Below are 143,428 nucleotides of genomic sequence, written 5' to 3' on the forward strand. Positions count from 1 at the left end.
TTTGCAATTTTTTTTTATTTTAAAAGTCCACATTTTAAAAATGGTATGAATTTGTATGCATGTTTCTCCTAATATATGCATTTTTTGTACGCAATTTGGCCTAGTGTGCACATTTTTGCAAGCATGTTTCCCTAATACAAATACAGTTTTATAGTTACTTTCACTAATGTATGACCTTTTATGTGGACTTCAATGGTAGGAAAACTGCATCATAAAAAAATTCAGATGTGCAGATTGTGAAGGGTAACTGTGTTCAGGTTCACTTATTGCTTCAGGAAGTTAGAAACGGGAAGGTTTATCATTTTAGTGAACCAAATGAATTTCTCCTCCTTTCCTTCCAGCTATTGATATTCATTCTGTTCCCCCAGTGGCCTGAACTACAGAGAGAGGGAGGGAAGCACAATAATATATGAGCAGTGAAAAGTCCCTCTTTCACTGTGCTGTAAGTACTTTTAAAATAAAATAAAAGGGCATTATTTATATTTTGCTGGAGTGAGCGGAGTTATGTGGCAAAGGCGAGGAAACCAGAAGTGGGTTTGTTGCAGAGGCACTTGACAGTGGGCCCACACTCAAATTTTTCCTGAATGAGGGGTGTGAGAGAAAGAGATTGCAGTTACTCAGTAGTGGCAGAAAGGCACTTGGCACATGCTGGGATGTACTTTTCTTCCCATGCTCCAGGACTCAGCGCTAGTGCTCAAGACAAGGTGCATGGGCTGAGGCCTGGTAAGTCTTGGTGCAAATCGGGTCGATTGCAGAGTGCTTGTTCAGAGAGGGGAGAGTCATGAGAAAAAGAAGCTGCTTTGTTTTGAAGAGTTGCTGCAAGGGGGGGGGGGCTAGGAATCAGCTGGTATGTGGAATAAAACAAAATGTCTGTGTTCTGTGGCTGAGTTTCCTGGCAACAGAAGGGGGAATCAGTGCTTAATTTCTAGAAAATTCCTTCGGCTTTCACATAAGATCTGCTTCTGGGAAGGAGAAAGGCTGCAGTTGAAGGAGAAGCACTCTGCATATGGCAAAAGGTACTTGTATCATTAAAATACAACTGTTATTTCTGCTTAAGAATTCTCAGCTATGAAGTCAAGATCAGTCACTGAATCATTGGGCAGAATTCTTAAAGGGAAATATACCGTGCTCTTGCAGTGCCTTGGTTTTCCTCAGTTCAAATATGGGGCTAGTATATATTAAACAGTATAAATGCATAATTCATTGTTCCAGCACATACTGTACATGTATCTGAAGAATTGTAGTCTGGGAGTTGCCTCACTGCTTTTGCCTTCTGTCTTCATGGACTTAATCTATTGCAGTGGTAGGCTGAAGGTAGACTGGGATCTAGATTGGTTGGTCTGGGGCTGATTTGCTGGAAATCATCTGAGTTTACAATTAGCAGCAACAAAAATGCTTCCCTCCTTCCTTAAATTAAGCTGCTGGGATGTGCTTTTGAACTGCTAGGTTGGCAGGAGCAGGAACTGAGCAACGGGAGCTCACCCCGTCGCAGGGATTCGAACTGCTGACCTTCTGATCGGCAAGCTCTAGGCTCTGTGGTTTAGATCACAGCGCCACCCGCATCCCGTGAATTAAACACTTACTGAACCTTTATTTCCCCCCCAAAGCATATTGAATTGTTGTTGATCTATTTTAGTCTGTACTGTATTTAGTTGATATTCCTCAATTGCTAACTTATTGTAGTTGATTCTTCTTTTAAGACAATACATTTCTTTCAACAAAAAAGAAATTGTGTAGCTAATAGCTGGAAATGCTGTCAAGGCAATAGAGGATTGTCCGCTCCAGTTCACGTTGGTTTTGTGTTCATTTAAAATAAAACTGATGCATGCCTTAGTGGTGAAGACTCTTAAAAGAAATGATGATTCATATGAAGAAGCCCGTTTCATGCTATTGAAGTCTCTAGAGAAACAAATACGAAAACCTTCAAATTGTGAATACACCTTATGAGTTCAGGAAAGCCAGTTCGTGTTTTATTTGCACAGCAGAGTGCAATGGAGACAGAAATCTAAACATGCCTATATTTAGTGTGCCTTCTGCTAGTTACTGCCTCAGGCAAATGTTTAACCTATATTTGAAAAAACGACCCCGTGACTGCCAGTGAAGCAGGGAATCTACTGCTCCAAATCCAAACACAGTAACACAGAAAGCTTCTCTGTTGAACAGACCCATTACAGTACTACTAGAAAGAGGTGGAGGGGAAGTCTGGCCAGTACAGTATCAGTCCATCTAAGCCATCTCAACATGCTACTCTACTGCCCTTCTCAGGTAATCAGGTTTCAGTGCAGTGGTGATCCTCATTTGTCACTGTTAATTGCAAAGCCAGTAGTGAGGGAGTGTATCAGGCATCCATAATCCTACCCAGAATTAAGCTGCTGCCCTTGTTTTTAGACTCTGCTAGATGAAATGCATGTGTTGATTCAAATATATCCATCTGAGTGCAACCTTCGCCAACCCGGTGCCCTCCATTTAGGACTACTGTATAACTTTTATCAGTCCCAGCCAGCTGGGTTGTGAAGACTACAGTAAGAACTCAAACTTGACTTGACATTCTGGAGCCAATCTAAGTCCCACCTGTTTACGAGGGCTCTTATGAGTAGCTCGGTGCCTATACAACTATAATGTGGTTATAATGTACTGCTGATTATCTGTTACAACCGATTGTTTCATTGGGTTTGTTAGATGTTTCTTTCTTTTATTTTTTATCACTGTTGGGTTTTTTAACAGCCGTACCTTGGTTTTCAAACAGAATGCATTCTGGAAGTCTGTTCGTCTTCTGAAATGTTCAGAAACCAAGGCACGGCTTCCGATTGGCTGCAGGAGAGTCCTGCAGCCAATCGGAAGCCGTGGAAGTCATGCTGGATGTTCGGCTTCCGAGGCAAAGTTCATAAACCAGAATACCTACTTCCAGGTTTGCAATGTTTGAGTTCCAAGTTGTTCGTGAACTAAGCTGTTCAAAAACCAAGGTACGGCTATATTGTTATTACCAACTCTGGGATTCACACGAAAGGCAGGATATTATTAACTCAATACATGCATGTTAGGGTTATAGTCTATTTCATAACACACTTGGTTCTAAAAACAGGCAGGGAGGGGACAGGTTAGAGCAGAAGTTTTGCTCTGGCTTCAGATCAGGTGAGCTAATGATAAGGGAGGTTGTGTGCTCACACTGTTTGCCAAGGTCTAGCTCTTAACTTTCTGAAGGTGTACCTAACCTTCAAGAAAACCATTCTCCTAGGGGAGGGAGACTACAGCTTTTTGTACTGTGATAACTTGGCGTGCTCTGGTCCATGGGGTCACGAAGAGGCAGACACGACTAAACAACTAAACAAACAAATTTGGCCACAGTAGTTTACAGACCCTCCATGTGCCCCTATTTTCCATGGATGTTTCTGATTTAGATAAACCATCCCAGTTTCTGATTTCATCCTGGAATGTCCCACTTTTCTTAGGATGTCCCTATTTTCATTGGAGAAATGTTGGAGGGTATGGAGTTATCCAACCTCTGAGCCGTCTGAAGGAAATCTTGTACAGTATAGGGAAGGGTTTTTTTTGTTTTTTTAAATGATTAAAGTTTTATTATGTTTTTATATATGTTGAAAGCTGCTGAGTGGCTGGGGCAACCCAGTAAGATGTATAGTGTATAAATAGTAAAATGATCATTATGGAATGAGACATTCCTATTTTAATTGAAGAAATATTGGAGGGTATGAGTTTATGCTGTGATAAAAAACTGCCTGGATTACTGCCATGTGCTCTACATTGGACTTCCCCAGAAAACACTTCAGAAGTTGCAACTAGTGCAGAATAATGGGATCATGTTACAGTCAAACCTTGGCTCCTGAACACCTTCGTTACTGTACGTTTTGGCTCCTGAACGTCAAAAACCCAGAAGTGTTCCTGTTTTTGAACATTTTTTGGAAGCCGAATGGGCTTCCGGAACGGATTAAGTTCAACAACCGAAGTTTGACTGTATAATAATCCCGAAAGCATTGCTCTGGCTGCTAGTGACTGGTGGTGCCAGTAAAGGTAAAGGTAAAGGTACCCCTGACCATTAGGTCCAGTTGTGACCGACTCTGGGGTTGCGCGCTCATCTCGCGTTATTGGCTGAGGGAGCCGGCGTACAGTTTCCAGGTCATGTGGCCAGCATGACAAAGCTGCTTCTGGCGAACCAGAGCAGCACACGGAAACACTGTTTACCTTCCCACTTGGACGAGGCCTTCTTACTGGTAGCACCCTGGATCTACTTTTGTTTTTAATGCTGTGTTGTTGCCAGCTGCCCTACCGGTAGGCTCTCAGGAGGAGGGAGTGCTTAAGAAATAAAATAATGGTGGTGGTGATGATATAGCTTTGAATGAGACAGCAGTTTTAAACTGATAATTTTACTGCTTTATTCTTTTTGCAAATCCTTTTGGGTATTTTGCTTTGCATTTTTACAATTAACATTTTTATGAAACGAACAAAATCATACAATAAACATGCCTGTCCGAACATTCCACCACACTCCCAAGGTGGCCAATAGAGGCCAGGATTTGCCCAGGAAAGTAAAAGCACCGCTGCTGGAGTGGGGGAAAGAACAGCGGGAGCTTCTCACTCCCACTGAGGCAAATGAATGCCGTTATTTACTGGTGGCGCGGGGGAAACCAAAGTACCCTTGCCTTGGCTGGCTTTCGCCGCGCCCAGCCCACTTGCAGGGGAAAATTGCAGGTTTCTTTTCCAAAAAAAGCCCCACCCCACGCCCGTGTGCTCGTCCCCGGCGCTTCCTCAAGAAGGCCGGAGCAGGCGGGGTTGCCATGGCAACGAGCGGCAAGTAGGCGCTCGTTCCTTGCAAAGCGGGCGGCGGAGGCTCTGCCACTGCCGGGAGCGCGCGTGCGCGCGGCAGCATGGGCTGCCTAGACAGCAATGCTCTGCCATCAGACTCTCTCCCTGAGGCGCCTGTCCCGGGCCGGGCCTTTTTCTCCTCCTTTTTCTAAGAGATAAGGGGAAGGCGGGCCTAGGAGGGAGGTCGCTCGGGGACGCTGTTTTTCGGCTGGCCGACAAGCCAACGACTACAACGTCTTCTGAGGGGGTGGGAGGGGCGGCCACGTGCGCGCGAAGGATCCTGACGAGACGCGAGTCAGCCCCGGCCACGCCTGCCTCGGAGCTCCGAGCGAGGCGGACGGCGGCTCAAGAGAGCGTTAGCTTTGTCCTTAGCTAGGGCGAACCTCCTGACTCGCCAGCGGCCGGACGCAACGCCAGGGACTAGCGCCGTGGCCAGTTTGAAGCGGCTCGCCGAGGAGTTTCCGCGCGCATTCGCCGCCGCCGCAGCGACAACGAAGGAATTGAGGAGGTGCTTCTCGCCGGGCCCCTGGGCGCCGCCCGCCGCCCGCGTTCGGAACGTGCTGCCTCTCCTCCGGCGTTGGTCGGTCGGTCAGGCTTCTTGGCACGTCTGAACCGGGCACCTCCCGATTAGCTTGTCTTTCCCTCCGTTAGCCTTTGACTGCAAACCTTTATAGGCTGCACCCTTGTTGCTAATTTCGGGGCGCGGCTTGCTGTTGGAATGTGAGAGGGAGGGCGGCGGGGGAGCTTGACCCGAAACCCAGGAGGGGTTCAGCTGTCTCGGAGTCGAAGCAGGCGCCTGTTTTCGGAAGTCTCCGTCGAACCTCTCCTGTCTCGGTAAATGTCAGGCTGGGAGGCTGGCAGGACAGCCCTTTCCCTCCTTTAGTCAAACTCCCAGGAGCCGGCCCGAAAATTGCCCAGCTTAAGGAGACAGAGGACTGCCTGTGCCTTCTGGTAGGAGCTGATCCTCCTCTTGGGCTTGTCACGGGGAATCGGCACATCTAGAGCCCAGGTTTGCGTTTCTGATCCCGAATGTGCCAGTCAATGGGGTAATGCTGCTGAGGAGAGAATCAGCAATCCTAGGGCCACCAATGAATTGCAAATGGAAAAGAATGTCAGGGAAGCCTCTGCACGATTGGTATTCTAAATTGAACTTGTTATGGTGCCCTTTCTGATTACTACCAGTCCCGGTAGGTGGGCAGAAAGGGCACAGAGGGCAGCGAGCTACGTTCCGATGAGTGTTTTTTAAGCCTCTTGTTCAACCACTGACTGGAGTGACATCTCGAAGCACCTTTGTGGTCAGACACCGCAGAGTGAACAAAGGCTGCAACCAGCATCCCGCCCTGAAACGTAGGTTGCTAGCTACATTTTTCAGGTGGGGAAACAGCCTTACTGATTTGCAAGTACAAAAGTGTCCAGTGGCAGGCATTGAATGCTAAAAATGCATCTTTTTGTTATATACAAAAAAAGTAGCACTTAATTCGGGGGCAACCAAGACATCTGTGCATCTTGTCTTTGTTTACTAACTTCTGGGATTTTGGAACTGTGCCTCCTGTTGAAATACCTGTTCTGTTTTCTTGCAGATGCCTGCCTGCCTTAGAATCCCACGTCATGACCTGGGACCTGTCTGAGTGAGAAACTTGTGGGGGAAGGCACCTCCTACCAAACACAGAGTGTGTGTTGCCTTTTGGATCATCCTTCATGCCTCCTCCACCCTTTTTCTCACTGCTGCTGCTGCTGCCAGGAGCGACTCAGTAACCAGCACTGCTGCATTCCTGGCATTCCATTCTAGATGCCACAGATGAGTGGAGGGTTTCGGAGGAAGAAAGACTAAAACAGACACCAACAATTAGGCAACTCCAGGGCTTGGCAGACAAAGGTGCTACTGCCAGGCTGGAGGACGAAGACTTTTGTCCCTACTCTTTCCTCCAGAGAAAAGTTACATTTTAACAGCATTGGAAAGACAAATCATTGGCTTACATTGGAGAAAAGCACGTGGCCTCACTTTGTCCTTGTGGTTTTGTTATCTTTGACTGCAGATAAAGCTGGGTAAGTGCATTTGATTTGACACATTTTTAAAGGGACTTATGCCTATTGAACTGATGGTGGCTGTTTAGCTTGCTGTCTACATGTTGAGTCAGAACAGCATCCTTTTTCTGGTTCCTCTCTACCGTTGGCATTACTCTAGGGCAGACTTCTGTAACCTGGTGTGCTCCAGAGGTTTTGGACTTACTTGCATCTGCCTCACCTATATTGTCTACTCCAGCAGAGCTGGTGCTGTGAGAGTTGTGACCCAAAATATCTGGCGTGTATCAGGGTTTGGGAAGCCTGCTCTAGGGCTAGATGCTGAAGCTCAGTTGAGAGAGAAATAAACAAATAGGGTGTGTAGAATTTTCACATGTATATTTGAACCTCTAACTCTTATGTTCCATATTCTCTCCTGTTTCCTCTCTTAAGTATTAAAAGCGTATCATATACAGCAAGGATGACAATCCGCTAATGTCACAATATGTCTGAAATTCTGGGAAAGAGGAATGTACAATTGGACCAGAAGAAAATATAGGACTACCCTTGAGCTGTGCAGTTAGCTATATGTATCTTTTTCCATCCTAGTTCTGTGCAGGGCTTAAGCTAGAGTTCACCAGAGCTTAGCACCAAAATCAAGTTTCAATGCCAGAACTCAGTCCTGAAACATGTGAAGCTGTAAAGGTTATAATGCCTCTGAGCATAGACAAAGGGCCTTTGGTCACTAATGAGTAAACACAATTGGACATTTGGGATTGGGGCAAAAGGCTTCTAGGTCAGAGACTGTACCTTTCAGGCAAGTTTAGGGATGATGTGCTATGGTTGTTGTGCATTTCTTCACTGCCCCATTACGGACTCAGGAGAGATCTGTGGGATCACTTATTTGTCTTTCATGGAGAAGCAGGGAGGAACAGAAGGCTCTGCAAGTGTGTTCACTTTTTCTTAACTAGTCACTCCTTGAGGAAACTGAGTCAGATGCATAGGACCAACATGTGTCTGACTGGTATGTGTGGAAATAGTTGAGTGATCTGACATTGGGTTGGCTGTGTTTTCCTAATAGAAAGGTCGAAGATTGTATGTGCCTTTATGGCATGCATATATGTAGGGGGGAATCTTACTTTTTTACAATTAAAGCATGCTTCAAGCAACTAAACTAAACTAAAATAATACATAGCAAAGCATTAATTCCATTCATACTGGCATTGGAAACAAGAATTTTTGGTCATACACCTTTATAGTAATGCTATCTGTTTTTATCTGTATTACTTTATAGTAATGCTATTGTTTTTATCTGTATTTCTAGCTTGCATCACAAACTGTTTTTCATCCTCACAACAGCACTGGGAAAGGGAATTGTTTAATAGGTAGAGAGTGTCTGTCCCCTTGTTATGTCCCTACATGGCATGTTAGATGCCACCGTGTAATAGGATTGCCTACTTGAATTGATTTAATCAGTACAATTAATTGACTAAACTTTAACTGCAGATTGAAAATTGAGTTCCTGTTAATCACTGGGAATAACAATGAGCAAATATTACTGAATTCAAAGCAGTGAAAAGCCATTCAGCCATGGATGCCCCACAAGCTTGTTCCCGGATCCCACCCTTTGTAATCTAATGGATTTTCCTTCCAGTTTGTATCCAAAGCTAGCAAAGAGGGACACTTTTAGAGTGGCATCACAAAGGTTCTTAGTAGCATTGAAGGCAACTGAAGATTGCAGTCAATGTCAAGGTGTCTTTTAAACCTGAATATTTCATACTGCTGATAGTTCTTGACCTCGTTTAGTTCTCAAAACCATTGTGATTCTGGTATGCAACTGTTGTGGGGAGTATCCCATTTCCCTCAGAGTTTGGTGGAAATAAATAGTTTGCTTCTGTCAAGATCCCTCAAAGGCAATTACATTGAGGTTTTATTAATATAGATATACTTTCAATCAGTTAAATGACCAGGTGATTAACAATGCTAATAAGTTAGCAGTTCTACCTAATAACATGGAGCATTGATGGTAGTCACTGACGTTTGCACTAGTTTGCTCCAGCCTCCTATCCCAGTACCTTTCCGGGTTCCTTGAGAGATGCAGATTGGTTTGTGATTGTGATTCTTGGCCTCTGCACTAATTTAATTGATTAATGCTGGCATCTCTGCTGATATATGGTTGTAAAAAGCTGTGATGATTGTTTGGCGGGATGGCCTTTCTTCCATATTCATGTGCTTCAATAAATAGTTTGTCAGGGTGTTTCTCTTCCAGCTTCCATTGGCACATGCACATATTGTCCATTGTAAAAGTAGTAATTTGATTTCCAGTTTGACTTCCTACCTGTCCCATATAAGTCATCTTATTTTACTTGTTATTTTTGTATTATATTTACTGTTTTTAATTAGGTTTTGTAATTTTGGATTATGCGGAATGCTTTATCTGAGTGGATGTAGCAACCGAGTAATTTCGTTGTTCCCGCAAGGGGGACAATGACAATAAAGATACCTTATCTTATCATACAAGGGGAATCTTACTGGGCAGGGTCACTAATTCCTGGATTTCTCTGTGGGAAAATGCAGAATATCAGCCCTTCATAATACAGTGGTACCTCTACTTACGAATAATTCTACTTACGAATGTTTCTACTTACGAATGGAGCTCCGTCCGCCATCTTGGATGCGGTTTAGATAGGATTTTTTCTTCTTACGAATTTTTAGATAGGGTTGCTTCTACTTACAATTTTTTTCTCCCAATGCATTCCTATGGGATTCGACTTACAATTTTTTTTGACTTACGCATGTGTGTTCGGAACGCATTAAATTCGTAAGTAGAGGTACCACTGTACAGAATAGCAGGCCATTTATTTCAATTGCTTTTCCCTTTTAAGTTTGCCCTACAGATCTAGTAGTGTCCATTGTGTATAATATATCACTCTTCCCAGGAGCAAGGAGGAATTATATCTGAGACTGATGTGCCTCTGTCTCCTCTCACAAGAACATAAAGAGCAACTAAGTTTGTCATTGTTATGAGCTTTTGTGTGCATGCACACTTCTTCAGAGTTGGTCTCTAAGGTGCAACTGGAAGGAATTTTTAAATTTTGTTTCGACTACGGCAGACCAACATGGCTACCTACCTGTAACAAGAACATAAAGAGGAGCACAGTTGAATCAAGTCCAAACATTATTTACTCCAGCACCTCATTTTCCATTGTGGCCAACCAGAACTCTAAGAGAAGCCAAGCAGGAGATGAGCATGATAGCCCTCTCCTATTGTTGTTCCTTAAAGACTGATATACGGAGGCCCTTCCTTCACTTTCCACGCCCCACCCAAACAGCCATATCAATGTGTGTGTGTGTGTGTGTGTGTGTGTGTGTGTGTGTGTTTGCACATGCACACTGGGTGCCTAACACAGAGACATTTTGTAAAAGTTCTGTGTTCCCCCAGAAATTCTCTGTCTCTCTCTGCTCCCAAGATGGATAGAAGTAATATTCGAGTCCTATCAATTCTGCAAACATGTATTTATTTTATACAATTATAGCTTCAATTACTTCTCTAAAGCAATATCATTTGGAAAAAACACTGATAATTACCTATTAGCTGCATTCCCTTGCATGAGTCTTAAACCAATGTAGGTTTGTTGTGCCTCAGAAGCATGAGCAGGTTTTTCCTCTCAACAATGGAAAAGGTAGCTATAGATACCTTTAAAACCTTTGATAATATAGAAAATAGGTTTCTCCTGTATCTAGCACCACAACTAACTAATACCATTAAACCCACTTACCAACCCTCTACAGCTAAGGTTAGAATAAATGGCTATGAATCCAAATTCATTTAAAAAATCTAGAGGTACTAAGAAGGCATGCCCCACTGCCCTATTATTATTTGTCCTCACTATGCGACCTTTGGCAGCAGTGATAATAGTTAATGTAATGCCATTATTAAAGGTCTTAAAATAAAGGGGAAAGAACACCTAATTAATTTATGGTTATGGAAATTATGGTTATTATGCTGTTTGACCCATTAGCTGCAGCTCCCCACTTAAAACAACTATTTGGAAACTATCAAAAAGTGGCAGGTTTGCAAATTATAATAAAACTGCATTTTATAGCATTCCTCCACTTAAAATACACAATATAATAAAACGGGGATTAAAAGTTCAAATTCGCTTGAAATGCCTTTGATTTTAGAGCTCAATATACACTTAGTATACAACCCTTATAATGAAAATAAGGGTAGGGGGAGGTATGATATGGGAAGTGGGGCAGGACAGGTAAAGGGCACACTGCACAGGCAGTGACTGTAAGAAAACTAAAATATTTTTAAAAGTAGCAAAATTTCAGCTTATCAGTTTTAGGGAAAACCCTGACTGCGAAAATCTCCCCCCCCTCCCCTTGGCCCAACTGATTTGCTAATCAGGCTTGTTCTGGATGTAGTGGAGTCTACTCAGACTGCTTGTCTATGGTCAGTGGTAGTTCTCATCCTGAGGCTAGGGGAATTAGTGCAAACACACAGTCCCTTGTCTTGTCTTGGGCCCTGGTACTGCTGGGATTAAGAATACGCTGTACGTCGGTGAAAATGGACACGGCTGCCAAGATGAGCAAGCACTGGAAGTGAGGAGGCTGGTGTGAGGCATTTCCATTTCTGCTGTCTCTGGGTGCCTGCCAGCCAGCCAGAGTCTTATGAGCCTTCCAAATGATAGCTTCCTTCCTCTCAAGTGTTGGGACCATCCCATTCTCCTGCCTGCTGTGCTTTCTTTGGGGATCTGGCACAGGTGCCTGTCTTACACAATCCTTGACTGGTTGGGTTTCTTTCCTTGCCAGTATTTTCTTCTGACTCTCCGGTCTGCTGTTGGATGACTCCTGATTGCAGCAACCTGTCTTGTCAGCATTATTGAGATCAGACACTAAAAAAAATAAAGTTCTTCAAAGAGATTTTCTTTTCTGTATCTACTTTCGCATCTGATTTGCTGCAGCCTTTTGCTTTATTTATTCAGAACCCTGTAAACTTGTTTTGCTTCTAATAAAAATGCATCCTGATGCACATAAAATGTTTCCTGTAAATTAATGCTGAAATTCTTCAGTCATCCCCAGGTGGTTGATGCAGCATATAGAGTGATCACTTCATTTGCTGCTATTTTGGGCTGTGCCTTCAGTGAGCCTCATAGAAGCAGCTACTCTCACAGCCTTAGTAGTTGAGATAGATAGGTGGAGCCATGGAGTCAGGACAGCTGTTGAAGCTTGGGTGGGTGTGGCAAACCAGGTGCTGAATTAAGCAGAGGATCAGGAGAGACAGAGACACAGGCTGGTTCTGTGTATAGTTTATGGTCATAGCTCTCTCCACTGTCATGCATACCTCTGACCTCCAGATTAGATTTTTGTGGTGCATTTGCTGTGCGACTGCGTTGCAGATAGCATATAAACTTTGGTCTGCAGTGTACTTTCCTGTTTATTAGCTGGTGTTAGGTGATCCAAATGCAAACTACAGAAGCCTATGCTCTGGTTTACAAGCCCCAAGCCTAGTGTTAGTAAAGCTCCTTTCTGCAGGTATCTGCTGGGCGATTGAGTTCCTCATTGGAAACTAGGTTGCATAGCCAATCCAGCAGGCTTAATATTCAGTCCTGCTTTTTGCAAGGATTAGCTGCATGATCCAAGTTTCTCACAGGTTGTGCAGCCAATCCAGTAGACTTGAACTCACCACCTATCAGCTTATAGGTTGTGATTTCAACCCTTCTTTTTGTAGGGATTACCTGCACGATCAGGTTCCCCATGCAGTCAATCCAGCTGCATTTCTATGGTAGTCCCTTTGATTCTTGCAGCTATTAAGTTAATTAAATTATCTTCTATTACAGTGCATCATATTACAATGACACCAGTTGAGATGATAAATGAGAATGAATGCCTTGGAATTTGTTCTTCCGCCTGGTAAAATATTGTAAAATACTCTCATCTTAAAACATTTCATCTGTGAACTGCCATTCATGATACAATAAATAAATAAATAAACAAACCAAACAAACAAAAAGAATACTCAGAGGAGTCCAATTGAAATTGACATAAGAATGCTATTCTTGCTTTCCATGACATTTAAATATTATTTCATATTTTATTATGAAATATATTCTTTCATATTTTATTACTCGGTAGAACGCCCTCCCACCAGATCTCAAAGAGAAAAACAACTACCAGACTTTTAGAAGACATCTGAAGGCAGCCCTGTTTAGGGAAGCTTTTTAATGTTTAATAGATTATTGTATTTTCATATTCTGTTGAAAGCCGCCCAGAGTGGCTGGGGAAACCCAGCCAGCTGGGCGGGGTATAAACAATAAATTATTATTATTATTACTATTACTATTATTAGCTTCTATTTTTTATTCACAAGTAAGTACTTTCACTTGTATAAATCTCCCAGTTTTTTCACTAGATATTTATTTTCTTTTTTCTATGGTGCTTGTATCATGTCTGACATTATGTTGCACATTTGACTCCTAATATTATTCCCCAGAATACAGTATTTCTTTTCTTTCAGCTTATAACCAGGGCATTTTTCATAACATTTAATTTTCTGTAAACTTGAGCCTTGCAGCTGAATTCATGCGCATGTGGTATCACCCACATATATTGTGAATTTACAGTATTGTGAAATATTGTGACAGGGCCTTCTCAGTGGTGGTTTCCCATTCGTGGAATGCTCTCCCTGGTGAGGTGTGTTACTGACTTTTAGGAAGAAGTTAAAAGCAATCTTGTTTCCCCATGCAACCCTGAAATTACTGGTAAAACTGTGTTTTCTAAATGTTCCTAGAAAAACATGTTTAACTCTTTTTAGAATGCTTTTATACTACTCCAGGCTTCCTCAAACTTGGCCCTCCAGATGTTTTTGGCCTACAACTCCCATGATCCCTAGCTAGCAGGACCAGTGGTCAGGGATGATGGGAATTGTAGTCTCAAAACATCTGGAAGGCCAAGTTTGACGAAGCCTATACTATTCTATTTTGTTCTTAGGTTTGCTGCCTGGGGCTTCTCGAGGAGAAAGAGCAAGATATAAATAATAGAAAGGATACGTGTGAACTTTAGAATGGTTTCTGAAATTTTGCAACACACTTTTTTTCCTGTGACAGAAATTTGTATTGTGCTTCTCCATGCATTTTTCATGCACCCTCTTGTGTCTTGAAATCCGAGAACTTATTCCATGGAGTTTCCTAAAGTTAGTGCCTGCAGTTGAAACTGGGCCTGGTGTGTCCTTGCTGGGTCAGTAGAGAGACAAAAGACTTGTTGAATCTCTTCTTCTCTTCAGCTCATGAGAGATGCCTGAGTCTTGGGTTTCAATGGGAAACTTGCCATTCTTCCACTGACCTGGACTATTTTGAGCTGCAGGATTTGCAAACTTCAGAGAAATGTTGGCAGATCGCCAGAAAGAGGAGGGGCTTGCATGCCAGCTTCAGATACTGTGCTAGAAAACATGGAAGGAGGTAGCTTTTTGACACTAACTATACTGTCTTCGGTGAGATTTAGTCAGATGTGCCTCTGAGATATATATTATTTTTAAAAATCTAGTGTGAAAGAACAGGCAGGATTTGCTGTCTTCTGAGGCTGTTATTCTGCTACTGTATGCCCATTTTCTGTGTGTGGAGCAGGTAGATTTGGAAACCGGACCATGCAGGTGAGGATGACCTTGAAGGATTTCAAAGTCAGAGATGAAAGAACAAGACTACCTTGTCTTAAACAGGTAGCAGGGTATTGTTTTTCCTTTTTGTGATCGCACACCAGCTCTTGATGGAGCTTCCAGCAAGCATATACTTTACATTATTGTTTAAGAGGAAGTCTAGCCAAAGCGTTCTCCCAAAGAGTCAGTGGAAACATTGCTTGTAATTTTTTCTGTGCCATTCTGAGTGAAGCACTGTCCATTCAGGAAAGGAACTATAAAACACATGGGAAAAATCTGTACACCCACACTCACACACCATCAATCATTGGTAGATTTGGAATGTAATAAGTGATATAAGTGGATTCTTGAACTGGTTTTTTTATTGTAGTGTAGTAGCCTGTAGATAGCAGTGAGAGAGGAATTGCACTGCCACAGTAGCTGAAGGAACTTGAGTGCTCTTCACTTCTGACAGGAGCAACATCCTGGAACAGATGTCAGTGAGAGTGAACAGACAGCAGTGAACACAATGGCTGAAGTCATACTTCTCTTCATGTGGTGAAGGAATTTTCTCCTCATGGTCAATGCCATAATCATTCTACTTCAAAAAAAGACAGGTGAAATGGCACAATCTGGTATCGGTGTGCAGCTGCCCACTTCATTGGCATGGGGGCTGGCAGGCAAGGGAATGTGCTTGTGAAGAGAAACAACATTTTGGGTAACTGGGCCTGTGTCTCTAGATTGCTGCATGCAGTTTGGCCCTTTGTTTATGGGAAGAGGTTGCAAGAAGCCGGAGTTGCACTAGAAAAAGTGCAGGGGGAGGGGGAATAAAAAGAAGAATGTAGAAGCTGAGGTTGGGCATGTTTCTTGCAACCTTGGGTGTTAAGCTGATTTTCCATCCATCCATCCAATTATTCTAACACAGTGCATAGAAAATTATCCTGTACACCCACTTCACTGGGCTATGGTAGCAAAAGGAGTGATAGGACCAACACATCTGGATTCCCCGTAATCCAATGGATAGTGGTGGTGGTTTTTAAAAGTGGTGAGAAGTTCAATATGACTTTATCAAAGTGAGTTTTTCATCTTTATAGTGTTCAGCAACTGATCTGCTTGTTTGATGGGTTTCCAGATTGTAGAGGGCAAAGTAAAAGACAATTGGCCCTGGCAGTGCTTTCCTCAGTGCCCATCATGTGCTTTTGCCCAGCATCAGCGGCTGCTTCTGTCAACCAAGACAGCCAGTCTCAAAGTGCGATGCTGCCCATGTGTCTCCTTGGCACAAAAAACCTTGCAGAGGAAGTTGTAGCTATGCAGATAAATGCGGGTTGCTCTTGTTAATAAGCAGGCACCTCCCTGGACAGCTTTAGACTTCAAGGGGATGGGAGTGCATTTCAACAATGTGCATGTGGCAGAATTGGATGTGCCAAAGTGTTTCTTTTGGTGCTGACAAATGGCAAGTTGAGACAATAGTTCACGCCTTTCGATGTTGTAGCTGGTGTTGTACTCTGAGTAGACCCTTTAAAAACAATTGATAACCAACATGGATTTCCATTAATTTCTATAGAAATAATTTAGCTTGGGGCAAGCCTTAATTCCCCGCTTTAAACAAATAACACTCCGGACCTAAGCAAGGGCTGTCAACTATAGTGGCATAATAACTATGCTAACATAGTATTCTTTTTTCCTGTGGATCTAATATAGAAAAAACCCAGCAACCATTATCATATTTGTCAGGCAGATAAGATGTAAGATATCATCAACAACTTTAATTGATGACAGGCACTTGAATCATGAATTATTTGCAAATAGTTCCGTATTGGGTTGGGAGTGTCTTAGTGCTTTCGGTATTATTAGCATGCCTCCCATACAAGGGTTTCTATCTTCCCAGCAGGCTCTACAAGTCAAGGTGTGAGAGGCTAGTTGCCAGGTGAAGACTGAGGGAAGCGTTGGCTCCATCACCAAGCTGGGCACACGACAGAGGCTGGCAGCTGTTGACAGCTGCTGCGACATCCTGGAGCAGGAAGCTGACGTCAGCATGGATAACTCAGGTATAGCAGATGCACAAAACCTGCACCCGTCTTGGTTATCTGGGAAATACAGTCCGGGAGCCGATGAGGCATAGTGACTGGCGTTTTGGATTTGGACTGGGGAGGCCTGGTGGCAGATCTGTTTGGCCAGGAAGCATACTTGGAACCTTGGGGCAAGTCAGGAATTTTCTGTCTAAGCTCCCTGGCAGAATAAAACAGGATTGCTGCCATGTGTGCTACCCTAAACCCCAAAGAGGGAGACAGATTGGAACCCAATGTGTTAGTTAAATAGGTATTTAAAATGTAAATGTATTTGATTTGTAATCACTTTTTGATTGGAGTCCCCAAAGCAACATTAATAAAATATGACTTTTTAAAAAAGAGGAAAAAATGGATCCATATGGATATTGGAAACAAATACTGTACAGTAATTAATTTAAAGAGGAAGCAAAACACAGAAACCAAGAGAAGCAAACACACCTTCCACATGTGGAGACTGGAGACTGTTTAGTTCCTTGGAACATGGGTGGGGAGGACAAAAAGTGGGTGGAGTTTTGAGCGGGGCCAGAACCCGGAGCAGATCTGTGATAGTGTCTGTCTGTCTGCCGCCTCCTCCTCCTGGTGTTCTCTTGTAAGGCTTGCTATGTGCTTGCTATGGGGTTTGTTTGGAGGCAGGGGTCTGTATGGAAGGGGACAGTTCAGCTGAAGTAGGATTAGTTGTACAGTATAGCAATGTCTTTGTCTGCTTGCCTCTCTCTGATCATTAACATACACATCCCTGTTGATAGGATAAAAGCAGGGGTGTCTTCATGTAGATATTAATGCTGAGCCAGTGACTTATTGCAGGATTTGTCATAATAAGGGTTTAGTGTTGAGTTGGCAAAATCTATTCATCCTTTTGCTGTGAATCCTCACATAGGGTGTGGTGATCATCCCCCTCCCTCCCTGTCTCCTTAGCTTTTGGTTTTATGTTCATTGTCCCTTGATGGTGTATGTTGATTAGGAGGCAAGTGAGAAATGAGAGTGCTGAGAGGCTGTTTAGTTCTGACACTCTTTTGCAGGAACTATGTGTTTGGTCCTAAGATTGTTACAATCCAGATGAAAACAGTAGGAATGGTAAAACCCCTAATGTTGCTGTCTTTGAATTCTGGAAGTATTTCGCAGTAGTGTAACTGGCCATAATATCATTTCAAGATACTACTTTAAAAAGTACACTGTTTATCATATGAAAGAGAGAGAGACTATTTGAATGAGAGTTGATGTTGTTGGTTTAAAAAAATTTTTTTAACAACCCGAAACTTCCACAATTCACAATTTCCACAGTATTATTTTTTTGGGGGGGGGTGTCAACAGATCAACTGGCTTTCTCTTCCCATGCCTTCTCATCTGAAAGGAAGGCCATCATTGCCCTATGAATTCTGTTGAAAGTTTCATGCTGTGCACTTGATATGCAGCTGCTTATTATTCGGAAAAGCCCATGTGCAAAAGGCAAAGGACATTCCATGTGAAGTTCGCAGTGGAAACTTGAACTCCAAACTATGTCAGCAGTGCACTACCAAAAACTAGTCTGAAACTGTGTCCCTTTGCTGGAGGGATTCAAGATGCTGTATGTGTGCAGACTTTGAGTCCCTTCTTTCAGGTTGAGCCATAGACCTTGTTCACACACCATGTAAAGCCATAAGCCATGGTTTGCTGTGCATAAGCAAATCACTCCTTCTCTCAGCATACTACACTGAGAGGAAACAAACCATGATCACTGGCTTAACTATGGGATACTGTGATGTGTGGGCTTCTTCCACCTATTTCACTCCCATTTTTGCTCCTCTGTTTTCTTTCAATGCTGAACTTGTGGTTTACTGGCCAAGGACTTTTTTTTAAAGTAGATCTTCCAGCTGCACAAATTCCTTGTCAGACATGCCACAGCATAGAAGAAAAGCCAAATGAACACAAAGCATTCTTTTCTCCTATGTGCTGTGTTAGTGGTGGTTTCTCCACAGGAGTAAGTATTGATTATTTATTTATGAATTTGCCTTAGTGTAGTAAGTAACAGATGCAAAACCAGGAGTACTTGTTTACCCAAAGATGAAGGTGAAGAAGAATAAGAGGTTCTGGCCAAAAAGAAGGCATTTTAATATAGCTTGGCTAGTTTTGTTTTAAGTATGGAAACGGAGTGCATTCCATCCTTATATAATTTGTATACATGCTGCTCCTGACATTACCTATCATGTTGCGTCTTACTGCACCCTAAATACCCCTTGTTATTGAGCTTGCTCCAAAAGGAATAAATGATGCCAGGAGAGAGTTACAGTTCAGCTCTTCTGGCTTCCCTTTCTCTGGTCTTCTGAGCCTTAATTGCCTGAGCTTGCCCAGACATATCAGAGTGAGGAGGTGCTCCCTGTTTTGTGCTGATTTGGAAGTTGTAGCGAGTTCCATTTCTCCCCTTTGTGAGGCCTCACAACAAAGTGCTTCAGTGAAGGAGTGTGAGGAGAGCGTGTGCAGGGAAGAGAGCATTAAAGCAAGATGGCAACACGGCTATGACTAGGAGAGGAGGAGAGGACTGCAGGCAGAAAAGAGTGAGTGAGGGGCACGGGGTGGAGGGGGAAAGAATAAGTACCGGTAAGCAGAAAATGAGCTCCGCACAGAAGCTTATAAAGTGGAACTGGGTGGCATCTTCAGAAGATCCTTTGACTGAGACCAGATTGGTGAGGGCTGCTTGTCTGTTTCCTTATCAGACAGGATAGTAGTTAGAATGCCAGATGCGGATGTGGGAAGCCTCCATTCAAGTCTCCACCTATTATGCAAGCAGTTTTCTTCTTGACTTTTGGCTAGCCACTTTCTCTCTTACTGTAGCCTGTAGAGTGGTTGACGGGAAAGGCAGAGTAGAAATAAAAAGGTAGAATAAATGGCGTATGAGCATCAGAAAGAGTGTTGGATGAGCAGCTGGACATATTGAAATAGTTTATGCTTCTGCAGACATTGGCCTAAAAGTATTGGGGGGGGGATGTTTTAACAAGCCAGCTACACCTGCTGCTTGATGTTTGTAGTGGGACTCATCCTTTTCCTTTTAATAGAACCACACAAGTGTAACATTTGCAAGGAGTTATTACTGTAATTATATTGGGTGCAGGACATACAATTAGGTGATGTGGAATGATGACTATGAGATGACCCCTCTAAAAAAGGCTGGCATACCAGTTGACAGCTCTGAATTTTGGCCTTGTTAGAGCCATTTCATTTTTATCCTTGAGGTCTGAAATGGACTTTAGATCCAGGTCAGGGTTGGTAAGACATGCATCAGTTTCCTCCCAGGTATTAGTTCCCAGGTTTTTCTCAGGTTCTCTTCTAGGCTCAGCACAGGCTATGGGAAATCATGAAATGATGGGTGGGTATGTCACCTGCTTAAGACATGTGCAGGGAAAGCAGCACAGGCTAATCCGCTGTTGCTATTTTGACTGGTTTTTAATTGGTGTGATTTTATCTTGATATTATTTGACTACCTGTCAGAAATTGAAGTGTTGTTACCTTTCACATCTCTCAGGATGATATATAATCTTACAATATACTGAATCAGACCCATGGATCCACCTGACTCCATACTGTCTGCACTGACTGGTAGTCATGCTCCATGATTTCACACAGGGGTATTCCTTGGTTTTTTGAGACTGGATGTGATGGCTGTTAATGAAGGCAGAGGTGAAGGTCTTGCCCTTGATTATCTATTTTCTGTATGCAAAAATTTATCTGTACTGACAGAAGGCACACACTAAATGCCTTATTGATTAATATTCAAGCCATGATCCTGTGATTACCTTAAATCAGTCAAAAAATAATTAAAATTTTGTAATTCCAGTCCTCAATAACAGTTCAATATTGATTCACCTGAATGTTTTACTTCTGTTTCTTTTACCAAACAACAACATGATCACTTTCAGGATGTTTTTACATATACTATGTGTATATGTAACTACCTAGACTATATTTTATATAGAAAGTCAGGGCAGAATGTCGGAAATAAATACAAGTATGAGCTCTACCAAAATGTTGCAGTGTACCCTTAGTGCTTGTTTGGTGTACAGTGCAACGTTCCTCTTCCAGGCATTAAGTTTTGTTGCTCTATTATTTTTTTCCTTGTCTTTATGCCTTCAGTATTCTGAAGCTCCCAGGGTTGATTGTTGTTATTTAAAGTCTTTTTAAGTTGCATGCTTGCATACTTTTTTTATTTTCTGGTGGCCCAGTTTTACCTATAAAGCAATTGGCACTTGACCATCCAAGTTTGTTCTTTGAGAGTATGATGTGCATTGAATGACATTTTGGTTGGCTGTATTGAGAGAAATGTTAAATTAACAAAAATATTAAATTAAATTAACAGATGCAACTTTCCCTAGCATATAAAGATTCAGAAGTGTAAAAAACTTCATCTATGTCTATCTGCATACAGCTGTTAACAGCTCAGGAGCTCTCCTTGGAAGCAAAGGAATGACCCTGCCTATAATGCACATTCACACCCACACCCCAGTTTAGAAGAGGGCATTAAGATGAATCCCTCCTCTGAAAGAGTACTATGTGTGCCTCATTTCAAACAGTCAAGGGCAGATTTGATGCTTTTCTCTTTTGGCCATTGCCTCCATTGTTAGGAGGCTGACCCAGATCTTTTGTCTCCAAACTTGAGTGTGCTATGGCTGCAGAAGTAATGGAGGAAGTTATGTAAGCTAATACATAATACAGTGGTACCTCGGTTTAAGTACACAATTGGTTCCGGAAGTCTGTACTTAACCTGAAGCGTACTTAACCTGGAGCGACTTTCCCATTGAAAGTAATGGGAAGTGGATTAATCCGTTCGAGACGGGTCCGTGGAGTACTCAACCTGAAGCGTACTTAACCCAAAGTATGAGTGTAATTGTTTCTGGAAGTCCGTACTTAACCTGAAGCGTACTTAACCTGAAGCGAACTTTCCCATTGAAAGTAATGGAAAGTGGATTAATCCATTCCAGATGGGTCCGCGGAGTACTTAAACTGAAAGTACTCAAACCGAAGCGTATTTAAACCAAGGTATGACTGTACATAATGCAAGACAAGGCCAGCTGCCCAGCATTGCTGCTTTTTGCCCTCTGACACCTCTTGGAGCTGCTGAACCTCTGGAGCAGCCTGGCTATCTGGCAGTGGGATTTGGGAGCTCTTTCCAGAGCTATGTGCCTGGTCCAAACACAAGTAGTACCTAGCATTAGCAGCAGAGACTTTAAGGGAACCCTGCAATGCCAACTTATTTTGAACAGCTGGTGCCAATAATATGCGGTGTAGCGGTGCTATCCTAAAGTTGTTGATCATATAACTATTTCTTAGATAGATATTTCTTAATCTGTCATTACATTAGCTGTTTATTTCTCATATGTAGTTGACCCCTTTTTGCTCTCCATTCTCTGCTCCTTTCACAAACCAACCAGCTGTTGGGTGGAGGGAGGGAGGGAGATAATATTTATTTTTAGTTGCCCACAGAACAACTTGGGTATTTTTCACTTTGCAGAATCATAGGTTCTGTCTTCTGTGTGTTCTTCTTTCTTCTTGCTTATGGTGACAGGAATTCAGACTGCTGTGAGTGAAGAGCTCCTCCACCTGGGGCACAGAGGCAGTGTGGTATTTATCTCTTCTCCATGCTTGTGTGGTCATTGTGTGCATCCCACTTGCCAAACTTCTTCAGGGAGTTTTGGGCAGCAAGAAGTGGTGATGTGGCATTTCTGTCTTCTCTGTCTTACTATGCCATCTCCCCAAGATGCGTACTTACGTCGCTGTGCTTGGAAAGCTGTTTCTCTGTGCTTTTCTGTAAGATCGGAGGCCATTATTTCCATGTGCGAATGAATAATGCTTTCTTAAAATATGAAACAACCCAGGCTTCACTCAGACATACTCATTTTTGTTAGGTAAAGATGGGAAGGTACAGTAGCTGTGCTTGTCCATTAAAATAATTCCAAAATCAAAACATTAGGATAACAATTTTTATTATGTCCCAACTAAAAAGTCACAAAGCGGTAATCATATTTTTACATTCTGCAGAGCTAGATATTTAGTAAAAGGAAAAAAGCTATTTGGGGGAGGGCGGGGAGAGAGAAAAACATTATGTCCTAGGGCATGTGGAAAAAGTTGTGAAGCCTGAATTTTGTAACAGTTCATTTGAAGTACAGTCTTACCTTGGATCCCAAACGCCCTGGACGTTTTGGCTCTCAAACGCCGCAAACCTGGAAGTGCTTGTTCCAGTTTGCGAACGTTCTTTTGCAACCCAAATGTCTGATGGGGCTTCTGTGGCTTCTGATTGGCTGCAGGAGCTTCCTGTAGCCAATCAGAAGCTGCGATTTGGTTTTCGAAAGTTTTGGAAGTCAAACGGACTTCCGGAATGGATTCTGTTTGACTTCCAAGTACGACCATACATGAATGGCTATGCAGACTTTGACTACCGGTACAGTCCTAACTAACTGCTTATCTGGGAGTAATCTCTATTGTACTTAGTAGGGCTTACTTTTGAGTAGACACGCATAGGGTTGCACAACATTAGGTGACTACTAGGGGCAAAGCAGATTTCAAATTTCCCCGCGGGCTGTAAGGACAAAGAGAGGACAATTCTCCATTTGAGAATATAAATTTGGACCCACCTTTTGGCAACTGCTGAGGGTAAATATCTAACATGCAAGGTAATTTTTCTTTGACTTCAGCAGCATCACAGCATTCTTTTCTTTGAGCAACATGCTAATGTTGGGCTTTGTTGGCTGTTGGCTCTGCCCAGAGTTTTGGTGGGAGAAATATCTCGTGGCCTGCGCACACCCACCAACAATCCTTCCTGCAATAGTGCTTGACGGGTGCATTTCATCTTGCATCAGAAGATCTTGCTTTGCAGTTTGTACTGTTCACGGCCCTTCATGGTGTAGCACTCCGCTTCATCACATGCTAATCTTCCCCTCATCTCATCCCTGCTGGCACCTGCTCTGCTTGATAATAATTTCCTGCTTTGTGGCAGAGGGAAGATTCTTCAGTGGGAAACGGCCCAGCTTGCCGGGGGCACGTCAGCTTCCCATGGTACAGAAGTTGGTGGACTCTTTGGCCCAGCTACAAGAGGAAAAGTTGCAGCTGCAGCAAGAGTTGTTGTTGCTGCAGGAAAAGCTTTCTGCGCAAGAGAGCAGCCAACTCAGTCAGACTGTACATCTGCAGAACCAGGTAAGTTGTCATTCAGGCTCCTTGTAGCAGGACAACATGCATCTCTGCTAGCTATTTTTCTGGGAGCAGCTTGTGGAATCCTTGCTTCATCCTGGATGGCATTCTAGATTAGTCGTCCCATCCCAGGATTTGTCTCAGGAAAGTAATTGTGTCATTATAGGACCTGCCCCCCCCCCAAAATAATACTTGGAGAGACCATGCTGTTTGCTTGTGATACTTTTTTCTGCAAAAGCATTACTGGTGTGTAGTACTTATTTGAATTCCCTAGTAAGAAACTTTAGAATTGACCTTTAAGAGCACTTCACAATCTGCTCAGTATTTTGTTGTTGTTTAGTCGTTTAGTCGTGTCCGACTCTTCGTGACCCCATGGACCATAGCACGCCAGGCACTCCTGTCTTGCACTGCCTCCTGCAGTTTGGTCAAACTCATGTTCGTAGCTTCGAGAACACTGTCCAACCATCTTGTCCTCTGTCGTCCCCTTCTCCTAGTGCCCTCAATCTTTCCCAACATCAGGGTCTTTTCCAAGGATTCTTCTCTTCTCATGAGGTGGCCAAAGTATTGGAGCCTCAGCTTCACGATCTGTCCTTCCAGGGAGCACTCAGGGCTGATTTCCTTAAGAATGGATAGGTTTGATCTTCTAGCAGTCCATGGGCTCAGTATTTTACCATCCTGTATAAGTTCATGCCATCCACAAATTTGGATACTTGCAGTTTTAGAACAAGAATAAGAAGGATTAATCTTACCCTACCCCACTAAAAAGTAAACACCAAAACAGGCCAGAATCTTTCCACATCACAATTAAATTAAGATCCTTAAACAGTGACAAGTAATGTTTCCGCCCAGTGAGCTGACGGTGTTGGCTACAGGAGAGTTTTTCTGGGGAAAGCATTCCACAATTGGGGAGTCACCACTGAAAATGCCTTTTGAACTTGTTTTTTCAAAAAAAGACCCTTAGCACCCACTTTTTCAGTGTGGTTTTAAATAACCCTTTCTCTTTCCCTCACTCTCTCTTTTGGTGTGGTTTAAAGCTAACCTGCAAACTGTTTTGTACTGTTTCTGCTATGGAAAAATATTGGATTTATTCTTAATTATTCTATTATTTTAAATAAGCCACCTGTATAATTTTATTGATGGTTAGTCTTATAAATTTAAGAAACTTAATTGTCTAGTACATCTCTGTTTTCCTTCCAACGTGGAAGTGATGTGTATTTAAAGCTACCTTTCTGTGTTGGTAGACAGAAAGTCTGAAGGACCAACTCCTGGAGCAAGCACAGGAAATGAACAGGCTCCATTCCGTGTTGGTGAGCTACATAAGCTTCTTTGCACTGCTAACATCTCTGAAAAACTTTCTTCCATAATACATGTCTCATGAAAACATTTACATGTAGGCTAAACTATAAACAGAGGAAGTAACTGCTGTAGAACTCCTTTCTGAGTAGGAATGCATGTTAGGGCAACAATACGTATGTGTGTGTGTGTGTGTGTGTGTGTGTGTGTGTGTGTGTATACAGCAGGGGTCCCCAAACTACGGCCCCCGGGCCGGATGCGGCCCAATCGGCCTTCCAATCCGGCCCGCGACGACCCCCGCCGCCCGCTGCCGCCGCCCGCTCTCACGGCGCGCGGCGCAGCGACGATCTAAAAAATCGGCAAAAAATCGCCGAAAATCCTTTGTGCGCATGCGTATGGGCCTCTCCTGACCCGGAAGAGGTCATTTCTGGTGCACTTCCGGGTCAGGGGAGGCCCATACGCATGCGCACAAGCAATTTTCGGCGATTTTTTTTCCGCCCGTGTGCGTGTGCGCATGCGCACGGGCGCGCACTCCCCCGCCCTCCGGCCCGCTGCGCGCGCACTCCCCTGCCCTCCGGCCCACCGCGCGGGCGGCGCGGCGGGCACCGGCCCGCCGCACGGTAAGTCTGGGGACCCCTGGTATACAGCTTTGGATTTCTTTACTCCAATGAGGGCATGGTGCTCATGTATGTGACTAAAATTGTTCTGAATGAGGAACCAGGCTTTTGCAGTTACCGGTATATGTGAAGCAAAAGCCTGAAGGTGGCATAGCACAGGGTTACAAGTTTTGCAGGTTAAATGTGGTGAATTTGACCCACATTGACCTCCATTTTTCCTGAGGTCTCCCCAAAAAAGCATTGCAAGCAGCCTGTTTGCTGGTGGTTGTGGAAATTCAACATGCTCCTGTAAACAGCTGAGTTCATCACACTTTGCTTGTTGATTTGGCTTAGGCAGGAACTACTGTAGATTCTTCCACTCTTGAGTTACTTTGCTGAAATCCCCCTCCTTCCCATTGGAAAGGTTAATCCTGTTATCATGCAGATTTTCCCTTAGTGTTTATAATCCTCGCATTTTTTTTGTTTGTTGTTGTTGTTGTTGTTGTTGAACAAACCCTTCCCTTAACCTCGCTGAGGACTTAGCTGTAAATTGGTCCATCTCACCCGAGGAGATGACACCTATTCCCAGTAGTGATATGCTCCCCATCATAAAGATAGGACTTGTTTCTGTGCAAATTCAGTTATTTCTTCCTGATAAGTATTTCTTCTTGATGCTGGGCGTGGGGGTGGGGGAAGCGCAGGGTCACTCCATTTGGAAACACCTGTGGGAGAAGTGTAAGCTTAGAGACCCTGCCTGGTATCTCCTTTTCTGAAGGAAAAAAAGAGCTGAAGAGTTGCCCATAAACAGCAGGAACCTAAATGCACCCAGCATTGAAAAACACATGCAGGATGTTTACAAGAGACCCATGTTATTAGGACTCATAGAAAAATCTTACAAAACAAGTTATTGGGCCAGGAATTTATATCAGCTGATAAAGTTAAGAAAAGAGGGGTAGTCATCTATGTAAAGGAAAAATATAATCCTAAATTGCTGTTTAAAGATGAAATAGGGAGATATATCGCAGTGGAAATATCTTTGCAAGGCGAAAAATGTTTGATACTTGGAATTTACGCACCAAATGAAGCTAAATCAGATTTTTTTAAGAATATACATACTGCGTTGTTGGAGTATTTGGATTATAAGATTATAATGATGGGAGATTTTAATGGGGCTGTATCAACTATGATGGATAGAACTCAAAGACAAAAAATATCTAATGACGGTAAGCTTCCAAAAACATTTTTCGATCTGGTGGAGAGTTTGGACTTAGTAGATGTTTGGAGGCTAAGAAATCCATTGGAAAAAGAGTTCACCTTTTTCTCGGACTCGCAAAAGTCAGGAAGTAGATTGGATTACATTTGGATTACCAAGGACTTATGTCCAAAAGTGACAAAAAGCGAGATATGCCCCAGAACCTACTCAGACCACAACGCAGTTTTGATGGAGCTGAAACAGTATCTGCAGGGCTCTTTTAGATGGAGAATGAATGACTCTTTATTGAGAAATGAACAGATAATTAATAAGGCCCAGAAGATGTTGAAAGATTATTTCGAATTAAATTTGAATAAAGGGCAGAATATTACAGTGGTGTGGGACGCCAGCAAAGCAGTAATGAGAGGATTTTTGATCCAACAGAATACAATTTGGAAGAAGAAGAGAAATGAAAAGAAGGAAAACATTTTGGATAAATTGAAAGAAAAAGAAAAAAAATTGAGAGATAATCCGAAAAGTCAGGAAGTCCAAAAAGAAATAAAAGCTTTGCAGGTGCAGTATTCCCAAATAATAAACGAGGAAATAGAATGGAAAATTAGAAGAATGAAGCAAAGATCCTTCGAATCGGCTAATAAATGTGGGAAATTGTTGGCCTGGCAGTTGAAAAGAAGACAAAAAGAGAATACAGTTATTATGATTATGGATGAAGGAAAATCTATTGAGAACCCTGCAGAGATAAGGAAATGTTTTACAAAATATTACAAACAGCTATATAAAAGGGAAAAAGAAGATTTAGATGGGATAGAGAAATTTATAAAAGAATATGGACTGCAGAAAATTCCAGTACAACAAAAGAACCTACTGAATGGACTGATTACAAGACAAGAGATTGAAATGGCAATTCAGGAATTGAAAAGCGACAAAGCCCCAGGACCGGACGGACTTACCTCCAAATATTACAAAACATTAAAAAACTGGTTGATACAACCATTAATGGAGGTAGCAAATGAGATTTTAGGGGGGGGGCAGGGCACCAGAGACTTGGAAAGAAGCCTTTGTCTCTCTGATACCAAAACCGGATGTGGATAAGACTCAGGTTAAGAATTATAGACCAATCTCCTTATTAAAAAATGGAGGTTGGCAAAAATTTTGTTAATGGGCTTAATGGTATTTATTCTGAGCAAAGAGCGAAGATTATTGTAAATAATGTGGTATCAGAAGAGATAAGAATTGAGAAAGGAACAAGACAAGGGTGCCCACTCTCCCCCCTGTTATTTATTTCTGTCCTAGAGGTTTTGCTGAATATGATAAGGAGCGATGAAGGTGTCAAAGGGATTACAGTGGGTTCGAAACAATATAAGTTAAAGGCCTTTGCAGATGATTTAGTATTGACTTTGCAGAATCCCGAACAGAGTGCAGTGAGAGCACAGCAGATAATTCAAGAATTTGGCAGTGTGGAGGGTTTTAAGCTGAATAAAGGGAAAACTAAAGTATTGGATAAAAATTTGACACTACAAGAGAGACAGAATATAGAGGAATGCACAGGATTGAAGTGTGTAAAAAAGGTGAAATATCTAGGAGTTAATATGACGTCAAAAAATTTGAACTTGTATAAAGATGAGATATAAGGATTTGCTGGAAAGGAAAACTCCTAGGTGGATTTCACCACTTGAGGCAAAGAAACCTAAAAGGACAAATATGGATGAGAATCGGTTAAAATACAAAGACATTTTGATGGAAGTGGGAAACCACTTTAAGATAAGACCATATGAACAATTGAAAGATAGGTTGAGCGACTGGTTTCAGTATATGCAGATAAATGAAGTATTCAAGCTAGATAAAAAATTAGGATTCCAATCAGAAAAATCGAAATTAGAGACGGAGTTATTAGAGACAGACCACAAGAATTTGTCCAGAATGTATAATTTGTTGCTAGAATGGCATTTGAAAGACGAGCAAACAAAATCAGTTATGATTGAATGGGCCAAGGATCTGGGTCATAATGTGATGATGTCGGAGTGGGAAAAACTGTGGAAGAAGGGTATGAAATTTACGGCTTGTACGGTGTTAAAGGAAAATTTGATGAAAATGATGTATAGATGGTATCTGACGCCGGTCAAGTTAGCTAAAATGTACCACAAAAGCGACAATAAATGTTGGAAATGCAAGCAGGATGTTGGCTCATTCTACCATATGTGGTGGACATGCCCTAAGATAAAAGGCTTCTGGGAAATGATTTATAATGAATTGAAAAAGATGTTTAAAAACACATTTTTGAAAAAACCGGAAGCCTTTTTGCTTGGAATAATTGGGGAAGAAATTCCCAAGGACGATGTTAATCTGTTCATGTATGCCACCACAGCTGCTAGGATTTTAATAGCAAAATATTGGAAAAAAGAGGAATTGCCTTCGAAGCAGGAATGGCAAATGAAAATGATGGACTACATGGAATTGGCAGAATTGACAGGAAGACTCCGGGACCAGACAAATGACAAAGTTTTTAAAGACTGGAAGAAATTTAAAATGTATATAGGGAATGTATTTGATAACTAGAGTTGGAATATCCAGGAAAATAAAGAGGTTAAGGCATTAGGGAAATAATAGAAGATTAAAAGTTTGAAATTAGGGTAGATGATATGAAGATGAATTACTTTTGAAGTTTCTAAAGGGATTACATGATGGGTAAGAAAGATGATTTAGAAACTGCTATAGAAGTTTATAAAAATGAAAATCAGATAGTAGGGAATTGGGGAAGCCGGAAGACAATGTTTATTAAAATGGATGAGAAATGATATATTTTTCTGTTATATGTTGTTTGATTTTTGTATTTTTGTATTTTGTATTTTGATGTTTTTTGTATTTTGTATGTTTTGTTGATAAAAGATTAATAAAAAATATATTAAAAAAAAAAGAGTAAGCAACTAAGCGAAATAAAGCCATGGAACGCTTAAAAAAGAAAAAAGAAAAACACATGCAGGAAATAATATGTAATAAGTACACTACAGATACTGTATGTTAATAATTGTATAACAAAAGCAACAGTCCACACAGTGCAAAATGCCAAGTGCACAAATTATAAGGGTGTTACCAGCACTGGTGGGTGTGAAGGAAAATGGCAATTAACTCACCTACAGACAGTACTGCTAGATCAATTCAGCTAAATTTATTGAGAGTTTGCAAACAAAGTGTAGCCGGTGAGTCATTTTTCTGGGAACATAGGGAGATGCCTTATGCCACAACAGCCCGTTGGTTTATCTAGCTCAGTGTTTCTCAACCTTTTTTGGGCCACGGCACACTTGTTCCGTGAAAAAAATCACGAGGCACACCACCATTTAAAAAGTTAAAAAAATTAACTCTGTGCCGCCCTATATTATAATTATGACTGTAAGAAACACTTGCCAAATATTGCTTTCCGTCGGGTTAGTGTTGTGTATTGGCGGCCGCCAGGCTCGTTTGCACTGAGCTTTGGGAAAGAGGAGGAGAAATATTGCTTTCCGGCGGGTCAGTGCTGTTTATTGGCGGCCGCCAGGCACGTGACAATGCAAATCGCCCTTCTCGTCACCGCACGTCACGGCACACCAGCCAGCGTCTCGCGGCACACTAGTGTGCCGCGGAACAGCGGTTGAGAAACGCTGATCTAGCTCAGTGCTGTCCCCACAGACTGGCCATGGCTTTCTGCAAGAAAAGCATGTGCTTTGTCTCTGAGCCATATTCCTTCCTCTGACTGGGACCCTCTAGAAGTCTCCTGGTGTCTTCAAAAGATAGTGTTCCTGCATCTAATAGTCTAGATCAGGCATGTCAAACCTGCGGCCCTCCAGATGTTTTGGACTACAATTCCCATCTTCCCCAACCACTGGTCCTGCTAGCTAGGGATCATGGGAGTTGTAGGCCAAAACATCTGGAGGGCCGCAGGTTTGACATGCCTGGTCTAGATACTTACTAATTTGACTGCACCCAAGCAGAAAAAAGAGGCAACAAAAATATAATTAAACCAATTAGATCTAAGAGTGAATGTGGGGTGTTATCTGCACATCCAATCAGATCTCATAGTAAGCATTCCTTCTCTCACTTTATCAATGAAAATGTTTTTTTGAATTTATTTATACAGTCATACCAATTAAGTACGCTTCGGTTTGAGTACTTTCAGTTTAAGTACTCCGTAGACCCGTCTGGAACGGATTAATCAACTTTCCATTACTTTCAATGGGAAAGTTCGCTTCAGGTTAAGTACGCTTCAGGTTAATTATACTCATACTTCGGGTTAAGTACGCTTCAGGTTGAGTACTCCGTGGACCCGTCTGGAACGGATTAATCCACTTTCCATTATTTCAATGGGAAAGTTTGCTTCAGGTTAAGTACATACTTTCGGAACCAATTATGTACTTAAACCGAGGTACCACTGTACAGGTGACAGTGCTTCTGTAGCTGGTAAATTATTAGAGGGGGAATGATCCACTCATATATATATCGCCTGTTTGTTCTGCTCAAACAAACGGCATGTTTTTGAACATAAGATACCTTTGGGAGTTGGTGGGGGTGGAAACATTTTTTAAAATAAATAAATAAATTCCACTGTTAATTTTTTCAATGGAAAACTTTCAAGCTTTTCTTGTGATTTCCCTCAGGTTCAGTAGGTGACTTGGTAGGTAAAGTAGTAAGTGCATAGGTTCCTCTAACACCTTGCCTGCATAGGTTCTTCTAACACCTTGCCTGCCTCCTATGTCCTTTTTAGGGTGGCACAGATCTGGAGAAGCACCGGGACCTTTTGGTTGCAGAAAATGTGCGTCTGAAACAAGAGATGAAGATGTGTGAGGCACAACTGCAGGAGCTCAAGAAGAAGCATCCTGTGAAATGCGTGAACTGCGAGCACAGCCAGGTAAAAAGAGTTGCTTCTTTCTGCTGGGGTGGGGCTGCAGGCTGCTCAGCTCAGCTGCAGTCATGTTCATTATATGGCATATTCATTCCTCCCTGTTTACTACTCAGGAGAATGTGAAGTTGCAGGAAAAGCTGGCCCAACTAAAGCAAGAAGCAGAAGAGGTGAAAGGGCGCCTGTCAGAGCTGGACCTAGAAGTGGAGCAGAAAACCAATCGCCTGGCTGAGGTGGAGCTCCGGCTGAAAGACTCCCTAGCAGAGAAGGCAGAGGAGGAGGAACGGCTCAGCCGCAGACTGAGGGATAGCCAGGAAACAATAGCCAGCCTCAAAGCCCAGCCTCAGCAGATTAAGGTGAGGCAGAATAGCTTGCTGTGAAGGCTTTAGTCCAGGGGTCCCCAAACTTACCCGGCTTCGGGCCGGTTCCTCCGGCGCCGATCGTGTGGTGGGCCGGGGGAACACGTTCCCATACGCGCACACACTCGCTTTTTCTGGTGTGGCGCGGCACCGGAAATGGCTTCTGCGCAGGCACAGACATCATTTCCGGTGCACTTCTGGGTCAGCGCGGCACCAGAAATAGCTTGTGTGCATGCGTATGGGAGCGCGTCCCCCCGCCCTACGGCCCGCGCGTGCACACAAGCTATTTCTTTCACCGCGCCGACCCGGAGATGGGCAACTGCACCGCGGTGTGCCAGTAAGAGCGGGCGGTGGGGGTTGTCGGGGGCCGCACAATTGGCTCGCGTGGGCCACATCCGGCCCTGGGCCGTAGTTTGGGAACCCCTGCTTTAGTCCATGAGTTTCCTCAAAGTGAAACTGCTTGAAGATTTCATCATTCCCCAGAAGAGCTTCAGTCAGAGATCCAGAGTATCTCTTATTTTCATACGGAGTTGTAGAGTTGGAAAAGACCCTAAAGTTCATCTATAATTAACGGTATCCGTGTCTCACTTCTGTAGCTGTGTTTCTTGCTTTTCCTCCCCCAGTATGTAATCAAGACCGTGGAAGTCGAGTCCTCAAAGACCAAGCAGGCCCTCTGTGAAGCCCAGTCCCGGAACCAGTACTTGCAAGACCAAGTTGGGATGCAGAGACAGGTGCTGAAAGAGATGGAACAGCAGCTGCAGAGCTCTCAGAAGGCAGCAGTGCAGCTCAAAGCTCAGGTGAGCACTTTCTGAGTGTGGAAAAAGAGAAACAGAGCTCAGGCAACTTGTTCAAAATGATGCAGGTGGAAAGAACAGGAAGTGCTAAGGATGCTTCTTCATTTGTTGGTGTTTTCTTCTCTGCTTTTGGTCCCTTGCAAGAGACTTATGCATTCTTTAGCTTCTAGGTCCCCCTCTTGCTGTACTTCTGCAGCAGTATCCTCTTCCTCCTCTCTAGGCTCTCTACCTGCTGCTCCAGGGCCCTATTTCCAGTTCTCTCTCTCAAGCTTCACTGGTGTGCCCAGGGAGGATCGTTTGCAACCTGTCCCTGGGTCTTAATGCCTTCCTGTCGGCAGCAGAAGGGACTTTTTTGATGGATGTTAGAGGAGGGATGGGGGAGAAATTCCATTAAGTTTCCATTTAAAGGCAAACCTACCACATGCATGCTTTCTGAAACCATACTTGAACTGAAACAGCTGTCCTTTGAAATTCACAATTCTCAGATTTTAGTACGGTTCTCTAGCCAAATAATGTGTTCAAAAATTCATATACCGTACTAGGATAATGTTTGCACACAAATGCATATAACTGTGAAAATAACATACAAATATAATTTTATTAGGGGAAATTGCACACAAAAATGTGTGTCATAAGAAGAAATTCAGGTTAAGATGCTGTTCATAAGATTTTTTTATTTTTTTAAACTGCAAACCCATGTAGAAATGTGGGTAACTGAACATAAGATTGGAAAAATGAGAAACAGAGAGGAAGTGATTGGAGAGATTTGCCTGCTCTAGAGGAGAGGGAAAGTGGTATCCTGGCCTATTCACCCTGACAGGTTCCTTTGCTGTGTTTCCTAGGTTACGTTGTATGAGTCTGAGTTGGAGCGGGCCCACGAGGAGATGCTGGAGGAGATGCAGAATATGGAGGAGGACAAGAATCGAGCCATTGAAGAAGCATTTGCTCGAGCCCAGGTAGAAATGAAAGCTGTCCACGAGAACCTGGCAGGTGAGTATCTTCAAGCTGGCCAAACATTTCTCTCAAGGGCTTGGTTTGGCTTTTGAAGAAGCAGCTGCCTTTCAGTTCAAAGATCATTTGAGCCAGCGTCTGCCTTATGGTGGTTTTGTTTAAGGAGGAGAAATGGTTTTTGCAAATGAAAATGGGAAAATGTATGAGTCTGTAGCGTTGCCTAAATGAACATTTATTCATCTCCGTAGGAGTGAGGACAAATCTCCTGACTCTCCAGCCAGCTCTTCGAACCCTTACAAATGATTACAATAGCCTGAAGCGACAGGTCAGAGAATTTCCTGTTCTCCTCCAAGAAGCCCTACAGAGTGCCAAGGCTGAGGTCAGTCCGGCAGCAAGATTGTCCCACTTCCAAATCTCAGGGCTGATTCCCACCCTCTAAATGGTGTGGTGCTGCACCTTCCCTGTTGTTTGTAAAGTTCCTTTTTAATTATGAGTGGCTCAGTTGAGATGAGGAGATCTGGATGAGATGAGGAGTAAGATTCTCCACCTCGCAGTGTGACATATTCCCCCTAATTCTTTTGTCCTCTCTTGAAAGATTGGCCAAGCCATTGAAGAGGTGAACAGTACAAATCAGGAGCTCCTGAGGAAATACCGCAGAGAACTGCAGCTCCGGAAGAAATGTCACAATGAACTTGTGCGGTTGAAAGGTTTGTGGGTCCCTATGTATGGGTTCCTTGAGGCATGGCATAGATGCCACTTGACGGCTGAGGCTATCTGATAGGAAGCTGAGGTGGTGTTCCCAGCTTGAGAGTTGGGGGAGCCTTTGCAGTGGAAATATCTTCCTATCTCTTATGCAAGGGATGTTCATTGTGGCTCAGGTGGTTTTGCTGATGGCTGTCTGGTAGACAGTGTGGATTTGCACACATTCTGCTTCACCAAAAACAATGTTCTGAACCTTGGCCTGCCCCTAAATGCCATTTGGAAAGATGGTTCTTTTGGAATATAGCTTAGTGGTTGAGATAACCATCAGCCACTGTGATTCTCTGTGGGGTGGCCTAGGAGCCTAGAAGCCAGCTGTTCTCAGATTTATAAAGCTATAATTTCCCTTTAAGGCAATATCCGTGTGTTTGGCCGTGTTCGGCCAGTATGTAAAGAGGATGGCGATGGGCCAGAAGCTGCCAGTGCGGTGACATTTGACCCTGATGATGATGCCATCTTGCATCTGATGCACAGAGGGAAGCTGGTATCATTTGAACTTGACAAGGTTTTCCCTCCTGAAGCAACACAGGAAGATGTAAGTATAGTCACAGTGTCCTCCTATTAAGTTAGCAAGAATGTCTGTTGGGTGAGAGAAGCAGGAACGTAGCTTGAAGGGAAACGTCTCATTTGTTGAGTTACTTAACTAGGTAGGAATGTGTTTACCAGCAGGCAAATTAGACATGTTGCTGTTGCTGTAGTATCTCATCTTCCTCCTTTATATGTAAAGAGGTTGTGATTCATTTAGTTTGGATTTAGTAGTTTCATGGATATGTATGAGCCTGATGGCAGCAGAGTAAAGTACTCTGCCAATGCCTTACGCAAACTTTGTTTTAAAGGTCTTCCGGGAAGTTCAAGCCCTGATCACATCCTGCATTGATGGTTACAATGTTTGCATTTTCGCCTATGGCCAGACAGGTGCTGGCAAGACATACACAATGGAGGTGAGCTGCTTTTCAGTTGCTTTTTAAATGATTTGCTGATTCTGCAGTTTCCATAGCCCTGTTGTGGGGTTGTTCAGCTAGTGCTAAATGCCTGTTTGGAGGGGGGGACTGAATACAAAGCCCATATTTACATGTCTATGAATGTGTTTCCAAGTTCAGTTCAGGATGGTGGTTCTGACCTTTTAAAGGCATCCTAGGCATCCTTGGACCCACATAACTTGGGAAGCACCTTCTCCCTTATGAACGTCCCCAGTTATTCACACCACCCTAGGAGGTCTTACCCCATAGGATATTCATTTGGCTAGTCCCTAAAATGTGGCCCTGCAGCTGCTCAATGCTCTTCCAGAGGTTTTCAGGCTGCATCGTTGTGCAATTTTAGGTTACAAAAGAAAATACTCCTTCCTGCTCTTACTCGTTACAGGGGTGGAGTATACAGGAAAGGGTTACCTCTTCTTTTGGAAGGCTGTGTCAAAACTAGGAGTAAATAAATCTGGTTACCTGTGGTTAACTGGAAAAGGAGGGAACCTTCTCACAAGTCTTGATTCCTCCTTCACTGGAAGAGCAGGGTTAATCCTTTGCTCTCACCTGCTGTGCCTCAAGGGGTAGGAGTGGTCCAATTTCCTTTCGTTCTTTTGAAAATATCAGTTGCTATTTAGGCTTTCTGGCTGCTGTTTGGGACAGACTGTGTTGTGTAGTGTTTCCATGTTTGCTGAGGGGGGGTTGTGGTATTCAAAATACTACCTTTTAGCCTTTATAAGGTTTTATTATTTTTGCATTTTTACAGAAAAACTGTGTGTCCCCCACTACTGGGGATGGCAGGGAGATGGATAGAGGGAAGGGAAATTGATGACTGTACTGCAGAGTGAGTCAGTGATGGTGTGCTGGATTGCCTGACATTAGCGTGTGTGTGTGTGTTCACACGCGTGCGCACACACACACTTTCTGGTGTTCCTTTCTTCTTAAGTAATGTTAAGGAACATGATGTCCTCCCTTCCATTTTCCTCACCAGGGAACTCCCGAAAACCCAGGAATCAACCAGCGGGCACTGCAGCTTCTCTTCTCAGAAGTGCAGGCAAAAGCTTCCGACTGGAACTACCAGATCACTGTCAGTGTGGCTGAGATCTACAACGAAGCCCTCAGGTAACCGCAGGATGCCAAAGACCTCTAGTCTCTAGATTCAAAACCCTAGGGTTTGGAATGTCCCAGAAAACAATTTCAGTGGCAGAACAGCTTGTGCTTTCTGCAGGAGAAGCGGCCCCACCCCATATAACAAGGGAATGCTTCATGAAAGTCCAACCTTCTGGCTCCAGTGGTGTTGATGGATGTGCCGATAGGCAGCTTTAATATGCCTATTCAGATGCTCTGGAAACTAGCTCTGGTGTTGAAGCAAGTTTCAGAACTGAACCCTGAGACAGAATTAGCTCTTGCAGTGGCAACTCTGCAAGCTCTGAAAACCCTGTTTTCAGAATTTAGTTCCTCTTGGGTAGCTGCGCTCTTGGCCAAGGCAGTTCATTGTGACTTGTTAGAATTTGTTCAGCTAAAATTTTTTCTTTGGCTGAGGAATACTTGTTCCATGGTTCTTCCCTCTATTAGCTGTTCTCTGCCTCTGTTCAAAGCACTTAGAATGGTGTTGGTATTGGACACTCAGGTTGAAGAACACTGTCCTCCTGCAATTTGTAACTTGGGGAGGATGAAACCGCTCTTTGGGCAAGGGACCTGATCCTGCTGCAAGAAAACCAATGTGGGGGTTTTCTTTTAGCAATCAAATATTAGGTGTCTATTTATTACTGTTTCTTCGGCAACCGTCTCCCACCTACTGCATCCCTAACCCATCTTTCTGTGCTGAAAAAGTGTCCTTTTGGAGCACATAGCCTTACAAAGATCTTGCTTGCCTCTCTCAGAGACCTGCTTGGAAAGGAGCCCCAGGAGAAGTTGGATATCAAACTGTGCCCGGATGGTAGTGGACAGCTCTATGTGCCAGGCCTGACAGAGTTCCCTGTGCACTGTGTAGAAGACATCAACCAGGTTAGAAAACGGGCAAGGAAGCTTCACTTTGAATAGCAAGTCAACCACCCCCCAGTCTAGGTCCAGGCAAGGGAAGTTCAGAAAGGCTCACTTCTGTAAATGAGATTTACAGGAAGAATAAATGAAGAATTTTAATGAGTATTTTATGACACAAGTACTAGAAATTGCTTTGATTTATATGATTATATAAAAATGTGATATGGGCAGTATTGTGCATGTTGCACTGTGCTGAGTTTACTGTGCAGCCTGCATCTTTTTTCCTGTTTCTTGGGCTTTGAGTTTTCAGCTGTTTTCATGTGTAGCAAATCTTAAGGACTTCCACTGACCATGTGGTGCCAGGGAATTTCTGCAAAGGCACTCTGCTGCTCAGGCAACCTGCTGCCCTCTGAATGGGTGCCAAGTGCCTGGGATGATGGTCAGAGAGGGAGGCCTATGTGAGAACTGGCTGCTGAAGGCAGGTGTGGCTTGACAGTCTCTCTCTCTCTGTGCACTTATTCTAGGTCTTTGAATTTGGTCATATCAACCGAGTGACTGAAAGCACCTACTTGAACGAGCACAGCTCCCGATCTCATGCCCTCCTGATTATCACAGTGAGGGGAATTGATTACAGTACAGGGATACGAACCACAGGTTGGTAGGAATTTCCTCCTAATTGTTGTCAACCATGAAGGAAACATGGTCTCCTAACCTGGGTCATAAGTGAATCATGTAGGAAACAGATCACTGAGGAATGTCAATGAGTTTTGTAGATGATAATGACAATGTAGCTCAGGCCAGTTGATACTTGAGACAAAATCCAGGAGAGGTCCATGCAGTAAGCCACCAGGTTTAATTGAGCAGAATAAATTGTAAGAAACATTATTGAGCATCACTTTGCCTGGTAGCCAGGGGTTGTTCCTTTGCATTGTGTTTGCCACCATTGTGGACGAACCAGTAGCTGAACCCTTGGGTTCTCGATCACCAGTTTCTACATACAGCCAAGCTCTTTGGTTTCTTGGTGAACTTAGAAGGGTGCTTGATCATCAGTGGCTCTGGCTATTGTTTGCTGAGACCCAAAGTCTTGTTGAATACTAATAGCTCAGTCCTAAACATATTTATTAGCAAGTATGTATGCTTATGCTCAGGATTGCAGTTCAAGTGTGCCTGACTTCTTTCCTCCTAGGGAAGCTGAATTTGGTCGATCTGGCAGGATCTGAGCGTGTGGGGAGGTCTGGTGCAGAGGGGAGCAGGCTGCGTGAGGCCCAGTACATCAACAAATCGCTCTCAGCTTTAGGAGATGTGATCTATGCCCTGCGTTCCCGCCAGGGCCATGTGCCATTCCGCAACTCCAAGCTGACCTACCTGCTTCAAGACTCTCTCAGTGGTGACAGCAAGACCCTCATGATGGTCCAGGTGGGTGCTTCCATAAGAGCTATAATGGGGGGGGAGGCTTTCAAGTGACACATAATTGCATATTCAGTGTATTTGGTGCAGTGTGATGTGCCTATTTTCCTTGAGAACTTTGCCATTCCTGGGTGTTTTCTTTTGCTATATTTTTATTTTCAATAATATCTAGATACAGAATAATAAAAACATACTCAGCAGTCCATATGCTTGTTATTTCAAAGTCAGTAACGGTTATTGCAAAAGATTGACAAATGCAATACATCAAGTAACAATAGAACAAATAACTATTTCCAGCCCCCACCCCAAATAAAATTCTTTCTTGTTAGCAATCTACACAGAGTGTATTATCCAGAATAACACTTTAGCAAAAAGGCCATTCCTGTTTTGACTGCCATGTGCAGTTGTGCTTGTAACAACTGGTGTAAGTCCCCTGCCTGCACTGTTTGGATATTTTAAAAAAAGTTTTTTATGTGCTTGGCTGTGTAATCCCAGCTCTGGAGCATCCCCCACCCCCACCCTTATTTAAGCAAGAAAGAAAAACCCAGCATAGCCCAAAATTGCAAAGGGCAGCAAGACTCCCTCTGTTTCTCTCCCTGCTTTCCATCTCATGCACCTTTGGGGAAAGGGGACAAACAGCAGATATATAAGTGGGAGGCATCAGCAGGAGCTTAACACTTCCCCCTCAGTTCTTTCAGCTTCAGATGCGGATAATCATGAATGCTACCTTTTCCCTCCCTGGTCAGGTCTCTCCTGTGGAGAAGAATACAAGTGAGACACTCTGTTCCCTCAAGTTTGCTGAGAGGGTTCGCTCTGTTGAACTGGGCTGTGGCTCTCGGAGGACAGAATTGGGCTCCTGGACAAGTCAGGAGCACTTAGAGGTAACTAGCCCTCATTGGTTTCATCCTGCTTTCTTATGCAGGAGTGCATCTTTGGGCTTATTCTTGCTTCATACTTTGCCCACATGGAAGTGCTTTTGGTATAATTTGGACACCAGACAGGTGGTGGTTGGGTGATCTAGTATAAAGACTAACCCACAAGGCCTTTTCCACTTCAGATTTCTGATTTCTTAGGTAAACAAGAAATAGATCTGAGGGGAAATCAGCCAAAACCACAGATCCTAGCTAGGGCTTGCTAATCAGAAGGTTGGCGGTTCAAATCCCTGTGACGGGGTGAGCTCCTGTTGCTCGGTCCCAGCTCCTGCCAACCTAGCAGTTCGAAAGCACATCAAAGTGCAAGTAGATAAATAGGTACCACTACAGTGGGAAGGTAAACGGTGTTTCCATGTGCTGCTCTGCTTCGCCAGAAGCGGCTTTGTCATGCTGGCCACATGACCTGGAAGCTGTACGCCGGCTCCCTCGGCCAATAATGCGAGATGAGCGCCGCAACCCCAGAGTCGGTCACGACTGGACCTAATGGTCAGGGGTCCCTTTACCTTTACTTTTAGTTTGGTAAGTTTGTTGTATTCTCTTACGACTTTTTATGTTATATTGAGGGCTGGCCCACCCATGAGGCAAGGTGAAGTAACCGCATCAGGCAGTAGGATCCACAGGGGCAAATCCCAGTGATCTTCCTTACCCCCTTGTTCCTGACGTAGATCTTCCCTTGCCCCTTCTTCCCTGGTGCCATTTGGGGTCTACCTCAGGTGCCAAAATGTATTGGGTGGGCCCTGGTTATATTGGCTTAACATCAAATTCAGTTATTGTGTATGTTACTACTATGGAAATTCCAATTTCGGTGTTTTACAACTTCTATTTTGGAAGTTTGATGTTTGCTGTACATAGTGCTAAAATCACACACCCACACACCACAAACCTCCACAAAGTTAACATAAAATGTTGCAAACTCCTGTGGCTCTTCTTCTTCTAGGCAGACTCATCATCAGTCACAGCACAGCCCTGCATCCGAAGTCAGTCTTCTCCTCGGACTCGGCGAGCGAGTTCACTCCGGGCAAGACTCCAGACGTCAGGTAAGACTTGCATAGAAGCTGGCTCTTCCTTTTGCACCTCAGGGCACTCTGGCTCTCCCAGAGATTCTGAGACACAGTGATGCTCTCTGGGTTTTCATGTAGAGTTGAGCCGAATTCCACAACTGGGGCCTCTGGTCACTCAGAGTGTCTCTGCGTGTGCATTTGCCTAACTATTTCAAAACTATTTTGAAGATGAGGCCTGCAGCAGAGCAAGCCCTCTCCTCACTGCTGCTGTGTAATCATCCAAGGGTAGGAGGAAGGAAGGAGAAGCATGATAGAGGTATCAGGAAGGGTGCAGTAGACAGGAGGCTGACGTCTCATCTACCATATGATGTCAGACACACAAATAGGCATTGAGACGTCCCTCAAGGAAGCAGATCAGACAACCTTCCTGGTCCAGCCACCCCTCCATTCGGTATATACTGTAGGTAGGGGTGGCAGTAGAGAGTGGGATTGATTTGGCCAGGATGGATGCCGGGTGCTTAGAAAATCTTCTGGCTGCTCATGTTCATGAGTAGTGGCTTTCTGCTCTTCCCAGTGCAAATCAGGTCACAATGGGAGGGGAGGGATGGGTGCATAGAACGTCGTGTATTCCAGAAGAAACACAGTGTAGGGAGCCCTCTAGACAACATTCATCTCCATGCACCTTTGCTTTGAGATCAGCTATCCTCATTTACAATTAGAACAGAGATAGTACTTTTGCCTCCAACCTCAAATCCATCATTTGTCAGGCACACTCCATGTTCACAAACTTTTCTAGAAAGTTCAAGGATTAGAATTGCTCTTGTTGGATCAAATCAAAGGTTCCAGCAGCCATGGTGGACAGCCAGATGCTGTGAGTAAACTCATCAAGACATGATGGTGTCACCCAGCACCAAGAAGCTAATTGTTCATTAATGCAGTACACACCCGGCTGCTTTTCTCTTAATTTATAAGTGTGGGGATGCAAAACAAACCTGTTGTCCCATTTGATTTCAGCCTGGAATTAAGAGAAGCTCTGTCTGCCTCCAGGTGAGTGTGGACAGGTGCTGGGTGCTGGAGATTAAGCTGCTTAGCAAGGTGAAGGGCTCTGCTTTGGCCAGGGAGGCAGGGAATGGGCACAACATCTCCTGTTTTCTTGGGGTCAGGGCTTGTAGTTAATGGCATTTTCACATCTGCAGAATCTGGAAAGTGGCGCTGAACCTTGAGAACTTAAGTTTCCATCTTTTACTTCTTAAAGCATGGTTTGATTGCTTGTAACCATGGAGGTGCATTCAAGGGATGGAGCCTGTGGGCATTGTATGATAACTCTTCTTTGATCTAATCGTATACTGTACTTAAAGTGCCTGCATAACTGCCTGCTCCTTCATAGATTCCTTTTCTGCTTCACATCTCAAATCAGATCTCCAAATCTGTCAACAGAGATGGCTTTCTGCCCTACCCCTGACCAGCTTCTCCTTTCTGTTGCTTTAAGAAAGTGCTCCATATTCTGAAACTTTTCCTGTGCAAGAATCACCAATGCAGTAACCATAACTTGAAGGATCATTTGCCATTAGATTATAGAACACAATTTGTAAATTCTTTTAGTTTTGGATTTTTTAATGTATAGATTTTCAAACAGCATTATATTAGTTTAAACTTAATTAGCATGACATTATGCACAGAGGTTTTGGCTGGAGCTTGGCCAGCTGCCACTCATGGGTGACCTGTTATGCATGTAGCAGAGAGATGTTGGCACTCACTGTGGATGCAGGAATAGAAAGCAAAGTGCCCTAATCTTTTCCCTTGTGGTGTTTGTTTTTTAGGGAAACTGAGGCCAATCCCTGTGTGATGCAGCTGATTTGAGGAACATGCTTTTTTAAAAGGAGTTTCAGAAACCATGAATACTTTTTAAAGAGACTACTCATTTCCTGCCCACCTCAGAGGCTAATGGACACTGATTTAGGAGACACAAAGAAAGAGAAGCCACAGCAAAAAGGGTGGTGCCATCTGCCAGCCCTTGAATTGCGAAGGGTCTCTCCATCAGACACACTGCCATCCTGAGAGAAGGTGACATGCCAGCCCCCTGTTGTACCTCATCCGTTGCTGGCAATGGATGGACTTGGGCTTGGATGCAACTGGACTTCAGGAGACAATTCATCTGCCTATTTGACATGAGGTGAATTTTACTATGTTTTTAAAGGGAGAATGGAGGTCCTAGACCCATTCCCATCCTTTTGGCCCTCTGCATTGATTTTTTAATTTAATAAACTCTTTGCACCAAGATGTGGCTTCCAAGCACCATGTGTTTCTACTTTTTATAAAACAAACAACTCAGCAGTCTTCCTTGTAACAGGAAAGCAATAGTGGAAGCAAAATTCAGCTGGACTAGGGCAGAGCTTAACCTGCAACACTAGTACTCACTTCACACATTGAGTAGTTGGCTAGGCCAGAGCAGCTATGAGAAAGCCATGTATTGACAGGGACTAAAGGCATTTCCTCTGAATTTCATCTTTCCTCCCCCATACTCCAGGTGATTAGAAATCCTCTAATGAACTCTGCAGAAGGGATCATTGTCCCTGTAACATACAGAATTACTTATTTGCTCCTATTTGTTTTTATTATTGTATTTAAGGATATATCTGTTTATTTTAAGTCCTCATCACTTTTGCCTGTGTTCCTTCTGTTTTCTCTCATTGTGTTTTGTTTTGTTTTTTGAAGTCCAAAGTATGCATTTCTCTGCAAATTTAAGTGTTATGAGGTGATCTATGGTCTGCCTTTCTTAAAAAAGGGGGGGGGAACACCTTGGACCTCCATGGATTCCACCCATGATGTGTACTAGGTGAATTCACTCTGGAATATATACATCAGAATCCTTGAGTATCCCTAGTTTTCTCACTTTCAAATAATAAACTTTCTTCAAACGTAAGCTCACAGCACTCAACAATTCAATACAGTGCTAGTGCCAAGCACTTTATAAAATTAAATGAAATGCAGTCATGCCATCAGGCGTATAAAATTAAAAAGACGAAACACACAAATGAAGTAGCGTTCAAGGAGATCAGACTAAAATGGCAAATTGTAAACTGGCATTTACTAAGGGTGTTCATGAGCCAAAAGATTCAATTTGGATATGTATCTGTTGCTTTGCTCATCAGCCCAATCTGTTCTGAGTCAATCTGCTGCAACTTAATTCAGATTCAGATCATTTTTAACAAAGCTGTTTCCTCCCATTTGCTATCATAAACAGCTATAACATTTTCCTTTTGACACAAGTGCCTGAAATTTCCCTCTGGGGTGGATTTAGTTTACAAATTGGAGTTAACTTGGTCATTAGCGGACATCCAACACCAGAGGGCATTCACCCCCACTGTACTTGGCTCCACAAACCAGGAGAAAAACCTCTGGGTATGTCTGTGGGCTGCTGGGGTGAACAGAGCTGGAGCTACCCCCCTTCCTCTCTGCTTTTTCCTAGGTTACTTTAGGGGCCAAAGGTCACTTTCATTTTAAAGAACAAAAGGGCATAATATATAAAGTAAAGCATTTTAAGACTTTCATTTTGTGGGAGTTAGAATATGAATCTGTAACCTTAACAAAATTATGAGCCATGGAAGGGGAAAGACACAAAACTACCGTTTTTCAAAATAAAGTTACAAACGTTTTAATGAAATTAATCATAACTTATCAGTTTATGAATAGCAGACTGCAGCGTATTAACAAGAGATGAAGGGGAAAGAGCAGGCCATTCCTCAGTATCGAGCCTTTCCGCCATGGAACAAAACAAGAGGGGGCAGCAGTGGGGGGGCTCAACTCTCCAGCCCAAGAGACTAAGTTGCACACGCAAGTGGTCCAGCCCCACCCACTCCTGCCTCAAGCCCCACCACAGTGAGACTGGAAAGTTGGTCCCAAACACTGCTGGTTGCCAGGGTCTAGAGATGCGGTCCATGGTTGGATTCTAACACAGCATTCCCATTTGCTGCCCCCCGCCCCTGCCCAAGGCAGCTATGTACACAGAAAGGCGGGGGGCTGTGCCACAGCAGGACAGTCTGGTTTGCAATGTAGCCTGTAAGGCACTGAACATGGAGCACCCAACCCATCAGCCCCCCTCCCTTACCTCCTGGAGGACTGTGGAGAGATGGACACCAAACAAAACTACCCAACGTGGCTGGAGTGAGAGGCCATGGAGGGAAGACGAGCCTCGGGCGGTATGTGTGGATGGATGAAGGGCACCACTGCATCACTCAAGGACAGCCATCAGGAGGTGCAGCTCACGGAAGGCACTGCCGTGGCGGCCACTGAGTCCAGATTTGTTCTTGATGATGTTGCTGATGTTTTTCAGCTGCTTGTAGCACAGGCGGCATTTGTGAAGCCTGTCAATGGAAGAGGGAGGGAGGGGATACCATGACTGAACAACATCCATCAGTATTTTATTAATATTATTTAGATGCCCTGCTCTTCTGCATTTCACAACAAGAAAAATACTGAACTGTTAAATTCTGAACATGCCCTTGAAGCAGCAGCAGCAGCTAAACAAAAGTAAAGAGTATGGTAGATAAACAAACAAAAAGATTCTTGGAAAACAGAGAAGGCACGAGCAGTCTGAACAGTGGCGTCACACCATCACAACTAGGAGAGTTTTTACAGCCCTTTACTTAATCTTTTCTAAACGCAATGATATTCATTAGTTGAATTGTCCCATAGGCTAGCTAACCTTTAGTTTAAACAACTATAGTCTTACCTTGGGGAAGTTTATCCCTGACTGCTATGTAATTTTCAATTCTTTTCAGAGCTTACAGCTCCTGTTTAGTTTTGATTATAAGGAAACCTCAGCCCCTTAACATTTTCCTTCTGAGGAAACAGATAGAGATTTTTCAGTGAAACGAGTCACTTGGCCAGCACCTCATCAAGGTTTACTTTATTTAGAGGTTACTTTGAGATATTCATGTCTTTTCTATATCCTAGTTTCTTTTGGGAAATTTAATCCTATTATGTTTCTTTGAGTAATAATTAGTTGAGTTTTAGTATTATTCACCTTATCAATATCTCGTTTCAGGGATTTATCACGGCATAGTTTTGTTTTTGTGCTAATTATACATTTCCGTGATTGTCTTTTTTGCCATTTGGGATCACACAGCAGCAACGCATACAGGCTTTACTGGCAGAAGCCAAATGAGATTTTTCCCTTCTGCCCCCACCCAGTAGATAGAGGCAGTTGTGTGGGAGGGAGCCCAGATATTTCTAGCCTAAAAGCAACAGACTGGAACTGTTCAAGATTTTGTGGGGCAAGTTTGGTTGAGCTAGCTGTGGGATTCAGGTGTGCAAGGAGGCTAAATTGGTACGGGGGAAGGTTCTGATAGGATTTGCAACATAGAAATGGAAGCAACAGTGATGCCACCCTACCTCTCTTCTCTGCTGATGTCCACCCCCACGGATGGCGGTGCAGCAAGGATGTCTGTGATCAGGGGCAGAAACCTCTGCAGGATCAACTTCAGAGAAGTGCAGCCTGTCTGGACGTAACTGACAAGAGAACAAGGAGAATCAGAATAGGACAAACGTTTTCACAACTAAACCTAAAATGCAAGAGGAGAAGCAGGTGAGGGAGGAAGGGCAGAGGCCACAGCAAAATCAACTGTCCTTCCAGTTTCTTTTGTTGTAAATATGGATGCAGGAAGGCTTTTCTGCTGGGCACCCTGCATCTGCCCAGCAGGCTGCTGTTAAAAGCGATTGATAATCACATGAACTGCTCCTCACCCAGTTCCTTCTTCAAAATGCAGCCACACTGCTGCAGGGATTTCTGAAGCACTTTTAAAAAAAACAGGGCAGAATTTATGTGTTTACATGCACTCCTGGAGGGGGTGACATAATTGTATATAAGCGTCAACACAAAGTGTACACATAGATGCTGCAACTACTCAGGTTTTGAAGTGGTTTTAATATTGGGGCAGAGGAATCACTCCCTGAAAACCACAGCTTGGTGGTTAGTAAAGCAAAGGAGGAAAAAACTCAACATTCTTAGGAAACTCCTGCTTGAACTGCAAACTTCTCTTGTTGGATGGTGGGGCAGCCTGCTTTGGGATGGGCCCTTCTCAGTGCTTATTTCTGCTGATGACATTCCCTCATGATTTAATGCTTCAAACATAACACCAAAATTGGGCAGAGGGGGAACCCTGCCCAATATAGAAGTGCACTGGGACCATGGCAACAGCAAAGTGGGCAATGGTCCCCTTCTGTTCAGCACCTGCAAAGTGAAGTTGTGATAAGCCCAAAGCTGGCTGGCCTCCTTCCCTGCTGGCCCACCTCCAGGCCTGCTCTCTGCTTGGGCAAGTCACAACCCCACTCCCTCCGAGAATAAGAAAAATGCACAAGACATTAACACACACAGGTGTGCAGCAGCTACTGCCACTTCATCAGGACCATCATCAAATGCAGGTTGACAAAACTCTCAAAAGCTGCTGGCTACAGCTAGCCAATAAAGCACTTGACTGATCAGGCACTCTTCTTACTCAAGGACGTACATTTGTCAGAAGACTCACCTTTCATATTTGCTTTGCAGAAGTTTCTCTATCTGAGGCAAGATGACTGTGCACAGATCCAGCTTCCAAAGAGACCTGGAAAGAGAATGCAGGCTCCAGAGAGATACTCCAACCCCTGCCCTGCAACAGCAAACCCCTCTGACCTGCAGAACACTCCAGAGACCTTAGCCATAGAGCAGCTGCTGGTCTTGGGCTAAATGGACCTCATTCAGGACCAAGAAGCTTCATTTGCTCACCCCAAGGCAGAAAGGAGCCAAAGGATGAGACAGTGGGTGACTCTCGGCCCAGGGAGTCCTCATGAGGGATCTGAGTCATGCCATGGCTCCAAGCTCAGCACAGGGCTAGCAGGTGCTGTGTCTGTGTGTAAGCATCAGATGGCACCACCAAGTCCCACACAAGTTTTCATGGGGCAGGACATTGGGGTTTTAAGAAATAAGGCCTGGGATCCTGTGGGTAACTGTTGGCCACAACCTCCACTCCAAGAGGTGAAGAGGCACTTGTAAGTTACCCAAGAAGGGAAGAGGATCCTGACCCACATGGCGGAAAGCATTCCCTTGAGGCAGGAAAGCAAACTGGAACTCACGCCTTCTGGTTGACGATGTTCAGAAGGTCCACCATAACGGAGAGGTCGTTGATGGCCACTGCAGAGTCCACAGATGTCTGAGAAAAGGCAAGAGAGGTGAATCAGGATCAGGGCGAGTCTCCTAGAGATAGACATCATGAAGGCAAGCCAAGTGGCGGTAAAGCAGAACGTCTTCCAAGGCTTTCAGCTACATCTATACACAGCCTTTGCCAGAGGGGATCAGCCATGCAGGTTTCAGCCCTTCCAACAGGGGAAAAGTCTCTTTATACACAGCAGGCTATAATTTGTCAAGCAAATAGGAACCGGGTCACCTGCCATGATGATGCTCTCTTAGGAAGAATTCAACCCAGGGAAGATCCTGCCTCAGAAGCTGTAAGAGCTATTTCCCACCCCGAAGCTCATCTCCAGACTAAGACGAGCACTGGCTGAGAAGTTGCCAGAACATACCAAGGCGCCCCAGGGGGCAGCCAGCAGACCTCTTGAGATGGAGCATCCCCTAAAGGTCCACCAAAAATTAGCACAATTCTTTATGTTACTTCAAGGCTCATGCAAGTGACAGGGATAATGTGACCATGGAAATGCTCCTTCTGAGTGGAAAGTAAGCAGGTAGCCTCCTCTAGTAGGAATGGCATCAAGAGAGAACGTGAATGCCTATTCTGAGTCTGTGTCACATCTTGAGTTACGGGATCTCCTTGCAGGTCATAGTCCTGCCACCCACCCCACTGCTTAAAATGGTTCTGGGCTACCTCCTTGTCAGGTAGAACAAGACTGTGTGGAGGCTCTCTCCTTCCAGCATGGGAAGGTGAGGTGCTGCTGATTACACCATAATAACCAACTTGTGGAATGTATTCCTACTGCAGATTCCCCACCCCCACTCTGAATTTCAAATATTTTGGCCAGAAGAAAGGGATGTGTTGGCTGCCCAAGGTCAGCAAGAAGAACAGGAGCCTCTTAAAAGGCACAGGGCCTGCTCCCAAAGCAGCCCCTCTCCCCAGCTGGAGCAAAAAATGCTCATTCATCATCTGCATCTCTCTTGGTCAACTGATAACAACGAAACTTCAAGCTTTTTGTATCCAAGCTGACAGTGGTTTGAGATCTGGACCTGCTAAGCCCAAAGCCCCTGGCCCAGTCCCTGGTGCTGTGCTGCTTAACAAAGGCAACAAAAAGGCCACTTGCCTTGATGTCTCCAGTGCTCCACACGGCCCTCACGGTGTCCAGGTTCTTGTGGCGGCTGGTAAGCACCACGCACATGGTCTCATGTCCCTTCCGGATTTGGGACATGGCCTCTTCATCCACAATCTCCGTCAGGTTTTGGTTGTTCACAGCCTGCAAGGACAGAAATGAAAGGGAACTGGGCACTGGTGTCTAATTTGTAATGTATTACACATTACAAATTACAAATAAACAAATTACAACAGTACAAACTTTACTTAACAGTACCTTTTTGTATAGTTTATTACAGTTTTACTTAACACAACTAGAGGCAGAAACATTACTGTTAAAAGAATGGAACATACTAGGTCTATCACTACAATTGGAAAGATGGGGGTGCTGGGCTGTGAATCCTTTTCTACTGTCTCCTTGACAATATTGCCTTTGATTTGCCTTTGATTTGCCCAGAATGGCTGGCTGGTATTTAGCATCAAATGCTTGCTGCTCTGCTTTTTGTCTTGATTCAGTCATACTATTTATTACTCAACCAAATCACTAGCCATACAATTAAATTATTTTTACCCTAGCTGAGAAATATCTAAAGTGTCTAGCCAGGGAGGGGATCTGCACCATCCATGCTCTTGCTAAAGGCAAGTTTCTTATGTCCTTTCATCTACACATTATCCCTTCTTTTGTGGACCAGTTTACCTGCGGGATTGCCTTACCCCATCTATGACCTTTTGAACACTTTGATCTGTGGAACTGGCACTGTTACAGGGGCCACAATACAAAATTGCTACTTTAGTGCAGCAGCACCCACACTTTGGAACTCCCTGCCTATTGACATAAAGCAGGCACCTTCACTGTCCCCTTTTTGACACCTGCTAAAAACATTTTTGCTTAGATAAGCCTTTCCAAGCAGGTAGAAGCTATCATGTGTTTTAATCTGGTTTTATCTTGTTGATTTTAATTTTTGAATATTTTAAATACCTGATTTAATTGGGTTTTTAAATGGCAATCTGATTGTTTTATTATTTTTGTAAACCACTTTGAGATTTTATTACAATCAAGCAGTATATAAATGATGTGAAATAAATTAAAAACAAGGCAGCAAATCATTTTCATGTTTGGGGGCATCTGGATTATGAAAACAGGTTGCTTCCTCAACTGCATACTGGTGGAGCGCATTTCAGATTCTCACAGCAAGCAAGACTTGACATTTTCCCTGAGGGCCTTTATGACTGCAGCACTTTACAACACAAAGTGCCAATTTCTCCCCCTTCCCAGCTCAAATTATTGTGGCAGACGACCCTTGTGATTCTCTGATCCCAGGTACTACTCTCCAAGAGAATGCAACCTGCTTAGCTTGGCATGACAAAGCTAGGAGGACTAAATTTCTTTTTCCTGAAGCTATTCAACGGATTCAAAAGTCTGCCTCTGCAAAGGTCACAAAGAAACACTGGACCTGTGTGTCATGTATTCTTTACACAAATCACTGCTCTGTGGAGCTTGTCCAGAAGTATCCTGACAGTGTCTCTTTCCTCTCCTTTGCAGAGCCCTCCAATTTCCACCATTCTTGCATCTCCCTAAGACTAGGGACTCAGCTATATTCATAAAGATAAAGCGCTTTATATGCATTATAATACTGTAACACCAGATGGCACTGTGGAGTCCCGTCTTTCACCAATGAGATTTCCTTGTACTGTATGAAGTTTACAACGCGTTTAACTGAATCGCTCCTTTGATGTGCCTAGATCTAGCCTAGGTCTTTCTTCAGTAATGTACAGCTTCCTTCAGAGACTGTGAGGCTTGTTGTTTCTTTTAAAAGCCAAAAATACACACTATTTCTGAAGCAGCCAAAGAGCAGGGTGAGCAGGACAGGCAAATCACTAGACTTTCCTCCCTGCCCAGGTGACAGCCACTTGTCGTTCCCAATCCCTCTTCTACAGAAGAAACTTACTGGCAAAAAGTCAGAGGCCTTCAGCCCGATAGGCTCATTCCTGGCTGCAGGGATCACAGATGGCTCAACCTTGGTCTTGGGGGTCGAGGATGCTATTGGCGACCTCTGAATTGGGTCAGGCTGCTGTGGGAAGTGGAGATGGAGTCAGGGCAGACACACCTGGGCTGTAAGCTTCGATACCATATTTGCAACCACCTGGCTATACTGAGCACCACGTACTGAGCACCACCACTGATCCTCTATGGCATGTTAACAAAGGACTTGATGCATTCTTCCTTCGTTTTCTAAGCAGAGCCACTAGAGCAGGCATCCCCAAACTCGGCCCTCCAGATGTTTTGGGACTACAATTCCCATCATCCCTGACCACTGGTCCTGTTAGCTAGGGATGATGGGAGTTTTAGTCCCAAAACATCTGGAGGGCCGGGTTTGGGGATGCCTGCACTAGAGGCTATTGGCAACTTCTGAGTGGCCAGCTCCAAGGCACCTGGAGCACTTCAAATGAAGTTAAGGATCAGGGGCAAGATAAGGATCTGCTCAGGGAATCCCTGGGTCTCATCTTGCCCCCCCTCCACATTTGGCTGTAAGAAAGAAGCTTGCAGGGAATTCCAACCACCAGAACAAAGATCTGCAGGGGAAAGCCTTTCAAAACCACTTAGAGGTTTGGGCAATTGAGTGGTTTGTAATATTTTTATATAAAACAAATGAGAATAATAATAAAAAATCCCCCACTGAGCCCAGCCTTTCCCAATCTGGAGCCCTCCAGATGTGTTGGACTACAACTGCTTTACAAATAATGGGAGTAGTAGTCCAATGCACCTGGAGGTTGGCAATGGCTGGTCTGGACTGCCTTGCTTAGAACACAGAGTGACAGGCCACTGCCTCTTTTTCATGCTTCTAGAACAGGGTTTCCCAAACGTGGGCTTCCAGCTGTTTTTGGACTACATTTTTCATCATCCCTGACCATTGGTCCTGCAGGCTAGGGACAATGGGAGTTGTAATCCCAAAACAGCTGGAGACCCAAGTTTGGGAAATCCTGGGATAGAGGCACCATCATTACTGGAGCCAGGGTGGAGGGAGGCAGGAAGAGGAGAGGGTGCACCAATGGATGCAAGGCACTTACATTCTCTTGGCTTGGCAACGGAGTCGGAATATCTGCCACTTGACTGAGCCTTGAGGCTTCTTTGGCAACCATGGGCTCTAGAGGGAAGAAAAACTATGTTTTCTTACTATAAAGACTGCATAAATAGTGGCAGCAGGCGAGAGCTCTGCCCTGCAAGACCCTGGGCTCTATGGCCCTGGGCTCAAAGGCTCCTGCCACTCCCACCCAAGACAGTCCATGGCTGTTTTGCACCAAGGGCCGACACACTGCCCTTTGGAGGCAAACCTGAAGAATCCAAACTTGAGAAAAATATAACTCATAACTACCCCCAGCAATGTAGACATTGTAAATGTCCATGTGAAGCCAGCAATAAATACAGTAGATGTACAGTGGTACCTCAGTTTAAGTACATAATTGGTTGCGGGGAGCGCCTCTTCTGCGCGTGTGCGACGCGCCGATACATCGCTTCTGCGCATGTGCGTGCTGCATAGATCACGTCTGCGCACCCACGCGCCGCGGAACCCAGAGGTAAACACTTCCGGGTCCGCGGAGTACTCAAACCAAGAGTACTCAAACCACAGTGGACTTAAACCGAAGTATGATTGTATGGAGATCTTCTCTGGTTCTTTCTCAATACAGTGGTACCTCAGGTTACAGGCGCTTCAGGTTACAGACTCCACTAACCCAAAAATAGTACCACAGGTTAAGAACTTTGCTTCAGGTTAAGAACAGAAATCGTGCGGCGGCGGCACAGCGGCAGGCCCCATTAGCTAAAGTGGTACCTCAGGATAAGAACAGTTTTGGGTTAATAACGGACCTCCAGAACGAATTAAGTTCTTAACCCAAGGTACCATTGTACATGAAAAATAAATTCCAGCTCACCATCCTCTGGAGGTGCAGGAAAAGGTTCGCTCTTGTTGGGTGGAGTTCGAGCTGAAAATAAATAAATAAATAAATAAATAAATAAATAAAGGGCCCAATCTTGCACTCCATTTAAGTTACATAAGAAATTAGAGGATCCTGTGGTGTCACCTTCATGAGTCTACAGCTTGTTTCCACTATGGCACTAACACTTCTGCGTTACAGGTAAAGGGATTAATAAATATTTATCCGTCTGAGGAAGAAGTGGGTGCAGTTATGCCTCTTCACTCCTTCCCACATTTCTTTTCAAGAGACAGGAACAACCATTCCATGTGCTAAAGATGCATCCTGGGAATATTGGGTGGGATTCAGACCAAGCTAGTTGAATTTAGGTTCCACTGAAATCAATGGGGCAAGTTAATAATGACTTCAATGTGACTTATGTTCAGCTAGTTAAGCCTGGCTCCAAGTCACAGTGTTTTAGTGTGGGCTTTATTGGCTGGTGGGGGGAGGGGCAGTGTGAGTTATATATTCAGATGTAAATTTTCACTGTGGACTGCCTTCAGATGTATTTGTACAAAGGATGGCGTGCAAATATTTTAACAAACACATGTTGCAAACTTAGATGCTAGTACTCTACTTCTAAATGACTGACCATGTCAGCACACAATACGGTATTCAGTAGCATGTTGTGAAGCTAAGATGGCCTCTTGAAAGTCTTTGGAGGCAACAGTAAATTAAAAGAACTGTGGGAGACTCACATGCTTGTTAACAACTGCCACACAAAGATCTAATATTACAAAATGGGGAAAACAGCACAAGACACCTTGGTTTGCTTTGTGGCATCACACAAATCACGTCAGCAGCACTCACTTATGGGATTCTTTGGCTGGAAGATCTCATTGTAGTCTTCTGGGTTCTGGATCTCCGCTGTGGATTCCTTATCTTCCCTGTCGTCCTCACTGCTTGGACTGCGCCTCTCGCTCTCTGAGTTGTGTTTCATTCTGTCATTAAACCAGAGAAATAAGAATACCAGAAAAGCCCTGAAGCCAATGGGAGCTAATAAATAAAATAATAATAATAATAATAATAATAATAATAATAATAATAATAATACCCCACCCATCTGGCTGGGTTTCCCCAGCCACTCTAGGAGGCTTCCACTACATACAAAAATGTCAAACATTAAAAACTAGCCAATACAAATCTGCTTTCATTCAGGTGTCTTCTAAAAGTTGTGTAGTTCTTTATCTCCTTGACATCTGATGGGAGGGCATTCCACACAGTGGGTGCCACTACCGAGAAGGCCCTCTGCCTGGTGAGGGAACTGCCAGAAGACCCTTGGAGGAGGACCTCAGTGTCCAGGCTGAACGATGGAGGTGGAGATGCTCCTTCAGCTATATCTGAAGCCCAGCATCCTAATTCCCCCTGAATGGCCAACTGGACCCGGCCAACAAGCAGGACCCGAGAGCAAGAGCAGCCCTCTCCCCTCTTAGGATTCCCAGCAACAGGTATTCAGAGGCATTCTGCCGCCAACAACATTGCCACTGTGGCTAGTAGCCATTGATGGCTTTATCTTCCATGAATTTGGCTAATCCTCTTCTAAAGCCATGCACACAAAAAATAGGCAAACAAGTTTTTCTCAGAAAAATCCCCCAGAACCTATGGAGGGGACCACACAGAAACCATTAAGAACATCCCTTTGCTTTCAGTTTCCATCTCTAAATCCTTTGGCATACAGGGGCTGCCACCTCATGCCCTCTAAGAGAAGTCTTCCTTCCTTGCCTTTGGGGTTTGCTGCATGTTGTCGTTGGCCTGTCATAGATGCGTCGAAGGGAAGAGCCCGCAGGCAAGGGCTGAGTGAGAGGCTTGTCATCCCGAATCAGTCCACGGGTGCCAGGCCCACATTTTGTGACTCGGCTGAGGTCCACCACAAAGGAAGAGACTGTGCTTTGTGTGAAAGAAACACCAATCTGTGAAGAACAGAAAAGAAGTCATGTTCTGTGCAAGTCAACTTTACATCACGTTTTCAGCCAAAGTGCTCTGGGAAGTCAACAAGAACCCACCTTGGCAACCATGTGAGGGGAACGGGAAGTAAACTCAAAATGAAAACTACCAGAAGAGAGGAAGAGGAGGAGGAGACTCGGGGGTCCATTTGCAAGAGTCAGGGGCCAAGTGTGCACTAGGAATGGCCCTGCCATGCTACTGCTAGTGTCAGAAGCACAACTTGTGGCATGTCCACTTGTTGCACCCATTAGCAGAGCAGGAAACACAAGTCCCTTCCTGCCCCTTCAGTCACTCACCAGTTGATTGTTACAGATAGACAAATCAGCCACCTTGCCCCAATTCACCAAGACCACATCAAAACAGCGCTCAGGCTCCCAGCCATACACTCTCAGGGTATCGTGGCAGCCAGCATACAAGCAGCAGCCATCAGGGTTAAACATCACACACCTGAAGGGGAGAGGGGGAAAGTGAATGTGCAGGTCATCCAGACACTGGTGCAAAACAAGGTGTGTCATTGATATTCTAAGTCAGTAGATGGTCGCAATCTCTGCTAGCCTTTAACTGCATGCATTCCTTGCTTCAGCCGCTTGGCCAAACCAGAGCTTGGAACTGCAAGAGCATTAAGAGTCTGGGATCCCCATAGCAAAGTCACACAAAGCAAGAACATGCCCTCATGCCTCTTGACACAAACCACTGCCCAAGTCCCAGGTACCTGACAGGAGTGGCCTCCTCTTCAATGCAGCTCACCACCTGGAACTTCTCCAAGTCCCAGAACCTGACTGTTCTGCAAGACAGGGGGTGAAAAAACACCTATGTGATCGAGAGCATCTGCAGCCACTCTCCTAGGCCAAAGCAAGCAATAAAAATAAGGATGGAGCACAAGAAACAAACAGGTGCAGGTCGGTGTCTGGGATTCCAGGCAACAAACAGAGCACTCAGTTACTCTCCTCTGTGCCCAGCAGAGAAACCAAGTGGGCTGCCAGAGGAGGGAAGCCCCCATGTCTGTAGCTTGGGGGAAGAGGACAGAACTCTCTGTTCCTCTTTTGACAGCCCCCAGCATGCTAGGAAAAATTTGCTGGCTAGTAGCTTTAACTGGGCTAACACACAAGGTTGCTCTAGCCACAACCAGCCAATAGATCTGTGATAATGATGGCAACCTCATCAGAAACTTCTCAGATGTTCTTAAAATCACATGGCAGGACCTAAGAGCAAAGGTGTCCAGAGGCTAGGGCACTTTGGGATTTAAAAGGAAAACACAGCACTCTGAAGTGCCCAGAAACCAACTGGTAACCAGGGCAGCTCTGTAACAACCACTCTCTAAGGTCACTCCCAGCTGCTGTGTTCTAAACCAAATAGTTTCTGAGCTATGTAAAACACTTTCCTGTGATGATAGAGACCAATTTTTTTATCTTACGCAAGATGGTGCAGCAAATATATCTGGTGCAGCTGGGAAAAGGCACAGCTGCGGCAGTAGTGTTGGGTCAAATATCACCCCTGAGCAGCAAACCTGTTCCTTCAGAAGGGGCAGCAAGGCCATTCAGACAGATTTTACATCTACTCTCAACTCAACAGGCCCACTGTTCATCTACACCTCCATCTGAACCTGCTTCAGTTCATCCAGCCCATTTATCCAGCATCATTTCAGAGACTCTATAGCAGGCATCCCCAAACTGGGGCCCTCCAGATGTTTTGGCCTACAACTCCCATGATCCCTAGCTAACAGGACTAGTGGCTGGGGAAGATGGGGATTGTAGTCCAAAACATCTGGAGGACTGAAGTTTGGGGATGCCTGCTCTTTAGTCTCACCAAGGTTCAAGGAAGAAGAGAAAGAAGATTCAGAGCCATCAGCATATACCAAACACCAAAATCTAGCATGATGACATCTACCAAAAGATTCAGGTAGGTAGCTGTGTTGGTCTGACGCAGTGTGTATGTGTATGTATGTGCGTATATATATAGAAGTGTGCAGTCACACGAAAGATCAGACCAAGAACCAACTTAGCTGGTCTCTAAGGTGCTACTGGACAATATTTTTTATTTCTTTTATATTTATCTACCAAAAACTTTGTCATAATTCAAACAACATGAAAGACTGAATTTTGGGCAAAGCATGGGCAATCTTATGATCTTGTTCTAGGTTCCAGAAGAGGATAATGAAGAGGCCAGAAGGGCCTCCCTAGACAAGAAATTCCAAAGGTAAGCTGTTTCAATCATCACCAACAACTATTCCAATACCACAAATGAAAATATAAGTATCTGCAGCAAACAATTGCAAGTTGCAGATGAGCCACATCACATGCTATTGTCCCCCGCTTATTTCCCAGTAAGGTTTTACCTGTCAGAGCTACCAGAGGCCAACAGGTATTCATTGGGATGGAATTCTACAACGTTGACAGGCCCTGTGTGTCCTGTGAACTCGAACATGATCTTCCCAGCAGCCAGGTCCCACAACTAGATAGAGAAAGAACCTTAAAGCCTTGATGTTGCCCAACCCCATTCCTGATTGTTTGGCACAAAAGAGCACCTCTTGGTGTGGCAAGCAGTCAAAACTGCCACAAGAAGGAAGGTGAATGCCAAAGGGGTCTGGCAAAATCAGGCCAGTACCTTCACTGTGTGATCATCTGCAGACGACGCCAGCCATTTGCCATCAGGGCTGAATCGGAGACAGCGGACTGCTTGAGTATGGCCCTGTAAAGGCAAAACAGACCCAGTTCATTCCTAGCAGAGCTTGGCACTCCCAGGTTAAAATAATGGGTCACACACAGGAAACATGAAGGCTGAGCATGTCTCACAACAGCTGTCATGTTATGAAATTATTATATAGCAAGAGAGAAAATACAATCCCTTTGACTGCCTTTGCCAACCTGGTGCCCTCCAGATGTGTTGGACTGCAACTCCCATCAGCCCCAGCCAGCATGCAAAACATCTGAAGGGCACCAGGTTGGTGAAAGCTACATTTAGGCATAGCCACTTTGCCCAAGATACAGCTTCAAACACTGTAAATATCACTTTCTAGTAAGGAAGGAAAATGAGATTGGATAGGGAAGAGCTTAATGAGTTCCCAAGTACTTGGGCTCCTTTAGGAGGGAGGAGAGCCTTTCTCAATTGCTGTGAGGGGCAGCTGGCATGTCAGAGACCAGCTGAGGGCTCCATCAACAGTGAAAGGAAATCATGAACTTCGGAGGATAGGAGTTGAGCACAGAAAAGGGGTTTCCCTGGAAACGAGTCAGAGGGAGCTAGAAAGACAGAAGGAGGAGAGGTTGTACTTTGGGAAGAGGTGCAGGGGGTGCTATAGTTCAGTGAGCGAGTGCATGCTTTCTAAATGGAGCACCCTATTTTAAAAATAATGCAAGGTGGATGTGAAGGTCAGTACCAAAGTACAAAAGAGATGAGAATGTATTAACTTGCAAGATTAATGGCATCAAGACACTCTGGACACCTTCAAGAAGCAGTACCCAATGGACCCCTCTCCCCACTGGCCCTTCCTTTGGCTGGGTGGGGCCTGAGGGCTGGCAGGCAAAGTAACTGGATTATCCAGCGAAAAAATGTAGACCCTGTTTATGTAATAGATGCTGGGAATTTTGTAAACTGCCCAGAACCTGTGGATGGGATTGCCTCAATGAGCTCTCCAAACTGAAACACTGTAGCAACTGGACATGGAAGAACTGCTAAAAGCAGAAGGAGATTTGAGGGGTGTCCTGCGGACAACATAATATGCTTTCCTTCTTACCTTGTACCTGAAGACGCAGCCCTTTCTTCTCACGTCCCAAAGCTGCATGAAGGAAATGGACAAAAGCTTTACAATGGCAACTTGGAAGTGTCTTGAAGATCGTCCAAAGCACCGGTCTCCAATTAAAAAAGTCCTGGGGTTGAGGGACATGTTCTAAAAGTATGCAACTATTTGAATTTCAAAAACAGGATGTCAGCTGAAGTGCAGAATAAACACAAATGAGGCCTTGGGTGCACTATCAGTTCTTAGTTAAAGGGCTGGGAAGAGCTCTGCCTACACCACTGGAAAACGGCTTCTGGTCCATGAGAATATTGCTGGGCTGCATGAACAGCTACTCTGACTAAATACAAAACACCTCCTTACATCCACTGATATCCAGTCCTTTGGGGATCCTGCTGTTCTGAAATACACATGCAGGGAGTGAGGGAGACTCAAAAGTCTTACCTTAATGTTGGTGTCCATGGATCCTGAAGCTACAAAGCCTCCAAAAGGATGGAAGTCTAGGCTGCAGATATTTGCTTTGTGGCCCATTAATGTACGGAGAACTGGATGGGAAAGGGAGGGAGGGGAATTGAGATGCAAGCATGATCTAAGAAGATGCCGGATTGATACAGTTTTTCAGTTCAAATCAGACTTGCTATTTCAACGGTTCAGTAAAATTCTTTTTTTAAAAAAAATAATCTGGTTTAGAATGAAATCAGAATTTCATACAAGTGTTTTAACGTTTCCCTGTACAGTCTCTTAAAATAGAAATCACAAGCATCTACCAAACACATCAAATTAAACCTGCTTTTCTATTAAAGTAATGGAGGAAAGATTGTTGACTGCTGAGGTTAAGCACCGTAAACATAACACAAATGGATAAATATTATTGGGGGAAATTATAAAGATCTGAGCGCCAACAAATCAGCTCTTCTTATTCATGGGACTGGCACCTGAACAGTACCAACACCATTGAAGGAAGATGTGCCCCTGTAGTTTTCAAAGTTGAGCACATTGTCCTTCCTTGTGTGCTTGAGCTCTCTTTCTCTCTCTCTGTTCTTCGCAAAGTAAGGGGCTGCTGGGCAACCTGAAAAATTGGCTCTGAACCTACTTTTGGCAGCTTCCAGATCCCAGATCCGAATGGAGCCTGACTGGGACCCCGCAACAATCAGCTCTTCATTCGTATTAATCTTCACACTCTCCACGGGTGTGGTGTGACCCGTTAGACTCTGGGCGAAATGAAAAAGAAGCAGTGAATCATCTGAAGGTGGCCCACTCCACAGGAAGACATGCAACAACAAGGACAGCTAAAATGTTTACAATCATCACACCACAAGTAGCGAAATGATTACTGTAGGTGAAAGCCATGTTCAAAGCCACGGACAGACACAAGCTTCAGTACTCATAGAATCATAGAGTTGGAAGAGACCACAAGGGCCATCCAGTCCAACCCCTTGCCGAGCAGGAAACACCATCAAAGCATTCTTGACATATGCCTGTCAAGCCTCTGCTTAAAGACCTCCAAAGAAGGAGACTCCACCACACTCCTTGGTAGCAAATTCCACTGCCGAACAGCTCTTACTGTCAGGAAGTTCTTCCTAATGTTTAGGTGGAATTTTATTTCTTGTAGTTTGAATCCATTGCTCCGTGTCCGCTTCTCTGGAGCAACAGAAAACAACCTTTCTCCCTCCTCTATAAGACATCCTTTTATATATTTGAACATGGCTATCATATCATCCCTTAACCTTCTCTTCTCCAGGCTAAACATCCCAGCTCCCTAAGCCGTTCCTCATAAGGTATCGTTTCCAGGCCTTTGACCATTTTGGTTGCCCTCTTCTGGACACGTTCCAGCTTGTCAGTATCCTTCTTTAACTGTGGTGCCCAGAACTGGACACAGTACTCCAGGTGAGGTCTGACCAGAGCAGAATACAGTGGTACTATTACTTCCCTTGGTCTAGATGCTATACTCCTATTGATGCAGCCCAGAATTGCATTGGCTTTTTTAGCTGCTGCATCACACTGCTGACTCATGTCAAGTTGTGGTCTACCAAGACTCCTAGATCCTTTTCACATGTACTGCTCTCAAGCCAGGTGTCACCCATCCTGTATTTGTGCCTTTCTTTCTTTTTGCCCAAGTGTAGTACTTTACATTTCTCCTTGTTAAAATTCATCTTGTTTGCTTTGGGCCCAGTTGTCTAACCTGTTAAGGTCATTTTGAAGTGTGATCCTGTCCTCTGGGGTATTAGCCACCCCTCCTAATTTGGTGTCATCTGCAAACTTGCTCAGGATGACCTCAAGCCCATCATCCATTGATAAAAATGGATCCATTGATAAAAATGTTGAATAAGACTGGGCCCAAGACAGAACCCTGTGGCACCCCACTAGTCACTACTCTCCAGGATGAGAAGGAGCCATTGATGAGCACCCTTTGGGTTCGGTCATGTCAGCCAGTTACAAATCCACTGAATGGATTTGTAAAAAAAATAAGTCTGACATGACTTATTTTTCAGAAACCCATGCTGACTTTTAGTGATCACAGCGTTTCTTTCTAGGTGCTCACAGACCGTTTGCTTAATGATCTGCTCTAGAATCTTTCCTGGTATTGATGTCAGGCTGACTGGGCGGTAATTGTTTGGGTCCTCTCTTTCCCCCTTTTTGAAAATAGGGACAACATTTGCCCTCCTCCAGTCTGCTGGAACTTCGCCTGTTCTCCAGGAATTTTCAAAGATTATTGCCAGTGGTTCTGAAATCACATCTGCCAGTTCTTTTAATACTCTTGGATGTAGTTCATCTGGCCCTGGAGACTTGAATACATCTAAACTAGCCAAGTATTCTTGTACTACCTCCTTACTTATTCTGGGCTGTGTTTCCCCTGCTGAATGATCGGCTCCATATTCTTCAGGTCGGGCATTGTTTTCTTTTTTGGAGAAGACTGAGGCAAAGAAGGCGTTGAGGAGTTCTGCCCTTTCTCTATCCCCTGTTCGCATTTCACCATCTTCTCCTCTAAGTGACCCCACTGTTTCCTTGTTCCTCCTTTTGCTACGGACATACTCCACCAAGAGCAGAAATTTGATTCCTCCCTATGTTCATCAGAGGCCCTCCTTCAAGTGTCTCTTTCTCACACACGTCACCTGGTGCCAAACTGGACTTCCTCTGTACACCCAGTGAAGACTTCTTCATGTTACAGAAACTGGTCATTAATTGACTAATAAAATCCAGCAGAATATACACTCAGAAGTACTTCCCCCACAGAGCTTAGTTGCAACAGTGGGAATCCCCATGCCCCATTGCAGGAGGGTTGAAGCAAAGGCCAAGAGCCATATAGAGCTTGGCCACCACATTAAGTGCTCCTTAAAGGTGCACTAAGCACATCACCCAGAAATGCAGGTTTATGGCTAGACGTCTACCAACACAAAAGTAAATTCCACTGAGTTCAGCAACTTACTCCTAGATATGTGTTTAATGAATTGCAGCTCCATCAGCTAGCATGAAATGAAGCTGCATCACAAACTTCCCACAAACTATGCAGTAGTACAAAGAACATCATGCTCTGTACTGCAACAGTCGAAATGCCCACACTAGGTTCAATTCTGTAGCACTAGTAAGTTACTGTACAAAAAACGAGGGTGGGGGGTGGAAGAGGAGAGAAATGCCCTTTTGAAAAAGTGCAGGGGTTGGATAGGAAGAAAAATCATTCAAAAGAAAAACTATTTCAAACTGGCCATTGCTGTGGAAAGGAATACCACTGCAGCTTTTTGGCCCTTCCAAGTCAAATGATTACAGACATACTGGAATCTACAGCCATAGCTCCCAAGGCAGCCACTCATACAAGTCTCAATAGCTCAACTTAGCTCCTCATAGGTCAAAATACAGGGGGCAAGGTGGTGGTGGAGCAAATATCTCCGGATCTGCATGAAAAACAAAGGAAGGACACTTGACTGAAACCCTGCTAATGTCAGATCATGTACAGTGTACAGTGGTACCTCGGGTTACAGACACTTCAGGTTACAGACTCCACTGACCCAGAAATAGTACCTTGGGTTAAGAACTTTGCTTCAGGATGAGAACAGAAATCGTGCGGCGGCTGCAGCAGGAGGTCCTATTACCTAAAGTGCCACCTCAGGTTAAGAACAGTTTTAGGTTAAGAACAGTTTCAGGTTAAGAACGGACCTCCAGAATGAAAAGTTCTTAACCCAAGGTACCACTGTACTTCCTGGTTTTTGAAGAGATCAGAATGTCATCTTTAGGCCTGGACGATGTATTGATACATCACCCAGGACTGTTTTGAGGGCCAGAGTGTGATGGCGCCTTTACCTGGTGGTATATCGCAGTGCCTGCTGCAAGGAACAATCCGCGGGGCGCCAGAGTCAACACAGCTCATTCTTCCCTCAGCACTTTGGCCTTAACTGCACTGTACTTTGGCTCACTTGGGTGTATTTAGCCAAATTACTGAAAGCACAGATGAAAATAAACCTCCCTTCTCATGTTTGATCCTGTATAGAGAAAGGAGGGTGGCTAAAGCTAATGCCAGAAGTTGCTCCCTGACTCACATTGCCCACAAGCAAAGAGAAATTAGCCAATCCTTACCATAATGCAGTTCGGCTTGTTAATTGACCAGATATTAACTCGACAATCATCTCCACCAGTTGCAAGGAGCCGACCTGAGCTTTTGCCCAACACAAGTGAAGAAACATTGCTGCTGTGAGCAGTGATTTCCTCTATACAAAAAAAAGCAAACACAGACATGAGCCCATTTTATCACCACATCTCCCCCATTACAGCCCCACACAAAAATCAATACATTTAAACTTACTGATGAGTTATACGTGAACAGGTAAACATATCTGGTATGTATGGATTTTTTAAATATAATTCCACAAGACACCAAGTCATCAGCTAAGCAGCTAGACCAGGTACCTGACTCCAAGTCTGATGCTAGTGATCAGCGGAACACTGAAACCCAAGCTGTCAAGCAGGAGTGGAAGACAAAATTGCAGGCACTGACCACATCCCATTTATAAACGCAGAAGAGTGGACTTCACTTACGCAGCTTCCAAGCGGTCTTGGTGGCAACTGCAGCTGCCATTGCAGTGATTCTCACACGGCTACAGAAAGCAGTCTTCTTTTCTCTCCCAAAGCTCTGTTTTCATCAGCATGTGTGGGGCTCAACCCCCCAGATACAAGGTTCAAGCTTCTAAACTGTCCTGCAGCAGTCAAGGCGATGACACTTTTATTTTTAAAATATAAAGATGTCTCCTAGGCTTATTCAATAGCCTATTTCTTCCAGAATGCAAGCAAAATTCCAGGAAGCAGTCGTTAAAATTACCTAGGAAGAAAGTGTTTGCTTAAGCCAGTTCAGCTAACACAGCAGCAAAACAAACTACATTAAAATAGAGCTTAGCAGGTTTCTTCATTTATCATTTTTATAACAATAACTTAGAACAGGTACAGTTGTACCTTGGAAGTTGAACGGAATCTGTTCGACTTCCAAAACGTTCGGAAACCAAGAAGCTCCTGCAGCCAATCAGAACCCGCGGAACCCACGTCGGATGCAAACCTCATGTCCGGGTTTGCGGCATTTGGGAGCCAAAACGTTTGACTCACAAGAAGTTTGACTTCCAAGGTAAGACTGTATTTCCAGAATTGGGCTGCATACAGTATTAGTCCTCCTCAGAGTATACTCATTGAAATTGATGAACATGACTAAGTTAGGTACATTAATTGTACTGGATATACTCCAAGTAGTACTTGGCTGGCTACAACCCAATTCTGTTTTTAAACATGGAATGTAAGTGATCAGGAACTCCTACTTTTCTGTGTATCTTCCAATAACAATAAAAGGTACTTTTGTCATTACACCAATGAGCAATAGAGCAGACTTTGACAAGTTGGTGTTATCCAGAAGCTTTGGGATACAACTAGCATAACTATTGGGAGTAGTGCAGATCCTGAAAGCAGGATTCCTAAAACTGACAGGTGGCCTTCAAAAATACACTTTGTTCACAGCCTGCCTCCAGGAGGGAGTTAATTCTTGTCTGCATGCTCCACTCCTCAATTTACTGTCATATTTTCACCCACACATGTAATTTCTAGATTGAGGATTAAGACCCCATTGTACAGAACTGGTGAACTGGCTCTGTTACAGGTGGCATAGAATACTTATTCCACATTGGTAAGAAATCAATATTTTAGTGTGGTAGGGCCCACACTTTGACATCAGGCAGTTGCCTTCACAGTACTGTTTTTGGCACCTGCTAATAACATGTCAGTTTAAACAAGCCTTCCCACGTAAGATGCTGACACGCATTTTAATAATTTTTTCTGCTTATTGTCAAACTTAAGTACTTTTCGATGTTTTAAAATAGTTGTTTTTTTACCTCTGTTGACTAATAATTGCAAGCTTTATTCTTTTTGTAGAACACTTTGAGCTTTTGCTTTTATAATCAAGCAGCACATAAATTTCACGAAACCAATAAATACATGTGTGCTGCATCCCTACAGGTGTTAGGCAGGATGGAGTTTTTATGGGTGACGTAGGAGAGGTGATCTCAGCAGCTTCTCAGAAGAGCCCCGTTAACTGGATCAGGCCAAAGGCCTATTTAAGACCCAGAAACCAGATCTCCCCCCACCCCCACAAAGCAGGGCACGAGGGCAGTAGCCCTCTCCCAGTCAGTACCTCCCAGCACCGGTGCTTAGAGCAAGTGACTCGAATCCGTGGTAGCCACCCGAGCTTGTGAACATTCCCACTCCCATTCAGCCCCGAGGAAACCCCTTCTCTTAGCTTAGGCCAACCAACGCTTCCCGGGGAGAGGAAGATCCCACCCATCCACTTCATGCGGTGCCCAGAGGAGAAGCAGCCCTCTCCCCTCCCACGAGACCTGGCCGAGACCCCCGAGGCACAAAGCGCCGGACAGGCGAGCACCTGCTCGGGGGAGGTAAAGTAAACAGGCCGACCCGGCCCCGGGTGGCAGCCCGAAGGCCTTCCCGGGCCAGTCGCCGCTCCAGGGAGGTTTCGGGTGGGGGATGCTGCGGCTACCCACGGCCTACCCTGATGTGAGGCCCGTCTCGGCCGGCCTTGCTTGCCTCCTACCCGCACGCTCCTCCGTCTGAACGGCTCTCAGCGCTATCTGCCTCCAGCACCCGCTCCCATCCCCCACCCTGATTGGCTGCCGCTTGACAACCGGAGCCCAGGCAACTCACCTCGATTTGCCCCCGCCCACCTTTCGTGCTCCTGACCAATCGCGTCCTCCCCTCGAGCCTTCCGGCTCGCCAATCAGCCCGAAGCCCGCCTTCCCAACACAACCAAGGCCCCGCCGTCGTAATTTGTTTTCGGTGCCCGCCTCCACCGGCCCGACTGGCCAATTGCTACGAAGGCTTCGAAGAACGGCGGGGGAGAGGGAGGGAGTTCCTCTGATACGTATAGACCGAGGGAAGGATGTAGAGTCGCGCGCTCCCGAGTTAACTTGAGATTTTTCGTTGCAGGCTTTGCTAGTCGGAGAAGGCGCGTCTGTGCTGCGAGTGAGCGCCGATTTGGGAAGAGAGTGGCGAGCAGGCCCCTTAATTAGCACGGTCTTTGCTGCAGCCTGACATGATGGAAATTCACAAAATTATACGTAGCGCGGAGAAAGTGGAGAAAGAAAAGTTTTCCTTCCTCTTCCGTAACGCTAGAACTCGATTGGCACACTCTTCTCTTTCATATGCACACATAAATTCCTTCACTGTAGTCTAACCCATTTAACTGGTCAGAATTTTAAGAACTCGGAAGCTTTTTCGTCACAACGTGATATTGACTACTCTACTTTAATCATCTACGTTCGTGTGCAGGAGCTTCCGAGGCCGCACAGGGGCAGCCAATCAGTGCAAAGTCTTGTCCATTTGCTCCCATCAACCTTTGCGTCGCGGCCCACTTTTCGCGTGAGGCTTAGAAGCCGCTGCCGCTCTCTCCGCTAGCATGTCGGTGGTTTTCGTGCCGGAGAAACTCCGGGGCAAGGCGGAGGTGAACCAAGAGACGTTGCAACGGGTGAGCGAAAGGGACGGGCGCCATAGAGAGAGGGGAGGGGAGCGTCGCTCACGCAGCCCTCTTTTTAACTCCCGTACGCCGCCATGGAAAGGCAAGAACGTCGGGAAGGCGTCAGAGCGCCGCTCTACCTTCCTCTCTCTGGTTTCTTGACCAAGTTCTTTGTATTTGGTTAGTTAGTCGATTAGAACCGGAAGTGTCTTTGCAATTTCATTCCCCGCCTCTTGCAGACTGCGTGAAGATGGTCCGGGCTGCTTAAAAATGGTGGGAGCTGTGTGTGTGACGTCAGCGATCCTGCTCAAGGACGCCCACTCTGATCCGCCTGCGCATTAGGAAGGGCAGTGCACTCTGTACATTCTCAGGGTTGGCCGAAATCACTTGGCGCTGCGTAGGTCGCCTCCGTTCACTCTCCTCGATCATGATTGCTTAGCGAAAGGCCATAACCAAGTACAATAAAAAGCGGTACACCGCCAGAAAGATGACTAAAACTAATGAATAGCATAGTCTGCTGGAATATCCTATATCTTTTGCAGTAACAGTAAACTCCTCTTGTTGTTGTTTAGTCATTTAGTCGTGTCCGACTCTTCGTGACCCCATGGACCAGAGCACGCCAGGCACTCCTGTCTTGCACTGCCTCCCGCAGTTTGGTCAAACTCATGTTCGTAGCTTCAAGAACACTGTCCAACCATCTCATCCTCTGTCGTCCCCTTCTCCTTGTGCCCTCCATCTTTCCCAACATCAGGGTCTTTTCCAGGGAGTCTTCTCTTCTCATGAGGTGGCCAAAGTATTGGAGCCTCAGCTTCACGATCTGTCCTTCCAGTGAGCACTCAGGGCTGATTTCCTTAAGAATGGATAGGTTTGATCTTCTTGCAGTCCATGGGACTCTCAAGAGTCTCCTCCAGCACCATAATTCAAAAGCATCAATTCTTCGGCGATCAGCCTTCTTTATGGTCCAGCTCTCACTTCCATACATCACTAAATTCCATACATCACCAAACACTAAATTCCATACATCACCAAACTCCTCTTAACGCTACCAAAAAGAAAACCCCAATAACCGGGATCCCCCCCTTTAATATTTAAGTCTGCAAATTGAGGACTGAAGTTGACATTCTTTTAGTACCTGATATTCTTCATCCACCACTTTAATCTGTGATATTTTAATGTATTTTGGTATTTGTTGGAAGCCGCCCAGAGTGGTGAGGGAAACCCAGCCAGAAGGGCGGGGTATAAAAAATAAAAATAAAATAATAATTTAATAATCTGAAATCAGGGGTCATCATTATGACACCTGTGGGCACCATGGTGCTCTTAAATCAGGCATCCCCAAACTGCGGCCCTCCAGATGTTTTGGCCTACAACTCCCATGATCCCTAGCTAACAGGACCAGTGGTTGGGGAAGATGGGAATTGTAGTCCAAAACATCTGGAGGGCCAAAGTTTGTGGATGCCTGTCTTAAATTGTTTCCTGGTGCCTTTGTAGCCTCTGACCACACACACATACTCGCACTGCCTCATTGATCGTGAGATGGTAGTGCACAGGCATAGGCAACCTTGGCTTTCCAGATGTTCTGGAACTACAACTCCCATGATCCCTAGCTAACAGGGCCAGTGGTCAGGGATCATGAGTTGTAGTTCCAAAACATCTGGAGAGCCCAGGTTGCCTATGCCTGCTATAAAGCATCCTCACAATTATCCAGTGTAATTGTTAAGTACTGGTAGTTGTTCTTCAACAAGTTTCAGTAATAAGCAGTTGATCCGGTGCTGTTGTGACTTTCAGCTGCTTGAAGAAAATGACCAGCTGATTCGATGTATTGTGGAATATCAGAATAAAGGAAGAGCTGAAGAATGTGTGCAGTAAGTAAATTTAATCTAAGAGTTGCCTATTATGCATTTTTCAGGACTTCATTTTTGTATTTGCTTGATTAAAGCAAACAATCAAGTAATTGTTTAGAGATCTTGCGTGTCTCATTGCGAGACGTGGGTTTGAATAAATCTCATTGGTCCTGAGCAAATTTACAAGGGAGATGAAGTAGAATTGAAATCAGGCACATTGTTGCTGAAATAAATGCAATTAGTCTATCAAACACAACCATATTGTGCAGGGCATTAATGAAAATCTTGTTTATTTCGCTGAATTTAATGTGGGAGGTAATAGCTTACAGACGTACCCACCCCTTCTTCTTGGCAGCCCTAGACTTCTGAAAGGCCATTGTAATAGTGGCTGTTTTATTTTTAATTTCTTTTCTAATACTGTAATCCCTAACATTTTCCTCTTTTGCTGCCATTGCACAAGCTTGATGGTTTTATAGAGCTGTGTCCCTGGTTAGACAGTGCTAGTTTAGACCTCATCAGTGTAAATGTAAAGTTAGAATGGTGTGCTCCAATGTGCATCATTGCCCACTCATCTATGCCTTTGCAGGAATTAAGTGATCATTAAAGGTAAAGGTAAAGGGACCCCTGACCATTAGGTCGTCGTGACCGACTCTGGGGTTGCAGCTCTCATCTCGCGTTATTCGCCAAGGGAGCCAGCATACAGCTTCCAGGTCATGTGGCCAGCATGACAAAGCCGCTTCTGGCGAACCAGAGCAGCACACGGAAATGCCGTTTACCTTCCCGCTGTAGCGGTACCTATTTATCTACTTGCACTTTGATGTGCTTTCGAACTGCTAGGTTGGCAGGAGCTGGGACCGAGCAACGGGAGCTCACCCCGTCGCAGGGATTTGAACCGCCAACCTTCTGATTAGCAAGCCCTAGCTAGGTTCTGTGGTTTGGGCTGATTTCCCCTCAGATCTATTTCTTGTTTACCTAAGAAATCAGAAATCTGAAGTGGAAAAGGCCTTGTAGGTTAGTCTTTATACTAGATCACCCAACCACCACCTGTCTGGTGTCCAAATTATACCAAAAGCACTTCCATGTGGGCAAATTATTCCAGCATACAGCTTCCAGGTCAGTTTGCCAGTATGACAAAGCCGCTTCTGGCGAACCAGAGCAGCACACTTTGGCGTGCTTTCAAACTGCTAGGTTGGCAGGAGCAGGGACCGAACGACGGGACCTTACCCCGTCACGGGGTTTCGAACTGCTGACCTTCTGATCAGCAAGCCCTCCTAGGCTCTGTAGTTTAACCCACAGCGCCACCCGCATCACCCAATGATCATTAAACATTGACTTAATTAGTATTTTTTAAAAAACAACATTTCCTTGAATTTAAAAATAAAATACTATCAAGAACAGAGGAAAAAAGCTAATAGGATTCAATTCCATTCAAAAATATTATTGGCTTCATATGAACAACTCTTCCCTTCCCCCTGCTTTCCCAAGTATAAAGTGAGCAAAATAGAGACCTAAATCCTACTGTGACTTACGGTATATGCTGGCTGGCTGCCAGAGCAGTTCTGTTATTTCAGTTGCCCTAAGGAATCTCATTCTTCTGTTTCTCTTTCAGACATCAGCACACACTGCACAGAAACCTGATTTATTTAGCTACTATTGCGGATGCATCTTCCTCTCCAAATGCAGGGAAGACTGTTGCAGACTGATGCTGTGCTCCTTGGCACACTTGTGAATCCTTGAAGGAAATGGGGAGTGAATCTGGAAGATCCATTAGTCCCCTCTTCTTTAAAGGAGAGGAATAAATCCAGCACCTGATGGAAAGCCAGCTGAATTGTGCATCCTTAACAGAACACATTCCTGCCTTAATTTCATCCTCTTTGGCAGCAACTAGTAAATGCCATTTGCTTTACCCCCACCTTGGGTGCAAAAGGAAAAATGACATAGTGCACTGCATATTGCATGGGTCAGCAAACTTTTTCAGCAGGGGGCCGGTCCACTGTTCCTCAGACCTTGTGGGGGGCCGGACTGTATTTTTAAAAAATATATGAACGAATTCCTATGCCCCACATATAACCCAGAGATGCATTTTAAATAAAAGGACACATTCTACTCATGTAAAAATCCGCGGGCCGGATTTAGAAGGCAATTGGGCCGCATCTGGCCCCCGGGCCTTAGTTTGGGGACCCTGGCATATTGCTTCAGCTACAATGTCACTGCTTAAAGGGTCAAGGTTGATGGGTATTATTATCAACATTTGCCAATGCCGCAGAGCATCAGTTCTCCAGGTGACATTACATTCTAGCCCCGTGACCCATGAAGGAGGTTGGTAAAGAAGGGGTACTTAACATTTTTACATTAAAACCTTATTCCAGATATGGTGAAAAGAGCAAGAGATTGTATCAGTGTGGTGATGTATGCAGTTACCTGTTAGTGCTTGGAGGAGAGAATTGTCACATGCCTACCGACAAAACACCTCCTTTTGCCTCTTATTTGTATGGAATTAAAACATTATCACCCGTAAAGGGCACTACTAAGCTTTGGTTACTTTAATGTGTATTCCTTCATTTCTGTAGTAAAAACCATACTGATCCTGATACATACATGCAGTAGAGGAAATAATAGTTATTTCAACTAGCTGTCTTGAACCACTTAATATTTTCAGATCAATCTGTATCTCCATAGTTCTCAGTGTGCTTTTATGAAATATTCTTTTCTTTCCCTCCTGCACTGCTAATGTTCTAGCAATGTTTTAAAAGTTTCTTGCTAGTACTTTCTGAAAGATTATCGGCAGTGAACTGAGTTTCCCCCCCATGGATTCTTAGGGAAAGTATAGCTGGTTTCGTAGCTTAGCATGAGTTGTTTTCCCCAGCCAGTGCCCTGCAGGTGTTTTGGACTAAAACTCATTGGCTCCAGACAATATAGCTGTGCTACCCAGGGTTCATGGGAGTTGAAGTTCAAACTGTCTGAAAGGCTGCAGGTTGGGTAAGATTGCCTCAGTAATAACACTTTCTCACTTTCTGAATGAGTGATGAAAGAGCACCACAACTGCTCTCACCACAGATGCAAAGGAGCTGGTGCATTGCTGCTTTTCACTTAGAATCATAGAATTGTAGAGTTGGAAGGTACCTCAAGAGTCATCAAGTCCAACCCCCTGCAATGCAGAAATCTCAACTAAAGCATCCCTAACAGATGGCCATCCAACCTCTGCTTTAAAATATCTAAGGAAGGAGAGCCCATAACCTCCCATGGGTCTATTCCACTGTCAAACAGCTCTTACTGTCAGAAACACCCAGAGTTTGCTTGCTCAGTTTATAGCTCACTTTTATTATTGCTTAAAACTTCTTTCCTTGTTTGCTGTAGCCCCAGCTATCTCCTCTGACTAGGCAAAGTAGCTGCTGTCAGAGCACACTTAATTGTAAAAGAGGACTGTTTGCGTGGGGGATTTCTCTCCTTTTTTAAAAGAAAGACGAAACCTAGAGCTATATAATGTAAAAGGAGCATAGTGAGTTGATGTGAAGTAGTAACAGCAGCTTGTTCTATCACTGAAGCTGGTGGTGCAAAGCATCTCCTACTACATTTGCACTGCTGATGGAATGGACCCCTGCCCTCTTGGACCAGGAGTAGTATAAAATGGGAGCTCTCCCCCAACCATGCTTATTAACTAAAAGTTTCTAAGTTATGTTTCCAGTCTATGGTAACAAATAAAAGCATATTGATACAAAGGGGTTTCACGTTAGAAATTGTTTTTACTCCCAACTTACAATGAAGGCCACTACACAACACACTGAAGCCAGAGGCAAAGCACCTGTTAATCCTATCTGAGATGAAGGTAGGCATTGTCTAGCCTCTGCCACTGGCCTTGGGGCCCTGGGAGGCTGTCCATGACAGCTATGCAGTTCTTTGCAGCACAGCTGTAGGATACAGCCATACAACAGCTGCATCTAGAATGAATGCACTCTTTTCAGCAATTCCATATCATTTGGTATCCTGCAAGTGAAGCAGACCCAGGTATTGTAACTTAAAACATACATTTTCAATGTTCTTTCTAACTTTAAACATTACTTACTGGAACTGCTGCTAAGATAACTACAGAGAAATTCACATCGATTGCACCTGATAATGCAGTGAGGTACCCCAGGCAGAATGCTGTATTGTAGCTGAGCAATCAGACCTGTTCTAAAGCAGAGTGAAGCAAGTAGACAATAGTTCCTGACTAGTTAAGGCAGTGGGATCAAAGGACATTCTGCCATTTTGAATCATGAATTTTCTAATAATAAAACCAAGACTATTTGTCGCAAGTCTGTTAAATCTGGATGAGGACAAGGGCAGAAAGATGGTGGAAAGCGAAGATTTAAATCAGGCATCCCCAAACTTCGGCCCTCCAGATGTTTTGGACTACAATTCCCATCATCCCTGACCACTGGTCCTCTTAGCTAGAGAGCATGGGAGTTGTAGGCCAAAACATCTGGAGGGCCGCAGTTTGGGGATGCCTGACTTAAATGAACAGAATTCGTGAGGTAAGACATTTACTGCTTACATGGTATGGAACTTAAGTGGTATAGATGCCCACATACTTAAGTGAAACATCAGTACAAGATGCTACACAGGACAGGTTGGATAGGATTTGAGGATATAGAGAGCCCATACCAAGCCTTGAATGAGGCAGTTAGACTTCGAAGTGTCAACAGAAGGAGTTGTAGATACTCATCAATGCTGGTCAAAATTTTCCTTCCTGAAGCAGAGACTTATTCTTCCTGCTCCAGGTCCGACATCTGAAAAAGCTTTGCCACACTATTTCTAGACAGCTGTTCTTGCAATCATGTATATTCCTGTCCCTCACTATTTGTGCTGTTGCATTATGGGACCAGCTATAGTTCTGGTACCAAGCACACTAGTTACCAATGCCTAGGGGGCAGCCTCTCAACTGAATGCCATCTTATCAGTCCCAGCCAGCCCATGTGATCTGGCTGGAGTTGAGAGTTCTAGTCCAAAACATCTGGATGAGACAGGCTGGGTGAGACCTATAGACAATATACACAATGTCTGCTAGGTAGTAAAGCTTGGGTTAGGAATCCAGATACATTTCCATTCAGAAAATGTGTCCACATAGCATGTATTTAATACCCTATACACTCAGTAGTATTAAGACTGTAAGCCAGGGATGGCCAAACCTGGCCCTCCAGATGTTTTGGACTACAATTCCCATCATCCCTGACCACTGGTCCTGTTAGCTAGGGATGGTGGGAGTTGTAGTTCTAAAGCATCTGGAGGGCCAAGTTTGCCTGTGCCTGCTGTAAGCATAGATGATGCTAGGGACCGAGGCTGGCTTGGCCTAGGTACCAAAATCTAAGGGCTAGCTCAACAAAGAAAATTGATTTTGGAATGGTGTAGGTGATGTTTCCAATGACCTCTGCACATGATCCCACACCAGTTCTACACCCACATCAGAGCAGGACTTGTGGTTTCATGTGGCATTGTGAATACATGCTCCTTGCTTATGACTTCATAATTGGTAAGTTAACACTGAAAGAGGCACCTGAATGAAAATCACTGGTATCAAAGTTACACTATGATAGCAGGCTGGAACCCACATGCTTGTGAGAAATTCAACCAAGTACTTAATCCTTAATGGCACGGGGGGGGGATCGGTTGTGTGTCAAGCAGAGGGAACTTCACAAATGCAGCAATGTTTTAAGGCACAAAAGCCTCATTTTTGTAAATATGTAAAAGAATGAGGGTTCAAAAGTGAGATAATATAACAGTCTTTATGAGGCTTTATTCCCCCCCCCCCCCCGCAAATCTAGACAGTGTTCTCTATCATGCTGTCTTGGCAGTAGTGGGAAAAGAGCTGGAGAGCACTCTGTTCCTGCCCTGGAGGCATCTAGGAGCAAGGTATTTGTTTCTGTACTGCAAGGCTCTTCTAAGCTCCAGAGCAGCCTTCTGCAGCCTGGTGTGTTCCAGCCATATGGGTCTCCAAGTCCCATAGGCCCGAGCCAACACAGCCAATAGGAAGGGATGTTGGAAGCTGTAGTCACCAGGTTGAGGAAGACTACACAGAGATGACCAAGTGTTGGGTATTAGTACTGAATCAAAGGGATGGTGCCTGCTTTTGCAAGGCAAGGATTCAAGAGTTCCTTCCAAGGGGCCTTCCTCTGTCCAATAAGACTTTGGATTTTCTCTCCCTATCACACGCACAAGACCCTCATATACCAACCACGATCCAGCTGCATCTAGAGTGAATGTGCCATTTTTTTCAGTAATTCCACAATCATGCCTTATCCTCAAAGTGGGACAGACTTTGGGGTATTTCAGCTCAGAGCATGTATCTATTTGTGTGAATGTTGTAATTTGGGGGCTAGCAAGGAAAGCTCCACTGAAATTAACTTGCAGCTTGACAGTGCTCATTATCTTCAGCAGAAACCTTATTTTAACAAGATATAACCTACTATTAAAGGTATATCTTTAATAAAGCAAATAAGGTTATTTTTACTTACAGGAGCTTTAAAATTAAAATACAAAATGTACAATTCCAGTTCCAAAGCATTAGCTATTCACAGAAGTACTGCAATAAGGGTAAGTTAACTAAGCACCAAACCCCATGCACTTGGCAGTGTGAAACGTCACATGGCAACATTTGGTTGCCAAGTGCAAACAACTTGAGAAAATTACCAGTGTTCAGCATAATTGGAAGCAGAGGATGATGTAGCACCTACTAGACAGAAACTGACACACCTGTATTTCCACAATTCACTCCAATTTTAGAAACTGCCAGTGCTTGTATTTACCACTCATTTGCAATTGCAGTTTAGATGCTCTGTAGGAAACGTCAATGCAACAAACATCTGTACTTTGACCTGAAATCATTGTGGCATACAACTGCAATAGATTGTAGGGTCCAATATAAGTTTTCAATGGTGTACTTCAGGAAACTAAAAAAACAAAAAAAATCCCACTTGTTAAATTCACCAACATTTTTAGCAGAAGGTACAAAACATTAACAATTTACAGACAGAAGCCACACTGATTGTGCAAAGCACATGACTAAAGTTATGCACAGCAAACAACTCTGTAAACATGGTAAGGGTGGGTTTTTGAGGAAACATGGTGACAATATCATAAATACAGGCAACATTGGCATCTTCAACCAGCACAAATAGTAACATTCTGGGCCTGCCAAGATGGCCCATCACCACACAAGCAGAAGGCGGGGGAGGGGTTCCTCGACTCTGCCCACCCCAACGTTTAGTGTTGTGTATTTTATTTATATATATTTATATATAATTTGGTATCTTTAATATACACATGTACTTCGTTTGTAGAAAATGGGAACTTAAATGTGCTTTTATCTTCATCAAAAAACTATATGCATTTATAACTAATAACCCATTTTACTTGTCAATGTATTAGAATGATATGACTTAAGAAAATATAAAAATAATATTAATACTGTCAAAAACCTTTATACCAGAAAATATTGTGGTTTATAATTACTCTTTCAAAGATGAAATATGAAAATTTAAATAGGTTTTTATAAAGACTTCTCTCACCTCAATTAATATACAATGGGATAACTATACATATTTACCTTTTTTCAATTTAAGCACCAGTCATTCCCCCAGATCCACTTTGGTTGGAAGGTTATTTCCTAATTCCACAGGTTCATTTATTTAATGGCACATATTGACTAAAAGTAGTTACTTTAATCATTAGCACTACAAAAAAATAGTGTTTTTAAGTTCTCTCTTCTGAGCCAGCTCATGTTTTTACACACTAAGTCTAGCATTGAAATAAGACTTTAAATATTTGCAAGTAGTCTTAACTATTATTTCATACATTTAAGGAGCACTGTATGGATAATGCCTTTGGCCAAATGTAAAAGTATCAAATTGTGTATTCTAATGTAGTGTCAGCCACAGATGAACACAATCCACCCCAAACTACTTTATGGATCTTGAGCTCAGGTTACAGGTGGATTGTGCCCATTAAGTTATGTCACAAGTTACCTGGGCTGGAGTGATTCCAGCTATTTTTGCATGAAGCAAATAACTGGAAAAAGCTTTTTGCAGTTGCCTGTGCACCACTGTTGTGACCAGGAGCTTGTGTGGCACATTAACAACTGATGCATTAAAAAAGCTACAGCAGCTGATGTCACCGGAGTGAAGACTTTTTACCTTGTCAATTAGAAATCTAAAGAAAAGGAGTGTTGAGCAAAACTGCTAAATTTGCTTAAAAATGTACTCAAATTTGTTTTAGCAAGAAATGGTAACTATAAATCTATATGAAAAAATAGCTATAAAATACAGTGTTTTCTGTGGTAATAATGTAGCAGTTTGTTAGCAGGGTAGTCCATATAGGTTTTGAAAGCATCACAGTTTAGGGCTGTTGTGTGTACATGTAACACCTTGGCACCATTTGCTCAGCACTCTACAGGGAGAGAGAGAATCACCACTAGAAGCTGTCACTCCACAGAACCACCAGAAGAGACAGCCACCACCGCACAACTGTAAAACAAAGCAAATGTTTGTCACATCAAAGACTTTGGTCCTCTGCGGCATCTCTTGCTAGAAAAAGCCGTCAGTACTGATGCATGTAAGATGGTCTGCGTTCGTGCTTGACTGGAAAAGGTTTAAAGCCCTTATTCAACGGTTTGTGCTGAGATGGCGGCGGCGGCGATTGCTGCTGCTGCTGCGCATAGGCAAAAGTGGAGGAAATCCCTGTTGATGGTGTGCAATCATTGGCTGTGGACCAAACGGGTGACTGCAGGATCTGCATGGTGTCATTCCACTGGCTGGCAGGGCTGCTCATCTGGTACAAAGACATGTTTTGACTGGGCAGTGTGTGCTGCCAAGGAGCTTTCGGAGGCCAGGTTTTGGTTTTGTTGTCCTGCAAGAGACCAACAACAACATATGAGCTTCCTTCCTGCACATCCACTGCCAGGAACCATTTCTGGCCCTGCTGCAAATGTTCCTTAGTAAACCACTTTCTTCCAAATGAGTGAATGACAGTCACACAGAAACATTATCAGAGTGCAAGATAACCTGTCCCACTGATTATTTAACTCCTGGGGCATCTCCAGAAAGCCTACTGGAGCAGTTTAACTTTGTCCCATGTAAACCACTACGTCCTGGACCAACAGCACACATAAGGGGCCCACTCATAGCCCCACCTCCAGTGCCTTCCCTAGAGAGCACTAAAGCCACAGAATCCAGGAACAGGAAGAGCCAGTATTCTTGTCTCTTACAGATGGGAGGGGAGCAATGAAGAAGAAACTCTCCCACAGTTCCTTCTCCTACCCTGGTTAGAACTTGGACTATTATTGCAGTTAGTGCCACCTCTGCCATTTCTGCAACACTCCAAAAGCACTCCCTTGGGAAGGAGGAAGAGCCACCCAGCCATGTTGCTTGGCAGCCTGTTGGGGTCAAGGCCCTCCTACATCAATCACCACACAGAACTTCACCTGGGAAGTTCTCCCAGCAGCCCAAATATGATCTGGATTTCAGGGAAGGGGAGGGGGGAAATGCATCTCCAATGGATCTACACCCCCTAAGATCAAAGTAAAAGTGAAACATTTTGGAGTCTGCAATAAATTCCATGGAGCATATTCAGTTGTCTATAATAAAAAAATAAAGCGGTGCAGTTTTGTTGGCCTTAAAATCTGTAAATATAGTGAAATTGACTACGGTATTTAAAACTGGGCTGAATTAAGGGAGCATTTTTACTGAGGGATTTTTTTTAAAAAAAGAAAAGCCTCCTGGAATCCCATCAAAGAGGCCCCCTCCACCATTAGCCACCCAAAAAGAGGCACTATTCAGCCTGATACTTGCCTGACTATGATCATCCACTGTAGTAAGGAGTGGTGGGGAAGGAAGTGTGCTCGGGTCTTGCTCCCCACTGCTGTGTTTCCTGTGGAAACATTTATCCAATGAGAGGAAATGGTCTGTTAGTGCCATGGCAGGGTCTTAAATGAGAAAAAATTCAATTCCCGACAACACATTATGCTGTATTTCCATGGTCAAAATACTGTAGAGGGCAATGGGAGTCTTACAATTGAAGTACACTTGTACTAAGGGCCATTCCATCTAACCCGCTACTTTCATGGCAATTAAAGGTTTATGGATTAAAGTAAACTTTCAGTCACCTAGCCTACAAGGCAGACAGAAGTCCATGGAACAGGAGCAGCTAGGCCATATTGCAGCCAATAAAAACTGCGGACCAGTGCTTCTGATATTGCACCAAAGCAGGGTTTTGTACCTTTGCAACACTTAATATTTAATTGTCAGTCCTGCTCAAATAGCCATAGGATGGTCACAATCACTATTCATTAGGGACCACAGGGTTCCTGTCCCTAAGAATAGCTTGGCTTATGCCTTGGGGAAGCCTTCAAGCAGGACACCAAGGCTACAGACCTCCCTTGACAGTAGCAGCCCTGCCTCAGCAGCATCTGGTTTTCAGAGGAATAGTATTTATGAACATGGACTCAACGCCAGGCATGCTGTTGTCAAAACTGTGTGACATTGGCCTTGTTGAGAGAAGTCTGCCTTCTCTACTCGACACCAGCTTTCTTGTTCTTCAATCAGCAGGACTGATTAACTGGACTTTCAATTGTGGATCCTCTTTTCTGTCACTAGGCACTTTTATTAGCTTCATGGTGATTTCACAGCCACAAATCTGGTGCTTGCTGCTTGGTGTGCTCAAGAGGGAGCCACAGACAATCCACATATGCATTTTCAAACATCTGTTTGCCACATGTCTATTACTATTCCTTTCTCTCTAATAATAATAATAATAATAATAATAATAATAATAATAATAATAATAGAGCATGCCTGCCACTATAGCAGAGACTTAACACATGTGGCTTTCCTAGCTTCCACCAATGCAGGCACGTACTAATGAGCAGGAATAAATCCCACAAGACAAATTAAGGGAAAAGTAGTCAGAACCACAGCCAGAAATGGAAGATTATAGCATATTTCCCAAACCCTCTGGGCTCTGGTTTCTTTTCTTGCTTCTTTCAAAGGGCTGAGACAACTGCAAGCTCAGGCAACATTAAAGGAGAAACAAAACGTAGGTTGCAAGACAGCCAAGAGTAGTTCAGATTTCTTTCTTATTTCCAAAACTAGCTTGGCCTTGTGACTCACACTTGGCACAGGAAAGTTTTGGAACAGCCTGACCCTTGCAAGTTAAGGTGGCAAAATCTTTATCCACTAGCAAAACCAAAGATTCTGCCTTCTGCTTTGCCAAGAATTCAACTCACCTTCTTTGCTTGACTGCAGCAACAATATCTGGCCCTGAGAACATGGAAAACAGACTGTCTCCATTGGCTGAGGAAGTCTCATCACTGGAACTGGCAGAGTCGCCCTGAGTACCTGACCAGCTGCTTGCCATCTCCCTGAGATGAGAGCAGGGAAGCAATCAAGAAAAAGAGAGACAAACAGTAGAGATGTGAGCAGTGGCAGGGTGGCTCACCACCCTAGTTGCTCTTAAACATTACTGAACCTTCATAGGGCAAGAAGAAAAATCTCTATGAACGCTAACACTAAAATAAGACTAAACTGACAAATCCAGCAGCATCTTACAGCATTTATCCCATAGCTTGTTCAGGCACTGCATATGGAATACATATCCCCTCTAAGGACCCGGTACATATTCACTTAACAACCCTTTAAAACTGGCATTACTGCAGGGGCAGCCAAGGTGGTGTCCTGCAGAGGTTGTGGACTCCAGCTACCCTGTTTCTCATATTTTAAGACATACCCATAAAATAAGCCATAGCAGGATTTTTAAGCATTCAAGGAATATAAGCCATACCCCGAAAATAAGACATAGTGATAGGCACAGCAGCAATGCCGGCCGCGGCAGGAGGAGGAAAAAAAAATAAGACATCCCTTGAAAATAAGCCATAGTGTGTTTTTTTTGAGGAAAAAATAAATATAAGACGTGTCTTATAATATGAGAAACACGGTACTATACACTACTTGATGGTAAAAATAAATAAATGCTCAAAGTGGTTTACAAAAAGTTAAAATAAAATTGAGAAAAATTCACAAATATACTTTAAAACATACAAAAGTTTGAATACTAAAACAGATTAAAATTACCTCAACTTTCTAAGCATATGGGTAGGCATGTCTAAACAAGATATATAACTGATGCAGCAAAAATCCCTAATTTACTGTATTTTACAGCTGCTTGCAAAGCTGGACGTACACAGGGGTGCCACAGGTAGCTGCTTACCCTTCTGTGAAATACTCTGGGAAAGGCCAGGTTCTGTGCGGGTCATCAGGATGAGGCCAGTTGCTACGTGTGTTGCTGGGGCGACGGAAGTGCTGGGCTTGCCTTTTTTGTTGCATGGCCTGACTGACCCCAGCCACATAACGAGCAAACTCTGGATCAGAGCCAACTGGGAGTAAAAAAAGAAACCTGACAGTCAACTATTGACACACTTGGCTATTTCCATTGAAATGATCTGCCATCTATCCCTAAGACAGACAAACAGAGAGAATATGTGAATGTGTACACATGCATACAAACACAATGGAAGCTAGTCAGTGGTTGGGAATGCCTGTTGAAGTGCTGAAAATTAAGAACTTCACCAGGGAGCGATTTATGTGGGGACAGGCAAAATATGCTACATAAATCCCCAACACTGTAGCCACCAGCAGATTAGAGAGGTGGTGGTGACATCATGCACAGTGGAAGCCCAAGAAATGATTTGTCTGTGTGCCTGGCTATCTATCTATCTATCTATCTATCTATCTATCTAATCTATCTATCTGCTTAGATCCTATTTTAGAATGCACATCAGATAGGAAGACAGATCAATACTACTGAAATCCATTCAGTACGCTTAAATCAAGAGGAGGATCAAACAAATGAAGAATACAAGTAAGGGAGACAACCCAAAGGAAGAGCCAGGTCATGCCTCTCCTCCCCTGTTAGGTCAGTCATTGCCTCAGGGTCTCCAACAACATGGAGCCAAAAAGCTGCCCATGTATATTCACATGTAAGTCCATCATCTCCACATATCAACTTGGCAGCCCATCAAACCTTTGGGGAAACTAATTTCAGAAAGTCATTGCTATTGCAATGCTTAGCATTGCTATTGCTAAGAGAGACTGCTCTGCATCATAAAGATGAACAGACTAAAGAATGTCTGAAGGAAGCAGATCCAAGAAATTAAGAGGCACAAAAATCCTGATGTTAAGATGACTTTGTCCAAAGGAATGTTCCCCCTCTACCCAACATGCTTTGAAAAACCTCAGCAAGGCAAATTTGTTCAATCCTCTTAAGTTGAACAAAACTTGACTAGCAGGATGGCTAAATTGTGCTACCTTGGGAACAGGGCTTGAGTGAGCTAGAAGGCATCAAGTGGCAGTGAGAGGAGGTGTAGGGAGCACACTTTCCCTTTTTACCCACCCCACAGAACACATCTGGGAGGTCAGGGTAGGATGCAGTAGGGAAATTCATTGTGACTCGTCAACTGTTTGAAGATCTGGACATGGGTCCCACCCACTAAATTAAGATATTTGTGTATTTCATAAAATTTATACACTTGATTGTAGAAAACTTCAAAGCAGTTTACAAAAATAATAAACAGTAAGATTATCAGTAAGATGAAATTTTCGAAAATTACTGCCCTCAAAAACTATCTTTCCTCACCCAATATTTGGCAGACTTTTTAAAAAGGTAACCCCCGCTGTTGTTTTTGCTCTTGTAATCCTATAATCTTTCCCATCACCCTCAGAAGACGCAAATGGTTTGTGTCTACAGATGGGCAGCATTCAACACATTCAGACACATTACTCAATGAACATGTGGTAGTAGAAGGTTGCATTTACTTAACATGCACACACCTGCAGGATCAAAAGGTAGAAACTCTCCCAACATCCCAAAGATTCCATCACTTTGGTCACGGTTTGGCCACGTGTTGTTTCTAGGTCCTTGCTGCTTCTGCCCCAGCATCTCCGACATCACATTGTCCATGTAACTGTTCACAAGACCCAAACTATACAGGTCAGAGCTCAGGTCAGGAAAGGCCTGACTGCTCCACTGAGGCATATGAGACAACCCTGGACCAACAGTCTGGGCTGATGGCTGGCTGGAATTGGTTGGCCACTTGCCAGGTGGACGCTGCTGCTGCTGCTGCTGCTGCTGCTGCTGCTGCTGCTGCTGCTGCGACCCAATGGGCTGCAGCAGGTGCTGATAGTAATGCATTTGCTGCTGCTGCTGCTGCTGGGGCTTTTGTGGCTGCTGCTGCTGCTGCTGTTGCTGTGGCAACCCTTGCTGGAGATGGTGCAAAGGCGTGTGAGACGAAGACTGGGACTGTTGTGGCACAGTAGCTGGCTTCTGCTCTGCTGCTGCTGAAGACGATGCAACCGAGTTTCTTCTTTTCACCAGTGGTGAGGTCTGCTGGGATTTGCCCATGTTGAAACCAGAGAGGAAATCTATGACCTCCTGCATTTCTTGGTCGGTTGGTAAATTCATGCCTTTGGCATCCTTGCTGTCATCTGCTTTGCTGCCATTACGCCTGTCAAGGAGGAACCCATTAACAATCTGATGGCTTCCACTCTGCGCCATTGTCTGGGCCGACTCAACAGCCCTGGGGAAGTTACCAATGTTCAGAATACTCTGCAATCGGGCATCCATATTGTTGGGCATTTTTGCTTTATCCTCTGAGTTGTTAGCTATGAAAAGGTTTTTGGAAGGTGTACTAGGAATGGAGTAACTTCCACTGCTGCTTGAACTGGAACAGGATGTTTTCTTTGTAAAACGTGAAGTCAACTTCGAGAAAGTCCTTTGCAATCCACCCGTCGATTTGCTTCCATTTCCAGATGGTAAGTCAATGTGACCCCCGAAGTCACAGATCTCACGCTGAAGCTGGATCTGAATACACGGCAAAGCCTGCTCTCTGTTTAACAAAAAGAACCCTCTGTTTCAGGCAAAAAAAGAAACATTCACCAACTTCAAAACAACTTTACAATAATTAGGACTAAGGCATGCAATCTGGAGGTGTTGAAAAGCACGATAATGTATAAAACAGGGGTGTCTAACCATTTTTGAGTTGGGAGTTGCACTGACCCATGGTCAACACACTCTGAAGTCTGTTTATCAAAGTGGGAGCGAACAAAGGAGTCATTCTGTTTTTTGAAAAAGGTCACAAAACTTTTGATATTACAAAATCACAGCAGGGCCTGCAAGAGTGGCCAGTAAGATGACTTTTAAAATGACAAATTTTAGCAGGGGGACCCCACAAAAACCTTTTGACATCACAGTGGAGTACCTATGGAAGCAGTCATTAAACAAATTTTAAAAAAGCAGCAACATCATCATCATCAATAACTTTTTTTAAAAAAAATTGACATAGGGGTAGTGGGGGTCTTTGAAGTGGCATTCAAGTAAGTTGTACTCAGTTTAGACCAGGCATCTCCAAACTTCGGCCCTCCAGATGTTTTGGACTACATTTCCCATCATCCCCGACCGCTGGTCCTGTTAGCTAGGGATCATGGGAGTTGTAGGCCAAAACATCTGGAGGGCCGCAGTTTGGGGATGCCTGGTTTAGACCTACTGAAAATAATGGACCTCATTAATTTCCATGAGTCTACTGTGAGTAAAACTTAGTTGAATACTACCCATCGTATCAAAGCAGGGGACCTATGTAAGTGGTAATGTAGGAAAAAATGTTTATTTTTTGAAATGGAAAAATTTGGGATCTTAGAAGATGCCACAACAAAGTTTTGGTGTCATGGCATTAGAGCAGGGGGACCCATAGCAGCAGTCATTAAAAAAAAAAAAGACAAATCTGAGGGGAGGCACAAAATACTTTGTGAGCCAGATGTAGCAACCTCCAGTATAAAAGGTTAACCAAGCTAAGGAAAAATCAAAGCATTCACAAAACTGTGGATAATTTTTTTTTATTTGTTACTGATATGTGTGAGCTGCCCCATAACTTAGCTTTTTTTTCATAATAAGATATAAGAGTGTTAAGTATTTATTGATCTTAATTATGTTTTTACTAACCTTATTGTACTCTAGTATGTTGTATCCTGCCTTGTTATACAAGTGTGGATTATAAATACTTGAATAAATAAATAAATGTTGCCTCAAGAAATGAACCACTATTAATCTGTCCGGGTAATATTAAGCTTCTGAATAGGGCTGGGTGATGTTGGGTTCTCAAAATCACAGTATATTGCCAGCCAAATATCAAGGTTTGGCGATAAACCGTGATGTTGTAAAAAGCTGCATTGGCCCCAGCCTGCGAGGTGTTGGATGAAACTGCCGCAGCTCTCACTGGGAGCTGAGGCACTTTCACTTCAGCGCCTTGCAGGCAGTGGCCAATACAGCTGGCCCCAGTCTGCTGCTGAGCTTGGGGGGGGGGGGAAGGCTCCTGCCCTAAGTGGAGCCAGCCCCGGTGTCCCTGCCACTCCTGCTAGAGCAGCAAGGACCTTGGGGCTCCTTGGTCAGACTGTTTGGTGGCATGGGGGCAGGTGACCTACCATGAATAGGGCGCAAAGCCACCCTATTCACGCCTGGTGGAAAGGGGCTGCTGGAGAGCGCTGGGCCTGCCAGCAGCATCATAGAGCCCCTATGCCGCCTGGCTGCCTTCTACCGGAAGGGTGGGCTTTGTTTTTCTGGGAGGAAAGGCGCAGCACACCCTCCCAGACAAGGCAGCCAGACAGTAGCCAAGCAAGGCTGCAGCCCTGATCCCACTCCTACTCTCGTACGAGCAGGAGCAGGGTCAGGGCTCTCTCAGCTGGAAAGGGCAGGCTTCCCAGCTGAGCAGCCCCGATACTGCTTCTACTCACCAATGCAGCTTGTTTCTTCCTCTGCTAGGGCAGAGTGCAATGGAAGTTTCACCAGGGGTATATTGCTGGTGAAACTCCCGCTGCTTGAGTCCCTCTGCCTCCAGCTCCCGGCTAGTTTGTTTCTTCCTCAGTGCACTGGGTGCTGCAGGCAGAGGGACTCAAAAACAGTGACTGTTTCACCAGCAATATACCGCTGAGTGAAGATATCATTGCGATCTCTCCCCCCCCCTCCAAACCCATCCTGGGCGATATATTGATATATCGCCCAGTGCTACTTCTAAACATGGACCTATCTATGAAAACAGCACAATACAGCCAAGTAAACTGAGAAAATGTTTTGTTTAAACAATGCAGCATGCTCAGTGCTCAACTTCCATCCATGCCAGGAGGACACATTAGCCACCCAGCCTGTTGGGTCTATAGTCACGTGATGTAAAGGAGGTAAGGCAACAACAGGGAATACAGGCAGCTCCCCTGTTCATAGGGGTGAGATTATTATGTTTTTGATTAGTTCCCAGAAAAGGTTGATGCTTGGGGAGGGGAGTTCCCTCAGTTTTCCATTGTGAGAGGGTGTTGCTTGCTTGGATTCAACATTATGAGAGGTGATGGGCAATCAATAATGGGGTGGCAAAGAGAAGCAAATGTTTAGTCAAAGCTAGCTTTGTGGGCAAAATGGTGGTGAAGGAATTTAGCAGAAGCAGAAGGGAGCAAGACAAGCAGTGCTTGCCCCATTATCCTACTCCACTGTTTTAGACAATTGTGGTTTTTTAAAAAATGGCAAAACGTTTGCTGTTGTTGCTGAAGTTTGTAAAGTCTGGTGGTAAATAAAATGCTGTTTCCTCTTACATGGCCACCAGACTTTCCTGTTTTACTGATAACTGTCTGGATAAGGTATTTAGGCCTGTTCTTAGACATTTGGTATCACTGGTTATTGAGCTATGCCTCAGCCTAGGACTGAGGGCTAGAGAGGTGGTAATCTAAAAGGTGTGTCTGGTGAAGAATGTTGCTATATGGTGTTGGAGATCAGTGTATTCTGCTAGGGTACTAGCAATCAGATTATCCTAAAAATAGCAAGATCACCCACTTTTTAATTTTTTGTGTAACCTTCAGTATTTTATGTAAGTAATTAATGGTTTTAACATTGCCTCTTTCCAGTTTATGACTGGATACTGCCTTTCAGGCAAGTTGTGTATCTAGTCTCACCAATTATTTTACAGGCCATATTTCTCAATTACCTAAAGAGCTTGCATCAAAGTCCATTGAACTCACTACATGCTGATGGTCAGGTCTTAAGATCTGAGCTTAAACGCATCTAGGTATGGACTGACCTCATTTTCCTCCAGGTGCTTATAATTTATTTGGCAATCTGATGGAACTATTTCCAGCCACTGATCATCCTAAATTTTCCAGTTCCCCTGATCTGCCTTCCTTCCTTTGAAAAAGAGACGGTCAGGGGATTATCCTTTAAAAAGTAAAGAGAACTGCACTATGCATACTCATCTTTACCCTACTCAGTCTAGTAACAAGGCAAATTTCTCAGATTTGCTCTGGCCTTCTGCTCACATTATAGCTGCTTTTTGTGAGCACATACTAACAAGAAGAAGCATTTCACCATTACAAAGTTTTGCAGCAGCTTTGCTCTGTACCCACAAGTAAGGTTAATACCTCTGGTGAAGTGCCATCCAGTTCCTGGTGCCATCTGAATCTCACACGGCCTCCCCTTTGCAGCCTTATCAGTGGTGGCAGGCAGCAGCCATGCAATCTGCTTCTCTTTTTTTGTTTGTTCCCACAATGCCCAACAATATGTCACTCTGGGGAATTGTGAGAATGTCAAAATGGCAGCTTCCTATCTACCCACTGGAACTGTGAGGTGAGGGGCCCCAGCTCAGTCCCCTTGAGGCAGTGGGGCTTCAGCAGATGCCCAGCTATGCCCAGGTATTGCTACCAGTACATTCCCACTACTTAGCATTCAAAATTAAGACCTGGTAGCCTTGGCTGAAACTTGTCATTGCCATCTTCTCTTGTTACATGTGATCAAGTGTTCCTGAATGAGGCATCATCTAGCATAACCCTTATGTGGTAAGAGTGCAGCACAAATCATACCTACCTTCCCTCCTTCCAACGATTTAGGTCAAACACTGCAGTATAAAGCACATCCACCAGTCCCAAAGTCTTCTCTGGATCCAGGCTTCTCTGCAGCAGAGACATTGTTGCAGGATCTTCTTTCAGGCACCTAAGGAAACAATTTTTAATAACAAACCTCCTGTCAACAACACTCACTTTCATACCAAAAATTAATGTCCCTATTTACAGTACTGTATTTGTTTATTTAAAGCTTGCCCAAGTTTTCCGAAGTAGTAAGACATAATTACCATGTTGATGGGACTTGAACCACAATTCTGGAACCTTCTAAACTGATTTGTGGTGCATATGCTTCTTTGTTTTCAATCTGCGCAGTATCCACAACGACCTGTTCAAGAAGAAAAAAAGCAGTAAGCGATAAGAGTAAAACGTCACTCCTTAAAACTAGCAAAAGCACCACCCCACTGCTGCAGGGGCTGGACATCAGTCTACAGCATTCAACCACTAAGCAAGCAAGAGGGGCATGTGTAGGGAATTTTAATTGGGGTGCGTGGGTGTAGAAGAATCGTTTCACATTTACTCTGATAAATCCTACAGTGTAACATCTGAAAAGGCCACTGTTAACTAAAAAGAGGAAGGCTTATCTAAAGATTTTTCAGCTGCACATGATCTGGGCCTTTCCTTTTGTCCTCCTTTTGGGAGGGTGCAACTACTTGATATCTAGTAAACCATTTTATAGTTCTACCCTCACAATTTACCACCTATGATTATAAAACAAGTTTTCACAATAAGATTATCCTGCAATCTTTCTGGACAGTTAAGGTGCTGCAAAATTTGGAATGTTATAAAAAGGAACAGCTTCCTTGCTATCATCATAGGACAGGGAAACTGAGGCCTCAAAAAGAACAATAGAGAAATGCAGAGTTCAGAAGTCCTGTTCTATGATCTAGTGGAAACACTGCCTGCACAATGCCCATACATTTAAAGGCTCTCCTCCATACCCAATGAAGCCTTGAGATCTTGAAAGTTCACTTGTGAGAGTGTATATATCAATGGTATTTATTTTCCATATTTTCAGGTAGTTATATACCACTCAATATTCAGGATTTCAAAGTGGCGTTGTAGTATATGCTGACAGCATTTCAACGGATGAGGAAGCACGTTACCAACTCCTTGTGTTTCATTTATCTAAACAAGCTAATCTCACAGTACAGCCATTTCTCACGCCCAGCCTGGGAAATGACTCCCGACTCCCATTGTTCTGGCTTTACAGATGTTTCCTCCATCACACCCACCTAGAGGACAATCTAAACAACGGAAGATAATGTCTCATCGGTACACCAAATTAGAAGCAATGCAAGTAGAACATAAACATGCAGATATCACTGTTTCTATCCAGCAAAAAAGAGGAGTCTGTGGCAGTTTCTGTCCAACTAAAGTCCCTGCTCTTGTCACATTATCACATGACTTGGGCCAACATCACATATCAAAAATGTGAATGAGAAGACTGAGGGCAAGAGCAGATTTCTTAAGAGTCTGGACAGGCAGTGTTTTTAAAATGGGAAATTCCAGTTTAAAAGAAATCATAATTGTTGCACAGTAGTAGTAGTAGCAGCAGCAGCAACAGCAGCACTATTTGGGGTGCCATTTCCTCGACTTCCCATCAACATGGATTTCTTCTCAGAAAGACAGCAAAAGAACACACTGCAATTATCTCCGCAGGTGAAGCAGCTAACTTTCTTAGCTTGGTACCCCTGGAGGCAAACCACCCAGTACTACAACTAAGGCCCTACTTGCACTTATTCCTTCTTATTCAACCAAGCACTGGTATTTCTCATTTTCTTCTACACAAAGGCAACAATTTCAAATCTCAAACACTTGTTTTATTGGTTATGTTATACCTTCCTCCAAGGAGCTCTGAGTGGCATTTCCCCCCTGAATCTAAACCTAACACTCCAGTTGCTACAACAACTCAGCTCTTGGTTACAGTGACCAGAGTTACTTTGAGACTGAGCAGGCAAAGAAAAACTACCCAAACCTTGCAATGCCTCTTATTCATTGGAGTCAAAGATCTTGTGCAGTAAGGTAGATGGAGATAGTAATTTGTGTGATTCCACACAGGCAAATATGCAAACAATGAACTTCAGGTTGGGAACATTTTACTTTGTGGAATATAAGTTCCCCAAAACAAAAGGGATCACGGAGAAGCTGGTTAATTAATAGCATCATCTTATATACAAATATTGAGTGTGGATCTGTATGGAGCCAAATATGCACCATCCATGCACAAGAGGAAGGAATCAGCATGCTGGGGCAAACCCCAACGTTTGTAAATGTACAAAAGTCTATCGGGGATGGGGATGAAAAACGCCCAACATGAGTTGGTTGTTCTCAGTGGCCATGGGATACTGACTGTTAGGAGGAGGAAAACAGATGGGGAAGGAGGAGGTATGGAATGGGGTATCCTGGAAAAGGACACAGGTGACTCACTGGCATACAAAACAAAGCACTCTACACTGCAACCATCTGGTACAGGTTCCAACATATAAATGATGACCCATACGTTTTTCAGAACTAAATTATATTTGCCGCATGTCAGCTTTCCCCTTCTTTTTACTCTCCTCACATAGCTGTTTAGCTTGACTCCCTTGCCTCAGAAGACCTTCCACCTGGAAACCGCTGGCAAAGGAAGATGGTTTCCATCCATGAGCTGAGTATGCTCCAACTGCTCAATACCACTACCTGGCTCTAGAGGGCCTCAATGGGAGCTGCCACCTTGCCAATGGGAGGCTGCCAGCAGACATGCCCCCTCACGATAATGGGCTGAGCTAAGTGAGCTCCAGGTGTTTGACCCAACTGCCTTGACTTAGAGCACCAAATCAGACTCACTACCTGGCAGCACCAGAGAAGACCAAGGATGAGGGCAGGAAAGACTGCCTGAATAATCTTGGCACCAAATCGATTAACACACTATTTTGTTTCTTAAATTATGCTTGAACGAGATTATATTGGGCAAATATTTTGGAAGCTGCCCTGAGATATGCTTGGAGCTGTACAGAACTATTTAAGTATTCTAAAATAAACACTTGTGCACTCATGGCTACTTACCAGCCCAGCTTGGCCAAACAACAACTGTACAGCCGTTTTACAGGCGCCCCGCCATGTAGAAGGGCAAACTTGGTTCAGCACTTCAGTCACAGGAGAGTCATCCCTTGGGGTCACTCCATTATGGCAGCCAGCTTCTTTAATTAGTTGTATCATCGTGTGCTGCAAAAACAAGAACACAAAACAAGATTGCTATGCAGGAAGCAAGCAAGTCATGATACCCTTTCCCCACTCCCCCCACCATGCCTGCATGCACTTTGGTAATTAAGCCATATATAAACACCTTACATAAATACTGATGACTGCAGTTATTACTTAAATCAGTGTTGTTCAAATTATGACGGTCCAAGCCCAACACTTCCCCCTGCACCTGCCGTTTCCAGTGGTCACCAGCACCCTCATTCCAATGGTGATGTATCTGTTTCATACTATATCTGTGTAGATTCCCTGAATTCAGGAGGAAACACACAGCAACCAGGGCTGGGGTTCCAATGGTTTATTAGAAGCAGCATGAGAATATGTGGAATGCTGTGGCACTCTAAAAATTTTTTTAAAAAAATTATGGAATAGGTTTTAATGGATTATTGTCCACTTCATCAGATGCATGGATTCTTAATATGCATGGTACATGCCACATATTGGAGAATGGAGGCTTAGATGTTCACAGAGTTAAAATATGTATGCGTATTTTTAAAACTTCATATGAGAATCAAATCAAATCTTAACCCAACTATCAGCTTGCTCAAGAATTTCAGAGTTGAAAGCACCACACTCTGGCCACTGCCATTGGCCAAGGCCCTTGGGAGGTTGCTTCTCCGCAACCCCCAGAAAGGACATCATTATGAGGGGAGAGTAGCCTGGTCTCAGCCAGTGAGGAGAAAAAAATTGTGTCTCCCTCCCTGCCAGAAAGAATATTTGGGTCCCGCTGCCAATTGTCCTGGGACTGCAGAAGCAAATGGAAAGGAGACACTGGTCCCAACCATCGGCCAAAGGAACAAGAGTCACCAAATGTTATTCAAGAGAAGAACAAGGGAAGGTCATCCTGGCCCCAACTGGTTATAAATAGCTCACCCACTTCCTTTTGGCCTTAAAGAACTGGCCTCCTTCCTACACTATCTCTCCACTTCCCTTCCATTGAGTGTGCCTTTGTAAGTCCAATAAGACATACCAACTCTTTTTAAAACCAATGTAAGTCATTTTGGAAGACAACTGTCTGTAAGGAGGGATAAAACGATAGTAAAATAAAATAAATAAAATAACCTAGACTGCAAGCTGTTTAATACATGATGCAAAAGATACAAAATTAGGACAATCCTGTTTGAAGCTAAGGTTCAAAACATATCTTTGCAGGAAACCTCTTGCACCAAATAGTGGCCCAAATCCTCTATCATGAATCACTGTTCCCTTTTTTTAAGCCACTGAGCTGTGGCCGATTTCTTTCCATATTAAACCAGGCCAATCCATTCCATACACTGCAAAAAATGTGGCTGACAAAGAACTAGATGCTCTGGAACAGGTAACTCCAGTGCAACAAGACTGTTCCAACATCATCATCATAGTTACAGCAGCGTAAAACTTTGCAAGGAGAGACTTTGCTCTTGGTTGTGGCCATATGTGAGGATCTGTCTTCTGTCTCTCTTCACCTCTTCAGACAGAAGTGAGGAGGCACTTCATGACAAGCAGAGTCAACATGTATACACAAAACAAGTCAGCATGTGGAGGGGAAGAAGGATCATTTAAGAAAACTGCCTCTAACTTTTGGAGAATGCTACCAGTAAGCTTTAAGGAAACAAGACACAAAGCAGAAAAGATGCACCACTGGGGCTGTTAGTCCTTTCAACCAGAAGGGCTACAATTGGCCGAATGTGACCATTAGCTTTTGTACCATGGTTTCTCTTGCAATCCAATATCTTTTAAATACCGAAACACTACAGTAATTATTTCCTGAATAAACTTACTAAAGTAGCACAAGGTTTAAAATGCTTGCTTTGCATGCAATCTATCAACACGGAGCTTGCTACCAACAAAGAAAATATTACTGGGTTTGATACAGATTTAGGGTACTTACCGTTTTGAGCTTCAGGTTATCTGCCGCAGACTCATTAAAGGATATTCCTTTTAGGAAGTGGGCACCTATCTGAACAGGAACTGTGGGGAGCTCACACTGAATGGGTTGAGAAGGGGTCTGTCTCCGGCCAGTCTGCTGGGCTTCAGCATCACTGCAACACCCCTTTAGAGACAGAACACCAAAGCAATGTGTCAGGGGAAAATCCATATGTAAGCAATTCAGCTTTATCTACAGTAAACATCTTTGCTGGAAAAAGATTTGGGGGGGGGGTTACCTGCAAACTGGCTTCAATAGATTTTGGGTTCAAGTGGAAGCCAGCCTTCATCGCATATTCACAGTGACCCAAACTTTCCAATGCAGCTTTATACGCCTGATATTAAATAGATATATGTTTAATGAATCACATACCTAAATTTAAAACAACCACCATCCAATATCATCACAAAACCTTGCTAACCTAAAAGAAGAGAGAAAATAACATCTTCCCCATGATCAATCACACCCTCCCTTAACTGAGGGGCAGGTAAAGCTTCCAGAATGTCAGCAGTCTCTGCTGTTGGCACGGAAGCTCTCATTAAAAAGGACTTGCTCAGCAGCAACCCTACTTAAGTCCTCAGACTGCCCTACATATTTTATTCCATACTCACCCAAACGTTGATATAAAGATATAACTAACCTGCAAAGCACTGTCTATTTTCAAGTTCAATTCTTTTAGCTGGTGCTCAGGAATTGCCACACTCTGGGAGCAGAAGAGTTGCTGGACCTCGATTCCAGCCAAACAGCCATCACAACCCCTTTCTCGTAGCCGTGATGTAGCCTTCAAAGAGGACACAAAAAATGGCTAAGACAAATAGCAGTGGCTCAAAAGTGGCAAAATAAACTTTTAAGCCCCACAGTTACTATGGTGAAAGCAATCAGGAAGGGAAGTGGGTTATTTAATCTAGCTTCAGAATTTAGTTGAAGTTCTCAATTTAATCATCAGATTTGTATGACTGATTTTTTTATTGCAGGGGGAGACACAGCAGGGGAACTGCAATCTTTTAAACAAACTCATTAACAAACCCTCATTATGGTAGCCAGCACTACTGTTCAGGTGGGATGGAGAGCTGTGTGTGTGTGTGGATTACTTTAATTAAATTAACAAATAATTACAGATTAAAAATACATATAAATGTTAAGATGAGTGTAAGCTGGGAATTATGCATGAAGGTAGGAGAATGTACACAATTCAACCAATATATGCACATTCCCTAATGCAGCTAGATACCCCACTTGACTTTACGGAATACATTATACTCACAACCTCATGGTGGCTTGCTGGATCCTATAGCTTATCATTCTGTGGCCAAAGGCCTGATTTTCTGTAGAATTCTTCAGTCTTTTGGTAGTTTTAGAAACCAAGAGATTACCAACGAACAGGCTGCAAGTTACCATCACTATGAAAAGTAAAGCCACTTTGCCAGAACTAAATGTATGTTACCACTGTCAAGCCCTTGAGTTTTTTTTAAAGCTGCTTTGAAGTTTTTTCTTACAATCAAGCAGTGTACGGTTTTTTATGAAATATAAATAAATAGGCTATTCTTGGGAGCTACCTAGCAGCACCTGGGTGGAGAAAGAACACTGAATTTTGGACTGTTGACCAGATCCAGCAACACAACAATTACATCTTTACCTCAGCCGCCCCTCTCCATGACCGCACAGCTTCTTCTAGCTCAATTGTGGGACTTGCACTGGATGTCTCAGCCATATTAGAATTCTTTCTTTCCTGAGCTACAGCTTCCGTAAAACATGAATGAGCCACTGGTTGGACCTTCTGCAATGCTTGGGATAAAAACTGAAAATGAACCTGCATCACTGTCAAGAAACATCGTCCAAGTACCTATGAAAATGAAAAAACAAAAACAAAAGGATATTCTTCCATTCAGTTATTTGTAAGTGTGGTTTGGTGTTTGAACTAAATTTTCCCACGTGAAAATATCTGATTGACATTCATATAAATACATTATTACCCTATATCTAATCTACAAATGAATAAAAGCACAAAATGAAGCACTGGTTACTTACACTGAATGCTCCATCCTGTGTGGCATATTGAGGGATCTAAGTGAGTTGCTACTCCTCCCACACAATGACCTAAGTTAGTCATGTCCATTAATTTCAATGGGTCTACTCTGAGTATAACTTAGTTGGCTACAACCCAGTGTTTTGAGAATTCTGTGGTTAAATGCACTATACACAATAACTGCAGTAAAGTACATTTGTTTGCCTCATTTTTGTAGTATGTAGCATGCACAAGCAGCCGTTCCATCAGGCTATAGGAGAGGGAGACATAGGCCTGCATGGCCCCTTCCATCTAAAAGACCAGTAAATTACAGTACTCTGTAATTAAGAGCTTGTTCTCCCCCCCCCATTCCTTTTCCTTTTGTGCCTTTTAGAGTGTAAACCCAAGGATAGAGACTGTATTATCACTGATAACTGTAACTTGCTCTGGAGCCTGTTTCGGCTGAAGAGGGGGATAAAAATGCTTTAAATAAATTTAAATAAGTATTGCAAGGCAAATAGATATGTGACTTCTTTTTAGAATACGTTTCCCCTTTTAATAAATTCATTTACTGGCTGAGTTTGTCAAAATGCTAACAGCTAAATCTACTTAAGCAGAACTGCTGGTGGCAGTGTCTCCCCCTCCCTGCCCATTCCATCTAGTCTCCCTTCAACATTCCTTTATGATTCGATCATTTCCCCTCTTTGTACAAAGTTTAAACTGAACAGTTTAGGTATGCCGACTGGCCTCTCCAGTGCAGTTTCCTTATTTTAAGAAGTATTCAGCTAGTGCACACACACAAACTTGCAATGGTTAAGCCTGTCAATACGATTCTTACAGAAAGAATGACACTCTGATTCTGGGTTCTTACAGAATTCAGTTTATTTAGGCCAAGGGCTACTTGTCTCAAATTATTAGTAAAGCTTATTTTAAAAGTTGAAACTGATGATACTCTAGAGCACACTGCAACAGAAAAGCTCCTTTCTTCTGGGGGGCCACTGGTTAAGGCAAACAGCAAGAACACATTTTGCAGTAATGAAGTAATGAAGACTATTTTGCAAGATTGAAGAAAGTACAACTCTAAAAAGTGATACAAATTCAAATCTACTGTGTTGGTTCCCTTTCTAAAACATTATAACTAAGGGGGTGGGGGTGGGGGGTGGCAGTGGCAGTGTAGACTGGTATGACTTAAGAGCCAGCCTCTGTGTTCACCATCCACACCTAACACTAGTGAAGGGAGTTGTTCTCACATTTACACAAAAGCCTGGATAACATAATCAACAAATGGAAGAAACTGCTGCTGCTTCTCACCTCCACCAAACTGCAGCACAAGCAAGAACTCAGAGGCAGGGATACTGTATAGGGCTAGGAGTCTCCCCTGTCTAAAATGCTGGGAAGCTGCTCTCAGTCAGTATAATACTGAGCTATATGCAATGGTCTGACTCAGTACCAGGCAGATTTCTGTGTTCCTGTGCTGCTGAACAAAGCAGGTTTGTGGACACCAGCTAAAGTGTCCATTGAGTGTTTTATAATGTAACAATATATAACTAGGATGAGATTCTCTCTGCTTCTTTTCCATCCCAGGGCCACTTTCATTTATCTGTTACACAATCTGAATTGTGACACATGTGTTAGATCACATACATTTTTGGCTCCATGTGTAAGCAGTGGATGTATCCTGGGGCCTGGGTTCCTGCAGCATACTGGTATAGTGCTTGCTTTAAACTTTGTGCTGTGCATTCTGGGAACAGGCAGTACTGATATTGTGTACCTGAAAATTTTATAACATGCCATGCAGCCCCAATTTAAAAAGACAACCCTGTCAGGGCTTTTGAATGTCATCATCTTGCTTACAACATGCTACTAAGAGAAAATATTTGGGAAGTAGCTGAACACTCTTGGGGGCAGCTTTAGACATCATGCAGGTCAGAAGCATGAATGACTTGCACTCGTGACCGTCATTTAAAGATGTACGTCTCAATGTATTTTGCAACACTACTTTCCCCCTTCAGGGGATGGAGACAGACAGGGATGGAAAGAAAAACATACACTTCTCCAGGCTTTGGACAAGTCATGGAAATGTGATACAAACGAGTACAAATGAGATACTTCTGCCTCATGCCACATTGAAAGACACCCTAAGAAACAACAGAGGCTTACCAGGACGGAAACTGCTTTTAACAGTTTTTATCACTTCTCTCTAGTTGAGAACTGTGTGTGCCAATGTGGTGACTAGAGTGCTGAAGACCCATATTTAAAACCCCACTAAGACATGAAGCTGTTAGTGAACTCTACAATGTTCTCTAACAGCAAAAGCCCACCATCAGGTTGAAAAACTTGTATGTATATTTAGTTGAGCCAAAAGAATGTCCTGCATCTGACTACTTATGCATGTCCTGTACAGATGGCAAAGTAGCACATGTGACACAAGCAACTGCAGCTATGCAACCAAAATAAAGTGACACCTGTCTTTTTTACTTACTGCTGAAATACTTAAAGGCAAGACGATGTGACAGGAACACACACACAAAACCCCTAAAGATGTAGCTAACAATGGCAATCCTATTGGATAATTCAGCCAAGCTCGCTTTCTTAAAAACACAAAATCCTTTTTCAAAACACATCAGCTAGAGCACAAGTAGGTTGATATGGGAGAAAGTACTCTGAGATATCTAGGTTCAAACTGTTTGGGGCTTTAAAACGAAACACTAGCACCCTAAATTTGGCCAGAGGCGGACATGTAGCAAGTGATCCCCTTCTAAAACTTTGCAGATATGATTGGAATGATCTTCCCCAATTAAATTCCTAGCAGCTGTATTCTGAGCTGACTGTTGTTTCTAGGCAGTTTTCAAAGGCTGCCTCCAAAGGCATCCTGGCACCCTACTCTTCTAGACTCTAGAGGATTATGACTCCATCAATAACAGGTTGAATCCACACACACACACCCGCCCTGAACCAAAAAAACCCACATACCCACAGCACCTCTATCTTGTTGGGACTGAGTTGCAGCTTATTAACATTCAATTGCAAATTCTAGACACCAGCTCAGCACTTCCACTACCTCACCTGACTAGGAGAAACAAAGCATACTGAAAGCACTCCATGCCAAATTCCCAGATGGCTTTCGCCAATGGCCTCAAGTAGATATCAAACAGCTTAGGAGACAAGATGGAATCCTGCAGGACAAAGCCAGCCATGATAACTAGAAACTTCCCAAGGGCATTCAGGAATACATTGGATTGCGTAAGCCTCTAAAAGTGTCATGTTCCTGAATCTCCATCCTGAATCTCCATACTTGTATTTTTAAACTCATTGCTCCTTTGAATGCCTAAGCTATCCATTAAGTGAATGTACTCTGCAGTACCTTAGTTACATTTAGCTATAGTCACCATGGTGCTTCAAAGATTAGTTATCTGTTAAATGGGTTTTTACACCACTCTTTCAATCAGAACACAATAATCAATAGTGGTTTTTGAACGGTACCTATGCTTATTTTATACACATTTAAGCTGCAATGTAATTCTCAAATACTTTATTTCCCTCTGAACTTACTGTTTACATTTTTCTTTACACCTATGTGTGTGTGTATACCTTGCCAACAAAAGATCACACTCCAGTCATCTGATAAAGTGGACTATAGTCCACAGAAGTTTATGCCATACCTTTTTTGTCTTTAGGATTCCACAAAACACTGTACATTTAAATGGCTGCTTCTCTTGTGCATATGGGGAATTTTTCCCCTCAGATTATTAGATGAGATATTGCAATATGCCATATCAATTCAATTTTTTGTTTTAAAAATATAAAGCTGTCACTCTCATTTTAAGACATCAGGCAGATGAGTCAGGTGCAGATGTGTAATTACGGTAATACTTTTTCTATCTTCACTAGAACAGCACAAAACTGGAATGGGCTCCTCCACATGTTGTTGGACTTTTATAATACAGTCGAACCTCCATTTTCCTAACCCTCTGGTTACGTAAACTTCGGGATGCACGCGCAGCAAACCTGGAAGTATTTTACCGGGTTTCACCATGCGTGCATGTGCAGAAGTGCTCTGCGCATGCACAGAAGTGGTCCTCAGGTTGCGGAAACCCCGGGATCTGAACGGATCCTATCCGCAACCGAAGGTACCGCTGTACTTGTCCACTGGCTGTGCTCGCTGAAGCTGACAGGAAGTGGAGTCCAACAGCATCTGGGAGGACCACAGGTTCCCTATCCCTGGCTTAAACCTTCTCTTCAGGTCTTACAGATACCAGGCAATTTAAGGAGATGGACAGAAAATCATCAGTGCTATCAGTGTTAACTCACCTCAATGTCCTGTAGGCTGAATTCCTTTTGATCTTTAAAGTTCGCTGCTCCAGCACTCAATTCCATGAGCATTTTTGCTATTTCTGGTTTTATTGCTGCTGTGAGTCGACTTGCTGCTTCCATGACATGTTCCTGCACGTCTTTCAGTTGCATAGCTGCCTTAGAATAGTGCGAGTTCCGAAATACACTGCTGAAAAGATCTGTAAGGAACGCACTTGCACGGCAAAATACATTGAGTGCATCCAGATATTTGGAGATTCCCTGCTGGATGTCTGCAATTGGAGTCGCATGGTTGCAGCCGCCAGCAGCAGCCGGAGAAATCAGAGGGGATGTTGTGGCTGGAGATGCTAAAGGTGCACTCAGAGTCTTGCCTAGTTCTGGCACTTGATACTGCTGGTGTTGCTGCACCTTTTGCTTGGACCCGCCAAGCAAAAAGCGCCGCTTGTAGTCCATTTTACTTTCTTGTGCACTGCAGCAATACATAAGGAAGTACTTGACCAAAGGTTCCTTGAATTAACAATCCCTCCTCTTGAATTGCTCCCTTAGAAATAGATCTATGTGTAGCAGTAGTAGAGTATGCACATAATTTTCATAGGAGGCATTTCAAAAACAAAAAAGATAGGTAATTTGTGTCAGCAGTGAGAAAGGCAGCAGGTTTACTGTCTTTGTATTATTCAGTGTTCAAATGCAGCACTGCTGCTATTACAAATTATAATTGTAAAAGCTAGCTATGATAGTTTTTTAAAAAATACTTTATTTTCCACTTAGCATTCTATTGTGTGCACTCAGGATACAATTTCAAAGCAGGGGGCAAAACAAAACAAAAAAAACCAAAACAATCTGTTGCAGTTTTCCTGCCAACACATTTTTGACACCTGACGTTAACATTAATTTACACTGAAGGAACTTAATTTTTTTCAAAGTAAAATAATAGAAACTGCTTCAAATAGTATTAGGAGGGGATGAGCAAAATCACTGTTCAACAGCGATTGTTAACAGAGATGTCTTTCTTTGAAGAACCACTGAGCCTTCACATCAGCAGATCTAACAGCTTCTTGGTTTGACAGAGCCCGTCAGTCAAATCCGTTTGAGTTTCCCATCTTAATACTGAAAAAAAATATGGAAATTTGTTTCATGGAGACTTTGCAAGAACACATTATTCAGAAAAACTGTTTTGTTTTTATTGCAAGTCTTTCCACCTTGCCTTCCGTGTGCTGAGGTAGTTTCCTTTTAACATCAATGAGTAGTGCTTTCAGGGAGCTTCTCTCGAGTGTAGAGCCCAAAGGATGCAAAAATGTATTTAAGGCCTCTAGGTCATTCCTAAGCAGGGGGGGGAGGAAAAGATTATAGGTAAGTGAGCTGTTTTATTTAAGTGCTAAGTCCCAACTCTCTGGGAACAATTCTTTGGAAGTAAACTATTATGAACACATCTGAACATATTTATTTTCTCTGTGCTTTCATGGAGTCCCTTTCACTTACAAACCAATCCATAGCTTACTTATTAAACCATTCATCCACTTGTAATATATTTAGTATATTTCAATGAGATGCTGTAATAATGGATGTTAAAACAAAATACTGTACAGTTGTCTATTGTGCTGTTAAGCACACAACCACTGCGTAGTTTCAGTCTTACTTAGATGGTCACTCCCAGAGGGTAATACTTGGGGAGTGCTTTTCAACTCCGTGGAGCCTTCAGTGCGGAGTTTCTCAGGGCTCAATTTTACCCCCCGCTATTTAACATTTACATGAAAATGCTGAGTGGGGTCATCCAGACGCCAGTGGGTTGTCAGCAATATGATGACACACAACTCTATTACTCCTTACATATGCGGGTAAGGCAGTGGATGTGCTGAACTGATGTCTTGCCTTGGTAATGGACTGGATGAGAGCAAACAATTGAAGCTCAACCCAGATAATAAATAATAATAATAATAAAATTTTATTTATACCCCGCCCTCCCCAGTCAAAACCGGGCTCAGGGCGGCTAACACCAATAAAATTACAATAAAACATAAAAAGCAATTAATTAAAATACAGATTTAAATACAATATTAAAATTTAAAAAGCAGCCTCATTTTAAGTAGTCCATAAATCCAAGCCATGAGGGAGGAAAACACAGGGGTCAGACTAAGTCCAGCCCAAAGGCCAGGCGGAACAGCTCTGTCTTGCAGGCCCTGCGGAAAGATGACAAATCCCGCAGTCCGGCTAAGATTGAAGTACTGTTGGTGGGTGGTTCCTCAGACCAGATGGCAGGGAGGATGCCTGCTCTAGATGGGGTTACATTCCCTCTGAAGGAGCAGGTACATAGCTTGGGGGTACTCCTGGATCCTCTACTGTCACTTGAGGAACAAGTGGCCTCAGTGGTTCAGAGTGCCTTCCATCAGCTTCGGCTGGTGGCCCAGCTGCATCCCTATCTGGATGAGGATAGCGTAACTTCTGTTGTCTATACTCTGGTAACTTCTAGGTTGGATTACTGCAACACATCATAAGTAGGGCTGCCTCTGAAGATGGTTCAAAAGCTTCAGCTAGAGCACAATGCAGCAGCCAGGTTGCTCACTGTGACAAGAAAGCCTGAGCATATTGCACCAACTGCATTGGCTACCAATTAGTTTCTGGGCCTGATTGAAAGTGCTGGTTTTGACCTATAAATCCTTAAATGGTTCAGGACTGCAATACCTTAAGTACTGTCTCTCCCCCATAGAAACCTGTCCCAGGCGTGGAGTTCATAATCTGAGGCCCTTCTTTGTGTGCCTTCTCCATGTGAGGTCTGGAGGGGGGCAACACAAGAACAGGCCTTTTTTGCAGTGGCTTCCCTTTGTGGAATGTTCTCCCCAGGGAGGTTCGCCTGGCACCTTCATTATATATTTTTAGGTGCCAGGCAAAAACGATCCTCTTCAACAAGGCCTTTGGCTTATTAATATTCTACTGCATTTAAAATGTGTCTATGGGAGGGGGGTATTGTTTTGCTGTTTTGTTTTATTTATTTTCATGTTTTTTATCCTGTATTTTATACTGTGAACCACCCTGGGATCTTAAGAAAAAGGGTGGTATATTAATCAATCAATCAAACAACTAAAATAAAATAAAATAAACTAACTAAATGAGTAGAATTAGATTAAGGATACAAGGAAGAGTGGAGGTGCTGGTGTAGGCCAATATTTGGCCACTCTTTGATCCAGCAGAATGCTTTATTTATTTAGTGAATTTATATCTTGCCCTTCCTCCCAAAGGAGCCCAAGTTGACAAACAGATCCACAATTTAAAAACAAAAAAACAAAGCAAATACTGGTAGTGGTTGTTTTCTTTTTTCTTTTTAAATTACTCCTGCAGTCAGTTCAATTAAAGGAAGAGGAGGTGAAAGAAGGCTAAATTACTGCAAAATATGTATTTCTCCCTCTTTCAGCTGGGGTTTTTGGTTTTAAAGAAGGGTACTCCAATAATGAAATTTATAGACAGCTAAAAGATTATTATAAAAAGCTTCCTCTTTTGCTGGCTTGCCATGCTCACAACAAATAGCCAAAGGCTGCTCTTTTATGGAGATTTTTCAACAGCACTGACATTAGTCTTTTGAAACCATTTTAATGGAAAGGTATGAACTCTCCCCCTTTGCCATCTATAATATACTCCACCCAGCTTGAATTTAATTTTGCTGCTAATAATAAATTATAAATAAGTGCTTTATGCTTCACCAAGATGGTTCATTTAGACTTCTACTAAGAACCATTTCCCTATCTGCCCTATCCACCATCACTATTCCCTGTTTCTGGAGATTATTATCCACCCAGACTGGCTGGGGCAACCCAGTCAGATTGTTGTTGTTGTTGTTGCTGCTGCACCTGCACCTGCAGCAGCAGCAGCAGCAGAGTGCTCCTTCATTATTATGTACAAGACTCCTCAATAAGGAAGATTATGCCTGAGGATACAGACTCTAAACACCTCAGGTCCAAGCCATGATTCAATGTCCATGATTCAGGTCCAAGCCATGACAAAGTCGCTTCTGGCGAACCAGAGCAGCACATGGAAATGCCGTTTACCTTCCCGCTGTAGCAGTACTTATTTATCTACTTGCACTTTGATGTGCTTTCGAACTGCTAGGTTGGCAGGAGCTGGGACCGAGCGATGGGAGCTCACCCCATTGCGGGGATTCGAACCGCCGACCTTCTGATCGGCAAGCCCTAGGCTCTGTGGTTTACAACAAAGCAAAATCAACACTTGCTTACCCCCCAGAAGACAGCAGACAAACATGCCTAGGGTAGGTTTTTAAATTGCCAAAGAAAAGTCTTCTGTGAAGCTAATATCCTAAAAAGTCAGAGTTGCTGGGCCACAGCACTGCGTTCTATAACAAGGAGTCAACACAAGGCAAATAAAATCACTGCTTTAGATTTAAATCACAAAGATATAAAACCAAACTTCTAATTTTCAAATTCATAGTTTTACTGATAAACTATGCATGGTAATTGGGTGCTATAACAAAAACAGATACAATTTCAATCTGACTTGAAGTTTCATAACTGAAAGAATATTTGTGGGAAGGAGAATCTGCTTTGATTTAATGCCATGGACAGATAACTATATGCTTAGGTTGGGACACTCAAAGTCCGAAACCTCTGCAGAAAATTTTCAAACCTCTGCAGAAGAGGAGGAACAATCAACATATTTCATCCTCAGAAGCTTATGGATCCTGGTGTATTTCAGATGTCTTACAGAGGATTTTCCATTGACATGTCCAGCAGTCCAGAACAGTAAAAAAGAAGAAGAATATGCTCTGCCAATTTCAAGTCCTTCATAAGATTACAGATTATGAAGAATGCAAGGGAAGATTGGCTGCATCTATTCTAAGAATGCAAACTGCACCATCTTTTTTAGAATGGGGAAAGGAGGAAATGAAAAAAGAGGTGGAAAAGCACAATTTCCAAACCCACCCACCTAAGTGTACTATGGTAAAAGCCATTTTCTCTGTGTGTGAACCATTAGGAGCTGCTGAGACCTCTCCTGGGCACTGATATCACCTGAACAGGCCTAGGGAAGATGGGTGTAGGAGATACTCTCAGGAGGAACAGCTTCCCACACACGTGTTATGAAAAGCCACCTGCCAGTACAGTTTGAACCCCCTCCTTGACCAAGCTATACAAAGACATCCCTGCCTTGGGTCTGCAGTCATGACAGAAAACAGCATGCAGAATGAATGCTCTGCAAACAAGACAAAGAGCCATTTTCTTTTCCTGTACATTCGCCAAAATAAATGGGAGCTGTACAAGCATAGTGTTATGCACTCATAAAGTTCCTATGAGGCATTGGCTTGGGCTGGATCCCAACTTGTTTGAGCAGAACCCACCCCCCTCCAGCCAACATTATCTGAGCCACATTAACTGGGTCTAAATTAAGATCTCGGAGTTAAAACACTTTGGATCCTGCATCACCTGAACCAGGCACTTCTTGGATTGGTTTCTCCTGTAACAGCTGGGCAGAGGAAGTCTCAACTCCTACCATCCAATGTTCTGTGCTGCTAGCACAGGGTGGTCCAATGTGTGTCCCTCAAGGTTTTTTTGTGGCCCTCAGCAACATCTGATACATCCCCACTACAAAGCAGGGTAAGCAAGCTGCTAGTTTGGGAACTCTGACAGGGTCCTAGAGTCTTCCATCCTCCCTTCCTAAAGCACAGTTAGCGCTTCCCCAGCTTTGGGAAGGAGTTCAGAGGGATCTAGGACCCTCCAAGAACCTCATGTCTCCTTCCCCAAATCCAGCACCTCACAAAGCTGGCTTGGGAAGGCAGTGGGAAGACTTGGGGGGGGCACCAAATTTTGGCCTCGTTCTCTGCCCCCACACGACAAAGCAGTGTGTCAAAGTACCCTTCAGCCCACTTGGTATGAAAAGTTGGACTGCCCTGTGCTAGCACAAAGGCCAAGGCAGTTAGGAAAGATGTAATTGCCCATTTAAGGGTTATTCTAGCCTGATATTCTGATCCATTTAGGCCTGATCAGAAGCAGAGGATGAAATTATGTATTTGCATATATTTTTCTATGTTGCAAGTCACTTGGAGACAGTTGGGTGACAAGTGACTAATAAGTTTAATAAACTAATTAATATTAAAATCGGTAGTTCCATGCAGGCTACCAAGTAAAAAAGCAAGTCATTGCTGGCATAAACCATTCCCAAAAGTCCAGTCCTCCAACCACTCTGTCTTGATTTCCCAAGCCACCACATCCCATTCCTATCTCCAAACAGACCACAACAGAAGATCCTAGTCTGGTGCTGCTGTAATATACTGCCCAGAAAAAAACGCTTTTAATTCTATCTGAGGACTCATGATTCCACCAGCCTCAATGCCTGGGCCTTATGAAAAAAACCCAGAACCATCAGGATCAAGATCATTAGATGCAGCAACAACTATAGTCAATATCCCGCACCACAAGCTTTCTGATACCTACTTCATTAAGGGTACTAAAATACCCTTTTATGAATAATTAATGCTTGAATTAGCTTTTTCCCCCGTACCCTCCCCAACCATTCTGACATTTGCATTGTGTCTGTTAGACTATAAACCCACTAGGACTTTAAAAAAACTTTGTAGAACATGTATAAAATTGTTGCACACATTCAAAACTCTAAATTTCTCCCTTTAGCAGAATGCTCTCACAATACCCCATGTAGTGCTAACATCCTATCCTCGTGTTATGGATAGCAAGAGCTTTACTTTCAGGGTGGAGAAATATTCATGCTCCCATGTTAACAAGCTGCACAGCACCCCTGGAGAAACAGAGAATACTCAATTTTGCTTTTTTAACAAATATAGTTCATGCTGCAGGAAAAAATGGGTAGCTTTATTGTTTGGAACTCTGAAAAATGCATAGGATATATGAACACTCTGGTAATTGAAAAGTGCAAAGCAATGGCACCCAGCCTCTATACAGAGATTTTTTAAAAATCTGAACATAAAGATTCAAATAAAAATGGATGTTGACTCTCCACCATTAAGTTTCTTCTGAGTTCTTTCAACCATATTTTGTATATAAAACCATATTACAGGGGACACAATGTTCCATTTTTCTGGAACTTCCACTTTTCTGGAACTTGAATGAGAGAAAGGCTAGTAATAGAGACAATATTCCTTGTCTGACACCACAAATATATGTGCAGAAAAATGACAAATTTCATTTTATTTGCAAAAAAATGAAATTTTTGAGCAGCTTAGATGAGGTGAACACATTAGCTTACTAGGACTTGCATTCCACTCATTTAGAAGGCTGAATAACATTCTGAACAAAGCACAAGGCTCTCTCAAAGCACTCCATTATACTCTCAGTCGTGGGGAATGCCAGTCATAACTCATTTGGAGAAAATTTCAAGAGCCTGGCAAGTTGAAGTTGGAAAATGTCTTGGAAGGCCTTGGTTTTTCATACTATTCTGACCTGTTTCTCCACATAATAAAAGAATCCACACACTCAAAACACACATCGGAAGAAAGCTTCCCATAAGAATCAGCATGGCTTAAAAAAAGGAACGTGAGGAAAGTTTCATGCAAGGTCTAAAAATCATCAGCTTACTAAACTATAGCCAAAGAGCAACTTAGCTGATGTCCAAAAAATTCTTTAAGATTTCGGTAATATTCCAAATCTAGAAGAGAGCAAGCTTTTTCTGCCAGTTTCAACAGTGTGACATTATGAATGAGATTTAAAGGCAGGGAGAAAGAGTGGGAAGGCAAAATAATGGTACTTGTGTCTGTGTCCCTCAACAGATTGCAATTATAGTTGAATCAAACTTCAAGAAGTCAGCAGTCAGGACTCAAGAACATTCTGAACTTATATCAAGAACACACATTCATCAAGCGCCACTTGACAACCATCAGGCTTCCCCATTTATAGTCCCTGGTCCTAATCCCCCTAATCATACACCTTAACTGGTTTCTTCTGTGTGAACTGGAAACACAAGCAGAGGGCTTATGCACTGAAGGTGCTCATAACTAATAATGTTATATTAACTGTTTGACTGTACTAGTGCAGAGCAGGAACTAAATATTGAATAAAAACTCCCTGTACACTCTTAACTAGCATGTAAGGGAAAAGGCAAGGGGACCTGCCTGACATGTTAGTTTTGTATGTGCACTAGCTTTGAGGGGGCTTGTTTCATAGAATTGTAGAGTTTGAACGGACCACGAGGGTCATCTAGTCAACTCTCTGCAAAGCAGGATATATATTTTTTGCCCAGCATGGGCCTTGAACCCACGACCTTATGAGTCTCATTTTTGTGCGTGTAAATGTTTTTTTTTAATGTGGGGGAGCATTCAGTCCTGATCCTATGTATATAATCCAGAAACTGATACATCACAAGGGGTTGCTGATCATGTGCTTTGCCACTCAAAGCAAAGCAGCTGAAGTACATAAGAATGGAGGATGGGGGGCAGCTCTGCCAAAAACTCTTCACTACACAGGGGATGGGAAAGAGGTGCCTGCCCATGTTTCAACAGTTGTATGCAGAATAAGGAGAAAACTCTGCCCAAGTCACACTCTGAAAGAGAGAAAAAAGGGTGTAGCATCCTTTGCCTGCCTCTCTGACTGTGCAGCAAGTGTTAGTGTGCAGAGACAATGTTGTCAGCCCTTCAGCTGTTGTCCAATTCAAAAATACAGCTCCTTTCTAAAATTAGTTGCCAACCAAGTAAGACACTGAGCTTTGGGGTTTCAATTACACTGATGCACTTTATATAAGGATGCATCTATTCTGCATTTTCCCACTCTTCCAAATTCTGCACCAAAACAATCCAAATTCTACAATCATATTCAAATTAGTGTGCTCACATGATACAGACATTTATAATTTTTCCAACAACAACAACAAAAATGGTAAAGGCTAAGAGAAGGGTTAACGAAAAACCCTTAAGGAAATCAGCCCTGAGTGCTCCCTGGAAGGACAGATCCTGAAGCTGAGGCTCCAATAATTTGGCCACCTCATGAGAAGAGAAGACTCCCTGGAACAGACCCTGATGTTGGGAAAGATCGAGGGCACAAGGAGAAGGGGACGACAGAGGATGAGATGGTTGGATAGTGTTCTCGAAGCTACAAACATGAGTCTGAGCAAACTGTGGGAGGCAGTGGAAGACAGGAGTGCCTGGCATGCTCTGGTCCATGGGGTCACGAAGAGTCGGACACGACTAAATGACTAAACAACAACAACAACTACTTTCATTGTCCATGGCCACTGATCATGCTTGCTAGGGTTGATGGCAGTTGTAGTTCAGCAACATCTGGAAAACCAATGGTTCCCCAGCCCTGCTGCTATTCCTGTGACTCAAAGGGCAAACTTGATGATATGGAACAGGCAAAACGTCTAACCCCCAAGTTGCCTTGTTTCCAATATGATCAAAGATGCTCTCTAACTTTTGTGCAAGCAACTCTGCACAGGTTATGAAACCCAAAATTGCTCAAGCAGTTTAAGCATAACTAGTCGAGTTAACGTTTTTGTTTTTTGCAAATCTGATTTGTTGCCTTCCCCAAATAAATATACATATACTTTGACATTTTATTTCATTGGCTCAAAAAATTGTCCAGAATCTCTGACTAAAATTGTTTGCTAGACAGCATGTCTAAGCTTTTTAAACTGATTGTGGAGGGGGAAAGCTATTGGCAGGGTACAAATACTAGTAGTAGTAGTAGTAGTAGTAGTAGTTGTAGTATTAACCTGTTCCCACAAGAGGCACTAATGGCCATCCAACTTGGAAGGCTTAAAAGAAGATTAGACAAATTCATAGAGGACAAGGCTATCAGCAGCTACTACGGTAGTAGGTTTCATAGCTGCCAAGTTTTCCCTTTTCTCACGAGGAAGCCTATTCAGCATAATGGAAAATCCCTGTAAAAAAAGGGATAACTTGGCAGCTATGAGTAGGTTTCCCCACAGGAATCTGGTTTGTTGCTATGAGAATAAGATGCTGGGCTAGATGGGCCATTGGCCTGATCCAGCAGGTTCTTCTTTTGATTAAGACACTTGCTAAAATGCACTAGGGAATTCAAATGTATCAAATTATCGTTTGACACTGGCTTGAAAGCATAATGACAAAGGATGTGGGAGATCCATTAATGGTTCTCCTAAGGGACACGGGTGGTGCTGTGGTCTAAACCACAGAGCCTAGGGCTTGCCGATCAGAAGTTCGGCGGTTCGAATCTCTGTGACAGGGTGAGCTCCTGTTGCTCGGTCCCTGCTCCTGCCAACCTAGCAGTTCGAAAGCACATCAAAATGCAAGTAGATAAATAGGTACCGCTCCAGTGGGAAGGTAAACGGCGTTTCCATGCGCTGCTCTGGTTTGCCAGAAGTGGCTTAGTCATGCTGGCCACATGACCCAGAAGCTGTATGCCGGCTCCCTCGGCCAATAAAGCAAGATGAGCACCGCAACCCTAGAGTCGTTTGCAACTGGACCTAATGGTCAGGGGTCCCTTTACCTTTACCTTAATTGTGCTTCCACTCTGCAAGAATCAGAGCCCCTTCCTGGCCTGCTTTATACTCCAGTGTTTCTCAACCAGTGTGCCTCCAGATGTTTTGGGACTACAACTCCCATCATCCCTAGCTAGCAAGACCAGTGGTCAGGAATGATGGGAGTTGTAGTCCCAAAACATCTGGAGGCACACTGGTTGAGAAACACTGTTATACTCAATCACCAGCATCATGGTGTGTTCCTCCACCCCCATGTGTTTTCCCTTACCCCCCACCACAGTTTCTGTTTGCTAGTCTACACTCAGGGAGGAAAATATAGGTGACAGCTACTGTATTCCTCCTCCTTCTGATCAAACAAGAGTTTCAGAGTCACTGGAATTAAATGCCCCCTTTCTCCAGTATCACTGCTCTAATCAAAATCAGAGATTAATTTGGCCCCTAGGGCTCACCTTTCTTGGTTTTTGCCTGCCTGCCCCCCCCCCCTATTTTATTTACACACAACTGAAAAAATAGGCCAAAGTAGCCCTAATTAACAATAGTTACTTCTGAGTAGCTATACTTAGAATCAGGTGGTTAATCTTTTAGACATATCCCTAGAACACAATGTACTTTTTAAAGTACCTGTTGGTATTAAAATTCTGTATTTCAATTTGGCTTTGATATGTCATTGCACAACTGGCTTATTTTTTATCCTCTTTTAACTACAATATGCACATTGTTCCACAGTTCTACAGCTATGGTTGGAGTCTCAGCTTTGTTTACATGCTCGATTATCCTCAAATAGCCACCCCTTATTTTTTTATTGGGTTGGTCAATCAAATGCTGGAGACAGACACTAGTTTTTTGAGAAAGCTGAAAGAAGCTCCAGAGAGGGATCACTGCATCTATGTCCCGCTTTCACCTTAAGTTAACAGACACTGTGCTTTTCAATTATTTCCAAAACTTGCCTAATAATGTCTAACTAGAGGCAGTGGTGAGATAAAATAAATGTGTACACACATCATGGGAATCAATGGCCACATGTGCACAAGGTAAGTCTTGGCTTACCGGTAATAAACCATAGTGTGCACAAGATGCATGTTAGTGCACACATACTGATCACTCCCACTTTGTTCCACCCTTAGCATGAATGAGTTAACAAACCATGAAACAAAAGAGTTAACAAACATTTGTTGTGTTTGAACCTTGGTTTGTGGTTCACTCTGCCCCAACAAACCAGGAGTGGTAAGCCAACAGCAAATCATATGTTAAGGTTGGCTAGTGATCCGTAATCTCAGTTCAGATCCAACATTGAGCTATATCAATTCTGGTTTGTTTAGGCATTCACACAGGGGAGGAGTGAAGTAGCATTCAGGATATGTGCATCAACAGAGTTCATGCCTTACTGTTACATGCAAATGAGGCTAGAGTTCTCTCTCAAGCCACTTTCAACGCTTTAAATACTATTATGTCTCATGTCAAGAGACACAAGTTGAAAGAGAACACATGGGAAAACCTCTCCTCTCTCTCCATGGGATCAACAAAAATGGGTTTACCTCTGTTATAGAGAGAACAGCGAAGTATACCCTCCAACTTGCAGTGACCTCTGAAAGACAAGGAACAGTAAGGGTTTAGGTGAAATACACTAGATACCTGGTCTATGCTGCAGGTTTCAAAGTAGAATCTGAAAAGGAAACCACAAAGAACTAACAAGCTGATTACTACCTATGCATTCTTCTGGCACTAACTTGTGAGAGGATGTCACTTCAATAGCCTACTTGTGGCACACAGTGTTCTTTTACTTACTGAGGACAGGGGTCAGAGTCACACTAACCCCAAGCCTTCCTTGGCAAGACCAAAAGTATCCAGAGCAACAAGAAAACTCCAAGACAAGATACTCCTTGACTAGAGTATATAGGGGGGAAATATGAGAACAGGAAAAGGAAAATGTTTCTTTGATGAGAGTGGGTATCTTTAAATCTACAGGCTGCCCTATCCCAAGAACATATTACAGTAACATCACTTCAACTGTCTAAGCTTTAATGAGTTCATGAATTGATCACAGGGATTCCTTTCTGGCAGAAAGCCCAGTACAAAAAAGACCCTACAATAAAATGCATCACAGGACTATGCCATGTTCCAGCTTCTTTTTAACCCAAAGGACTTTGCATTGCTTTCTGAAATGAACTTCCATCTGTTCTCGTGTGTGCTGGTTTATCTGCTGTTCCTAATGCCTCACATTTGTTGGGTGCCTGGTAATAGACTTTGCACTATACTATAATATATATTATCTATTTAGCTTCTTGAACAAGTCTGTTAAGTAAATCCAATCAAGTGAGTTATTCTTGCTCAACATTTGTGTACTACGCAACTACATGAGTTTACCTCCCCTCACTTTACTTGCCTCCTTTCAGTTTCCAAGAAACCTCTGCAGCACGTGCAAACACAGGTACTTTTATCTTGTACTTCCTCCTATGCTACTTGCCCAGTATGGTCTGTTCCAATCAATATTCCTTAACCGGGACTCATTTAAAGATACTCTACTTGACCACTCATATACTTTTGGAAGATTATCAGTTAAGTTTGCATATAAAATAAATATTTATGAAGTAAAAAAAAAGTTGTTTTGAAGTCAGGATTAGTGAACATGGTTATTATTAATCAACACTCAAAGGTTATGGTACATTCTGCCTCTTCTATTTCACTTCGGTTAATTTATTTAAAATAAATGCAAGTTTGTATTTTAAAATATATATAGGAAAAAATAAAATCAAAACCACACTTTGTTTAGAGAATATATGTGTACATTGTAGAAGGTTCTTAGAACAAACATTTACTTAGAGGAGGGAGCAAAGGGGAGTGCCTCTTAAGAGTATACAGTCGTACCTTGGAAGTCAAATGGAATCCGTTCCAGAAGTCTGTTCGACTTCCAAAACATTGGGAAACCAAGGCATGGCTTCCGATTGGCTGAAGGAAGCTCCTGCAGCCAACTGGATGCCGCATAACCTGCACTGGATGTTTGGGTTCCAAAGAACGTTCGCAAACCAGAACACTCACTTCCGCGTTTGTGGCATTCAGGAGTCAAAATGTTCGAGTCGCAAGGCATTCATCAACCAAGGTACGACTGTACTTACAATCCATATGTTTACAAGTGCTGGTAAGGGGGGCGGGAAGAGAGAAGAGGCCTGCAGTTTAATTAACTGGGTATACCTTTTTAATCTGTCTTAAACTGATTAGATCAATCAAATAAACATCAGAGCACTAATACAGAATGATTTATTTTTCTTTCTTTAATGAGATTATTTTCAAATTCATGCGGTTGTCCTATTGCTTGAGCATCAAAGATATAAGAGTTGAGGAACTGCCAAAGAGCAGGGCACACCAAGGCCATACCTGCAGAAAAGGTTTATTTTACTGAACACATTTACTTCTAATATTCAACAAGCTGCTTCAGCGTGGGTTTTAGACACAAAGAAACAGAAGCATTGAAGAGCATAAATTAAGATTTTCATTTATTTATTTGTAAAAAAGAAACTAGGAAATTCAGCACCATCAACAAGCATAGTGCTATAGTGAAAAATGAAAAACAGTACAACCCTACAATATAACTGCATCTGTTCCAGCTCAGAGATGAGCAACTAAAGGATTTATTTCAGGTATTTTAGTCTGCGACACTTCACCAAATGACATTAAACACAGACTAGTATCCAGGAATAACCAAAGGAGAGACAGAACATGGCTAGACACCTACAGCACCCAGCTAAAAATCTTTCCAACATGTCAATGAGCTACACCATATCCTGGACAATGACGCTTTCCATTCACAGACCTTGAGTGTTAGGCCTGTCCATATTTACAGACAGCCCCTAACCTTGGGTGGGTGGGGGAGATTCTGAGTGTTGTCTGTCTGCTGTATGTGTATACATGTAGTCCTCTAAGGGTTTTGCCAATAGTGAATGTGACAAAATGTTAACCACTCCTACAACAAAGTAGGGGTGTATGGGGTGTTAAGGGAGGGGTAGAACCTTTCGGGGGCACATCATGCTTCTTCTGGGGTAGTTTGTCCACCTTTGGTCCCTACCCTGCACTCAACTCTCACCTGTGGCTCCTAGAAGCTGTCAGCATGTGAAACTGGTCGCACCCCAGAAACAACTTCAGCTGGCCAGCTAAACCAGGTGAGGGTAGCTGATGGGTCTAAAACCCTCAGTGAGTTAGGGACTTCCCCTGCATACAAAGACAGGCTAAAGCAGATTGAGCAAATAAGATCAATAGTGGGTCCGACTGTCAAGAAGACAGTTCCTTGCATGTGCTGAAGAGGGAAGTGAAAACTCTGGTCCTAAGCCCCACTGCCTTGCAGGATATTTCTGGGAGAAGGGCAGGCTACACAAATCTGGAGTGGATTTGTCGCTATAACAGTTGGATGGTGCCTTGTATGCTTACTTTCAGCAACTCCTACAGCCAAGCTGGTGCCAGATGTATTGTTCTGCTTTCCTTTGGACCACATCAGTGAGGCTGAGAGAGGGTTTTGTCATCTCTGCAGCCCAAGACTTCAATACACACTGCCAGGCTTGCTACCAGGGGAAGTCACTTCAAAGCTGTTAACAAAGCAGTTAGACTTCACTCCATATTGTCTTCCTATCCTCTCAAATGTTTCCTATAATAAAGGAATTGTACCAATACCAATATAACATTAAGGAAATTCTGATTGTTCATTCCAAGATGATAGCACAGGATGATCAGCATTGGGCCCTGAGCCTGAAGAGGAGTTACCACTTCTAAAATTATTGCCATCATCTATAGACCATGGAATATGCACAGAATAAACAAAAAAAATTAAGCTGGTATTGTGTCATCATGCAGACTGGTGGAACCAGAGGTGGTATCTTTAACAACACAGAAAAAAGAGACAAGGGCAATGAAAAGTCTACTGAATGCGATTGCAGAGGCAGAGAATCCATGTTGACTATAAAATTGCCTTGGTGGAAAACCAGCAGATAGCACCAGCAAACAGCTCAGATTCCCTTGAGAGGTTGTGGACTCTCCTTCACTGGAGGTTTTTAAGCAGTCTGGTGGTTATCTGTCAGGGATGGTTCAGTTGAGATTCCTGCATTGCAGGGGGCTGGGCTAGATGACCTTCCAACTCTATAATTCTATTATTCTTCTCCAAGAGGGATGGAGCAGTTGACACTGGTGGAAGAGTGGTGAGCAGTGTCAAAACTAGATCAACCAAAGCTGACTCGGCAAAACTAAAGGTGGACAAGACAATAGCAAGTATCTGATAACAAAGCTAAAAAGCATGATGCAGCTACAGGAATTGAAGTGTTTTCTTACTCTAAGGGAAATTTTACTGCTGAGGCAGTAGACTATGGTAGCTACTCCTGGATTAGATCCCAGAGGATTCAAGGAAGGGGTGTCTTCTAGTCATGAAGTAGACTGCTATGTTATGAACTTTCGCTGTGTTACAACATGAAACAATCTGATCAACAAAAGGCTGACTCTAGATTTAATCCTTCGAATGCCACTAGGTTCACGAGTGAGCCTAGCATTTCATCACAATCAGATGTTGATGAATGATATTCAAATTTACGCCCCCTTCCAAATAGACAGGGTGCCATGCATGATATACAGGATTTTTGAGAAGACAGACGTCCCTGTCAAAGGAAGAAATATTTATAGTAAACAATTATATGGCTTTTGTTTATGAGTTAAGAAACAATTGATAGTCTTTCATAAATATTGCCAATACATTATTAGCCCACGTGTTGCCTTATGTTATGAACTTTGACAGACCCATTGACATGGAAAATTTCTATGGATGTAAAGATTGCCCTCCATAACCTTGAGTGTATCCTTCCAAAGCAGGTATAGTCAATGAAAAAGGCATTTAAAATATCTTATGAGAAGAAAAATGGGATTTTCTACATTTTTACTCTGAGGATCAGATGTGTTTCTCAGAGGCTCTACCAATATTGGGGGGAAGCAACGATGTGGGGAATTTCTAGTGCTGCATAGTATCAATTCAGAAGTGGAGCTACTGGAGTTATCAAGAGTAGTAGTCGGCCAATATGGGTTGGAATAGAGACTTATGTTGCTGGTGGAACAGGACTCTTGACAATCATGCAGCATTTTGACTCAGATACTGTTAACTTGTGTATTGTCAGTGGTGTGTCTCATTTTCCATTCAATCTGGTGTACACTATTATTGATGTCTGGACTCCTTAAAGTCCAATATCTTCTAAGAAGTGTTGTATTCAGACAGCTTCAAGTCCCTCCAGCATAAGATGTCAATGATTCTCTCCAGGTCTGTCAAAACAAATATAGTAGTGTGAGCTTTCCAGCAATGCCTGTGAAGCTCTACTAGTGTCTGGGCTGACCTGAGATGACATCAAAGCAAGAACTTGAAACCATATGTCTCTATTGTGCCATTATTGCTTAGTCAAGCACAAAATATGCTGACAGGATTAAACTTTGTGATCTTCCAAGCAAAACAAGGCTATTTAAGCCCATGACACTGGCACCTTTAAAAACAACAGCCTATGAGCCATATGCAGATGACAAAAATTGAGGGGGAAAGTTTTTGGCAAGACAGACCTACCAGTAACAACACCCAATAGTATCTCTTAGAGTGCTGAATGGCACTATTCAGAGGGAAGAAATCCCAATGAAAATCCTCATCATTATATATTTTACATGGCTATTTGTAAATATTTAAAAAAATTATATATGGATGTTTTATGATGGCCTATACAGTGGTACCTCCGGTTGCGGACAGGATCAGTTCCGGAGCTCTGGTCGGATTCCGAGGTTTCCGCAACTGGAGGTACGGCTTTTGTGCACGCACGCATAGCGACAGACCACTTCTGCACATGTGCATGCGCAGAAGTGGTAGAGTGCTTTTGCGCATGCGGCAAAACATTTCCAGGTTTGTCGCTTTCGGAACCCGAAGTTAACGTTACCCAAGGGCAACGTAAGCTGAGGTGCTACTGTACTTGCAATGCCTAATAAAGATCGGGAAAAGTAAAAATTAAAAAAAAGTAATATACAAGATTTCAACCTTGTACCGCTCAACTTCTTAACCAATCAGAAGAGCGGAAACTTCTGCAACGTTTCCGATTCCCTAGTAACTACAATTCTTCTCCCTTTAAGTTTCAGTTTCCTAGGCTGATATTTTGAACCTCTTTGCCAAGAACAGCCTCTGCACAGAATTACACCCATATTATAAATTATAAAAGAAACAAGACATCTGGACTGGTCTATTCAATCACACAAAGTTATTTTGAAACTAGAACTGTTTGTGCTAAAAAATTTACTGTTTGTAACTAAATAATAGTTACAAACCCTTCATAACATGTTGCTAAAAGTATGCATTTCAAAGCTACCAGTTCAGTAACTTGGCTTTGATAGCTTGGGTAGTTTCTCCAATGCAATTCCCAGTTTAACTTAGCCTTACAGAAAAGGCACAAAAACAGACAAAAGCTGTGAACTTTCCCTTAATAACAGTGTTGCTACAGTGCTTATCTTGCTTACAAGGAATTCATCATGCATCATTTACTGTGGAGTGGTTTTTTAAAATTGTTTTAATGCACACAGCTTTGAGTATCATGGAGAGGAATATAAATTTTTTAATTTGTTTGTATGCTTGGGTAGTTGGCAATTATTATGTTGGTGCAATACAGTCATTGAAACAATACAGCAATGGTAGGATAAGTATACATTCAAAAAAATGAACATGAAGCAAAATGAAGTGAAGTGAAATATCAGTTACCTTAATTGGGGTTCTTATGCCTGGCTCTTCATGAGTGCCCCCCCCCCATTCATCTTTGTAAAGAACATTGACACCGTGGGGAGAGCACTGCACAGATTAGGGGGGTGCATTACAGAAAAGGCCTGTTCTCTTGTTGCTATCTTGCAGGCTGCTGCTACAAACATTTCATTCCTCAGTGGCTGCCACCTTAGAATCCATGCACTCACCTGCTTACATTTCTTTGTCACCTATGACTACCAGACAACTGCTTGAATATAGGGTAAATTTAAGCTTAACTCAGGGTCCTTGCCCTTTTTGGTCCCCGTAGCATTTTCGGAAATCTAAGGAACTATAATGGGCACAACATAATATCCATCTCATGGAAGAAAAACTGGTATGATCAGAATACATGCAAACATGCAAAATACTTAACATATCTACAAAACAAAAACACAGTCAAAAAAGGCAGGCAGCCCCTCCCAATAAACAGGCAACATACTAAAAAAACCCTAAGACCTCAGTTTTGAGAGACTGGGAAGGACAGGGAGCTTTGGCAGGGGCCAAAGGGAATTTCTATGAGGGTACAACATTAGGCACCCATGGCTTAAGAAAACAGCCTTATAATGTGCAATTTCAGTCAAATTCTGAAAATGGGAAAGAATCTTCAAAATGGGCAAACATCAAATGAGGAAAAGGTAAAGGGACCCCTGACCATTAGGTCCAGTCGTGGCTGACTCTGGGGTTGCGGCACTCATCTCGTGTTGTTGGCCAAGGGAGCCAGCGTACAGCTTCCAGGTCATGTGGCCAGCATGACAAAGCCGCTTCTGGTGAACCAGAGCAGCACACAGAAACGTCGTTTACCTATTTATCTACTTGCACTTTGACGTGTTTTCCAACTGCTAGGTTGGCCGGAGCTGGGACTGAGCAATGGGTCGCAGGGATTCAAACCGCCAACCTTCTGATCAGCAACCCTAGGCTCAGTGGCTTAACCCACAGCGCCACCCACTGTCCCATATCAAATGAGGTACTGTACATCAAATTAGGGTTGCCATTTCAAAGCTTAAAATGAACGAACTGCAGCTAAAATATTATGTTCATTTTTCACATAGTCTAGTCTTTCCCCTTCCCACCCCCCTAATATTCTTAAGAGGGTCTCTTTTCCAGTCTTCAGAGAGTAGCTGGAAATGGGGAGGCAGAAAAGGGTCCTCCTTTCCTTCCACTCTGCAGGTTTAATCTGAAATCTTAGATGCAGTACTGCACCCAGAGCTCAGAAACTGCTCGCGCTAATGAAATTCCCTGTCGCAAAAATGTGCCTATAACAATGGAAGTTTTGAACACTGCCTCACAGTGATGTTGAGGATATAAAATTAAATAACCACTGCATGGCACTCCCAAGTTCCTTAAGAACAAAGGTTGTATATGAAATGAAATTAATCAGATGGAACTTTCCCCACAGAAGTGATGTAACGTCAGAGAACGCTTCATCTGATGGATTTCTGCCTAGTGTGCAAATGTTAAATGCATGGGAACAAAGGTGGCAACACTACATAATCTGTTCAACAGGCACTATTCTGGTGTTAATGCATGGAAATCAAATGACCTGCACACCTTTGCTCCAATCACGATGCAATTACTGCTCCAGATGACAGAATACCAAGTATTTTATTTTGTTTCAGCATTAAAACATGCTATTGTGCCACCTCCCACTGTGATCAAGCAGATGAGTCACCTAATGCAGCGTCCATGTTGTCCTGATGAAGTTCCCCAGATGTGAACGACACTGAAATAGTATTTCTAAGTCCACTTTAGTTGCTTCTTTCTACCTGCAGGATGATGTATTATATATAAATTAAAGATGTAACATGGGGGACTGCACAAGAGCATGGTCTGCATGAAGGTCCTAAATTTAATCCCCAGCATTTCCAGGCATGGCTTGGAAAGACCCATCTGGAGAGATGCTGCCAGTCAGTGTAGAGACACTACTAAGATTGGCATAAGATCGCTTCCTAAGTACATATGCTAACAAATGCAGCCAGACAAGGCCTCCTCTTTCTTAGCAATGTTGCCTATCCTCAAGTACCAGCCGGGGTCTTTCTGCTCTACAGGCAGTGAGAAAACGTCAACAAAGCACTATGACTAATAGCATGGTGCTGTGCACACCTTTCTTGGCAATGATCCTCACTAAACTTAGTGGGTAAAGGTAAAGGTAAAGGGACCCCTGACCATTAGGTCCAGTCGTGACCGACTCTGGGGTTGCGCGCTCATCTCGCATTATTGGCCGAGGGAGCCGGCGTATAGTTTCCAGGTCATGTGGCCAGCATGACAAAGCCACTTCTGGCGAACCAGAGCAGCACACGGAAACGCCGTTTACCTTCCCGCTGTAGCGGTTCCTATTTATCTACTTGCATTTTGATGTGCTTTCGAACTGCTAGGTTGGCAGGAGCTGGGACCGAGCAATGGGAGCTCACCCTGCCACAGGGATTCGAACCGCCGACCTTCTGATCAGCAAGCCCTAGGCTCAGTGGTTTAACCACAGCGCCACCTGGGTCCCTCAAACTTAGTGGGACTGTCTTCCAAATCAGTATGCATATAAGTCTGGAAAAAATAGTTTATTAAACCAAGCACCTCCCAGCCTAGATTGATAGGGTGGTGCTGGCAGGGTCAACACCCATTCAACCCAACAGCCTCCTCTGTTCAAAGTAACTGTGAAAGACAAGTTCCTGCAGCTATTCTCGTGAGCTCTACAGATTTGAGTTGAGCCAAAAGAATGTGAAATGTTACGTTTCCAATTTGCTGAAACATTAGAACTGTGGAGGGATGCCTGTGCAGGGACTTTAAAATGGCACTGCCACACCCTCCCTCTCTCCCACATCTTTTTCTGATTCATGAACCTCTGGCCAGCATAGACAATAGGTCAAAATACTAGCAAGTGAAAGCCCCTAAGAGCTTGCTCTGTTTGAAATATTACACACACACACACACACACACACACACACACACTTCTTGTTCAATCCACGGCACTCTGTCTTATACAAAGTCAGACCACTGTTCATCTTGCACAAGACAATCTATTCCAGGGGTCGGCATGCACACTCATGATTTCCGGTGTCTGCATCTGCACAGACGCAATTTCTGGCGCCATGGAAGCAAGTCCTCACACTGGTTTAGAGCAGTGCGCGGGGACTCGCCAAGCGGGCAGCTCAGTTTCAGGGGCAGCTCGTGGGCAGGTTAAACGGCCCCTGTGGGCCACTTGTGGTCCAGGTGCCTTAGGTTGCCTACCCCTGATCTACTCTGACTGGTGGGAGCTCTCCAGGTTTTAAGACAGAGGACATTCCCAGTCCTGTCTGGAGAAGTTGAGTTGAACCTGGGACCTTCTGTATGCAAAACAGGTGCTCATCAATCTACGTCTAGAGGGACAAGAGTTTTTCATCCTTCACATAGCGTGTTGGGGACGGGAGTTGGTGGAGTCCAGTTCCAAAAGGCTGCAGCTATCATGACTGGCAGCCAATGATGAGAAGTGGGTCTGGGGTGTTTGAGATATTTTGTTAGCAGGGGGAGGGTTGTTTCTGTTAGGTTTTTATATCTTTATTTTAGTTCTTGTTTGTGGTTACAAGATCTCAAGCAGTGTCCAAATGCACAGTAAAAAGACAAAAACTTTTCAAAAATATGTAATGTGAAATCACCGAATGGTGTCAAAAATCTAAAACAAGACTGCTGCATCCTTCCTAGGCAATGCTAATAGTGCAGCTCTATGCATGTATACTGAAAAGTAAGCACCAGTGAGTTCCAAGGGACTTATTTTCAGGTAAGGGTGTACAGGAATACAGCCACAAACAATATGAAAAGTGAAACTAGACAAAAACAATGGCATAACTTTATAAACCTCTGTCATGACTCCCCTTGAAGCGAAAAGGAGAGACCAAGCGGCCCATAAAATCTGGACTAGCCTTGTATTTTTAAGCAAAAGGCACATCATTTCCAGAATTGGAAAGTAAGTATTTTTCTTTGCTCAGTCTTCAAAGAAGAAACACTGTGCATCCCTCCCAAACTGCCAATGTGTTGACTACAGATTTACTCCATCATACCAATCCTTCACCACAAGAATGCGACATTCTTTTAATAGAAAAAAAAACATTAATAGTTAGTGGCTAGACTAGATTTCATATACAACAACATCTGCAAATCACAGTGTTTCACTTAGCAGATCAAAACCTTTTTAAAACCACTAAACCAAGCACCGCAGAGGTCAAGTATGTTACCTTCCCACAAAGATAAGGATTTGTGACTCATCATGTTTGCCTTATCACCATACCCAACAGCGCAGTTTGACTCACGTTTACTATGTAAGATAGAAACTGAAGTTTTATTTTCTTATCCTGATTTTTCCATTCTAGTTAGGGACAGGAAATATGCCTGAACTACTGGGAAGGCCTGAACTTGGGTATCAAGCTGCAAGAATGACCTTCCTTTCTTATTTACAAATTAACAAATTACCAGGTCTGCATTGTATTGTATTCACTCAATTGTTTTTAATAAACTTAAATAAGAAATTAATAGTCTTCTAAAAACAAAACAAAACAAAACAAAAAGCAAAACTTAACTTTTTGCTACAACCAGCCTATGTACCAGGAGGCTAGAAACAGGTAACGTAAAACCATTTTTAAAAAAAGGATTGGGGGGGGCAATGTTCCAGAAAGTGACAGGCCAGTTAATTTAAACTTAGTTCTGGAGAAATTGGTGGACAGCATTACAAAAGATATGATCAAGAATACAAAATAATGTGAAGGATTAACATTGGTTCAGCAGAGGTAAATTCTGTCTCACTAACCCTGTACAGTACAGAGTTCTACAAAAGCACATAGATTGGGATGATCCAACAGACACTGTGTACTTGGACTTCCAAAAAACTTTTAAGAAAGTCCATCATGAAAGCCTCCTGAGTAAACTTACAAGTTATGGGTATGAATTGGTACAAGGTTAAAGAACAAGAGGCAAAGCATAGAAATAAATAAACACAAAGTTCTCACAATGAAGTGGTGTAAATTGAGCTTTCCCAAGGACCTACCCTAGAACTAGTGATTTTTAACTAGGTTGTAAATGGTCTAGGAGCGGCAGTGATATAGCCAAATTTACAGATACTGTACTGTACAAAATTATTCAAGGTAGTATGAAGTATAACAGGTTGCAAAGAACTCCAAGAGTATCTCCCAAAACTGGGCATGGGCAACAAATGGCATATGAGGTTTAATGTAAGCAAGTGTGAAGTGAGTACATTGAAGATAACAATCTTAGTTTTTCCTATACATAGATGGGGTATGAGTGATTGATCGGGAAAGAGATTTTTGGTCACGGTAGATAACTCAATGTAAATGTCAAACCAGTATGCAGAAACTGTGGGGGAAAAGGCAAATTCTAGATCACTACAAAAGGCATCAAAAATAGAACTGCCAAGAACATAATGCCTTTTCACACACCTGTGGTCCAAGCAAACCTGGAATATTGTGACTGTCCACATAGTTGCAGAGCTACTCCAAGCAAGAAACTGTCTAACACCCAAAAATCATAGCTTGCAGCATGTCAGTCACCAGAAGCAGTGAGTTTGCATCCCCCTGGCAGAAGTGGTTTCTGTATATTCCCTCTCTCACATCTGTGATTCTATGACCTTCTGAGTTGTATTCAATATTAGATCTACTCAGAGTAGACTCATTGAAATTAATGGACATTACAAACTCAAATACATCTATTTCAATGGATCTATTATGAGAAAATCTTAGCTGAATATAAAACTAACTGCTTCCATAAAGGCACAAAAGAGACTGGGTTGGATGAGAAGTCATAGTTTTGCTGCAGTAACCTGATACCCTGGGACTGGCCAGTACTGATTGTATATATTGGATCAGTACAGCTTGGAATATTAGGCTATTTTTTGTTATAGTATACAATCTTTATAACAGAACTTACAGTGGTGCCTCGCTAGACGAATTTAATTCGTTCCACGGGTCTTTTCTTATAACGAAAAATTTGTCTAGCGAATCCCATAGGAATGCCTTACATTTTTTTTGAATTTTTTTTGCCCATAGGAACACATTAATTGAGTTTCAATGCATTCCTATGGGAAACCGTGATTCGCTAGACGAATTTTTCATAAAATGAATTCGTCTAACGAGGCAACCTCCGCTCGAAAAATCCTTTCGTTAAGCGGAAATTTCGTTAAGCAGGGCATTCGTTAAGCAAGGCACCACTGTACTTGTTTAAATAACATTCTTAGTAGTGTATCAAACTTGAAGCATTTTTAAACTTGAGCTGCAGGAAAAAATAAAGCAAAGTTGAAGTCAGACTGGAAGAATGATCACTACTTGTGGTATGTGCACACATAACTTTTCAGGTTTTTAGACTTCTTTACCATTTCAAAAACTTGCAAATCCTGTTTGACAGTTAAAGTGAGACAAGAGAGTGTACAACATGCCATGGAATCTAAATTTCTCTTTTAAATCTTAAAATAATTGTCTGTCTCCATCTGTATCTTGGAAGGAAACAAAATTCAATGACAACTAGACTTGCGAGGCATAGCTCCTTGAGAATGTCTGTACAAAAAGGGGGTTCAGCTATACTGTACTATCTCAAACCTTGCAAAAGGAAATTGTGGAGGGAAACACCAAATTGCTGAAAAAAGCATATAACATTTTGTTATATGGAGAGACTTTAGATGAGATGGTAAAATCGGCACAAATAAAATGGGCTCAGGATGTTGGGCATAATATATAGTTGGATAAATGGGAAAGATTATGGAAAACAAAATTAAAGTTTACAGATTGTATATTTTTAAGAGAAAATTATTTGACATTGATATATAGATGGTATATCACACTGGGAAAAATTGCAAAAATGTATAAAACAGGATCTAAGATATGCTGGAGATGTAAAGAGAAAGATGGCCAACAAAGGAAGAATGGCAAGCCAAACTTATGGACTATGTGGAACTGGCTAAGCTGCCAGAGAGGATACATGAGAGAGACAACATCGATTTCAAAAAGGAGTGGGAACCATTTATAAACTATATAAAAGACAGTATAAAAATTTGGACCCATTGGCAGGTTTTGACTAAACTTTCACAACTATTTAAGAGGTAAAATAAGCAGGGTATAGAATTTGTTTAAAAATCAATACAAAAATATGGGGGAAGCCAAAGAAGGGGGAGGGGAGAAATACGGATATATAAATTATTCAGTTAAGATTTGTGGAAAATTTGTTGTTGTAATTTGAAAATTCAATAAAAATTATTAAAAGAGAGAGAGAGAGAATGTCTGTACATTTAATCTAAGTTACTGTTTTTAAAAAGCCCAGAAAGGTTAATTAACCATCCTTAAATTTCCCACCTTCTCAATCCTGATTTAAAGATAAAGCATCACAGTTTGATATATCAAACCGATTTGACCATCACATCAGAAATTTGTTGTCTAACAAGAATAAGCATTCCCCAGTACCAGAGAAAGTATACAAGGTGGCCACACCACACTCTCATGCACACACATTGCACTCACCATATACATGCAGACTATAGATATACATGCATCTCACCCTCACATCTACACAGCCATACACAACCTGCCTCTGCCCAATTGCATCTCTCCCTCATCCAAACACATTGCATCTTCTGGAGTTTATTTTACAGCGGAAAGGAGCAATCAAGCATACTAAGACTCAAATTCTAGACTTTAAGAAAGCCGACTTCAGAAAACTTAGGGAAACGCTGGGTGAAATCCCATAGACAGAAATACTAAAAGGGAAGGGAGTTAGTTCATGATGGTTGGGAGTTTGTTAAAAGGGAGATATTAAAAGCACAACTTCAGGCAATACCAATGAGACGGAAACATGGAAGGTGCCTAAAGAAGCCAGAGTGGCTATCTAAAGAACTTTTAACTGAGTTAAGATTTAAAAGGGATATGTACAAAAAATGGGGAAACAGGGAAATCACCAGAGAGGAATTCAAACAAATAGCCAGCACGCGTAGAGACAAAGTCAGAAAAGCTAAAGCACAAAATGAACTCAGGCTTGCTAGAGAAGTTAAAAGCAAAAAAGGGCTTTTATGGGTATGTCCGTAGGAAAAGGAAGAACAAGGAAACAGTGGGGTCACTTAGAGGAGAAGATGGTGAAATGCGAACAGGGGGCAGAGGAAGGGCAGAACTCCTCAATGCATTCTTTGCCTCAGTCATCTCCAAAAAAGAAAACAATGCCCAACCTGAAGAATATGGAGCAGATGATTCAGCAGGGGAAACACAGCCCAGAACAAATAAGGAGGTAGTACAAGAATACTTGGCTAGTTTAGATGTATTCAAGTCTCCAGGGCCAGATGAACTACATCCAAGAGTATTAAAAGAACTGGCAGAGGTGATTTCGGAACCACTGGCAGTAATCTTTGAGAATTCCTGGAGAACAGGCGAAGTCCCAGCAGACTGGAGGAAGGCAAATGTTGTCCCTATTTTCAAAAAGGGGGAAAGAGAGGACCCAAACAATTACCGCCCAGTCAGCCTGACATCAATACCAGGAAAGATTCTAGAGCAGATCATTAAGCAAACGGTCTGTGAGCACCTAGAAAGGAACGCTGTGATCACTAAAAGCATGAATTTCTGAAAAATAGCTCACGTCAGACTAATTTGATCTCATTTTTTGGGATTACAAGCCTGGTAGATGAAGGGAACACTGTGGATATAGCCTATCTTGATTTCAGCAAGGCCTTTGACAAGGTGCCCCATGATATTCTTGTAAAGAAGCTGGTAAAATGTGGGCTAGACAATGCTACCATTCAGTGGATTTGTAACTGGCTGACTAACCGAACCCAAAGGGTGCTCATCAATGGCTCCTCTTCATCCTGGAGAGTAGTGACTAGTGGAGTGCCACAGGGTTCTGTCTTGGGCCCAGTCTTATTCAACATCTTTATCAATGACTTGGATGATGGGCTTGAGGGCATCCTGAGCAAGTCTGCAGATGACACCAAATTGGGAGAGGTGGCTAATACCCCAGAGGACAGGATCACACTTCAAAATGACATTAACACAGGCATCCCCAAACTGCAGCTCTCCAGGTCTACAACTCCCATGATCCCCAGCTAACAGGACCAGTGGTCGGGGAAGATGGGAATTGTAGTCCAAAACATCTGGAGGGCTGAAGTTTGGGGATGCTTGCCTTAACAGATTAGAGAACTGGGCCAAAGCAAACAAGATGAATTTTAACAAGGAGAAATATAAAGTACTACACTTGGGCAAAAAAGAATGAAAGGCATAAATACAGGATGGGTGACACCTGGTTTGAGAGCAGTACATGTGAAAAGGATCTAGGAGTCTTGGTAAACCACAAACTTGACATGAGTCAGCAGTGTGATGCAGCAGCTAAAAAAGCCAATGCAATTCTGGGCTGCATCAATAGGAATATAGCATCTAGATCAAGGGAAGTAATAGTACCACTCTGGTCAGACCTCACCTGGAATACTGTGTCCAGTTCTGGGCACCACAGATCAAGAAGGATACTGACAAGCTGGAACGTGTCCAGAGGAGGGCAACAAAAATGGTCAAAGGCCTGGAAACAATGCCTTATGAGGTATGGCTTAGTGAGCTGGGTATGTTTAGCTTGCAGAAGAGAAGGTTAAGGGGTGATATGATAGCCATGTTCAAATATATAAAAGGATGCCATATAGAAGAGGGTGAAAGGTTGTTTTCTGCTGCTCCAGAGAAGCGGACACGGAGCAATGGATTCAAGCTACAAGAAAGAAGATTCCACCTAAACATTAGGAAGAACTTCCTGACAGTAAGAGCTGTTCGACAGTGGAATTTTCTGCCAAGGAGTGTGGTGGAGTCTCCTCCTTTGGAGATCTTTAAGCATTCCATCTGTCAGGAATGCTTTGATGGTGTTTCCTGCTTGGCAGGGGGTTGGACTGGATGGCCCTTGTGGTCTCTTCCAACTCTGATTCTATGAAATCGATCCTATGTCACAGAAACCACACATATACACCTTCCCCTCCACCCCCCCTCTGACACACACAAAAAGACCACACATACATTCAGTGAAGGATACGCCTGCCACCAGCCCCATGGCTGGCAGCAACAATAAACACACCTCTTCACTCATCCCTTTCCCTTCCTGCGCAACTTTTTTTAAAGCCCCTCTGAGAGGGAAAGGAAGTGCCCACTGCTAGCTCAAAATGGTTGCATCAGCTTCAAGCAAATTGAAGAAATGTGGTCCTCCCCCCACCTGGCATTTGTTTTAAAGAAGTCTCTCCAACGGGGAAAGGAAGTGCCAGCCACCAGTGAAATGAGGTTGGCCAGCAACAGCACACTAACTTGAATGAACAGGACTATTCCTGATGTACCCTCCTTTCCCCCAAACACCAATTTTTTGCCTCTGCATGGAACAAAAGAAGTGCCCACCACCATGTGGCTGGCAGGCAGGTCACTCACTCCTCTTCCCCCACCATTTTTTTTAAATAGGCCTTCCATGTAAGGAAGCACCCACTGCCAGCTCCATGTGGTTGGTGGGCAGCAACAGCTCAGTGAATGTCTGGATCAATGCTTCAGATTGCCTCGTGGACTGCAAGGGCGGACTTCTTGGCACTATGGTGCTGAGCTGAAAGCCCCTGAAATACAGTTATTTTATAAAGGGATTTCAAACCACTGGGAAACATTTCCTGCCTAAGCTGCATCAGATCTAACAGCAGTTCTGGGGCATCTGCTCTTACTTTAAACTTGACTTGCCTAGTACCATTCCTCATATGAACAAAACAGGCAGAACTGATAGCCAATAAAAGAAAAATCCTGCATCTGTAAGAACTTGAATATGTTGGTGTTACACAACATGTAAACCACATATATTCAGCCAGTCACATAAAGACAAAATGCAGATGCAAATATTGAGCATGCCAAAGCAGATACTTTTTCAGGACAGGGATCAACAAATCAGGAGTTACGGTCTAGGACGCTCGTACCTAAGGGACCGCCTCTCCTGGTATGCCCCACAGAGGACCTTAAGGTCCATAAATAATACTCTAGAGGTCCCGGGCCCTAAGGAAGTCAGATTAGCCTCAACCAGGGCCAGGGCCTTTTCAACACTGGCTCCGGCATGGTGGAATGCTCTGTCTCATGAGACCAGGGCCCTGCGGGATCTGATTTCCTTCTGCAGGGCCTGTAATACAGAGTTGTTCCTCCTGGCCTTTGGCTTGGAATCAGCCTGATCCCCTCCCCCTCTTTCCTTTTCCTTCTGTGATGGAACCCCTATTTGGGGACTTACGTGGCTTTTTTCTGGCCCACGTAGGACCAGTCTGGATAGTTGGCCTTGGTGAAGATTTGACATTTTCTCCCCGCAGTTTTTGATCTGGGCTTCCACTGAAATGAGGCTGCATTTTAAGTTGTATTTTAATCCTGTTTTTAAGTCCTTGTTTTTATACCTGATTATAGCCGCCCTGAGCAGGGTATAAATTATTATTATTATTATTATTATTATTATTATTATCATCATCATCATCATCAGTGGTAAGCCAGGAATAAACCATTGGCTACCAGTTGTAGCCCACCCTTTGGAATTAATGAAGTAAAATGCTTAGGGGACTGACTATATGAACAGCTCCCACAGGGATTTTTATATATAAGTAATAGAGGAATAACTGATTAATGTTGCAGCTGTATGTACACTAAAGGAGACGAAAGTATGAATCATGTTAATGAGGTATACAATGGAAAGAAAAGGTCACAATGGTTCCTACTATATGCATCTGTATTCGCACTATAAGGGCAGGGGGAGAATTAATTATGTCATCTGGACAATTTCTGACATTTAACATTTGGAGCTCAGAGAAACTGTCAATGCAGTGTCCAGGCATCAGCTCTATATTAAGTCCATATACAATTCCTCCTGAGCTCTGAGAACACAGGTGCAAAAGGAAGTGAAGGGGTTCGAACTTATGAAGACATGGGTACCTGGTTTCACTACACACACACAGTTACACGTGTCACACACAGCTCTCAATCACAACAGCCAACCATTCTGCCCAGATGATGCATTCTCACTCAGCAGGCTGAAATTGATTCTTGTAACAATCTCTAAAGAGGAAAAGCTTCAATCTGAAATCATGCCAGAGGCAATATAGACCCATGAATTGTTTCCTAGTATACCTGTGTGTGGGATTAATGAAAACCTTAATTAAGATCACTGTCTATAGCTGTGAACCCACACACCTCCATCACATATATACTCCTCTCTGTAAGCTACAGCACACACTTTTGATGGGAGGCACACTTCACCGGGGGGGGGGGCACACACCTAACAAAGCTCCTAACTGAGCACCCTCCCCAAGGAGGAGGAACAGATAGGGCACAGCAGTCAAAGGGTGAACTCACCTATATCTAGTGCTGCCTCCTAAATCTACTAGAATTTGAACCATGATCTATCTTTTACATCAAGTTGGGATTACTGTACTTCCTTTGGCCTCACTCTTGCCATTTTCTAGCAGTGAGTTTGCCTAACTAGATCAACTGCATTAAGAACTAACCCCAGCGTACTTCTGGAAGTGAACCACAATGTCATGCAATATGCAATAAAGGCTTATGAGAAACTTTGTGGCAGCTTTTGTAATTAGACTCTAGAATCAAGATCCAACTATCATAAAATTACCCCTTTACAGAAGATAGGGGTTTCTCTCATTACAAGCATGGCACAACTTTTAATTTTTACCACCTGTGCAAAGATTTTCTTGGACTAGATGGCCAATTATTACCACTTATAAAAGTACTTGAGATCCTTCAGTACAAAAACTTCCTCCAATGTTCAATGCTCATTACCTTCAAAGAACTGCATTGGGGGAGGTGTGTCCTTAAAGACGAAATGCAATGCCATTGGTCTGTTTTGCTTCCCTTTTCCCTCTCAGTTGTAAGGGGGAAGAGCAAGGAAAAATAGTCCCATGTGAAACCTATCCCTATGCTCATTTACTCAAGAGTACGTCTCAAGACTTATGAGACTTGCTTCCAAGTGCCTAGTCTGCAACTATAAACATACAATGCCTTATTTAGAAGCTAATGTAAGAACCAGATCCCATTATAGACAAAAATGCATAATTCCTTAGAGCTAAACTCAACACCTACTTGCTCTACTGCCATTATAATCTGTTGAACTGCTACCATTCATTTCTTAAAACTGTTCCAAGAGCATACCTTATCTGCCAAACAAGTATATACCGTGTTTCTCATATTATAAGACACGTCTTATATTTATTTTTTCCTGAAAAAACCACCATGGCTTATTTTCAAGGGGTGTCTTATTTTTTAATTAAGTACCTGTATCTGTACAGACCACAGACCTGCTCCCACCGGGTCTTCGCGCGCGGCAGGCAAAGGCTGCAGCCGGGTCCTGGGCCTGCACGCGCGGCAAGCAAAGGCTGCAGCCGGGTCCCGGGGGTTAACGCGGCAGCAGCAACCCTTCTTTGCCACAGACCTGCTCCCACCACCCGGCACGGCTTATTTTCGAGGTATGCCTTATATTTTTCCACCTCAGGAAAATCCTGCCATGCCTTATTTTGTAGGGGTGCCTTAAAATATGAGAAACACGGTATTTACAATGTGTTTCCATACTTCTTTAAATTAGCATTATTCATTTGCATAACTCTTTGGTTATTGTAAGATACAGTGTGGAGACTATCCATCTGGAAAAGCAAAATACTTAGTATGTTATAAAAAAACCAATGACTTTAGAAACACTACAAAAATGATATGGGGAAGGAAATTCACAACCATGACTCCATAGAATTTTGTATTATAGACAATTTTTAAAATTGAAAATGCATTAACAAAGAAATTAAAGCCCCTCACAAGTGAGGGAGGGGGAGTTGTGTTAGGTTTGCAAGCTGCAGAATCTGATGTCATGTGCATTTCAGTACTTTTATTCAATAAAGAACAAAGCGAGATTACATATTTTACAACTATGGAGTATACCATTCAGAACTCTACAGTGATAGCCTTCCAGTTTAATGGATAGCCTTCCAGTTTAATGGCAAGAATTACTATGTTAAGGGGCTTCTTAATGTTCAAGAACACAGATTTTGCTAAAAGTAGTCTGAACTACATCTCACTTATTGGTATACTGAATAATGAAATGTGAAATAATGAAAATTCAACCACATTCTAAAACGCTGTTACTAGGTAAAAGAATATTTTACCATTCTAATATAAACTGCACCCTTGTACCTCAAACAACAAATCATTCACCAAGGGTATTGTGTTAGAGTGAGGAAATCACAGCTGAAGAGTTTACTAGGTACTGATAAGATGCTACAAAACAAAACTTTCAAGGATGTCCCCAGCTTTCGAATAAGCCAAAACCACCCAGCGGTATTACAATCAGAATCATCCCCACACCAAACAATTAAAGGGATATCCCTACAGCACACCTAAATAAGATCACCTTAGAACTGCCAAAACCCAGAGGTTCAGAAGTAGTTCCACATCTACCAACACAGGTTCAGTCTTCCCAACCTTTTGAGACCCCAAACCCTCCTTTAGGCTAAACATGCATTGGGGAGTTTGCCACCGTTACAGATGGTAAAATGAACAATCTCGCAAGGGTCAGGCTGCAACCCAGCCAACCAGCTGAAGTCCAAGGGATTAGACAACACTTTGCAAGGCATGTCAACTTTTAAAGCGGGGTGGTGGTGGTGGTGATGGTGGTAAAGGAGGCTCCTGCCAGCCTTGGACAAAAAAGGGGTTTGCAGGCTAACATTTCCAGTTCCTAGCTTTTCAAAAAAGATCACAAGCGCTAGGGAGAAACAGAGGGAGAGCGCTTGAAAGGCAGAGAAGAGGGTGTCCTCACCCAAGCCAGGAATCCCGGGGCCCTTTTCTTGGCCTGTGTGACGGTGTCATGTTTTGCTCTGGGAGGCTGGCTCCAGGGAGCGAGAGAGAGATTAGAGCAGGCCTCCCCCCCCCTCCCTCCGAGGGCCTGGCACACTAGTAGCCAGCCTGCCGGCCTGCCCTCACACGCAGTGGCGTTTCTCCCTCCTAGAGAGAGCTGCTGCCCGGAGAGGAGCCTTCGCAGGGCTGGGTCACTTATTCTGCACAGGAAGATGCATTGGAATTCGCGCAGGCGCAGTCCCGCTCGGAATTAGCCCACCTTAAAATAAATAAATAAGAAAAAGGGACGGGAGACCGCGGGGGTGGGAGGGTCGCTCCAGAAACTCCTCGACACCCCTTGCCCCCCCGCACGGATTGCAGAGCCTTCCCCTCTCTCTGAACCCCCCCCAAACCGAGGGGGGGAGGATAGGTGTGGGGGTCTGGGCTCCCACAGCGCCCCCTCCCAGGGACTGTCTAAAGGTTTCCCTCACCTCCCCATTCGCTTCTCCCTCCTGCTGCTGCAGCCCCCTCTCCTTCAGCCGCTCCCCCCCCCAAGAGGGAAACACCCGCCCGCTCCCCCTGACAAACACGGGGCCTTTTTGCCCCGCGCCTCCCCCTTTCCCAGCGTGGTTCGTGCGCCTCCCTCCCTCCCAAACTGCACCCTGGCCTCCCCGCATTCCCTCACGACGACGGCGCCCTCTCCTCCGCCCGCCCGGCCTCCGTGAGGCAGCTCCAGGCCCGGAGAAGGAGGAAGGCGGAGGCTCCCCGCTCGGTCCGCTCACCTGCCCGCCGCGGCTGACAAGCCTCCCCCAGGCCGAGCGACGAGAGCCGGCCACGAGCAGCAGCCCCTTCCCCCGCCCCGGCCGGGCTACACTTCGCTCGGAGAGCGTCGACGGCGGTGGCGGCAGCAGGCGGTTGGAGGCGGCGGCAGTCCGGAAACGCCAACAGCAGGAGCGGCGGTGGCGGCGGCTCCTCAGCCGGGCGCCGAGGGGGAGGGGCTTGGGCGGGGAATGACAGGCTCGGGGCGGGGCCGAGAGGAGGAATGCGGGGGGGGAGGGGCCGAGCAGCCCTGCATTATTTATTAGTCCTAGTACCGTACGTAGTCTTATTTATTAGTGCTGCATTATTCATTAGTAATAAGTATTTTTTTAATTTATTTTATTTTGGTATTTATCTTCCGGAGGTGTGGCCGTGCTTATCTCTTGCGGCAAAGAACAGCGAGTCTTGTGTCAAGTTAAAAGCGCGGTCCTAAGCATGCCTACTCAGGGTCCTAGTAAGGGTCTTACTGCATTTCAGCGGGGCTTACTCCAGGGTTAATGGGGTAGGATGCCTAACACATTTATTCAGGCATAAGGTAGGATATTGCTATTATTAGCTTCCAGAGGCGTGGCCGCGTTACGTTCTTGCAGCTGAAAACAACAAGTGGTGTGACACCTTAAAGGTGCCGGCCTAACTATGTCTGCTCAGAAGGGTAAGTCCTATTGCATTTAATAGAGCTTACTCTCAGATAAGGCTGCACAACACATTTACTCAGGCATAAGGTTATTATTATTGCCAGCCACTCTTTTATTGTGTTTACATTAGTAACCCTGTTCCACAGTAGTTATTCATTAAAAACATGTAATATAAGCATTAAAACAGATTAAATGTGACAACTCCCACACCCAGACGATTATGATTTATTGATTCGGCTTGCATCCCACTCTTCCATTTGAGAGCTCAGAACATCTTCAGTGAATATTATCATTACTCATCTTCCAGAGGTGTAGCCATGATAAGCGCTTGCAACCCAAAACGGGTCTTGTGGCAACTAAAAAGTGGTCCTAACCATGCCTACCATACTCATAAGTTAGTCTTGTTGCATTCAATGGGACTTATTCCCAGTTAAGTGGTTAGGATGCCTATTGCATTTGTTATGGCATAAGCTCTGCCTCATATATACCGTATGTATGATGTGGGTGTTGTTAACAGGAAGGACGGAAGTATTTGAAATGCTGAGAATCACATTATTGACAGTGGCCATTCACACATTCAAAGCAACAGTTCCTCTTGATAACACAGACATCTTTTTGGCATTGGTGTCAATGAACAGCTAGTACAATTAAAAAACTAAACATTGTGTTGATTCAGTCTACGAGTGGTGGCATTGCCCACATAAAAATCCAACAATAGTATTTAGAGAGAGGAAGCCAACCTTTAGTACTGGTATAACAGTGAATGAAAAATGCCTGTTGGTCTTTGTTTTGAGATGGAGCCTCTTATAATCCATAAAAATATCCCTATCAAAAAATGTTTAGTAAAAGATAACTGTGTATTGGTTTAACACTTCTTATAAGTGGGGCTGCTTTGTTTCTTTTACAGACGTCATATTAGTATGTGCTGGAGTAATAAATTTAGAGTAATTTTTTGGGGGAAATGTAAAGCTAGGCACTGTAACATCAGCATAGCTTCCTTACATTGTCATAACTTGGAGTTATTCTGGCATATGGGGATCAGCAGCAATCCTATCCTGCCAGTATAACTTGGGGATAGAATTGACCCATACATAGGAGCCAACTCCTAGGGGCTGAGTTCCCTTCCCCCCATAAAATATTTGAGGCCCCCCACAAAGTTAATGGGCATTGTCATTCAAATGGTGTAGGTGTGTTGCATCATGTGATCGATGATGCAGGGCTTGCCTGTCCCCACCCCCATATTCAAGTTGGCACTCCTGGTTCCATATATTACTGGGTGCAAAACAGATTGCAGATTGCACCCAGGGCTGTTGGGACAAAAAGCAAATTGTGTCTGTTCCCCCATTTAAAAATAAAAGCCAGAGTTGTTTGGGAAAGCAAGTCCCCTATGCAGCAGAGAGCAGAAGTAACGAGATATGTGGTAGTTATATTGGCAGAGATTAGGTATAAATTTAGCTGCTGCCCTAGTCAAGAGAAGCCAAATTACCTAGCGAGTCTGAGTGTTTAACCCACCTAACCTGCAGAAGCTGGATCCCATCTTTATATAACAAAAAAAAAATCACCTCCCACCCCACCCCTGCAGCACACACATAACTCTGCATAGGGTCAGAAAGCACACTGATTTCAATTAAAGACTTATGTATATGTTTCTGACTCCCATCTTCTCTGCACACTTACCTGGGAGGAGCCTCGTTGAGCTCAAGTAAACATGCCTAAGCTTGGGCTATTCTTTCTCACACTGAAATCCATTGAGCACTAGAAGTGCTCTGCAGTGCTTTGGCCTTTAAAGTTGAAGAGAGGACTGGCCATGCCATTTCAGAAATAAAACATGCACATTCTTTCATTTCTTAACATGTGTTTGTGTGGAATGGGGTGAGGCCCAGGTTGTGAATTTGTGACGAGCCCAGCAAAATTATAATTTGGTCCTGCACAGGCCTATATATGGGGGCAGGGGGGCTACCCATGGAAAGTTCTTGCCCCCTCCTTTTTTCAAACAAATAATTACATTTGTTACAGGAAAAATTAAAAACAAACAGGAAATCCTTTGATTTAGTTCTCAAGGGTGCAAATGCTAATATTTTGGGGGTGCTGTGGCAAATCACATGAGAAGGGCCAGGAGGCAGAGCTTAAAATGGAAGTAATTTTGACAGGTCTGGTCAATTTGTTTTTAAGTATCAAAATTCACTGTTGGGAGCAGGGCCGTCTCAAGCATATCTGGTGCGCCCCCCCCCCCCCAATTTCCCAACCTTGTTTTGAGGGAGGACAGCGCTGCCGGCGGGGCGGCAAGGGAAGGCGGCGAGTTGATGCCATGAGGTACCACATCCAGCCTCTACCTCTTCCCTGGCGCACTCCAAAACCTGGCGCCCCACGCCACTAGCCTCTATGGGTAAGACGCCCCTGGTTGGGGGACTCAGAAGGTAGGCAGAATTTTCCTGCCTGACAAATGAGGTGGCAAACAAACACCTGCTGTATGCCTATGATATCCATTCGACGGCCATTATTCATCAGGAAGGTGGGATTCTGGGAGTTTCTGCTTGCTGGGCCAAGGAACTATTGGCTATGGGGGGTGTATTTTTATGCCTTATCAGGGAATACAAAGGATATTAAGCTAGATTTTCTCCTGGCTGGAGGAAACGCACACCCCCAATTCACCACACCATTATTACCAATGTAATTTCAAAGCAAGCACCCACTTCAAGTTTCTTTGCTGGAGGTAAATCTAGAACAGCAACTCTTCTTTGCAAGGCAAGATGGTGGCACCATCCTTCCCTGATGAAGAGAACATTGTATCTAACCCTTTGTCTACTTTCAGTAGACTGCTGTTTTACAAAGAGAATGTACCACTGAGAAGTCAGCAAGAAATTCAACTGACTTGCACTGATTTAGGTAACTCTAAACCGGCACAGCCTCAAGTTTCATCATACCCAGGGGTCTACAATGTTTAGCCATACATGGAAGTTCCAGTGTTCCTGTATTAAATATTAGGAGTGGCTGGAGTACTCAGTTAGTAGAGATGTTACTTCTTTATTATAGAAAAAAAATCATGTTGCGAACTCTGACTCAGCATTTGTAAATGCAGGAGACTGAAAGGAAGCAGGCAAATGTTTTCCAGGCACACAAAGTAAATTGCCCATAAAAGTGCAATGGATAATTTTCAGGAGCAACATAAGCGAGGATCAACTTCAGAGGAAAATATGTGTAGCCAAGTGGTGGAAAACAGATACTATGTGAAATGTATTTCTGGAGTAACTCAGTTTGAAGTGGTCAATCAGTTGTCTTTCAGGGGCGATTCAGGGTGTGAACAATTAGGAGTAGATGCAGGTGGTTTCTTTTTATAATTAGCTGCATTTTCTAATAGAAAATATTTTTAAAATTGCAACAAATTGTGAAAACAATTCCTGCAAGTGGTAAATATACTAGCCCTGAAATCCAAAATGAAATTCACAGCACGACTCAAACAGTTATATATATTTTTCTGGAGCAAATGGTTTAAAGTACTTGCGTTGTGTTGTTGGTTGATGAGACTAGGGACAAAAAAGGCATTGAAGATATAGGGTTATTCCTGATTTTTTAACAACCTTTTTTGTGTTAATTGCTTAGCGAAAATGTTTGAATATGGCTTAGTTGCAGGACAGCTCCAAAAATAAGGGTTAATTAAAAACATTTCACAGTTTTGTCTTTAAAAGGACCTGCCAGATTAACTGTCCCCTTAAACAGCTCCATTACTTTTTGTCCATCCCTCCCCCCGCCCCCCGAACTTTTAAACTGGCTTCAAGCCCGGTCCTGCACATAAGATGTTCCCAATAGACTGTGCCAAAAATGTACTTGGATATTCTGTTACGTTATATTGAAAAAGGAAAAACAGTCATATGTTAGTAGCTAAATGATAAGATGCAATGTTGAGATAATACTTACAAAGGGGTGTGAAGCAGTTGGACATATTATACTTTTGTGGACTCATCCTTCCAACACAGTTCTTCCCAAACTTCCAGTAGCTAAGAGCAGGATCCATTATGGAGATGTGGCAGTATCACCTACCACCAGCAGATAGGTGCAAGCCCAGAGCAGCATAATCACGCAGGGAGGCAGCAGACAGCTTCCTCTGGGGGTGGATGCTTTGGGATTAATTTCTTTCTTGCAGTTTGGGAGTTCTCGATCTCATGAATGGATGCCTAACTTGCTATCGCTGAACAATGCTGTTTGACAATGCTGCTGCACAAGCCAACTGGTCTGTTAAAAGTAAATGTCACAAATAATCTTTTCCAGCCATCAGGGCAGGAAGTGTCCCATTGTTCTGCTATCCTGGCCAGCTAAAGTCCTTTTTTCTTTCTTTCAGAGAAGTGGTTTAAAGTTATTTGTTGCTAGATGAAACTGCTGACCCACACTTGTGTCCCTGGGGGTATGAATAACAAACTATTCATCAAGTATTGTCCTGGTCAGCTTTACTGTAGGAAAATGTTTGAGGAGGCAGTGATGGCCGGCAGCCTAGAAACCCACATCACTCTCCAAACAGGGATGCTAGCCATGGCCATAGACAGGCCCCTCTTATCCGTGGAATGGCAAGTAGGGGCTAGATTTGGCCCTGGGCGCTAGTTACTCCTCCATTACTATATGGCCTGAGGTTCCACCGAAAAATGAGTGCCTCTTAATTCCTTTCCAGCAAACAACAGAATAAACACCTGGTTGATAGAACTGGAAGGCATCCAACAGGACGTTTATTTTATCCCATGCTCCGAGGCAAAACATCCTCTACTTAAAAGCATCCCTTGTAAATATTTGTCCAACCATACCAAAAACCTCTCAGTTTATTCCAGGGCTGAACCACTCCTAAAAGCAGGAAGTTTTAAGTGACATTTCATTTAAATTGGACCTTCTTCCACTGATTTTCTTGCCTCATCCACTGTAGTTGACCTTCTCCACCAATTATTTGCAACCTGTCAACATACATCCGACTTTAATATTCTTTCTCTTGCCTGAACATGCCCCAGTTACTCCATCCCTTCCCGGTGTAGTTTGCTATTTTATCACCGAGGAGGTCTCCAGGACTTGACCTCTGCAGCATACTTCCCCCAGCCATCTTCTCCAGTGCCATCCCCCCTCGCCTTTAGAGATGGACTGACACAAAGAAATGGAGCACGCACATGATCTAAGACAGGAGGAAGGGCCACATGTCTCTGCACACAGGGACACGCATGCACACACCCCCCCAAACAGTCCACACACGCATGCACATTCTGCATATCAACAACTCACAAATTCATACAAACTGCACCCACACCTCGCATGGAAACACGCCAAACTCTCACACTCCTGCCCTCTCACAAACTCAAATGCAGACACACACACATAGCGCTCTCTCTCACCACCTGTGAAGTGTGCAATCTGAAGAGTAAAAGACATACTTTCTCCCCGCTCCCTGCCTCCAATCACAGTGCTGCAATGGGGAGGTACACACCTGCTAAAGATACTGGCTATCAAATGGTGGACTTAATTAGAGACCCAGCAAGACAATTAAATAATTCAACATTGTGAAGGGGCCGTAGCTCAGTGGAAGAGCATGTGCCTTGCATGCAAAAGGCGCCAGGTTCAATCCCAGGGGCAGCATCCCCAGGTGGGGTTGTGAATGTTCCCTGCCTGAAACTCTGGAGAGCTTCTGCCAGTCAGTGTCGACAAGGTTGGGCTAGATGGACCAGTGGTCTGACTCAGTATACGGCAGATTCCTGTGTTCCTAACACAATCGCACACTGTTGCTGTACAATCTCTATGCCTGTTAGAAATGTGGTCGTGGTAATTCAATGTATTATGTCTAGGGCGGTACTTTGCTTGTGGTGGTCTGAATCCCAAGTGACCTTCCTTCCTTCCCATGTTAGCCAGATCAGGGTGCAGACATGGGATGTATTTGTACTAAAGAAGTGCAATGTCCTGAACACATGTATTGTGCTCACTTTGTAAGACACAGTGATTCAGATGTCTCAAGTCTTGGTTATTTTGGCCAATTTCCATCATGAAACCATTAGCAAAAAGGAAGTCTTATGCAAAACCACAAAAATGCAGTTTTCAACCTGATGTGTCTGGCAAAGTAATTTGCGTGACTTTTGAACTACTGGAGGAGCCAGTGCATTCTGTTTGTCTGGCTGAGACGTGGTTGCATTTTATTAAATGCCGGCAGTGGTCTTGATGCTGTTTGGGATGTGACAGGAACATGGAAGTCTCATGGCCCCAAATGTGCCATTTGGGAGAGACAGTGCTTCCTGGACCCAATACAAGAGCATTGTTGCCCCACCTCACACTCCCTTGGTGCATCAAAATGATGTTCTCAGTAAGCCTCTACTCATCTCACACCTGCTCCTCCTAAGTGCAGAAAGCCCTTTCTTCATTCCTTAGGTCAGAGAGAGAGAGGAGAGAGGCTCTGTTGGTGGTATAGGAACCCTGGAAATGTTAGGCCCATGGAGGGCAGGGAGGGGCAGCTGCCTCCCCCCAAACAATAAACAAATCAATAAAAATACTGAGGTTCTGTTCTTTTATTCTTGGGGGCTTGTAATGTAGTGACGTAGAGAATATCATCCCCAGCCAACGTGGTCATTGTGTTGTTGTGTATGTGTTTGCCGTTTGGGCCCTGATACCCAGTTAGTTTGCTGTTAGGAAACAGTACGAGTGTGGCTGCCACTGTCCCAGCCTCCTGGTGCTCAGCTTGCAAATCGTTTGGGACCAGGTTATTAGGAGGACCCTCAGCAGAGCTGGCCTGTCCACGAGGCAGGATGAGACGGTCACCTCAGGCAACAGATTTGCCTGTTGTCGCACACCTCCTACTCCCTGGGCTGCTTTGGGCAGTGTGTGTACAGGCAGGTGGCGGGCGGTGGCATTTTCAGTTTGACCTAGGGTGGTGCAACATCCTGGGTTCAGCCCTGACCCTCAGCCAGGCATACCTCTCCCCACAGAGGACACTGAGGTCCACAAATAATAACATACTGGAGATCCCGAGTCACAAGGTGGTTAGACTGGCCTCGACCAGGACCAGGGCCTTCTCAGTACTAGCCCCGACCTGGTGGAACGCTCTCTCTCTCAGGAGACTAGGGCCCAGCGGGAGTTGTCATCTTTTCGTAGGGCCTGCAAGACGGAGCTGTTCCGCTTGGCCTTTGGACTGACTCAGTCTGACCCCGGTGTTTACCCCCCCCCCCGAAGGCGTTATCCTACAGATATTTAAATGAGGTTGCACTTTTTAGATTCCTAATTTTAAAATTGAATTTTAAACAATTTTAACATTGTATTTAATTTGCATTTTAATTGAATTGTTTCTTTTATGCTTGCTTTGATATTCTTGTTGTTAGCCGCCCTGAGCCTGGTCTTGACTGGGAAGGGTGGGGTATAAATAAAATAATAATAATAATAATAATAATAATAATAATAATAATAATAACAACAACAACAACAACAATGGCCTCCAGACCTCTTGTTATCCTTCCCCAACCCCATAGTCACTCTTTGAGAGTAACAAAAGGCAAGAGGCAGATTCTGATCTGTGCTGGGGTGGGCTATGGCAGCTCCAAGCTCTGGCAGAGCATAATGTCAATGGGCATAGGCCAGACCTGGTTGCCTCAAAGCCATTAGGCACCCACATGCAGCCCATGACCCTCCAAAGACCTCGCTCCAGTAACACAGACCTATTATTATTATTATTATTATTATTATTATTATTATTATTATTTTCTAATTAGACTTGAGTTACAACTATATTGTTTTAATTGTGGAAATTAAAAATCTTACCTGTTTAGCCACCTGTGTGCTGAAACCTGTACAGAACATAAAATTGAATATTTATTCGGAAGGCTTACACCATTAGACAGGCTGCATTGTCTGCATTAGACAGAAAAGATAATGATATGCAGAGAACATGTACAAAACAGAATTTGCACGTTGGAGTTTTTTGTATTGATACCAAGCCTGCACTGGCATCTGCTGGCCAAAATAGAATATTGCATGCAGCAAATTCTGCACCTGTAAAATCATCGCACCAACCACGTCATGCACTGTTGCTACCCTGATGTCACTTAGTAATACCGTAGTAAAAATGGTATACATAGAGAGGGAGGGAGCGGGAAATACTACACATTATGTGTGCAGCTGTGGCATGTATTATGCTTATTTTTTTCCATTTTTTTATTGACGTAAAGCAAATAAAACCCTGATGTCAATCACATCACAGTAAAATTGTGTGTGTGTGTGTGGGGAGAGTCAGCACCCCTGCACTGTGAGTCTCATTTTTGTAAAATAAATTGGTTGTTTTTTAAACTTTTACTTCTTTTTAATGGTTTGACAAATTATGGTTTTAAAAATGTTTTTTCCCCCTATTGGTACTAAAGCCACTTTCCTCCTCCTCCTCCTTGGTATTTTCATAAAAGAATAGCTGTGATTCCACATATCCCATACTTGACTGGCAATGAAGGGTTGCATTCAACTGAAATTAATGGACCTAAGTTAGTCATGCTCATTCACTTATGTACAGTACTCATGAGTAGTAGGACTAGCACTGGCTACAGCCCAATAGGTGGAATTCAGTGTCCTGCTAATACCATCGTCCCATCAGCACAAGCATTTATGCTTGCCAAATGGATCAATCTCTCTCCCCTTGCCACAAACTGTTCTGGGAGTTTTCAATACACCCCACCTCTGCCGCTGCAGCCATTGGAGGGTGCAGGGGGAAAAGGCAGAAAGCCCCATTGTGCTAGCATGACTTGTTGCACTGCCTCCCACTAGCATAACTGTTTAGTTGAATCCTGCCCTCCGAGGAGTCTATATTCCAGACTGAAGTTACTGTTGTGAAATCATCTTATCAAATGCAAAGAGAGTTCCCTCATTGGGGAGGTACCGGTAGCTACACTTGCTCTCTGCATGTTCATGCAGGCTCATAATTCTGAATCATGTCTCAATTTTAACCCCTTAGGGCACAATATTGCCTCCACCCTTACAAGAATAAAATAAATAAATACCCCAGTTCTACCATAATTCAAAAGTATTTGACATCTATGACCATTTTACAAAAAACTTTGAATTTTCATTCATGTTGGTCCTTTATTAAATAAAGTTTGTTTTTGGATCAAGGGGAGTGTTTTCTTTTTACTTCTCTCTGTATAGTTAATTAGAAGTAAAAAAGTGCTGTTAAATAATAATTTAGTAAAAAGAAAAAAAGAAAGGCTTGTTAGTAATGAACTAATTCTTATGCATTTAGCTCTGTCATATTTTTTTGACATAGTCACATTTATTTAGGAAAACAAATGGGGCCCCCTAAAGAGCTGTGCAGAGGGTCTATGGGCCATAAATCTGTCACTGTTTTAGTGGGAATCTAAAGATTACAAGCCTTTCTTTTGCTTCATTCTGGGTCAAGCCACCACCTAGGTAAACCTGGGACCTCATTGTGGATGCCCAGGTTACCCACACATGAGTTGTAGCGAATAGCAGTATTTATTGGAATAAACAAAAATAACAGCACACATATACCATGATGTTCAAAACTCCCCACTTCCTCCTAATGTCTAGATGTGCAAATGCAAGTCTACATCCTCTGGTATTCCCTCACAGGTAACTCCAGGAGACAATCCTTCACTTGGATAAGCACCCTTTGCTTATTTGCAAAAGATACAAGAATTGAGGGTGTTGCAGTAAAGCAGATCCAGCAGGTGGCAGCAAACAGGTTTCCATGACAGCTTCAGTCATAAGAACTTGAGAAGACTCCTGCTGAATGAGACCAAAGGATCCTGTTTTTACAGTGGCCAACCAGATGCTTATGGGAAACCCACAAGCGGGACCTGAGAGCAACTCCACCAGGCCTGTGGGTCCATGCGTGCATGTGTGTGTGTGTGTGCATGTGTATTCAGCAATACAGTATGTCATTGATGCAATAATAGTGCATTAGTGATGAATTTATACCGGACTGTCCACACATCATTTTGTTTTATTAGTTGTCCTACAATGCTTCCCTATGTTCCCATCTGGAGGTACAGTCTTGCACTGCAGCA

General features: G+C 43.4%; 4 protein-coding genes across 35 annotated transcripts; 2 read left to right on the forward strand and 2 right to left on the reverse strand.

The window, feature by feature from the left end:
- The first annotated feature begins 845 nt into the window (after nt 1-845).
- On the forward strand, nt 846-50,167 carry KIFC3 (kinesin family member C3). Of its 23 annotated transcripts, none has more exons than XM_088672108.1 (21): nt 4,848-5,652; nt 6,399-6,864; nt 16,347-16,503; nt 23,486-23,682; nt 24,918-24,983; nt 31,511-31,654; nt 31,762-32,001; nt 32,628-32,801; nt 33,641-33,788; nt 33,998-34,128; nt 34,345-34,456; nt 34,862-35,043; nt 35,345-35,449; nt 36,459-36,589; nt 37,351-37,474; nt 37,975-38,104; nt 38,637-38,866; nt 39,604-39,738; nt 40,727-40,826; nt 41,805-41,837; nt 42,611-43,068. In XM_088672108.1, exons 3-20 carry the CDS (start codon nt 16,491-16,493, stop codon nt 41,813-41,815), a joined length of 2,373 nt encoding a protein of 790 aa, XP_088528234.1. In that variant the 5' UTR covers nt 4,848-5,652; nt 6,399-6,864; nt 16,347-16,490; the 3' UTR covers nt 41,816-41,837; nt 42,611-43,068. The 23 variants fall into 23 exon arrangements, 22 of the variants coding, with proteins under 22 accessions (XP_088528232.1, XP_034974558.3, XP_034974551.3 ...); XM_088672117.1 differs by having other exon boundaries at nt 4,861-6,165; nt 24,922-24,983; XR_015950559.1 differs by lacking the exon at nt 41,805-41,837 and adding an exon at nt 47,338-50,167 and having other exon boundaries at nt 4,873-6,165; nt 42,611-42,963.
- KATNB1 (katanin regulatory subunit B1) lies at nt 44,420-66,517 on the reverse strand. Of its 7 annotated transcripts, none has more exons than XM_088672120.1 (20): nt 65,892-66,517; nt 63,738-64,017; nt 63,279-63,409; nt 59,803-59,920; nt 59,154-59,254; nt 58,710-58,751; nt 57,584-57,667; nt 57,315-57,430; nt 55,692-55,763; nt 55,276-55,426; nt 54,758-54,945; nt 53,846-53,976; nt 52,994-53,044; nt 52,133-52,209; nt 51,013-51,132; nt 49,077-49,226; nt 47,901-47,977; nt 47,318-47,392; nt 46,185-46,301; nt 44,420-45,154 (listed from the first exon to the last, which is right to left on the reverse strand). In XM_088672120.1, the coding sequence occupies exons 2-20, from the start codon at nt 63,775-63,777 to the stop codon at nt 45,022-45,024; spliced, it is 1,974 nt and encodes a 657-aa protein (XP_088528246.1). In that variant the 5' UTR covers nt 63,778-64,017; nt 65,892-66,517; the 3' UTR covers nt 44,420-45,021. The 7 variants fall into 7 exon arrangements, with proteins under 7 accessions (XP_088528246.1, XP_034974563.1, XP_088528244.1 ...); XM_035118672.3 differs by having other exon boundaries at nt 51,013-51,135; XM_088672118.1 differs by lacking the exon at nt 65,892-66,517 and adding an exon at nt 65,782-65,873 and having other exon boundaries at nt 51,013-51,135.
- A 91-nt stretch (nt 66,518-66,608) lies between these two features.
- SS18L2 (SS18 like 2) lies at nt 66,609-71,074 on the forward strand. The gene is made up of 3 exons (XM_035118676.3): nt 66,609-66,711; nt 68,488-68,564; nt 70,153-71,074. The coding sequence occupies exons 1-3, from the start codon at nt 66,643-66,645 to the stop codon at nt 70,244-70,246; spliced, it is 240 nt and encodes a 79-aa protein (XP_034974567.1). The 5' UTR covers nt 66,609-66,642; the 3' UTR covers nt 70,247-71,074.
- Nucleotides 71,075-74,983: 3,909 nt separating this feature from the next.
- Nucleotides 74,984-137,548, reverse strand: GARRE1 (granule associated Rac and RHOG effector 1). 4 transcript variants are annotated; one of them, XM_088672103.1, is made up of 15 exons: nt 132,744-132,922; nt 100,160-100,275; nt 98,956-100,062; nt 94,276-94,482; nt 93,280-93,420; nt 92,878-92,973; nt 92,604-92,765; nt 90,539-90,697; nt 87,721-87,818; nt 87,456-87,581; nt 82,397-83,451; nt 80,778-80,943; nt 79,798-79,932; nt 78,365-78,443; nt 74,984-77,423 (listed from the first exon to the last, which is right to left on the reverse strand). In XM_088672103.1, the coding sequence occupies exons 3-15, from the start codon at nt 99,436-99,438 to the stop codon at nt 77,115-77,117; spliced, it is 3,216 nt and encodes a 1,071-aa protein (XP_088528229.1). In that variant the 5' UTR covers nt 99,439-100,062; nt 100,160-100,275; nt 132,744-132,922; the 3' UTR covers nt 74,984-77,114. The 4 variants fall into 4 exon arrangements, with proteins under 4 accessions (XP_088528229.1, XP_034974546.3, XP_034974548.3 ...); XM_035118655.3 differs by adding an exon at nt 110,913-110,962 and having other exon boundaries at nt 98,956-100,275; nt 132,744-132,917; XM_035118657.3 differs by lacking the exon at nt 132,744-132,922 and adding an exon at nt 137,331-137,548 and having other exon boundaries at nt 98,956-100,275.
- Between the last annotated feature and the right edge of the window lie 5,880 nt (nt 137,549-143,428).

The sequence above is a fragment of the Zootoca vivipara genome, chromosome 6 (assembly GCF_965207765.1).
Source record: "Zootoca vivipara chromosome 6, rZooViv2.hap1.1, whole genome shotgun sequence".
Taxonomy (NCBI): domain Eukaryota; kingdom Metazoa; phylum Chordata; class Lepidosauria; order Squamata; family Lacertidae; genus Zootoca; species Zootoca vivipara.

What these genes read in the sequence shown, in the direction of transcription:
- KIFC3 (XM_088672106.1), top strand. An exon ending in ATCTACAACGAAGCCCTCAG is followed by an intron (nt 36,590 to 37,350) that starts GTAACCGCAGGA and finishes TGCCTCTCTCAG; the next exon opens with AGACCTGCTTGGAAAGGAGC. An exon ending in CAAGTCAGGAGCACTTAGAG is followed by an intron (nt 39,739 to 40,726) that starts GTAACTAGCCCT and finishes TTCTTCTTCTAG; the next exon opens with GCAGACTCATCATCAGTCAC.
- KATNB1 (XM_035118672.3), bottom strand. Translation starts at nt 63,777, where the DNA reads ATGGCAGCTGCAGTTGCCACCAAGACCGCTTGGAAGCTGC. An exon ending in TCCTGCACCTCCAGAGGATG is followed by an intron (nt 52,210 to 52,993) that starts GTGAGCTGGAAT and finishes TCTTCCCTCTAG; the next exon opens with AGCCCATGGTTGCCAAAGAA. An exon ending in AGGCCTCTGACTTTTTGCCA is followed by an intron (nt 49,227 to 51,012) that starts GTAAGTTTCTTC and finishes CTGTCCTTGCAG; the next exon opens with GCTGTGAACAACCAAAACCT.
- SS18L2 (XM_035118676.3), top strand. Translation starts at nt 66,643, where the DNA reads ATGTCGGTGGTTTTCGTGCCGGAGAAACTCCGGGGCAAGGCGGAGGTG. An exon ending in ACCAAGAGACGTTGCAACGG is followed by an intron (nt 66,712 to 68,487) that starts GTGAGCGAAAGG and finishes TGTGACTTTCAG; the next exon opens with CTGCTTGAAGAAAATGACCA. An exon ending in AGAGCTGAAGAATGTGTGCA is followed by an intron (nt 68,565 to 70,152) that starts GTAAGTAAATTT and finishes TTTCTCTTTCAG; the next exon opens with ACATCAGCACACACTGCACA.
- GARRE1 (XM_035118657.3), bottom strand. Translation starts at nt 99,438, where the DNA reads ATGTATTGCTGCAGTGCACAAGAAAGTAAAATGGACTACAAGCGGCGC. An exon ending in AAATAGACAGTGCTTTGCAG is followed by an intron (nt 92,974 to 93,279) that starts GTTAGTTATATC and finishes ATTTAATATCAG; the next exon opens with GCGTATAAAGCTGCATTGGA. An exon ending in AATCGTTGGAAGGAGGGAAG is followed by an intron (nt 83,452 to 87,455) that starts GTAGGTATGATT and finishes TTTGTTAAACAG; the next exon opens with AGAGCAGGCTTTGCCGTGTA.